Source organism: Lycium barbarum, chromosome 5, assembly GCF_019175385.1.
Source record: "Lycium barbarum isolate Lr01 chromosome 5, ASM1917538v2, whole genome shotgun sequence".
Lineage (NCBI taxonomy): Eukaryota > Viridiplantae > Streptophyta > Magnoliopsida > Solanales > Solanaceae > Lycium > Lycium barbarum.
Genome location: NC_083341.1, coordinates 136,901,366 through 137,045,544, shown reverse-complemented (window position 1 = coordinate 137,045,544; position 144,179 = coordinate 136,901,366). Strand labels below are relative to the sequence as shown.

At 31.8% G+C, this 144,179-nt stretch overlaps 5 protein-coding genes and 2 long non-coding RNA genes across 9 annotated transcripts; 4 read left to right on the top strand and 3 right to left on the bottom strand.

Annotated features, from left to right (window-relative positions):
- The first annotated feature begins 12,580 nt into the window (after positions 1-12,580).
- On the top strand, positions 12,581-13,330 carry LOC132641792 (uncharacterized). The gene has a single exon (XM_060358883.1). It carries the CDS (start codon positions 12,688-12,690, stop codon positions 13,156-13,158), a length of 471 nt encoding a protein of 156 aa, XP_060214866.1. The 5' UTR covers positions 12,581-12,687; the 3' UTR covers positions 13,159-13,330.
- A 3,030-nt stretch (positions 13,331-16,360) lies between these two features.
- Positions 16,361-17,096, bottom strand: LOC132641791 (17.3 kDa class II heat shock protein-like). The gene has a single exon (XM_060358882.1). It carries the CDS (start codon positions 17,018-17,020, stop codon positions 16,544-16,546), a length of 477 nt encoding a protein of 158 aa, XP_060214865.1. The 5' UTR covers positions 17,021-17,096; the 3' UTR covers positions 16,361-16,543.
- A 19,540-nt stretch (positions 17,097-36,636) lies between these two features.
- LOC132641789 (protein NRT1/ PTR FAMILY 3.1) lies at positions 36,637-44,487 on the top strand. Its single transcript, XM_060358881.1, has 4 exons — positions 36,637-36,792; positions 36,908-37,125; positions 38,222-38,781; positions 43,441-44,487. The coding sequence occupies exons 1-4, from the start codon at positions 36,717-36,719 to the stop codon at positions 44,324-44,326; spliced, it is 1,740 nt and encodes a 579-aa protein (XP_060214864.1). The 5' UTR covers positions 36,637-36,716; the 3' UTR covers positions 44,327-44,487.
- A 29,212-nt stretch (positions 44,488-73,699) lies between these two features.
- Positions 73,700-76,853, bottom strand: LOC132642791 (uncharacterized). The gene is made up of 3 exons (XR_009583339.1): positions 76,491-76,853; positions 75,414-75,464; positions 73,700-74,337 (listed from the first exon to the last, which is right to left on the bottom strand). It is a non-coding gene; the product is annotated as an uncharacterized LOC132642791 (long non-coding RNA).
- Positions 76,854-84,828: 7,975 nt separating this feature from the next.
- LOC132642790 (uncharacterized) lies at positions 84,829-86,066 on the bottom strand. Of its 2 annotated transcripts, XM_060359830.1 has the most exons (3): positions 85,611-85,905; positions 85,267-85,474; positions 84,829-85,050 (listed from the first exon to the last, which is right to left on the bottom strand). In XM_060359830.1, the coding sequence occupies exons 1-3, from the start codon at positions 85,758-85,760 to the stop codon at positions 84,986-84,988; spliced, it is 423 nt and encodes a 140-aa protein (XP_060215813.1). In that variant the 5' UTR covers positions 85,761-85,905; the 3' UTR covers positions 84,829-84,985. The 2 variants fall into 2 exon arrangements, 1 of the variants encoding a protein (XP_060215813.1); XR_009583338.1 differs by having other exon boundaries at positions 84,829-85,474; positions 85,592-86,066.
- A 6,202-nt stretch (positions 86,067-92,268) lies between these two features.
- Positions 92,269-94,068, top strand: LOC132642789 (uncharacterized). Its single transcript, XR_009583337.1, has 3 exons — positions 92,269-92,480; positions 93,135-93,204; positions 93,874-94,068. It is a non-coding gene; the product is annotated as an uncharacterized LOC132642789 (long non-coding RNA).
- Positions 94,069-107,741: 13,673 nt separating this feature from the next.
- On the top strand, positions 107,742-116,086 carry LOC132641788 (alpha-xylosidase 1-like). 2 transcript variants are annotated; one of them, XM_060358879.1, is made up of 3 exons: positions 107,742-108,053; positions 108,623-109,311; positions 113,994-116,086. In XM_060358879.1, the coding sequence occupies exons 1-3, from the start codon at positions 107,830-107,832 to the stop codon at positions 115,868-115,870; spliced, it is 2,790 nt and encodes a 929-aa protein (XP_060214862.1). In that variant the 5' UTR covers positions 107,742-107,829; the 3' UTR covers positions 115,871-116,086. The 2 variants fall into 2 exon arrangements, with proteins under 2 accessions (XP_060214862.1, XP_060214863.1); XM_060358880.1 differs by lacking the exon at positions 107,742-108,053 and adding an exon at positions 108,488-108,517.
- Positions 116,087-144,179: the final 28,093 nt, after the last annotated feature.

The following is a 144,179-nucleotide window of genomic DNA, read 5'->3' as shown; positions in this document are numbered from 1 at the left end:
CTGGTTTATCGTGGTATGTGATCTCATCATGCTCGGGTAACATTGCACTTGTGTATTTCTTACCCATAGTAACTTGAAGATATTTAATATTCCGATTATTTGTAGTCTCAATATGATAACCATTTTTATTGTTAGTAAACTTCAGGTCTACTACAGTGTTCCGATCGTACCAATTACGATCTACGATGAATGGTATTATCATATATAACATCTTCAAGAGACTTCAATTTATTTATCATAATCAGATATTATTTGGACATTGCTAGTGTCATGATACTTGTAAATAAATAATTATCTCTTCTGGAGATGGATCATGATATTTTCACAATCAAATGCACGTTTATATTTATAGGCTTTGCTACATATTATCACATTCACTTCAGGGAATGGATATGTATTTGCAACATTTATCAAAAGTTCTCATTCTTCAGGAATAGAACAAAATCATCTCTGCGTGTTCTGAGCATATCAAATTATGATAGCTTAATACCTTTTTTAAGATGTTGCTACTTCAGGAGCAAATCAAGGTATCCACATAACGTAGAGTATTTTTCTCTAACATATCTTCAATTGTAATCACAATATGCTTATGATAATATTATCACTTCATGTGACATAGGCATAAATTAAAAATTATCATAAAAAACATGATTAAGATAATTTAAATATTACATATCTGGATCATTACAAACTAAACTTCCGTGTTGTCCAGTAGTTAAAATTCCATGATTAACAAGAATAGATACAGATAGTAGCTATATTCAAAAAGCATTTGTGCAACTTATTGTAATAAGAAAATATTGAAGTCATTGACATATATAATAACATAATCAATAAATCTACCAGACTTATTTGAGGTATATGTAGCCATAAATTTACGTGACAGAAAAATACTTACATCTCAATTACTTTCCTTTGAGGTTAAGTAATAAAGCTACGAATTCAAAGTGCAAACCTTCCTCATCAAAAGGTTTTCGTAGACAGAGTGTTCGGATCAGTATCATACCCCAATCAAAAGAGCAACTCGTCAATCTATTGGAATCCAATTAATAGTGGTAGAGTCTCGTGCTGATAACGTGTTATAAAACTACATAATTGGAAATAAACAAGAGAAGCAAATTAATAACTTTGTAGAAAGGAGGGAGAGATTGTATTTCACTTCTTGTTGATATCTCCTCACAAATTGAGAACTTAACCATCTATTTATAGAGATGGTAAATCTCTTGATGAAGTCATCAATGACAACACCAAGAGTTAAAATCAAACTTGTGTTGCTTCATTTTCTTCATTTCATACATGCCACCAAATGTATATGTACCTTGCTTCATTTTCTTCATTTCATACATGCCACCAAATATACATGTACCTACTCTTATTTAGGACATGTGGAAAACCTAGACTATATGGACATTCATATATATATTTTATAACATTAACAGTGTATACGGTAAAAATCGGATGCGAGGCCAACCGGTGGAGCAAGGGGGCCGACTGATCTGCCTTCTTCGTCATTGGAACGACCAAGTCCGGTGACCCGAGCATTCGCGGCTGTTGGTCCGAGTAGCCGTTGGTCCGTGTGTCGTTGGTCCGAGTAGCCGTTGGTCCGAGTAGCCGTTGGTCCGTGTGGCCGTTGGTCCGAGTAGCCGTTGGTCCGGGTGGCCGTTGCACGCGGGTCAAGCGCCAGTAACGTCCTGTCCTGGTCAACTACCCACCATGCGTGTGTCAGACGGCGCCGTCAGTCTAATCCCACCAAATCCGTGCAGAGTTGTCCTTATTGCTATTATTTTATTAGCTCACATCATATGAGACCCATGGAGGTCACACTATAAATAGAGCACATCCCCCTCCTTTGTAAGGGCTGGCTCCCTCGGATCAACAACATTTTTGTACTAGAAGATATACACAAATCTCTCTCTCAATATTAGATTTTGGTCCGGAATCATTGTGTTCATCTCTATTACTTGTTCAAACAAATAATACTTATATGTTAGTAGATGTATAAATCCACAGTGGTCCTCCAAGCATCATTGTTTTCTTCACATCTTAACCATACGAATCTTGTATCCATCAAATATATCGAGATTCAAACACATATCCTATACCCGCGTACAAATTCAATTGATTACCAAATTCGGGGTAAACAAACAGAATTTTAGTAAAAAATATATTATTTCATTCGTTTGGCGATAGATACTTTAGAAACTACGGCTTGGGAAGCTGAAATTTGGACAACTCATATCGTGTGCTTTTTCCGGCAAAAAAAAAAAAACGAAGGAGAAATGGTCCATTATTTCTTTTTGCTTTTTCTTTTTAAAGTTACTGCTTAGGTATACGTTCACTTTAGATAACTTCAAGATGAAAACCAAAAAAAAAAAAAAAAAGGAAGGAGCAAAAAGAAAGACAATTTCTAGAAGAGTTGAGGCCATTAAGGCATTAACGATGCGATGGTCTCAGATCCATCCACTACTAATTTAAGCTTAGGGCTTATTTGGTACGAGAGATAAAGGATAAGAATTTCGAAATTATATTTGAGATGAGTTTATCTCACGTTTAATTGAGATAAAATTGCGATATTATTCTGAAATTATAGTGTTATTTTATCCATGTGGAAGGATGGAATAATTAATCCCTGAATAAGTTATATGGGAATAACTTATTTCCAACCAAACGACGCCTTAGAGTTTTCAGAATGATTGAGAGAATTATTGAGGTGTCATATTTAAACTTCAGTAGAGATAAAAAGATTTATAAGAGTATGCAATAAACTAGCTTATAAGTACTTTTTAACTTACATGTGTGTTTGACAAATGTCAAAACTTTCTTATCAATCAAGTTTTTATAAGTCAAAATTAACCATAAATCATAAGTTGATCAGTCTCAAATTATGATTTACGACTTATATATATTTTTAGTTTTAATCAAGTCTTTTATAATTTTATACTAATATCTTTTGCAATCTCCAAAATACTCTTTTTAAAACATAATATTGGCCCCCTTTTTTACGTTATTTTCGTCATTTATCCCTTTTATGTAAAAAGTCTGTTCAATTATATTTCCGGTAAATAGCTTTGAGGATATTTTGGTCATTTTAATAGAAAAGGTGTTTATCACCATTTTTTTACCAAACACATTAAATACTTGTTATTCATTTCTGACACTTTTATGCAAACGCATTTGCTTATTTGTGAAATTAGGTTCAGCACCTAAAATGGTTTTTCAGTGCTTGATGCTAATTAACTACTTTTAATCAGCTAACCCACATGAAATTTAGGTGATTCTTTTACTTTTTTTGTCCAAGTCTTGACAGATATAGTTACTCGATATTTATGCTTGTGAGAGATAACAGACACCCCATAAAATTAATCGATGTGCGTGTCAGTTGACCCAAAAACATCACAATTATAAAAATAAAAAGAAAATCCTGATACAAAATACTTTTCCTTTTAATAAGTCTGATATATGCATCACGAAACCTTATTAATCGGGATAGTGGATATCAAATACTCCCTCTGTTTTAATTTATGTGAACCTATTTCTTTATTAGTCTGTGCCAAAAAGAATGACCTCTTTTTATATTTGAAAATACTTTACCTTTATGCAATGATTTATAACCACACAAAATATATGTGACTCATTTAGGACCACAAGTTTAACAGTCTTCTTTTCTTTCTTAAACTCCGTGTCCAATTAAATGAGTTCACATAAATTAAAACGGAGGGAGTATTTATAATAAAAATAATTATAATAATAATAAGATAACTTCAAGATAAATCTAGGTTACGTAAGGACTCAATACTAGTGTACTTTTCTTGGCAAAACTATTATCCTTCAAGTTCCAACACTTCTAGTTGGTCCTCAAGTTCCAACACTTCTAGTTGGTCCTTTTCTATTTTCTAAGAGTCAGTTGTTTAAAAACTAAATTCTCAAATGTATTTATCGTTATGTTAAAAGGGGATACTAATTTTTAATATATTCAGCTTATATTATAGAAAAATATGCATAGATTTAGTCTAAGCCGGAACAATCAAGTCGAGTCTTACAAATTACAAGATGGACATGCACTTTTTTATTTTTACGAAGACAATAATTTTGTTAATGATGAAAATAAAAAAGAAAAAAGAAAAAAAAGTGAGGGGTGGTTGGCACAGTGATCCACAGCATCACTAGGGGCCACTTAAATAAGAGAGGCAATATTCTTTTTTTTTGCTTTATTTTTTTTAAAGAAAGCGAATTTAGATATTTGAATTCCATATATATCCTCAAATAGTAGTCAAAGGAAAAAGATTGAAAAAACAAAAAAGGAAAAGAATAATTGACATACGATCAAAAAAGAATCTACAGGGAACTTCCGGATTGACACCAGCGGCGGAGTGCAGAATAATTGACATACGATCAAAAAAGAATCTACAGGGAACTTCTGGATTGACACCAGAGGCGGACCTATGTGCACTCCCACCTTTCGAAAAAATTATGTGTATATATGTGTATAAATCTTAAAAAGTTAGTATATATTTAATTGTACACTCTAATAAATGAAAGTGTCTTTGGGACACGTTGATTGCAACTGCCGCTTCCCTTGCATGTCACCCCGGATGGAATCTGAATGTCACTTTTAATTATTATTTTGAGCCTATTTTTAGGAAAACAATAAGCATTAAATGAGCTCATCCAGATTCGAACCTGCACTGTCACCACATGTATGTTGCACAACCTTAGCTATTGAACTATCTCTTTCACTTGCTTCACCATGTTAAATTTTATTTATTACACATATTTGACTTATATACTTGTATTTTCGCTATTGCTATGCTATTAGTGACAGATCCGATATAGTATTATCCCTCAGTTGTCATTAATTTTTTTTTTTAGTGTTTATGTTAAGATAATAGTGCTCCCGTTGTCTTAAAATCCTGAGTCCGCCTCTGATTGACACAAATTAAGGGAGCCTTCTCGAGTACATGAAAAGTCAAGAGTTAAGCTTTAACAATTTTAATATAATACTCTTACATTACATGTCCAACATGATAATAAATTATAAAAATAAATATATATTATTTCTTAAAAATGGCGTAGCTATTTCAATCATAGTGATAGGCCTCGCGCCTTATAAAACTTTCTCAAATAACGAGAGTACATTTCCATTAGGGCTAGGGAGGAATCTAATTGCAAATTAGAACATTTAATGGCCCTTTATCTGGTTTAACCTATACTAACTGTCTTATTAATTATATCCGTCAAACACTTTACGTTCACAGCTCAATAATCACATATGACACCCAAAAAAGGTCTAATTTTAAGCGTCATATATAATTATACTGTTGTGCATGTTATGTGTTTGGTGTATTGACTACCAAATAGAATCAAAATACTTAATTTAAATGAAATATTTTTAATAATATAAGTCCATTAGCTTCATGTACCGTAAAGAATTAGATGTCCTAAATTAAAAGCACAGGAGAAGTTGGGAACCAAAAAGTCAAGGAAACAAAATAATTAAAAACAACGAGAAAAAAAATTTGCAACGCCTCATATTATACTACTAGATATGTCAGATGAGTACAAGAAGGATCTCGATAATCTTTTTGACCAAGACATAACTTACAAATATCTACACTTAGCTAGAATCTGTCAGATTTCAATGATAAATAATTGAACAGATATTTTTATGGAGTGAAAGAAATATAAATTCCACATACATTTAATGATTTGAATGCAAATTACGGATTATACATAGAAAAAACTTGTGAAATATTGAGTTTATAGGCGTTGTTTCTTCATGAAAATCCAAGAAAACATAAGGCGTGTTTGGTACAGAGTAAAAGTTTTTAATTTTCTCATGTTTGATTGATCAAAATATTTATTAAAAAAGATTTTTTAAAAAATAAGTTACTTAAAAATAAGAAAATAATTTTCATGGGTGAAAGTGGGGTTCATAAGTGACATTTCATCTTAATTGTCTCTTTGTAACCCCTCCCCGCATGCGCACCCCTACACCAACCCCCTGCAACCTCACAACACCCACTACCGCTCCCAGTATCCTCACCCCTCATTCCCCTTCGTCCGTAACCACCCCATCTCCACCATCAAGGTATTTTTATAAATTATATATAAATATTCCACAGATGATATGTTACGTTTATTTATTAAATACTTAAAAATAAGTAAGACCATTCTAAAAAGGTAATTTTTTTTAAAATAATTTCTGACATACCTAAAATCATTTATTTATTTTCCAAAAAGATATATTCTAAAAAAAATAGTTTCCAACATGCCAGATACATGCTTTAAAAAAAAGAATAAAGGAAAAAGAAAAGAAAAAAGAGATATGATATCAAAAAAGAAATAAAAAGTAAGAGGTGGAAACTTAATTTTCAACATTTGGTAGTTGCAAATGCAATTGCCTAACAACTTTGATGGTGCCATTGCAATTACTAACGATTCAACTTTTCCTTTCTCGATTGTACAAATATGAACGGGACCTCATACCCAATGGAGCAAAGTACCACTATTTGTTAGGCTTGTCCATTTCCTTCTGGAAACTGTGATCTAACTAGAGGTGTTAAATATATGGAGTGAGTCAAATTTAGACTAGTTAAAACATATCAAATTAATGTATGGCTCATAACATAATTCGTCCAAAGTGTGTTTGGCCAATCTGTTAGGTTAAAATGGATCAAATAACATATTATAATTCTGTTGAACAAGGTACCCCATTTGCTAGGGCTTTCCATTTCATTCTGAAAAGTCCAATCTAGTTAGAGGTGGTAAATAGATGGAACGAATCAAATTCTAACTGAGTTGAAATAGATTAATTAATAGAGGGTGGAAAACGGACTATGAGATCAGTCGCAGGCCAATGAACATATCTAAATCGATATTAATAAATAGCTTTGCATAAATAAAGATAGACGTCCCTGACTCGGGAATTAGCCCTTCTTTGTCTTCTCCCTACCTCCTTGGTTCAAAAGTTGATCTCATTGCCTTGATTAGACCATAGTAATTTATCCAAAGTTTGTTGCGTTACTAAAAAATTGTGTTTTACCTATGGGAATTGCCGAAGGATATGTCTAGGTATAACTAGCTAGGCTTTAACAATGGAAGTCCGTCTGGCATCGATACATGGCATCGATCGAGGAAAATCGCTTCTTAGTGTTCTCAATGGACACTCTTGGTTCCTACCGTGAACCAGATCTGGAGACCATCAGTGTGACGCCAATGACAGAGAGCATGTTAAAAGAGAAGGATTGTCAGACGTTTAAGCTGACAAGCTTCTAAACAAAGAGTGTATATGACGCTTTAGGTGAATTTCACTTCACAATGAAATATGAAAATGAAGAGGTTTATAAGACATAATATAAGTTCACATGAAACATCACTTTTAGGTTATGATGATGGCTTAGCCCAAGAGATAAATACGTGTCAAAGCAAACAATATGTATGATAGACTCAGGTTGTACGCAACATACATTTAAATACTTGACAATATCTTGAGGCATGCATCTGTGGTTGGTTTTCCACTAATCGAACTCGTGACCCTGTAGGTCACAAAGAGACGAAGAGACAATTTTATGTTCTCCAAAGGCTCCCTTCAAGGTTTTTAACATTGAATGGATTGTATTTTTCAAATTACGGATTCGAATTTAATATTTAGTAAAGGTTTAGTGATTTTTCCAATATTTTTACGAAAAACCAAAGTAACGACGGAAATTCTCGGTACATAAACTCCACTTGTTCAACATGATCCATCTCCTAATCCTCTTTTGACATAATTTTCAAGTTATTTTAACCCATCTCCACTAATTTTAGGTTCAACTTCTTAATTAAAATGAGTTATAACCTAATCCGACTAGTTCATACACTTCAAGTAAAATATGGATACTTAAAGCGAAAACATGGAACGTGGACCGGCGTGTCTAGTTGGTTCTGAACCAAACCCATGGGTTCCTTAAAAAATGTGTAGTAAATAAATAAATTGATGCAATAATTGTACGTCCAAACCGATACTTCAAAGAGCAATTTGTTCACGTATTGTTTTATCATAAATAATGCCAAAGCAACTTGCGTCTCAGGTTATCACTATTCTACCGCCACGATGGAATTAGAAGTCCGGATACGAGTTTGAATTTTTGCTTAAATAGGGTATTTGGTTTAAGAAATTGATTAAATATATATAAATATTAAAATTTTAGAACTCAATTACTATCTCTTGAACTCGTCATTTTAAAATTTAGAACCAATTAAGTTGAATCATCGCTCTACCTCTGCAGAATACCATACTTTCTTTTATTTTTTTAATTTCTTTTGCATAAACAAGTACAGGGTCTATTGCTAAATGCAATAAATTAATAATTGAACAACTCAACACACATCAGCCAAGCCAATGAAATCATGGAGTTGCATGTCATTAACGGTACTAGTCAGCCTACTTAATTTTAAAATAGAATTGGTATTTTAGAGTTAATTTTTTTTTCTTCCTGATTAGCTTCCGTCTGACCATCTTTGTACTAAAAACTTTTCAGTTCTTTTAAGTTATGTTCTTGTTGAACCCTTTTTTTCCCAGTAAACTTTGATCGAAAATGTCTCTCGAATATTTTGGAAAAAAATGGTGGAAGTAGATATTTTTTCTTGTTGTTAAAACTACAGCAATTCAAATAGGTTTCTTTTAAATTAATGCCATGAAAAAACATGCAAAAACAATAACTTCAAAAGTTAAAGGTAGAGGCAGTGGCACATTTAGAATTTCTAATTTTAGAAAAAACAGTTAATGAGTTCTAAATAAATTGTTTATAAATATTAAGTATTTTTTTTAACGCAAATACAATATTTGACTAATTGAGTGCTGCCGAACATGTAACTAAGACTCTAACTCGGCCTATGATCAAATGGCATAGCCTTAGTAAGATGTATATAATGGACCGACAAAATCTTCACGTATAGACTTGATTTTCAATGTCTTCCTTTTTCTTCTTAAATAAAAAGTGTACGTCTTAGATATGATACCAAATTTGGACGGCAAACTAATAGCAGCCTACTTAATCTTTTGACATAAATGCTAAATTTAAGTAGACATTAACTATATAAGCAACCTAAAATAAGTTGTCCAAGTCACATAAAGATCCAATTCCTACGGCAATATTAAAAGCAAATGGACAAATGTAGTAAATGAGGGTTCATTTGAAAACCAAGAAACCAGATCAGATCTAACTATATATTTTAAGGAAAAACGTAAAAAATTAGAGATGCAGTCTGATTCATGTCGTTTACAAACCAAACAAGGAACAGCCAATGACTTGAACAATTTCCTTCTTCAAGAACAAAGAAAGGAGCTGGCCTTTAAATTAAATAAATTAATATAGATTCTTAATTAAGATTAGCCAGATTTTTACAAGTGAACAAATTGTATATGTCACGTTTTACATAGACCATTTACACTACACAACGTGCCCAAATTTATTAATCAAAAAACAAAATTAATCAAAAATGCACCGGCCGAGATATGTTCGTTTTATATATTAGGCTTGATTTCATAGAAATATACAGTAATGTCGAGGGTGGACGTATTTTGTTTGATACCGACTATGGGCGTTTATCTGTTTTTTTCTCGTATTATATATGTATGTATGGACACAATTAATTTGATCTGAAAAACTATTGAGTACAATAAAGGTTGATATGCGCATGATTCAAATATCTCTATCCGACTATCCGTCTCATATACGTACATTTGACTACAAAACTTCTCATTTAAAGTTATGTAAGAATATATCATTATTTTTAAGCGCATTAATAAGAAAATAATGTCAAATAAAGCGGAATAAATGAAATAATATTCTATGTGCACCGACTTACAATTTTGGAACATGTCTTGTGTGTATATCTCCAATTTTGTCAAAAGTTGCCTAACTCTTCTTCTTCTTCTTTTTTTTTTTTTTCGAAAGAAGAAGTTTATACTAATGTTTTGTCCTTAAACTGTTGAAAACGACGGTGCCTTTATGTTCTTGCACGCCTGTGAGTAGATTTGGAACTTATCATTACTTCCAAGTAGCATAATAACACGAGAGGAATTTATTAGCTGTCTTGAATCTTCGTTTCCCCCACGACTTTAAATTATATTTTAGCTTTCGAAATTTCTCAGTATGTGCCACTATTATTTGAAATATTAAACATATAAATAGAGAGTCATACAATTTAAGTATTTAAAAATCAATTTCGTGTAGTTTTTTGTGATTATATTCTAACCTTTTCTTTTATTTATGGATGCCAGTTAAAAAAAAATGCAAGGGATAAGGGAATTTGGATTTTCAATTGTTTGATTGTGCATCGCATCCACTACAGCTATAAAGAGAGTCGATTATGATTAAACAACCAACTTTATATGACACCAACATCAAGATAAATAAGTAAACCTAAAACCAAAAAGCTTTACCATTAAAACGGTAAACGGTTGGTAAAAATCAATTTAAGAATGCTTAAAGAGTATTCTTTTACCACCAAGAGATGTTTTTTATTAGTATTTCATGAATACATGTTGTCTTCCATTAGCACAAGCATAAGATAATTCTTGTAACACAAAGAGATGTAATTTGATAGAAAACATACCTGCAACCCTAACTAAAAAGCCTTTGAATTTGAGTCCTGAAAATAAAAATTTAATAAAATTGAATATTTCTCTCTTTAAATGGATCATGCGCCATGCGAATCTAAATAAATTTGGATTGGCAAATTTCGAATATTAAAACAAAAGGGGATGTCTTTCTTTTTTTTTGCACCAATGTCCCTTCAAAGGCGTTGGTCTTTAATTTTAGCTCCTCAAATTGCTGGTCTTTAATTTTGCTTAAAAAAGTAGCTGAAAATATCCCGAGGTTCTGGATTCGAATCCCCGCTCAGTAAAAAAAAAAAAATCACAAGGTAAGACTTCGTGAAAAGTTAAGGCAAAAAAAAACAAAAAAAAACTTTTGCCTTATTTTTGACTCTGCTAGAATTCAACCTAAATTTTGCTCGAATATACCTATTTTTACGATGAAACTTTGGCTTGTAATTTCTTTTTTTTAACCCTATCGGATAAAAATTAAAGACCACCTCCGAATAGAGGCAATCGTGCAAATTGCCCGATGTCTTTTACTTTTAACACAAACTACAGACAGATCTCTCAATCACTCCACAATGTTTCTCATCAAATCCAGTTGGCACCCAAAACAAAATTACATCCAATGAAAAAGACATTCTTTAAAAACTCGTTTAGAATATTACTGGCCGCTATTTGCCGTAAAACGTTGGGTTCACCACAATGACTTTGCCTTGTAACCTAAAAAAGAAAACAAACTAAAAAGCAAACGAAAGAGGCCATGATTGACAATCCAAATCTGAAAATCGAAAATTCGAAACCACAATTCACACCACTTTAGAAGGATTTTTTTTTTTTTTTTTACAGAAAGTCGAGCAATATGGTGGAATAGAAAAAAAAAATTCTTAATCAAATATCTTAAATTTTAAAATAGTAAGAACAAAAATAAATTATTGAAAGTCGGGTGATATTGTGAGATGATGAAATTCTTTTATATTTTCAATAAGATGTTTCAAATTTAAATCTCGAATATACAATTATATATCCTTTTAATGTGATTCGAATTAATCAAGCTAATAAATTTTGATTATTTAAACTTACAGAACAAATAAAAAATGAATCAAGCAACAGGCTCATGTAACAAAAGAACAAAAACAATTAAGTAGAGTATTAAGACATAAATAAAAAAAATTTAGAAAATCTGTGTAAGCCTTGTTGCTGGTTTACAAGGTTCTTCATTTTTAAGGAGACAAGTGCTTTTAAGAAAAAAAGAAAAGAATCTATTATTGATGCCAAAACTCGAGACTTTATTGAGAATCGAGAGGCTCCCACAATCCCCAATATTTTAATTCTAGAATTCACACCATAGTAAAATCCAATAACACGACATGGACACGTTTATGCAGGAAAACAAATATGTATATCACTAAAGCCTAGCGGCGGGCTAAAACAGAATTTCTCCGCTCTTAATTAGTAGTTTTAAATTTGAATTCTGAGAATATAAAATTTGAAATACATAGTTTTTTTTTTTTTTTTATATATATATAAACCTTACTTGATGCTTCAAATTAACCAAAATTTTACTGTAACTATCAAGTATCGAAGATAAAATCTAAATAAGCAAATAACTAATTTTAGAAAGAAAAAAAAAGGGCAAGATGCGCATGTCAAAATGGATATTAGACATTGATTGTGAATTCGAATTAGTTAGGATTTAAATTCAAAAAAAAAAAAAAAAAAAAAAAAGGGGGTCAAGACGCCATGTCAAAAACGATACTAGACATGAACGCAAATTCAAATTGGTCAGGATGATGAATATGGACAAGAATCTAGATTAGTCTTGAGTTTTGAACAATGAATACCGACTAAGCAACTAAAAATAAATAATTTTAGGAATAAAATAAAAGGTGAAGACATCCATGTCAAAGTGGACCCTACTCACGTGCCAACATCATCATCATTACTTACTCCTCCCCACCTTTGTCCCTCACACTATATAAACCTTCTCATTTGTTGTTCCCTCAACTCATCCAACGTAAACAAACGTGTCTTCTATTATTCTTACACCAAAAATCCCCTTAAATTCATTTTTCCATTTCTTTTCTATTATCATATATAATTAAATGGATTCAAGAAAACGAGTTCATGATGACTCGTCCGAGTTGGAAATCAACTCACCCGAGGTTAAACGAGTCAGAGAAAATCTCTTAGACGATTTATTAAACGACTCAGAGTTATCAACTCCGAGTCATGACATCGACTCATTCATTAAAATTCTCGAGGAGGAGATTACTACTTTACCCTCGACCGGGGAATCACAACCCGAGTTAGGATACCTTCTAGAAGCATCCGATGACGAACTCGGGCTACCTCCACCAGCCGAGTTGGAAACTGAGTCGGTCCGAGGTGGACTCAGTAACGAGTTTTGGCCGAGTTATGACTCGTTTGATTTGGGAAGTGTTGAATTGGATAATAATTATTATAGTGATAATATTATGGGTGAATATGTTGGGTTAGATGGGTTGTTTGATCATTCGGATCTTGGTTACGGGTCGGGTGATTATCTATGGAGACCCGAGACTTTACCTGCATGATAGTTTATGGATAGATATTGTAAAGATTTTTTTTTATTTTTTATAATATCATTTGATTAAAAATAGGAAGGAAGAAGAAATTATGAAAAATTGATGACCAATTTCCTTGAATTGGTGTAATACTTATTTTTGTTTTGAAAAAATTAGCAACATCAGCAGTATTTGTATTTTATTTTAAGTGTTAGTTGACTCATAATGTATTTTAGTAAATTCCTGTAATGGTGATAGATAATGACTTATGAAAGTTAATTAGTACTAGTATATAAATTTCATAAAATCTGTAACATAATTAAACTATTTAAGCATGAATTATCAGGATACGTGAAATATGCAGTGATAATTTTATAGGTTTACTTGCACAATAGTTTAGGGAGAGATATTGTAAAGATTTTTATAATTTTTTTTTCTTTTCTTTTTATATACTATATTATTTGATTAAAACAGAAAGGAAGAAGGAATTATGAAATATTGATAACTAATTTCCATGAAAATTCTCGCGACGTCAGTGGAATTTTATTTTAAGTGTTAGTTGACTTAGAGCCTGATTGGATGGGCTTAAAAAAAGGTATCTTATAAGCTGATTTAGATAAGTTAAGCCAATTAGACTTATTTTAAATACAAAATGATTTTAAGCTGGCCAGTCAAACACTAAAAAAAAAAGCTAAAAACAACTTATAAGCTGTTTTCAGCAACTTATAAGCCAATCCAAACGAGCTCTTAATAATATGTTTATGCAAATTTCTGAATTGGTGATGGATAATGACTTATGAAAGTTAATTAGTAGGAATATATAGATGATTCATAAAATCTGTCAAAATAAATAAATTTTTATCATTAAATGGAGTCGTCACTTAAAATTGAACTTGTGTGCTTTAAATGACCAAAAAATCGAAAGTAATACTCGTATTGACTTCTTTTATTTGTCCATAAAACGAGAATTTGAGTAAGAGTCTGTTTGGATGGGCTTAAAAAAAGCAGCTTATAAGCTGAAAATAAATTATAAGCCCAATTTTTTTTTATTTTTTTTTTGGCTTATAAGCTCTTTTCAGCTTATAAGCAGCTTTAGATAAGCAAAGCCAGACGGGCTCAATTATTTTTTGGACTTATTTTAAGCACAAAATGGCTTATAAGTTGGCCATCTAAACACTCAAAAAAACTGAAAACATCTTATAAGTTGTTTTCACCAACTTATAAGCCAATCCAAACTGGCTCTAACAAGATCTGTTGATCAGAGAAAAGTATTATGCACTCCATGAGTCAGTAGTTTTAGCACGGTCAGTTCCATTGATTACATATCAACTTTAAAAAGATTAAACCTGATAAAATTACATTCATTTAATTTAAATTGCCTATATTTATCTATTTTGTTTGCCTATTGTTTACCTAAAATTTGCCCAACTGATTTGTTGAAAGCCTAAACATGCTTGTAATGATCCGAATAAGCAAAAATAAATATTACTCCTGAAAATTGACTCATCTAATCAATGTAGCTTCAAAGTTTATGAAAATTGATTCTCAATAAGCGAAAAGTAGCACATAAATAATTACGGAGGGAATAGTAATCAGGATATTACATCCAAAAAAGCATGTCAGACCAAAATTCTCTTTTTCTAATTCTAACCAAACAAGCCCACGGCCCAATCGTCTTGACAGCCCAACTATTTTAACGTAAATTATCACTTTAACATAAAACATTTCCGGGACGTAATGGATGTCTCTCCTTTAACTTTGTCCTTAGTTTTCTCAAAAAAATCAACTGATACCTAACTATAAATAACATTTTTTTTTTTGTGTGGATTGCCCTTCAAAAGCACTGGTCTTTAATTTTTGTCCCTCAAATTGGTGATCTTTAATTTTTGTCTTTCGCCTAATATTTCAAGGTTCTGCGTTTAAACTCCAGTTCAATGAAAAAAAAAAGAAATTTCGCAAGGCAGAGGTTTAGATTAGCAAGACAAAGTTTTGAATAGAAAACTCTACCCGCAGACATAGTTTTGAATGCAAAACAGTTCAAAACTTTGCATGTAGGAGAGTTTTGCATTCAAAATTCTGTCTGAAGCCTAACTTTACTACAAAACTCCGCCTTGTGATTTTTATTTTTTGACTAAGCCAGATTTGAATCCAAACCTCATGGTATTAGGCAAAGAAAAAAAATAAAGACTACCAATTTGAGGGGCAAAAATTAAAGACCACCCCAAAATAAGGGCATTCTTGCGAATTGCCCCATAAATACGCTCAAAAAAACAACTCCTCCTCCACCTACTTCTTAGTTGTTGCGCAATAGTATTTTTTGAATTTAAAGCAATTGAAGTATAATATGTTGAAGAAGTGGGACTTGAATTTTAAATATGAAAAATAAATTTCAATGAAGTAGTGTTATTGGAAAAACTAGAAAACATCGGAAAATCATCATTGATGCCTGTTGTTGTTTTGACAAACTGATGATTGTGGTTTTTTTTTTTTTTTTTTTATGATATATGGAACTTATAGGTTTCAAAACTAAGTTTATTTGCGATATATTTAGTTGTTGGATCAAGTGTTCAATTATTAAAATTCGAAGAACAAATTGCTTATGGGCAAAATTTGTTTACTTGCACTGCATGCAAAAATTTCTGAAGTACAACCATTATATGTCTAAAGTTTTGGCCTTGTGATCAACTCCACAACTTCATTAAAAATAATCATTATAAGTGAAATTGCAGAATATTGTCCAGAAGTTTTACTCGTAAGAGTTGTGACCTCCTAGACATTATTTTATTGGAATATAGCATGAAGTTGTAACATTCTGAAGTTGGAATATTACTAATATAAGTTGGCGTAATTTACTTGAATATAGCATGCAGAATTCCCATTGTTCTTATTTTTTTGGAAGGAAAAGAATAGTTAATGAATTGAATAGATTTTAAATTGAAGCAGTAGTAAAAGTAGCTCAAATAACTGATTCATGTTTTTATAGAAGCTATCATGCTAATTCCCCACAAACAATAACTAAATATTTTTGAGAAGGATTTCCATTTTGATCTAGTAAATTTTGGAAGGAAAGGAGTAGTTAACGATGACGTGTTCAATTTTCCTAAGACTGCTTAAAGAAAGAATTGTATACATATTCTATTGGAGCAGTTTAAGTAAATTTGATAAAACGAATAAATGATTCTTGTTTGATAGAAGCTCAGCAACCAATACTTTAGAATAAATACTAGAAGCATTAAACTCCAAAATAAACAATTCTTTCACATGGCATTGATAATACTTGGAGAGCACATGAACAAAACGAGATGTACGAAATAGTAATCCTACATCTTTATTAACACTAATCATACCACCAAACATGAAAACAAAAAAAACTTTCATTTCCTTGTCCACAAAACAGAGCATAACTAGACCCCCTTCAAGCAATTTTAACCTCAATGGTTTTGGGTTTCTTTGGCTCAGGAGGAGGCAACTTGTGAACAGTGACAGTCAAAACCCCATCTTGACAAACAGCGGAAATTGCATCAGTATTCGCATTCTCGGGCAGTGTAAACTTCCTCATGAGTTTCCCAACCCTTCTCTCCATTCTGATATACTTAGCCCCTTCTTTCTCTTCTTCTCTCTTCCTTTCTCCACTTATCATCAGCAAATTGTCCTCTTCCACCTGCACCTTGATATCCCCGGATTTCAAACCTGGCATATCAACAATAAAGACGTAAGAATTTGGGTATTCTTTCACGTCTGCTGGTGTGGCAGCCATGGCCTTGGCGTCACGTACGTACTTCCTTGATGGGGCATTGACTGGCTTGTCTGATTCCTCACCCGAAATGTCCATCATATGCTGCAGAGTGTGGAACAATGGTGTGTTGTCTATACCCATCAGCCTAAAATCCATTTTCCCTTTTTTTGAGATATTTTTGGATGTGTGATTTTGTGTGTGTGAGTTTTAGCTTTGTATTATAGAAATGTTCGACGGAAGATGGGGGTGATTATATAGTGGAAATACGGAAGCTTCTGGATGGAAATATAGTGGAAGTTTCTACGAGGTTCTGTTTAGACGTTGTCCATGTTCTACACTCCTCTAGAATTTGGTGGAAAAAGGTCTCCTTCAAAAATCTTACATCATCCCTGCTTCTTAGATACTAGATGGCCTACTTTATATTATAGTTTATCTGTATGTATATAATTATCTTTAAATAGTGTATATATTATGTTGAAGACACGATTAATATAATATTATAGTTTGTGCTTTGTATTTAAAATTTTATTATATTAATGTTTGCTACAAATACAAAATCGGTAAATTTATTAATATTTTTTAAAAGAGAAGACTTGTTTAAAAGGAAATTATTTTCCTCTCTTTGAGATAAAACAATAGCAATATTTAAGCATCAGTTGATACTTTCAATTTTAATTCGATTCATTTAAAAGTGTAAAATACTTATTATTTTTTTATCAAATTTTGATTTGGATAATTCTAATTCAAATTATTAAATTAATTTTACATGTTTAAAACGAAATAAAATAGAAATTGATTTTCTATTTAAACGAAGAAATACTATTTTTTAATTTTTGGTAAATATTCTCGGTTTAGCTCATTTTACTTGTCATGATGTCTTTTGCATGGTTTTTAAGAAAACGTCGATTAGAATTATAATTTGACTAATTTACCTTATTCATTATTTGATCTCCATTTGATATATTTTTTTTTACGATATTAATCTCTTTTCACATTTATTAGAGTAAGAATAAAAAAAATTAATTAAATTCTATCTTATTTTAAAATATAAATATTTTAAATATATTTATTTTTGTAAACATAACAAATAAATGACATGGCGGAATAACAAATATAACAGTTTAATATCTAGATTAGATCTCAGGCTAATATAAAAAAAGAAAGAAAATTGTATGGTTTGTCTACTTAACCTTTTGCCCACTAATGGATTGATACATATACTATGTTCAAAACACGATTAATATAACATTGTAGTTTGTGCTCCGTATCTAAAACTTTATTATATTAGTGTTTGCTACAAATACAAAGTCTGCACTTTTTTTTTAACATTATATTTTTTTTAATATGGGGTTCACTTTTTTTTTTTTTTGATATTGCTTGATTTTGATAATATGGGGTCCACTTTTTTTTTCCCATGAGTTTGGAGATGGTGAGTTCCACTTTTTTTTCTTCCTTTTTTTTTATTGCTCGGTGTTATTTAGTATGGGGCCCACCCCCATTTTTTTTTAAGGGACAACGGACGACGAAGCATGAGTTTAAACCCATGCTTTATATAGTTTCTTTTTTATTTTATTTTTATTTTTTATATTGCTCGGTGTTGTTTAGTATGGGGCCCACCCTTTTGGACATTATTAGTTTGCACTATTTTTATGCATATAATATATATATATATATATACTATGTTCAAAACACGATTAATATAACATTGTAATTTGTGTTCCGTATCTAAAATTTTATTATATTAGTTTTGCTACGAATATAAAGTCTGTACTTTTTTTTTGACATTGTTTTTTTAATATGGGATTCACTTTTTTTTTTTTTTTATATTGCTTGATTTTGTCAATATGGGATACTATATTCAAAACACGATTAATATAACATTGTAGTTTGTGCTCCGTATTTAAAACTTTATTATATTAGTGTTTGCTACGAATACAAAATCTACACTTTTTTTTTTACATTGTTTGTTTTTTTAATATGGGATTCACTTTTTTTTATATTGCTTGATTTTGTTAATATGGGGTCCACTTTTTTTTTCCGTGAGTTTGGAGATGGTGGGTTCCACTTTTTTTACTTTTTTTTTTAATAGTGGTTGATTTTTTTTTTAATACTGGTTGGTGTTTAATATGGGTCCATGAAGAACTTCTATTTTTTAATTTTTAATAAATATTTTTTGTTTAACTCATGTTACTTGTCATGTTGTTTTTTACACGATTTTTTAAGGAAACGTCAATTAGAATTATAATTTCACTAATTTACCTTATTAATTATTTGATCTCCATTTAATAGTATTTTTTCTTTTATGACATTAATCTCCTTTCACATTTATTAGAGTAAGGAAAAAATGAAAACGTAATTAAATTCTATCTTATTTTAATATATAAGTATTTTAAGTATGTTGCTGTAAAATAATTTCATCTGCTCCCACTAATGGGTTGATACACATGTGGCAATGAATCCATCATTATTGATTTAATTGTTTGATTTTCTTTGCTTGATTTTGTTAATATGGGATCCACTTTTTTTTCGGATGTGGTGAGTTCCACTTTTTTTTTTTTTTTTAATATTAGTTGTTATTTTTTAATATATATGGGGCCCATGTTTTTTAATATATATGACGATAAAAAAGGAGCCGGTTGGACGACGAAAAAGGAGCCCAACCGGCTCTTCTAAATAGAGAGTAATGTTGTAAATTTCGTCTCAGCGCGTTGTAATCAAATCATCATAATATTCAATTATTTTTAATGTGACATAATGTTACGTGTTTGGATTGAGGCAATGATATCATTTCATCTGACTTTGCCTTTATTTATTTAATATAAGATTTATAAAATTTTAAATTTTTTCTATGTGTGTGTGGTTTTTAACTTTTTTTTAACTAATTGACATGACATGCACGTATATTGTACAAGACGCATGTTAAATAATAATGTTATTTCACCATACAAACTGGGATGACTGACTTTGACTTTTGCACATCACACTACAAGATATAAGGTCTTGAACGAAGGGGAAATCCGGCCATTAAAAGTCCAATTCCGGTCTGATTCAGTCAATTCACTAGCTATTTTGGTGTTTTGGGCTTAGTTGCTAGAAATTGAAATTATTGTGAATGGATCATCAGGGCTAGGGATGACTGATGGGTATATTTTGGGCCTTTTCTAATACTGGCCCAAGCAAGATCTATCGGATTGCTGTCCCTTCTTTCACAACTCCTTATTTAAAGGGAAATTGACACATAGGTACAAGTCATACATAAAATTGGCATTCTTTTGACCCAAAACCTATTTAGCAAAAGTAGGCCTAAAAATAATGGCATTGTGTAGCCAATCTGGTATCTAACCCCTAAAATCATGCTAAGTGGAATATCCTTTCTCCTAAAATCAGTCTGATCATAATATTTTCCCCTTAAATTCACGCTATATTAGGCATTCTTAAAAATTAATATAACGTAATAATAGGGGCAGAATCCAAAGTTAGTTCACCTTCTTATGTGTGAAATTAATACATTGTATACATTCCATGAATTCACAATATATATAACAATGTATACATAATACTTCACAATACATATCAGAACGCATACATGGTACTTTAAAAAAAAAAAAAAATATATATATATATATATATATATATATATATATATCAGAGAATGTATACATCATACGTCACGTGTATTAGTTTACATGATACTTTAAAATATATAATTAATGTATACATTGTACTTTAAAATATATATACTTTAAAATATATATCTGAAAATATATATGGTACTTCTCAATATAACAAATTAAAAGACTGAAACTCGCCAAAGCCTATATCAAATCCACTGGAAATTTTGGAGAATTTAGCAATTAGGGGGGAAGAATAAATAACTATAGAGATTTTCCTGGAGAGTTTAACGTGTTACGAGGCTTATTTAAGGATAAATACATTAAAGATGAGAGAGAAAATGATCTATTTTTGCGGTGAAGGAATTGACTAGAAAGTGTCAAACATTTTTATAAGAGATACTAGTTCCATGAGGCGAGTGTTCAGCCCGGGCCCAAACTCATGATAGAGAAATAATAATTTTAATTAAAAAAAATATAGTTACTTGTGTCACATTTTTTTACTGCATAATTAATTTAATCTAATTAGATTAATCATTTGTTGTTGATAAGTTTTGTCGATAAAATTGTTCACAAAATCTTCTTTTGCAGTTTAAAAAATTAGCTAGGAAAAAAATCAATTACATGAGAATCTCACTGATTCAATACGAATAAAATATGACATCATACAATGACCAAAATTCAAGGTAGTTTGAACTTCTTCAAAGTGATTATTGAAATATTTGTTTCTCTAATATTTCCCCCGTCTAATTTATGTGGTACCGTTTAACTTGACACAAAGTTTAAGAAATAAAGGAAGATTTTTGAAATTTATGATTTAAAACAATCCTTAGACATTTGTGTGTCTATAAATTATTTCATTTAGGGCAAAAAAAAAATTCAAGTTAAATTATTTCTAATTATAAAAAGGTAATTTTTTTTAATAGACTAAAAAGAAAATAATACCACATAAATTGGAATAAGAGATAAGAAGAAATCCACAAAAAATTACACTTTTTACAAAGGCCAACGTAAATTGTGTTAAGAAAATCAATGATGGAAAAATGAAAATACAAAAGAAAAAGTAGCATCCACGTGGAGCAATTTCATAGGGTCAAATGCCCATTTGAAGGGTAAAGCTAAAAACCAGCACAAAGCCGGGGTAAAAGTGCAAATGACCCAAAAAGTGATCTAATAAGTGATAAAAGAGATACCCAAAAACTGCCACGTGTAGCAACCTTATAGGATCAAACCATATGTGAGGACGACAAAAAGCATAGATCAGCTCTTATATTAAGTAGTAAAGTAATATATTTGGTTATCAGATGCCAATTTTAAAAACCGTAGGCTTTTTTATGCCAATTAGTATCCCAAGGGCCTAAAATACTTTCGAACTATTAGAATTAGTACAAAAATATCCTCCATCCACCTTTGAGCCCCTAAATACCCCTGTCATCCACCTATGAGGTCTAATATACACTTATTTCTAACAACCCCATCTCTTTTTTTTTTATTTTTTTATTTTAGTAAAAGGCGAAAGAATCATTCGCTTTGTGCTCACTGCGTGGCTGCATTCTAACAACCCCATCTCATTTATAACGTGACAACATTTAATTAGTTACCCCATATAAAAGAGATGGGGTTTTTAGAAATAAGGGTATATTAGACTCCATAGGTGGACTGCAGGGGTATATTAGACCCCATAGGTGGACGCCGGGAATATTTGGGGGCTCAAAGGAGATGAAGGGTATTTTTGTACCCATAATTTTTTTAAACTATGAATATGTGCATCTAAATTTTTTAATTTTGTTTATGAAGAGTCTATTATCTCGGACATACAAGTCAACTGCAAAGTAATACTTATAATTTTTATTTTGATTTTTCATTCGATGTACTTGACCTGCTTTGAAGTCTGACTAATTCAAATTTAAGTCGGGAAGTTTCACTTTGACGGATAAAGCGCTCCCTAAAAAATACGTAAGCGACTTAATTCTCAGGGCCCGAGCCTCATGCCTATTTGGCTGAAAATATTGTGATAATTACCTAGATGGACTGGTCGGCCATCTAGTCAACCAATTTTAGCCCAATGTTATAGTTCTTATCCGTGGAGCCATTCACGCTGTTCAATTTTGAAGTTATTACCTGGGTATTGACCCCTTTTTCTGTCTCTCCTCCTTCAAATCTTCACTAGACCATTGCTTTCCGTAATTTCTTATTGTAACTTCAGACAATGGATCAAACGAGACTTACAAAAAAAGCTCTTTGCTTCATGATATCCTTCTCTTCAGAACACTAACAAGATCAATGGCTAAGTAGTGACAAAGAAGAATTTTGCAATTGCAAGTGAGCTTCAGATTTAGTCGGACAAAAGACAATACATAGCAATATCGGATTTTAATTTTATTTTAAAAAAGATTTTTGGATTTTGTAATTTTATGATGTGAGATTCAGTGCACTAAACAAGGAATTGGTAGAAATATTGTGATATACATTATTTATACACTGTTTATATATGATTATACAAAGAAGATACGTTATTTATACATTATATATATAGTGTATATGTAATGTATAATAGTGTACAAGAATGCATATGTAATGTATCATAGTGTATAAAAATATATATACACTTCTAAACATTGTGTTATATAGATTTTAAAAAAAATGAAGATGGATCTATGGTAGCTCAGGCAAGAAGGTAAAAAAGAAAATCATTTACACCTCCCAACTTTGCTTTAAAAGTCAAACTTCTCCCTCAACTTTGAACAATAGACATTCTCCCCCGTTCATCCGATTTGAATTTTCTAAATACCTATTTTATCCTTACATTATCAACCTTTGTCTTCTTTTTTTTTTCTTCTTAAAATTATGATAGTTTTCATTATTTTAATCGATGTAAGAAATTTTCTTTAGAAAAAATAAAAATATATCTAGATGAAAAGAAAAAAGAGAAATACTAATTGAGTATATAAGTTAATGAGATTTTATAATGTAATAAATGAGCAAAATAAAAGTTTAATAGTAATAATAATAATAATAATAATAATAATAATATTCAAAACTCTAATATCTATTTACATAAATGAAAATAAAAAAGAGTGATAACTTTATAAACATTTTTCAATGCAGGTAATACAAATATAATTACTAAAAATGAGGTACATTTATATTATAAATAAATTTTAAATTATAATTTTATAAATATTTCATTAATGACAATGAAAATTCATTTATTAATATAGACAATAGATGATAAGAGATAATGAAACTTAAATATACACAAGACACATGCATGCACATATATACCTACATACTTAATGCATGTAATACTAAAATAATAAAATCATAAAAAAAGTATTAAATTTTGTATCAAATTCATAAAAGGTTGTTCTACTTATAATATTTATGAACTTAACTAAAAATCTATAAATACCTAGCTAGGTTAAAAACTAAAATGTGATATACATAGAAGGAGGATTGAAATATCTTAAGGGTAAGATAGACATTACATAGGACAAATGGGGAAGAATGTCTATTGTTCAAAGTTGGGGTGGGGGTGGGAGGGAGGGGGGAGGGGGGAGCGGGGAGCGGGGAGGGAGTTTGACTTTTAAAGCAAAGTTGGGGGTATAAATGATTTTAACCCAAAAAAAAAAAAATATTGAAATAGATTTGGCTTCATGAAATTCAATGTAAACATATGTTGGCTAATTTAGATAAAAAAAATTATTGGGCTATACTCTCTGTTTGGGCTATACATATGCGTAACTTTCCCAAAGATATATTCACAAGATAGAGGTTTTTTTTGTTGTTTAGTTTCTGAAGAAAATAGGGGAAAGAAAAAAGAAACGTAAATTTTCAGTCTAATTGAGTTTCCACAGAAGTATAAAAAGTCGGGGGTACAATTGAATGATCAGAAAACACAGGCGTCCTGCCATATACCTAATAATGTCTAGCTCTTGTCTTGTTTCTTAAATAAAGTGACGTGCAATAATTTGTAATGTAGTATTTGTTTGATTTAACTCATGGATACAAATCGATCTACAATAAAAGTCACAAATTAAAATTAGAGTATATATCTTTTCTTTTATTCTCATATGGTGTTCTGAATCTGGAGCCCGACTAAATTTGAATTCGCGTTGAAAAATCTCATATTGAGGCCAAACCGCTCCCTAACAAAGATGACTCATACCCAGGACTCTAACTCGAGACCTCTGATTAATAATGAAGGAGTACTTACTACTCCATCACAATACTTGTTGGTAAAATTAGAGTGTATATATTATTTAATCATAGTTAAATGTACGTAAGATACATACTTTGTATTTACTGATTTAATGTAAATCTTGAGTGCAAGTTAATTTTTTGAATTGGGAAGTCAGGATAGTTTCTAAGAGCCTGTTTGGATGGGCTTATGCCTATAAGCTGTTTGCAGCTTATAAGTTAAAAATAAATAAATTGGAGTAGTCTAACTTATTTTTTTTGGCTTATAAGCTGTTTTCAGCTTATAAGCTGCTTTAGATAAGCTAAGTCAAATGGGCCAAATTATTTTTTTGAGCTTATTTTAAGCACAAAATGACTTTAAGCTGGCTAACCAAACACTCAAAAAAGCTGAAAACAGCTTATAAGCCAATCCAAACGGGCTCTAAATGATCTATATATAGTTCGGCATATATAGTCGTTGGCAACGAAATGCGGGTAGTTTTCTATTATTTGTTGGAGTTATTACTACTTATAGAAGACATTATTGATGCCTTTATAATTTATATATTAAACAGAAAATGATAGGGGAGAGGGCAATTTGATTATTAGTTTCCCCATCACAAATGCCTTCTTATTTTAAATGAATTACTAATTATTAATTTCTCACTTTCATTACAAAAAGGAATCATTACCTAAGGAACGATTAATATTAAAACTATTAGAATCATAACTATAGTAATTAGTAAGACCCTATTAGAAAAAGAAAATCTTTATATATAGGGGCTATAGTATACCACTTCCTATGAGGTGGGATATAGAATATTTATATTCTTCAGGAAATAAAATCCTGCTAAATTTCCAGGCCTAGGAGGCGTCATCTGCCTATTCTAGTCTCAAATATGTCCAAAAGGTATCATTTGTTGATTATAAAAAGATTATAAGTTAGTTTTAGTCAAAACTAATGTTACTAATTCTCTAAGATATGATTCCTTGGGACAATAAAAGACTATTAATTTTCATTTTAACAATCTTAAAGATGCATTGTTTGATCGTGCTCTTTGTGTTTCGAAAAAAATGAATTATGAACAAACACACTAGACATTAAACTTGTTTAGTTGTAATATCTTAGAAAAAAACCTAGTCAAACTATAACAATAACTTAATTATAAATAAATTGATTAGGTATAAAGAAATCTAAACCAGACTTTTAGGTTAAAGTATAATCCAACTTTTAGGGTCAATCACTAATTTAAGATAGTTTCAACCAAAGAAAGCACTTTTGTTTTGCTTGTACTTCACTTTACATTTCCTAATGAGTATTAAAAGTATGTTAATTACCGGGTGTGTCATGAATAATTTAGTCAAATAACCCTCTTAATTAATATTATTAAGTGGTTTTCTTCTTAATGGACGCGCCAAACTATGAATAATTTAAAAACCTTTTTTACATTCCTAAATTCTGAATGTAGTTAAACTATGACACGTAGAATGAAATGAACTTAATAATATTTTAAGTAAACTAGAAGGCGTTCGGTAGATAGGACATGCATTATTTCATGAAGTTAAAAACAGACTTAAAAGTCCCTTTCTAATGAAGAATTCACATTTCAATAGATCACAACTTTTTAGCAGGCCTGCCTTCAATCATTTTCATGACTATGGACCATGACACAAACTTTTATTTTTTTGCACTGCCAAATTGTCTTACGCTAAGGAAATAAGATGCGCAAAGTTCATGGAGATTTCGACCTGCCCTTTGTAACGGCACATTTCAAATCCTAATTAAATAAATCCATAATTAATACTAAAAACACACGTATTTTCCGTGAATCTTTGACGGAATATGCTCATCATAAATTATTTCCAATTATTTTCGTAGGAAATTTTAGATTATCGATAACATTTCTTCGAACATGTTCGTGAGAATTCCAAAAATCTCTTGTGCTAGTCCCTGTCAGTAGCGATTTCAAGATTTCCGTGAGCATGCGATCTGAAATATGTCTCTGATTATAATATTGATAAATGAAATGAATCTTGGAGCTAACTGAACTCCAAATGCTAGCTCATGAGTAGGGGTGTACATGAACCGGGTTGATTTGAATTTTTCAACTATCAAATCAAACCAATTGCGTTGGGTTTTTAAATCTATAAACCAAACTAAACCAATAAAAGTCAGGTTTTTCGACCTCGGGTTTTCTCGGTTTTTTCGGTAAAGTCTTCGTAATATAACTTGTACTTCAAGTATTTTTTTTAGTCCTAGTAAGATATGACTATCTAATTAAGATTTTTTTTTTTTAAGAAAATAACACAAAATATGAGATGATAGATGACATTGTACTAAAATGTCACAAAAAAGGTAATGAAATCACATAAAAAATGATCATAATCTAAAAGTACTAAGTCATACTAAAATAAGTACGGAAAATAGCATTGATTACATGACTAAATATTAAAGTAAAAAATAAAATAAAATTATGTATTTTCACTGCCTGAACAATATAAAACTGAAGAATAGATATCCAACATTATTGTCATTCCTAGTGTTAGAATTGAATTTGTTTTATTAGCATTAGTATTGATTTGATTTTTGTTGAGTTTTATTTGAATTACTAACATCTATGGGCTATAAAACTAATAAACCATTCAAAATTCTAAATTCAAGCTTGAAATAATATGTTAAAAGACAAAAAACTATGAAATTTTTTAAGAAATATTTATAAATTACATTATAATAAAATTTTTTATGTATAAAATGTTTTTGAGACGTTATACGGGTAATGTCGGGTTGGGTTGGTTCGGTTTGACTTTTTTTAGTTAAAACTAAACCAAATCAATAGTGGTCGGGTTTTTCTTTTTAAAACCAAGCCACTAGTCGGATTTTTTTCTCGGTTTGATTCGGGTTATCAGTTTCGATTTGTCGGTTTCCGTTGTACACACTTATTCATGAGGGGAGGATTGTCCAAGACCATATAAGGAGATCAAGGACCCTTTTACCCACCGATGTGGGACTCCAACACCCCCTGCACGCTCAGGACTAGACATCTGGAGCGTGAACAGATGAGGGACCCAACATCGGAAATAACGAATTGGGTGGGCATCTGATACCGTGATAAATGAAGGGATGAAATGAATCTTGAACCTAACTTAACCCGAAAACTAGCTCATAAGGAAAAAAAATTTCAAGACCATATAAGGAGATCAAGAACCCTTTTACCCACTGACGTGGCGACGTAGGACTCCAAGAAATTTCATTTATTCTTTTTATTTGTTACGTTCTATCAATTCTTTTCTCTGAAAATCTTTTACATTTGCCATGAACTATACTTTTAATAGGATTTGCCCTTAGTGGGGTGCTCCCACAAGTGACAAGTTCTCACATGCTCACTAACTTTAGTGACATTCCATTTTAGGTTACGTTCTCATTTTGATGTATTAAGTCGGTGTCAAAATTCACTTTATACCTTTCATGCACTTGGCATGATATACCAAAAGATGTATAGGCCCTAGCAGAATGTGTGGAGATTTCAGTAATCATCATGTGACGCTAATAAGTGTTCAGCGTATATCAGTGTCGAACGAAAGAATGTAACGTTCTAGTTTCTATCGACGTAATTAATATTCAATACCATGTTTTACTCGTCGCACCACTTTATGTGACACTATTTTTTTATTAGACAGTCCAAAAGAATGACATATTTCAATATTTGTAACATCTGATTATAAATAAATATAAATATTATGTTATGGTATATTTAAGACTACAAGTTTAATAAGTCTTTTTTTTATTTAAACTGTGTTTCGAGTCAGATTATGTCATATAAATTGAAATGATGAAGTGTTAGAGTAGGTATGTTTCATATCAGAGTTAAACATATTACACTTCAATTAGGTAGGGGTTTGTGACTTGTTATGAGTCTACTTCTTAATTGGACTAAGTCCAACCTAAACGTCCTAAAAGATGACCACTTTAATCAGTGATGTTCCTCTAAGATTATCCCACCTTAACCCCCCCCCCCCCCCCCCCCCCACTTCTTCACTTCCATCAAACTAACATAGCAAAAAGCAACAAAACATAAAATGTCATAAATTAGGCATTCTTTTTGCGTGTAACACAAAGATCCCCTTGCCAACTACTGTGGACTGTGGTATATGAATCAAGAAAGACTTTCGAACACATTAGATTAAAGTTATATTAAATATACTTTATGCAAATAAGAAAACTTAGCATCACTTGGTTGAAAAATCATATTAAACATATTTTGTGTAAAATAAGAAAAAATATAGATATTTAAGTTGACCTGGCGTGCACTATGTCATTTCTAGTCCAATCGATCAAACACATCGTTCATTTATTCTAGGTCGGGGTTCACGCCCCTACTTAGATATATGTCTTAAATTATTTAGTCTCATTTAAAAAAAATATTGAGTTGGACCTTGATCTTCTTTAGGCTAACAATCAACATCATTAGGCCAAAACTCCTATTTGAGTCTTAAAATGAAGAAAAGCCTTATTTAAAGCTTCTCTGACGAAGTTATCATGAATGCAAATTTGAGAATGAAAGTTAGAGAAGAATTATAGCAATAAACTTAATTGTGTTTATTACTAATACAGTCTAAATCGTGTCTTTATGATAACATTCAATAGATTACGATATAGGTATGCATGAGACCACAACTGGATTAAAACTTTAAGCCTACGTTGTTGTTACACTTGTATCAAGTCTGACGCTCATTGGGAGTTTCTTTTAGTCTTAGAAACTTTATATATTTATGTGAGATGGAAATAACTCCTAACTTGTCCTAAATAAACCTGAATAAAATAAAAGGATCGAAATAATTCATATAACGACCTCAACTCAAGACATATATGAGTCACTGTGTGTTTATTTATGGTTAGCTAGGAGTCCCGTTTTGGACCAAAGACCAATCGATAGGTCCAAAAGAGGAGACCACCTTACACAGTGATATTGCCATATTGGTCCTCTAATTAAGACACCACGTAGCCCATCCCCACTAATCCACTATATTCAACCTAACACTATATTCTATCTAACTAGAAACAGAAAGTTTATTTCATTGGACAAATAGAATAGATTAGGCATTTCTTTTGAAGTTGATGAATTAAAGGAAAGTTTCCTTTTGACAAAGACTCTGGTATATGACTCAAGAAAGAGTTGCCAACACACTAGACATGTGTCTTTGTTACAAACCATTGTTTCTTAATACAAAATCCAAAGTACGTAGATCCATGGGATGTATATATAAGTGTCAAATTGGCGGGTTAGAATGAATTCGAACGAATCAAAATAGACGGAATTAATAAATTAACGGACAATGAGTACCCATTCAGATATCAAAATTGGATTTATCTTTGTCTAAGTCAAGTTAAGCTAAATAATGGATTTATAACCCAATCACTAGCTCGATTCTTATAAAATTTTATTTTATAATTTATTTTTTAACTTAATACTTCCTCCGTGCCAATTTAAGTGTCTTAGTTTGACTAGAACAAAATTTAAAGAATAAAAGGAGACTTTTGAATGCTGTGGTTTTAAATTAAAGATGCGTGTAATGTACTAAAATGCCCTTTGAATCTTGTGGTTTTAAACTTGCCACATAGGAGAATTGTCAACTTACTAAATATAGAAAGAGATACTCTTTTTGAGACATACCAAAAAAGAAAGTTAGACACTTAAATTGAGACGGAGAGAGTATATTTATTTCTTTATTATGAGTATGTATATAGCATATCGAACAAAAAAAAATCTTTTAAAAAATATATTTCAATAAAGTTCTTCATAAGTCACTTTGGACTATCTATTAATCCAAATCATCATAATCTTTAGATGAACTAAATTAAACTAATCAATAAAAGTGTTCTGCTACTGGGAGATAAAAGAGTCAACTGTTAAGCACTTACACAGCCTACAAGGGAAAGCTATTGAATTTCCTTTTGCTGGAAGTTTGGACAAGATTCTTCATCAGTTCGAGCGTTATATTATCACTAAGAGACTAGAATTTACGAAACAACATATAATTGTAGAGTTCTTACGTAAAACTTGAAATACTTAAATTCTCAATTAATTTAAAATGCATATGTTCCATAGATTTAAATTATTTATCTGTGTGGTTCAACTAGTTATGAATTTAGTAGTAATTTATTAGTCTTTTCAATTTTTAATTTATGAGATATGAAAATCAATTGAGATTTTAAAATTTACAAGTATATTATTTTCGTTTATAAATAAAAAGTACAAAAAGTTAATTGTTTGCATACTACAAAAAGTTAATTGTTTGCATACTTTTATTTATAACAGCTAAATGAGATCTAAATATCGAATGCCAGTATATATGCATAACAGCACCTCACTATAGCAGCCATGAAATTTTCGGACAAACTCTGCCACTATAGAGAGATTTGACTGTACATAAGCGCGCAGTGCTAACGATCCACTCAACTTGATGGAATGGAACTATATGTCACATTTTATGAGCTAATTTTAGCGCCCCGGCCCCCGGCCCCCTCTCCCAAACACACACACACTACCACACACAATACTTTTGGATAGGTTTAAAACGTATTGAACCATACTTGTGTCACCTCTTACGTCAAGTTAGCAGTTCTATACAACAAAAAAATCGTAACATTGGTGCATTTTACATCGTTCAAATTAAAAGCTGCAAATATTGTCTATTACTTACCCACCCAAAGAGGAAAAAAGGAAAAAGAACAAAGAGAGAGAAAAAAGAGGCTGACATAAATATCAGTCTTGATCCTTAGCAGAAATGCACATGTCTTGAACACTTCGAATCCTTATCTAGATTTACAAGCACTATCAGGAAATTATATATTTGAAATGATCAACTTATTATAATGATGAACTGTTTTAGTTGGTTTTGAATTTCTTTTTTAAGTGAGTTTTTAGTGCTCAAGAACTGAACTTTCATATCATGTTGTCTTTTTCATCATCCTAAAATTAAATCACTATTTCTTGCATGCGTTGGTAATGGTCTTTTTTTTTTGGTTCCTTCCTTCTAGATTGTCACCTCAAGTAGAGACGGATATAGGGTAATTTACGAGTTTGGTTGAATATTTTACTACTACTCCGTTCATACGAAATTACTGATTTGTCCTTGAAACTTCAATTTATTCCATTAGCTAAACGTGTGCCCCTTCTGTCTTCCCAATTTTAAGTTTGTGATCTCTTTGTTTCTTTTATATCTGTGTATGCAAAGCATTTCTTTATTAGTTTGTTTAGGAAAGAATAATACATTTTATAATCTGAAAATAATATAATTTAATTATTCCCATAGATTAAATAATTTAAAATTTATCGCACAAACTTCATTATTTCTATTTTGAATTTTATGTGCAGTCACACCATTAGTCTGTTTTGCTAAGTTTTTGAGGGCCAAAAGTGCTTATTTTTAAAAAGTAAGATATATGACTAAGTGTTTATGGGGAATAGCTGAAGTTGTTTTTTCAGAAGCTAAAAAAATTAGTTTTCCCCTAAAAACACGTTAAAGGTACTTTTGAGAAAATACACTTAGAAGCACTTTTTAAAATTTTGACAAAACACTAACTGCTGCTCAAAAATGTCTTTTAAATTAATTGGCCAAACACAAACTGCTTCTCATCAAAAATATTTTTTTGAAAAGCACATCTGAGAAAAACACTTTTCAAAATAAGCTAATGTTAAAAGTTTGGCCAAACAGGCTTATATAAAATGGAAGAAAAATAGTATATTGTTGTATAAATTGAAAATAATATTATAAATACCATCTGAGAAAAAATAATAAAAATTATATATTGGACCCGTGCGCAATACGAGCATATCTTCCTCTAGTATATCAAATACATATGTATATTAGATTTGAAATATAGTTATTTAATTTATACTTGAGATCGTTCTTCTAATATATCAAACTCAAAAAGGTTCAAATTACGAATCCTTGTCTCTGACATCAAGAACAAGACTTAGGATTTGGTCATACTATTAAAATACGTACTACGACCTATTCATCTGGATGATAAGTAGTAATCATTTTTGGGTTTTCATTGAAAGTTTTTTCAGCTAAAATAATTTGGAACTTTGTTTTACTTAGGAAATCAGATAATCCAGATTGACCTGATTTTTGTCAAATCTATAGAATTTTTAGTTAATACTTTTTAATACACAATCTACACTCTAAAATCATTTGCACGCTGTCTCTCCAACTTGAGTATCAGTCAACCGATTAACCAAGTTAGAGTATGAGATGGGATTCATGAATTTAATTGTCGGTCAAGGCTTTTCACTCCGCCCTAGAGTAAATAAAAGTAGCTAAAAACCTCTTGTTGGTTTTGAAAATTAGACATCAAAAAGTATTTTTACACTATCAGCTCATCTCATCGAGTCTTTGCCCTAAGAAGCAGCAAAGGTTTTTGTTCGAATCTAGATATATAGATTTTTCTTTAATCCATATCTTATTAATTTTACAAGATTGGAAAATAGCATTGAAGGTAATATTCCAGTTACTTGGGCTGATTTAAACAGATGATCAGAAGTAATTACCAATACCAAGTAATAATTACAAATATAAGATCGTTTAAACTTTTGTGAAACAATTAATTCCACAGAATAACTAACATGTACAGTATTTTGAATCTCTAAGCATTTTCTTTGATTATTTGAAGAAGACATGGATTATAAAAGAATCAATTAATCCCTTGATTTTTGAGGGGTAGTTCATAAATGTGGAATTACAGCAACCAAAGTACACACTTGTTTCAATTATGCACTTGATTAACAAAAAATCTTATAACGATTGAGGTAACATAACTTGAATTAAAAAAAGTCCCAAGTCATTTCTAATTACAAAAGGAGAAGCCACTATTTCTGTCCTATAATGCCCTAATCTTATCCTGCAGTGTTTTCATATGAAATATAATGATTGTTTTACGACGATCTTGGAAAGTTGCACTAATAATTAGTCTCTTCCACTTCATCAAAAAGTTATTGCATTAATATATATCTTGATTATTAGCCTCTACAATAGTGTACTTAAAAACATGTTCGTTATAAAGTGATAGTAATAATTTTTACAGTATGATCCTTTTTCCTTTCAACTTCTACTTTTTTTTGCCGTACAATCACTGTTGAACCAAATAAGTATTGATCACGAGAAAAACATTACGGAGTATTGTTTTTACCATATTCACAAAAGTAAACATCAGTTGAGTGAGCTTCATAATTCTTGAATAAAAATCATAAAAAATGCCCAAAAAGTAAAATAAAAAATAGCATGGCAATTTCTAGAAGAAGATATTGACAAGCAACGACGAAGTCAAAATTTTCATTAAGGATGTTCACACCATATTCACAAAAGTAAACGTCAGTTGAGTGAGCTTCATAATTCTTGAATAAAAATCATAAAAAACGCCAAAAAAATAAAAATATCATGGCAATTTCTAGAAGAAGATATCAACAAGAAATGACGAAGTCAAAATTTTCATTAAGGATGTTCATACCATATTCCCAGAAGTAAACATCAGTTGAGTGAGCTTCATAATTCTTGAATAAAAATCATAAAAAACACCAAAAATAAAAATAAAAAAATAGCATGGCAATTTCTAGAAGAAGATATCGACAAGAAATAACGAAGTTAGAATTTTCATTAAGGATGTTCATACCATATTCACAAAAGTAAATATCAGTTGAGAGGCTTCATAATTCTTGAATAAAAACCATAAAAACGCCAAAAAAAATAGCATCGCAATTTCTAGGAGAAGATATCAACAAGCAATGACGAAGCCAAAATTTTCATTAAGGATGTTCAAAATTTACATATGTATAAAAATAATAGAGTTAATAGTAAAAAACACACATAAATATCATTTTTCTCGCGAGTTTCATACTCAATGATCAGTTGTTCCCTTTTCTTACTTGTACTATCACCATCGTTCAGGTAGGAAACGGGATATCTGATAGTTGAGGTGTGTTTTAATACATAGATGTGATAATTCTAGTAGAAAAAGTGGACGACTGATAGTTGAGTGTGAAACTCACGAAAAAAAAATAGTCTTTTGACTATTATTTCAAAATAATATTTAACCTATATACGAAAAATAGTTTTTCGACAAAATGTGGTCAAATGACTACCCTTCTAAGGGCCCTCCACTAAGGGTGCGTAGCTCTGCTGCCATTCCAAAAGGTGTTCGTTCTACTGGACACCCACTGCTAAGAAATTATATAGGTCAAATGTTCTTATATATACATATTAAATCTCGAACATCCTTAATAAAGTTTCTTATTTCGCTACTGTATGTGACGACATGTAACCAGTAACAACAAGTACTTGTTATTATGTGTTAACTTCAAATAAATTAAGGCCAGTTATATGAATCCTCACCAGAAACACCTAGGAAAAATGATCAGAGAAAATTCAGACCACAAGCTTCTGTTTGCATGGTTGATTGGTCGTGATGTTTTGTTTTTCTTTCTTTGTCCTGTGATAATGATCATATTGGAAAAATAGTAAAACATAAGAGAAGCAGTAAGAAAGAGAAAATAGTAGTATTACAAAATTGCTGAGGCTATATGACATAGGAGTATTGTGCAATTAAATAACTGAACTTTCTGAGGGAGGCTGTGACCATAGGATAAATGGTACAATCAGAGCAAGTGGGAGAGAAGCACGCATCTGTCATGACTTTCTTTGTCACATTAGAATCCTCGATGATTCTCCTTTTCTAGGAACCATATGTTACACACATATACGTAAATTATTGTTAATTGATAATGGATTTAATTTATATATATTTGCACTAGGGGTGGAGGAGGGTACGGTAGATACCGAGTTACCATATTGAAATTGAAATTTTTGATACTGCAGTTTCAGTATTATGTTATTGATTGGTGTGCATTTTTTTTTTATATTCGATACGGTATTTGGTATTTATAAAAAGATATCGACATACTGAATATCATACCAACATATATATAGCTACATATACGATTTTGTTATATATCATTATAATGCGAACAAATTTATAAACTGGTATTAGTACAAAACTAATTGTTTAGATGTTGGAACTTTGATTACTCTATCTTAATTGAGAATGTCCTTTTTGTGTAATTTGGTTAACGAAAAGAATTTTTTGTACTTTTTTTTTAATATTTCTACATGTTTAAAATGTTAGTATGATATAATTGAGATGTTTCTACTTGGCACTATAAAATTCCTTAATTTTACCTTAGTAATATAACTTAACATGTAGTATCAGATTAGTTACAATATTAATCAAGTTATTAACTAAACTTAAAGGATGAATGCAAGTTTTTGCTTCTCAATTAACCTATATAATCTTGCATGCCCAACTGTCTAATTTTAAGGTGGATGTCTAACCAGTACTAGATTAACTGCTTCATGTATTCCATTTTATATGATACTTTTTATTTATAATATGTTCCAAAAAGAATCCTAACTTTCTTAACTTGGAAAGTTTCCATTATTAGCCGCTCATTTTATCCTTAACATATTAGTGACTTGCACTTATAACTATAAAAATATCATGGCGTGTTTAAGATCACAAGTTCTAATTTTTAATAGTACAAATGGGGAGTTTTTAGCTCAAACTTTGGATAGGGATCAAGACATTATCGGGTGCCGACGATTGAAACAATCCCCTATTACATGATTCACTAACTCTGTCTAGGTGAACTTAATTCTCCTATTACATGATTCACTTAATGGACGTTGGTTATTCTTTTCACTTTGAAAACTGTCTTTTTTTCATAAATTTTATGTTCGGCAAATACGATATAATACTACATAAAACAAAGGCCACATATGTAGTATGATTAAAGGAAAAAAAAAAAACAATCATTAGTCATCAAGAGTATTTAAAAAATTTAATTTAAAGATATCGAGTTTAGGTCATAATGGTATTCCAGGAACTTGACAGACGACATGATGACATGACATATTATGTACTTAGTCACCAAATTTAAGCTCTGACATATCCTATAAATAGAGGATCTTTAGGGTCATTTAGAGCACACAACATATGAACTGACAAAATGGAAGTGATAAAGAAGAAAGAAAACACATCTAAAAGGATGAAGGGTGGAATGATCACTATGCCCTTCATATTTGGTTAGTTCCTTTTCCCAACTTCTTACTCAAATTTTTTAATTTTGAAATTACATAATTCATATATTTTCTTGAATATTAAGTTGAAATTAAACTTGTATTTTTTTTCCTTTTGTAGCAAATGAGATATGTGAGAAATTGGCAGTGGTGGGATTTGGGGCAAATATGATAATATACTTGACAAGTGAGCTCCATCTTCCATTGACAAAAGCAGCTAATACTCTTACAAATTTTGGTGGCACTGCAAGTTTAACACCATTGCTTGGAGCTTTCATTGCTGATACTTTTGCTGGAAGGTTTTGGACTATAACAGTTGCTTCTATCATCTACCAAATTGTAAGTGTCTCTGCCTCTCATTTTCTTTTGAGTTTTAGCTTCTACACACGACAGTATAAATAATTTTTTTAAATAATTTTTTATGCTATCAGGTCTGTTAAAAGATAATTAAAGGTAAACTATACGTCCATAATAAGTGGATTGATAACCTGAACAGTAAGGTAGGTTGCGCGTTATAACATGTTAAAAGAACTGATGGTGTAATTGTTTTTAGTGCTATCATCAACCAAATAATAAGTATCTCTCTTTTTCTCTAATTGTCTTTTGAGTTAACTATCTATAATAAGTTGGATTGGTAATCCAGACAAAAGGTATGTTAGTGTTATAACATGCAAAAATTCACTAATCATATAACTTACTTTCACAATATGTTAAAATTTACTGATAATGTAAAAAATATTACCGTATCGGTGTATACAGGGTAAACTCTTTTTCTTCTTGGGTTAGATGTTGAAGTTAATGTGATAGTTTGATGTAAACTCGTACACACTTTAGTAGCATCCACAAAACTTAAACTTAGTGCGAAGGGTTGTGTATTTAACTACTTTCTTGAGACGTAAGATTATTAGCCTTGTGGTGGAATGTGCAAATGAACAGTTAACTTCTCTTTTTGTCTTTTCAAACCCAAATTAATCCTATAAGATTGAACTTATATGCACGGATAGTGTAAAGAACTTTTGCCATCAGTATAATTTAGCGTAGAAGAGGTAATCTACCTTATTTTAAAGTTGTTAGTCCCACTTTTCATGGCAAAAGTTGTACTCATTAACATAACATGTACTTGAATTTAATTGCCTATGTAAACTTCTTTATGTTTTCTTTATACTATAAAAAAAACAAGAATTAGCTATGAAAGTCAGTTCTTATCTATCGCCAAATAGCCCATAGTTAGCAGGATTTTTTGGTATTTCGTTGTTAATGCGCCGTTAAACAAGATTAGCGAGGACCATTACTGCTTAACGACAAAAACTCACTTGACTATAAAGAAAGGGGCTGAAATTGACGTAGCTAATTAATTCCTTTTTTTTTTTTTTTTAATAGTGTTACTTCGTTTGCCTTTTTGATTAATCTCATGTTTCTTTTAATTTTATTTCAGGGCATGATCATTTTAACATTATCAGCAATACTTCCTCAACTAAGGCCTCCATCTTGCAAAGATGATGAATATTGTAAAGAAGCAAATTCAAGCCAATTAGCCATCCTCTATGTGTCACTACTCTTAACAGCCTTTGGATCAGGGGGAATTAGGCCCTGTGTTGTTGCATTTGGGGCAGAACAATTTGATGAAAATGATCCAAAACAAAAAAGACAAACATGGAAATTCTTCAATTGGTACTATTTCTGTATGGGATTTTCAATGCTTGTGGCTGTCACAGTGATTGTTTATATTCAAGATAGTATTGGATGGGGTGTTGGATTTGCTGTCCCAACAATTGCTATGCTTATTTCAATTGTTGTTTTCATATTTGGATACCCCTTGTATAGAAACTTGGATCCTGCTGGTAGCCCTTTCACTAGGCTATTGCAAGTTTGTGTTGCAGCCTACAAGAAGAGGAAATTGGACATGGTAAATGATCCTAAGTTTTTGTACCAAAATGAAGAGCTTGATACTGCTATTTCTACAGCTGGCAAGCTGGTCCACACTAAGCAAATGAAGTAAGTCATTTTCTTTTTCGAGTTTATAAGTTTTATGCACATGTATTTAGGTGAAATTGACTAACAATCTATGTTGCTCGGCTCCTTAAAAATGTCACGGCGTGCGTGTTGGATTCTCCAAAAAGTAGTGCATTTTTGGAAGATTAACACGGGTGCGATAACCTTTTTGAAGAGTCTGAACAACATAGCTTTCAACAATAGGTAACTCTTCATATCAAGTCTGATATGAATAAAGTGTTGAAAACCTGTTATAACTGGTTAAATTGCACTGATAGTGTAAAAATATTTACATTTTCGGTGTATATAATCTTTTTTAAAATGTTAACTTCTATATACCGGTGGTGTACTCCTAAAAGATAACAATGCGTAACTATTCATCATAAGTGAAACTATTTACCTTTAAAATAAAGGAGATAACTTGTTATAACATGTTAAATTACGCTAATAGTGTAATTCCTTATTTTTTGGTCTAGCATATGCATCACATCTTAGTTTGCACCAGTATGCTTAATTTCCACTTGGAGATAATGGAATTAAGAATTCCCTAGTACATAATTGATATAAGTACACATCGGATAAGTGTGTAAAATGAATAGATCAAGCAACTAGATTCTGATGTGAGGTGAAAACTTAGTGATTGGTCCAACTCTGACTGAATCCAGAAAATATTTTTTTTAGAAGAAAAAAGCTTTTTTTCTTTATCTCAGGAATCCCGTCAACCAATAATTGAAGTTGGTTCAAAATGTCCCTTTCTGTAATATTAAATGTGTGGCTATTAAATTTTATCAATCACCAATCAATTTGGAGTCCGGAGCCAAAATGATTTATTTTTGCAGCCATTAGACCAAAAGAGACTGTCTTTGTTTTTTTATACCACAATGGGTATTTCGTTGGTTATCCAACGAAATACCCACACAAGGCACTGTTCATAGCCGGATTTTTTTGTTGCATTTCGCTACACTTTGTAGCGAAATGCAACAAATATAATTTTTTTTTTTTGCATTTCGTGAGTTAATCAACGAAATGCAACAATTTTTTTTTTTTTTTTGCATTTCGTGAATTAATAAACGAAATGCAACATTTTTTTTTTTTTTTGCATTTCGTGAATTAATAAACGAAATATGTGTTTTTTTTTTTGGCATTTCGTGAATAAAAAAACGAAATAAGAAATTATACATATATATATATATATATATATATATATATATATATATATATATATATATATATATATATATTGCATTTCGTGTATTAAAAAACGAAATAGGATAAAAAAAAAATTAATTTCGGTCATATCAAAACGAAATTGGAAAATATATATATATATATTTTTTTTTTTTTTTGCATTTCGTTGGTATATCTACGAAATAGTAAAAAAAATAATTTGTATTTCGTTTATTAAAAAACGAAATATGAAAATATTTTTTTTTGTATTTTTGTATTTCGTTTATATAAAAAAATAGGAAAATAATTTTATTTTCATTTCGTTTATATAAAAACGAAATAGGAATACATATATATATATTTCATATACCAATGAAATAGGATAAATATATATATATATATATATTTTTTTGTATTTCATTTATATAAAAACGAAATAGGAAAATAATTATTTTTTTTCGTTTATATACCAACAAAATATATATTCATATAAAAAAATAATATTTTCCAATTTCGTTTTTATATAAATGAAATACAAAATATATATATATATATATATATATATATATATATATATATATATATATATATATATATATATATTTATCCTATTTCATTGGAATATGTATTCCTATTTCGTTTTTATATATAAAATTATTTTCCTATTTTTTTATATAAACAAAATACAAAAATACAAAAAAAAATATTTTCATATTTCGTTTTTAGATGAACGAAATAAAAAAAATTCTTATTTCGTTTTTTAATAAACAAAAAAACAAATAGTTGTAAAGTCAAGACATAACTTTATTTTGAATATAAATATAATTCTAAAAAATATAGGGAGAAAAACTAGTTGTAAAGTCGTCAAACTTTAGATGGTCATAACTTTGCGCTCGGACGTCCGTTTTACGCGTTTTTTTTTTGAACTTGCATATTTTTTCGAGATCTATGCGGACAAACTCCTATAAGGCAGTTTGGCCGAGCCGATTTAAAAAAAAAAACACCTTTTATCCCATTCAATTTCAATTTTCCCCCAAATTGGCGTGAAATTTTCAGTTTTATTTACTTATAAGATGATGATACGCAATAGATTTCAACGCAAAAATCTTGGGGTAATGTAGCTGTGAATGTCAATTTTAATTCTGCGGTTTCAATTTTTGAAAATAAAGCTGACTAATTTTCTCGACATATAAAGTTGACTAATAAACGAAATACAAAAAAAAATAAAAAAAAAATATACTATTTCGTTGATATACCAACGAAATGCATCAACGAAATGCAAAATAAAATAATATATATATATATATATATATATATATATATATATATATATATATATATATATATATATTTTCCAATTTCGTTTTGATATGAATGAAATAAAAAAAATTCATATTTCAAATAAAATAAAAGAAATAATATATATATATATGTGTGTGTGTGTGTGTGTGTGTGTGTATTTATTCCTATTTCATTGGTATATAAACCAAAAAAAATAATTATTTTCCTATTTCGTTTTTATATAAATGAAATACAAAAAAAAAATATATATATATTTATCCTATTTCATTGGTATATGAAATATATATATATATATATATATGCATTCCTATTTCGTTTTTATATAAACGAAATGAAAATAAAATTATTTTCCTATTTTTTTATATAAACGAAATACAAAAATACAAAAAAAATTATTTTCATATTTCGTTTTTTAATAAACGAAATACAATTGTTTTTTTACTATTTCGCAGATATACCAACGAAATGCAAAAAAAATAATAATAATAATAATAAAATATATATATATATATATATATATATATATATATATATATATATATATATATGTATTCCTATTTCGTTTTTATATAAACGAAATGAAAATAAAATTATTTTCCTATTTTTTTATATAAACGAAATATAAAAAAAATTATTTTCATATTTCGTTTTTTAATAAACGAAATACAATTTTTTTTTTACTATTTCGCAGATATACCAACGAAATTCAAAAATAAAATATATATATATATATATATATATATATATATATATATATATATATATATATATATATATATATATTCCAATTTCGTTTTTATATGAACGAAATTAATTTTTTTTTATCCTATTTCGTTTTTTAATACACGAAATGCAAATATATATATATATATATATATATATATATATATAATTTCTTATTTCGTTTTTTTATTCACGAAATGCAAAAAAAAAAAAAAAAAAAAAAAAAATTGTTGCATTTGGTTGATTAACTCGCGAAATGCAACAAAAAAATCCGGCTATGAACAGTGCTTGTGTGGGTATTTCGTTGGATAACCAACGAAATACCCATTGTGGTATAAAAAAAAAAAAAAAAGCAGCCTATTTTGGTCTAATGGCTGCAAAAATAAGTCATTTTGGCTCCGGACTCAATCAATTTGTACATGTATGTCTATTAGCTTGTGTGGCCAAAAACATTATGTGAAGCATTGCATGTTTCTGTTTCTGAGTGATTCAGATTTATCTGTTCTTTTATTTGTCCTTTTTCATGTCTTTGTACACCCCATCAAAATCAGGATTCATTGAATTTTCTCCCAGTTCCCTTTCCGTTTAGTTTTTATAATTTCTTGGCTTGTCAATAGTGATGCATAGTCCTGAGGCCACTTGAAACCAGAAAACAAGTTGATAAATACTAACAAAAGTTGTGTTTTTGGAAGTGTACCACTGTCTCCATTAATATCTAGTGGTCACAGACTACTATTAAACTATTTAGCAACTAGAGAAAATTGGAAGAAAAAACATTGAATTGGTTCTGGTTTTCAATTCATGTGACTAATGAATTTTTTGGCCGTGAAGAAATTAAAACAGTTCCAAGATTGGAAAGCTAGAATATAGTTGGAATTATTTATACCAATGTAAAGGTTCTAGTCAAAGTTAGAATATAATAGAGTTACATGTATTATTTTTGATGTAGACCTGATAAAAAAGACGACATGCTACAGTCTAAAATATTCAAGGAAAACCACTATAGCCAAACGCCAAAATTCATTGCACTATTGGTACTATTTCCCTGGCTCTCGAGTGAATCAGCTAAGATGGTTTAATGAGTATTGTATTAGGTGAACATTTCATCTAAAAGCTTTAGCTAGTAGATAGAAAAATCTTTTAATTACTTCATTAGATTCTGCCTCGAGTCTCGACACTGAGAATCAACGTGTTAAAGTCTGAACATTCTCAAAGAACCACTATAGGCAATTGATCAAAATTCGTTGGACAATAGTTACTGATTTGTTAACTCTTGATTTCATTTTTGGAAGGGTAAGCTCTCATTTTTCTATTCAAGAATCACCCGAGGTTTGTTTATGACTGTTTGAATTCCGTGACCATCTCATGTGAAAACTTAAAAGTTGTTACTTGTTAGATAGAACATACTTTTAATTTCTTCATCATATTCTATCTCGATTAAAAAAATTGTAACCTTTTTTTGGTTTTCAGATTTTTGGACAGGGCAGCAATAGTAACAGAGGAAGACAATCCCAAATCTCCGGATCTATGGAGGCTAAACACGGTCCATCGCGTAGAAGAACTAAAATCGATCATAAGAATGGGGCCAATATGGGCCTCCGGGATCATCCTAATCACAGCATACTCCCAACAACACACGTTTTCAGTCCAACAGGCCAAAACAATGGACAGGCACTTTATACATTCCTTCGAAATCCCAGCTGCATCGATGACTGTCTTCACTTTAACCTCAATGCTATGCACCATTTGCTTCTATGACCGCGTTTTTGTCCCCATAGCACGTAAATTCACTGGCCTAGAACGTGGCGTTTCATTCCTAAGCAGGATGGGAATCGGCTTCTCAATTTCAGTCCTGGCCACATTAGTAGCCGGATTTGTTGAAGTTAAACGAAAAGAAGCAGCGTTGACTCATGGATTAATCGATAAGTCTAAGGCAATCATCCCGATTTCAGTATTCTGGCTTGTGCCACAGTATGTTCTACATGGTATTGCTGAGGCATTTATGTCAATTGGACATCTTGAATTTTTCTTTGATCAAGCACCAGAGAGTATGAGAAGTACTGCCACTGCATTATTCTGGACATCAATTTCAGCAGGGAATTATTTGAGTACTCTTTTGGTTTCACTTGTGCATAAAGTTACTACAGGACCTGGAGGAACAAATTGGCTGCCTGACAATAATTTGAACAAGGGGAAATTAGAGTATTTTTATTGGTTGATCACAATTCTACAAGTGCTTAACTTGATTTACTATCTGTTTTGTGCAAGATTGTATACTTTCAAGCCTATTCAGATGGAGAAGACAGAGGATTTGGAGTCTAAAAAAGATAGTATTGAACTTGTAAACAATGTTTAGTTTGTATTGGTCATCATTATGTAATAATTTTAGGTTATTAGGAAAGAAATGAATGTATGAATAATTTTAGTAGTTTGTAAAGGCGAAAGTTCTTGGTTGACAAATGCTTCTTAATTGTATTTCTCCATATTAAATATCAAAACAATCCATTACTGGATTTAGATTCTGGTTTTCAACTTTTAAAGATTCTATTTGTTGCAACTGAAAAGAACTTACTCGGATTCACATGTATTATTATTACTAAACTAATGAATTTGACCGCGCGAAAAAAATCTTATTAAATTCATAAAATGATCCCTTTTTTTTTAATATCTGAGTGTTTAAAATATAATTTAAAAAATAGGTTGTACACACCTAAAAAATTGACCCTCACTTTTCACAACTATATGTTTTGATAAAATTAAAAATGCATTCCTTTAATTTCAATTTTTTACATAATTTTTTCGAACTCCATAGGTATATATTATATTTTAAAATAGGTGCATATTTTATTTTGTTTCATTAAACGTCGAAAATTTGTTCTTCTATAACTTTCTCCTACATTAACATGTCATAAAAAAATTGAGAAAAGTAAAAACATTATTACCGCACCCCTTAAACCCTATTTCAGCCTCTAAGATGTATCGAAAACCCTAAAGTGATTCATATGTAATAATCACAAAACATACTTATATATCAATAATCTAATTACAATTTATCAAGTCGCACGACCAAGAAGTGTAATAAATGCTTGTCTCAGACATTATATAAAATAAAATGTCATATTTTAACATGAAAATGTCGTATGTGTGGTTAGAAATTTCTATATGTCTCAGTTGGAACATTGAAATTTATTATGCCTTTGATCTTAGTGCTAAGAATTTGACTTGATTTATAATCCCACAACTTTTTTTTTAATTGCCACAGAGTAAAAAATTTGTTTCAAGCAAAAGTGTAAAGGATTATAATTTGAAAGAGATGCCAATTAATTAAATCTCGGGTTATGTATCAGTGACGATACACAATACATGATACATTACATGATACATAATGCATTATTGCAAGCCCACTCGAGTTAGTAATTCCACAAATGAAAGAAATTTTGTTTTAAATTCTCCTAACAGACTAATCTTTTTTCATTTTGCCACCTTTATGGATTGATGGATCTATTGTCTTTTCTTGTCTGTAAAATGGCGCAAATTTCAGACTCTTCAAAGAAATCTGTGAACTTTGTATCTTCTTTGGGTCGCGACAGCCCTTGCTTCAGATTTTCCTTGTCACAGAAATTTTTTCTCAAACCTAACATTAAGAATTGTGGAGAAAAGGGCATGTTTTACTCATTAAAGTAACAATAGGGGCATTTTTGGACCAATATATTAATGGCAGGGGCATTTTTGGATCAAACTATTGACGGAGGACATTTTTGCTCAATTTCACATAGTTTAAGGGCATTTTGACCCTTTTCCGTAAATAAAATAAAGGTAAAAACAATAATGGCTACATTTAGTTTTTTTTTTTTTTTGTACCAACGAAATGAAATTTGTATGGTGTAAATGCACAAAATTAGAATTAATTACATGCTAATACGCAAAAAAATTACAGTTTCACATAACAGTAAGGCAGAAAATATGGAGGAAAAAGGAAAGAAAACGTGTCGCTTGATAAAAAAGGAAAAAAAAGTCAGTCGATTACCAAAACAAAAAGGGAAATTAAGGGCACACTGTAAAAAAAATCTCATTCTAAAAACTAAAACAATGAATTTTTAAAGGCTGTCAAGGTTACTTGGAAATTCTCATAATATCTAAATACACAAGGCATTGGATAACATCAAGGAAAAAAATCCATGAATGCATCAATGACAGTCGGGAGCCTTTTATGAGAGCGTGAAATCATAAAAAGTCACAGCCCCATAACAAAATATTTAGAGAATGAAAATTGCATTTCGACTAATTAACAATGGAAAGGGAAAAAATAAGGGCATATTATAAGAAGAATCATACTCTTAATGATGATTGATGACTAATGCAACTAATTTGTTGCCCGCAAAATTCTTGTATTCTTTGTGATGTTCAAACACAAAAGCATTAAAGGGGAGTTAAAATGGAAATGGACCGTAGTTGTAAATTTAGTAAGAAATACATTCGCTCAAGTCAACCTTTCTTGCAATCTCATAACCAAAAATCTAGTGATTGTTTACATAAATACTTTTTGCCAATAGGAAAATGATAAGTAGAAGAATAAAGTTACCTGCAGAAAAGAGGAAGAAAGAACTGGTTCAAAGTTAAAAAGGGAAGATAAGGGAGGTATAATTAAGAGGATTAAAAGATGTGACTGTTGAAGTTTGAAACGTATGTCTTCTGGAGAGTTTTGAAATGGTGTTTTCATGTCATTAAATCTTAATTGTTTAAATTTTAAAATAGGAGGAAAAATCAATAAAAATAGGGAAAAAACTCAAAAAAAATGAGAAAAAGGATAAATGTGATCTTGGACATAGAGTGGTGTCACATCACTCTCCTAATGCCTAGCTTTATTATATATATATATATATATACACACACACCGTATTAATGAGTACACGTTCTCATATTAATTTATATCACTTAATTACCATGATAAATTAACATAGTTTGGTGTAAACACTGACTACCAATTTTACTATAAATATAATTTGGTCCAATTTTTGTCATCCATAGTGGGCCATTAAACGACCTGTTGTAGAAATTTTCGCCAGTTGTCTTTTTAGGGGTGCTATTTAGTAAATGACTCTCTTTTTATTTTCTTGCAATTTATGAACCTTTTAGACCGCGGTCTAAAGATATCTTTTGAGCAAAATAAAATTTTTATGAGAAAACGTTAGACCACAGTCTAAAACTCTGTATACATTAGTCGAATGTCTAGTGTTTTGTTAGTATCAAGGGCTATATTTTGCACAACTTTTAAAAATATGAGCAAAAAATCTAAACGGTAACCTAAAAGGAGACATTTGCATTAATCATTCTTCATAGTTGGGCTATTTCTTTCACACATTTGGTCCCTTCATTTCTGCGTGGAGACAAACTTATGTCCATGGCCGAACCAGAGTATGATTGAAGTACTAACCCAATTCCATATATCGTCAAATCAAAGCCTCCTAAATGGATCTCACTAGTAACTTGGCTGTACAAGATTACTTAGCTAGAAAGGTTAATTAATTAGTTGCTTGACACATATATAACGGCAAAAATTAAGCAAAGAAAATGGAAGATAAAACTTGGGGCATCAAATGAAGTACTAAAAACTTGAGGTTGGAAATGAGAAAGGATAACTTTCTAATTAAAGAATGAGTTTTTGTTTTCTTTTCGTTCAGCAAGTTTTTCTTTTTCTTGGATGGGGACATGGGATGCAGGCCCGTGAATAGCAGGCAGGATAAGATAATAATTAGAGGGATTTGAAAGGATTGAAACCCTAAACGCATAAGACTCCTAGTAAAGCTGTAACGAATACTATTACTCTATTAGACTGCAATTCAATCTCAGTGACATAATAAGTTTCTTTTGAAATATAATTTTTTTTAAGGATTAGAACCTTCTAAACGGTAGTTCATAGCCACGTGATCTAATCCTCTGAGGTGCAGGTTTCACCCACTTTCACTGGATTCTGCTTTCGGGAATACCTTAAAAAGGGGATCTCTCTTCTTCCCCAACCATTTCGGCTTAAGAAAATATGAAAATGTGCCTATCTCTATAAGAAGAGCCCGTTCAGCCGTGAAGTCGGAGGGAAGGAATGTCATAATTGAGTTTTGAATAGGTTTCATTTTTCATTTCTTTTCATTATCATATTGAAAAAGTAATAAAAATGAGAAGTGTTAAGCTTTTTATCATACTAACGTCGAGCTATTTTTGCACAAGACCTCCCCTACAACATGTCATTGCAGCAGAGTTTAGCCATTAAGTTTGAGGCGGATAGGATACAGCTAGGACCCTTTGCAACTAAGTGTAAATCGAGTCAATCCAACTTAATTAACCGAAAACCGGCTCGGTTTGATTTGATTTGGTTCAAAATTTAAAAAAACCGAAAACATTTGGTTTGGTGTTAAAGGAAGAAAAAAAATATGAAATTAATTAAGTTTTTTCTATCTTCTTCATAATTTTGGGTCTTTCCAAATCCAATACTAATTCAAATAACTAGAAAGAAAAGTTTGGCCCAGAAATGGACTCTTTCGCGAACCCTTTTCGTCAGTCAGTACCCTCGTGTTTAATTATAGAATGTTTGTGTTAGAAAAAATCTTGCCCAAAATTCCCAGATAAATGAGCTTTGTATGGATAAATTTATTTATATGATTGAAACTGAACTTTTTGTTGATGAGGTTATTTCTTTACCAATTATTAGCACACTCCTTGATTAATCTACTGATGCTATATCTCATTAGGTGGAAAAAGAAAGAAGAATTTGAGAAACTTCGAGTGATCAGTGAACTTGATTATGTGTTAGGAATACCAACTTGCCACATCCTATAAGGATTCTGGGAAAACTGCCCACAAGGAGTATGATATTCCTATATGTTGACTTCTTTTTGGATTCTTGGAAAGAAAAAAAAAATAGATGGTGTTCTTGTTCCCTCCCATTTTTTTTTTCTCATCTTTTTTCTTTTTGTACCAGCCTTGAACTCAAGACCTTGTGGTGTGGAGAGAACTCCCTCAACCACTTTGAACAAGAGTGACCGATCTCCCATTTTCTTTGGGGAATGAAGCTAAGAGTTTTTTTTTTTTTTTAAATAAAGATAATGACGCAAATTTGTGTAGTATTGCTTGCATTTTGGGTTATGTGTTACCTTACCTATATCGTTTTCTTTGCATTATAAAACACATTCTTAAAACTCGCAAAAACCTCATAAACCGAACCAAACCGATAAAATCAAAACCGATAGAATTTATACTAAAATGGTTTGGTTTGGGTTGAATATTTAAAAAAACCGACTTACTTGATTTGATTTGGTTTGGTTTTAACCAAAACCTGAGTCAAACCGGACCTTGAATACCCCGAGTTTCACCTATGGTGCTCTTGTGAATCAAATTCATGGATTTGGTGGGATTTCATATCAAGAGCTTCCGTTTTGATTAGGGCAATAATTGATGCTTAAAACAATGAAAGGTCAAAAAGTTTTAAGCATAAGTTCTTAAATTTCTTCCCTGCATCTAGTCATGAATAGGGGTATTTATGATATTATTGACTTCCAGACTTTTTTTACCACATACTCCATAAATATCAAGTCTAACTTTGTATTCATTGAATTTGGACTAATGAATTAGACAACCACCATATTTTGACTTTAAGCCCAATATGTACCGTATTTCAGGCGGAATTGCACTTCAACCATATGAAGTGCAACTAATGTAATCATCGAAGAGGGGAAAGAAAACACCATCACTTCAAAAGGATGAAATATCAAGAGTCAAAATTAGAATGATTTTAAGCTATATAATTTGATAGTGTCAAGATAATTTATATCATTTAAAAAAGATGTTAAAAAGAACGACTATGAGGATTTGAGGATCTAGTGAAAATCTCTCTTGTATGTCCCTCATGTCGGGAGCTACTTCCTCAAGGGCATTGGAATGTATAATATTGGGTCTGGTCGTCGCTCCTGATAAATAATATGTAGTGGCGCGAGACAACTCTTTCTAATAAGGAATTCAGCAAAATAGCCACATAACTTTGGGAGAAAAGATGTCTCCTCACAAAGGGGCCTCAGTGACTAGACTTGTTCAATAATTATTCACCAAAAACATAAGTATCTGCTCATTTGTAAGACCATGTATAGGGGCTAATGCACGCTCACTGTCAGAAGGTTAAGGAAGTCGATGACCTGATGATAGGGGAGCCAGCTACTGAAGCCCCAGTGAATGGCGGTCGTAACTTTAACGGTCCGAAAATGTTAAATTCCTTATCAAGAAGTTCTGACCCGCACAAAAGACATAACGATCTGGACACTGTATCAGAGAGAGGCTTGCCGAAATAGACATCTCTATCAAGATTCAGACTACCTGTACATGAATGAAACGATCTTCAAGCAACCGATAAAAAGTTGAAAAAAAAAAAAAAGATCGAGTGTCCCATTAGGTTTAACCTGTGATTATAGGTCGCTTACAATTTTTACAGTGTCTCTTCTACCTTTGCATATTAAGCCGGACGAGAACCCTTCTAAACGACTAATTGTTGTAATCTTAACTCAGCTAAATTGCATTCTCTTTTTTTTTCCCGACATTTCTCTAATATGACCTGTTATGAAAATATTAAAATTAAACACATAACCTCAGTATATTGAGAATCTGACACAACTATTAAAATTATGTATTTTCATAATATAAGAGAGTGAATTATTCAGTTTTAAAGTTTAGTTTATAATAATTAACGTATTTTGTTCGTCACATAATAAATATTATAATTCCTTGTGTAAATTATTAATTAATACCCGCATAACTAAAATGTGAAGACAATTGCTGTAGCAATGACCACAGCAGAAAAATCAGCTTATATGAAATTTCAGGCCACTTTGGCCATGAATTTTTTTCGTTTTTTTTTTTTTCGGAAAAAGTTTTTACTTTATTTGAGAATCAACGTTTGATCATGAAAATTCCAAATACAACTTCAAGTTATATTTAAAATTTTGAAAAACACAAAATAAACTTATTTTTACTTTCAATACATTCAAACAATCAAATAATATTTGTAAAAACTATAACCAAACACAACTCCAACTTCAACTTCAACTCCAACTCCAAGTCCAAAATACCAAATAAAGTAAAATACCAAATAAAGTGAAAAATATTTGATTTTTATGGCCAAACGCCTACTCAACTTGTATATTGTGAACTTTCATTAATAGACGTAAGTGAACAAAATATCTTCGTAATAATAATTCGATTCGATACATCATTAGTCATAGTTACAACCCATCCGAACCACAATTAGAATGGGCGAAAAAACAGATTAGAAAAACAAAGTACTCCTAACAATTGAGCAGAAAAAAAAAAAGAAAAAAAAATACTTCAATCGGATTCTGACTTCGTATCAGTAACCGGGTCAGCATTAAGATCCAAACCCGTATTATCCTCCACCCTTTCTTTGAACTTAACGCCGTCAACGACCCGTTTAGAATCTTCCGCAAAGTCTGTCCATATCCTACCCTCTCCAGACTGCACTTTTGCAATTACACTATTGGGTATGTTGTCGTCGTTGTTGTTGCCACCACTCTTGGAGTTTCCCTTCTCGAAATACTTCATTGCCACACGTATTCTTCGTAAGATAGCGTAGAATTCCTCCACTTCCTCGTCCTCCACCGCGGTCTCTTTACTCTTTCCATCATTTTTCTCCGTTTTTATTTGCTTCTTTACTTCGATTTCTCCGTTAGGTGAATATTTTCGCTTTTGGACTTCCATAATTGTGGGGTTGATTCTTGATTTTCCGGTGAAGGTTAGTAAAATTGGAAGGAAAAAAAAAAACCGAGAATTGAGTATGATATTTCTGAAGTGGAATTTAAATGGATTGATTAATGGCGTGGTTTACGTTTAATTTATAAAGGAAATTTCATGGAAGCACTAGAAAGTCATCAAGTGTGTCAACGTTGCTGATGTCTGAAGGGTGATGTAAGCACAACTGCACAACGACTTGTGGCAATTGTCAACAAAATTGTGGATTCGCGTGAATATATTTATTAACAAATTAACTAAATATTCATAGATAGTACGGGATATCCGATTCTAAATTCAGTTATTCTTGTATTTTAATTTTAAATCGTTGTAATAATTCATGAATTTTAAATTTTGATTTCGTTTCTAAACTTATTTGGCTGGGCGCGAAGTTTAAAAAGAAAGTGAATATACCATAATAACATAAGATGTTTAAGTCAAATTATTTTAAACCTACAAAGAAACCGTACTTTTTCAAAATGAAATAGTAAAGAAATGGAGGGGGTGCTAACTGCTAGCTTATTTTTCTTCTTTTTTCCAAGGATGTTAAAGCAAACAAGAGGGATAATGATGTTAAAGCATACAAAAGGAGTTATTTAGATAGTAAGTACTCTTCACCTTCAACACGAAGTTTGTGGTTCGAGTCTAGAAAAGAGGGGGGAGGGGGGGGGGGGGGGGTGGGGGGGGAGAACAGGATGTGAAAACATGGATGGTGTTCTTTCATATGTAGTTGTCTAGAGTTTAGACTTCAAAATAGTAAAAAGAAAAAGTACAAAGTCCCTTGGGGGGACACCCGATAAAAAAAAAAAAAAAATACAAAGTGGTTCCTCCTTAATTAGCCATATGCGCAACGAACCTGAATTATTTTGCAATTACGTTTGGAATATAATAGGTGTTAAAAGACCCAAAAAAGAAAAAGAAAAAAAAAACCTTTTTTTTTAATTTCCTTTTCAGTTAAAATAAAAAGTATCTGCAAAAATAAAAAGGTCTAACAGTAAGACATAAAAGTCGTAAGCACGTGGCATGTCCCTCTTTCGCCGAAAATCATGGAGTAAAGTTTACATTGTTACAGATTATCCAACATGTTATAATTCATCATTTTGTAAAGTCTTAAAAATAGTTCGACCTTCATCAGCTTAAGACCTTTTACTTAGACAATAATTGGAAGTGGTCAAAGAATAAAATTGAATCTCAAAGGATCAATTATTTGGTAATATGTAAATATTCCTCAAATCAGGATTATTGATTTGGTCTTAAGATTGCATAATAAACAATACTTTTCTAAATAAATATAACAACATATTCATATTTTTCAAGTGTGCAATTTTCCTTTTATAAGCAAACGAAGCTTCTGCGAAAATCAAACCCAAATCTCATTAATAATTTTCGGACGCCATTATAGGTTGGTACTCCTATTTTAGACGACTACAACCATAAACTTCTGACAAAACAAAAAATAAAAAAGGGAAAAATATGTAGATATGAAATCAGACGTTCGTCATGTATATGACGTTAGCTCAACCGTCGGTGCCGTGGCATATATGTTTACTTTTCGTGTTTTCTATAAAATGACGTGTCTTTAATTTGCGCGTTGCATTTGATTTGTTAGACACGTGTGCTCAAAGACTTTTTTATTTTATTTTTTTATTTTTATTTTGTGTGCTTAAAGACTTCAACAAAATATAAGTTTCAATTTATGTGAAGTAACTTAATAAGTAAATAAAAAGAATTTCTATTCAGAATTTGTAAACTCAAAATCTTAAATTTATCTTTAATGCAGTAACTTTAACACAATTCTTGTAAATGTGTTAAAAATCAATTAGTATCAACAAATAGCATCGCAAAACCTCAACTTTCTGAACTTTATTTGGGTTTGAATTCTATTGAAAGGTCCATTTCAGTAGAGATCAGAAATTGTTTTGTTTCAATTTAGAAAACATAAACTCTAAATTTTTAAATTTGTCTGCCTCTGCATGTGTACATCAAGCTAAGACAGCGTTGTGATGAATCATCAAGACTAGCATGATTTTCTAACTAACTATACGTAGGTGTTTATTTGGCATTCGTTTAATTGTAATATCTATCTTTTAATAAATAGAAGTGTCAATTTGTGTAATTAAGCCTATTTGACGTGATTAATACTCTATTCGTTCTTCCACCTAAACCTAAATTGAGTGGTATAAACGTTACGATCTTTTAATACTGTTTCCATTGTATTAAGTTTAGTCGAGGAAAGTATAATAGCTAGATGTCAAAAAAAGTAGTACTCTTTTCGTCCCGTTTTAAGTGTTCCATTTTCTTTTTGGGTATGTTTCAAAAAGAGTGTCTTTCTATATTTAGTAAGTGGACAGTTCAAAAGATATTGTAGTGCATTATACACATGTTTAATTTAAACGATAAAATTTAAAAATCTTTTTTTATTTCTTAAATTTCATGTCTCGTTAAAATAAGATACTTAAATTAGAACAGATGCACCATTTGGTAATGTGTCAAATCACGTTTTTGGACCGGAAAACATGTCATGGATGACAAAAAGTCAAGGGTTTGGCCAGCCCAAAAGGAAATGAAATGCGGCCTATTTGTTTGGTTAAAAAATAAAACGTGTGGCCTAAGTGTACAGATTTGATGCCACCATTTAAGTTAGGTCGTTATAACTTTACACGTCTACTCACTTCAGATCAATTTTAGGCACACGGTATTATGATGTTAGTCATTTTTGTTTGAATTTCAGGCATATATTGCTGAAATTCAACCATTTTAATTTGAACTTTAGCCATATAAACTTTTGATATTTCATAGAAGTTAAGATACCATGTCTATTGAAGTAAGTAAACATACAATAGTTTACAAAATTAAATACCAATTAAATTGCAGTGTCAAATAAAGTGCCTGTAAAATTGAAAGAAAAGTAGTACTGTTATATTTTAATTGACATTTTGAGCTGATGAATTGGTCACTCTATAGCCAGAAAAATAAATTTGTAAGTCAGAATTTTGCATTTTGTTTCTTCTTTTAAAAAGGAAAAAAGAAAAATTGCAAGGTCGATATTTCCTATTAACGAGGTAGCCACTTTATCGTCTATGGACCATAATAAAATAATAGAAAGTCAAAGTAATATTTAATAAATAATGTATTTTATTTTCAAGATTACATATATTATTATTAAGGAGGCTAATCACCTGTGAAGATCCTTTTAGTGACTTGATACTATATAGAAAATTATTTTGTTAATGGTATGTATAATTTAAACTCATATTATTATAAATCTTGAAAAGAAAACGTGAACATTAAGTTATGACAACAAAAGCGAATAAAGAAAAGTTACGAGAATACCTGCAGATCGAGACTATACTATTGGAAGTCTACTTTAAATTTTTAAAGTACACTTAGCAGTCGCTAATGACCAGTGCTACTTCCACAATTGTTCCACAAAAGAAAAAAAAAGTAATACGAACCTTGGTCTTTCTTTAAGGTTCTAGTTTAGTCTCTTTTAACTACCTTGCAAATTCTTGACTTGGTCTTTCTTTAAGGTTATATATATAGTTTGTTGTGTTTATAAAATTACCACTTGCATAAAAATATTTAGTGGCTATGGTTGTAATTTGCATTATTAGATCGAAGACAGCATCTTCTATGAAGCATGCGCGAACGATTGAATAAAGGTATCTAATGATGTGTAGCATGAGCTATTACATATTCCTAAGTGAATGTAAATTTTATGTATTGATAGTGTAATAAATATTTACACAATTGGAATAATGATGTGTAGCATGAGTAATTATTCGTAGTTGAGCTTAGGTTTTATGTATTGATATGTAGTAATAAATATTTACACAATCAGATCACTTAAAAAGTAATACTAACGACTAATTTTATTTAATAAGCATTGATGATAATCTAGACAAACGATAATTGATTTGCTACAATAAGCTAAATTATACTGAACTTTTTATACTATCAGTATACACATGTTAAATCACTAGCGCAAATACAAAGAGTATTTTGATAGTTTACACATGCTTGTTTAATTATAATCGAATATTTTTTGTTCTTTTCTGAATACTCAATTATTCCAAGTTTGAAGAAGAGAGTTGCTCAGATGGTAAGCACCCTTCACCCCTAGCTTTAGGATTACGGGTTTGAGTCATCAAGAGAAGAAAAAAAAAATGTGTGTGTGTGTGTGGGGGGGGGGGGGGGGGGGGAGGTGTGAGTTCCTAGAGAGGAGGAAAAAATTGAGTATTCCAAATTTATTGAATCTATCTATTAGTTCTCAAGGAGTATGATGGAAGTATTTAAATGTTAAAACAAGGTTAATCATTTGGATTTGGAAAGATTCATTTGGATCTTGATTAGTAAATGGGAAAATATAGTACTTTTTTTTTTGCGCGGATTATTCTTCATTTGGGGAGGTCTTTAATTTTTGCCCTTCAAATTGGTGGTCTTTAAGTTTTGCCCTTCATCTAATATTCTGAGGTTATGAGTTCGAATCCCAGCTTAGTAAAAAAAAAATCACAAGGTCGAATTTTGTAAATCTGTCAATGTAAGGCAGAATATGGGCCCTAAAGGCAAAATTCTGCCTCTAAAGCAGAATTTGCAGAGAATTTTGCCTGAAGGGCAAAAGTTAAAGACCACAATTTTGAAGAGCAAAAATTAAAGACCACCCCCAGCGAAGGGAAATTCTGCAAATTGCCCAAAAATATATAGTGATTAAGTGGGCCTCTTTAATTTCTTCCTCCTTCAATATTCACATTTACTATTAAAAAAATCGGCCTTTTATATGAAGCAGTGCCTTAAGAGGCGGGGGCGCGAAGTGAAGCAAGACGCTTCACACAGTATGGGGGGAGGCGTAAGCCTCGAGACACAGGGGGGAAAGTCTCATGTATCTTCAATTTTATAATTTTATTACTAAAAAAATATGAACTATGCAAATAGATTCAAATAAATCACCAATAATATAAAACGGATTATCATAATTGTTATTTGAGAAAGGTAACAACACAAAAAATAATAATAGCATAGATAATCTTTAAAATGAAATCTTCTTTCATTTCATCATCAATCTCCAGATCTATTAGTCTTTTCCACCCTCAATTAATATTTGCACTGATCTTTATTTGTATATTTAATAAAGAAGGAGAAGGGCAAAATATGTAGCAGCAATGACAAAAAATGGATGAAGTTGCTTCAGAAACATTATGCTATGAGATCTCTATCATATCAATTTCAGATATAATCATCTAATAAAAATATTTATGACATATTCATCAGCTTAAGACTTTTCACTTGAAAATAATTGGAAGTGGTCAAAGAATAAAATTGAATTTCAAAGGATCAATTATTTGGTAATATGATCTGTATGTAAATATTCCTCAAATCAGAATTATCGATTTTGTCTGAAGATTGCATAAAAAAAACAATACTTTTCTAAATAAATATAAAAACATATTCATATTTTTCAAGTGTGCAATTGTCCTTCTATAAGCAAAAGATGCTTCTGCGAAAATCGGGTGAAAATTATTTTCACTCTTAACTTTATTTTAGAAATCAAACTCCTCCCTCAACTAGGAACAATAGATATTTTTCCCTTTTTATCCTATGCAATGTCTAGTTTATCCTTGACATTTTCAATCTTCTATCTATTTAATGCCTTTTTATATTATATAAAATTTATTTATTAACCTAGATATTTATAGATTTTTATTTAAATTAATATAATTAGAATAATCTTTTTATTAATTTATCACAAAATCTAATGTTACTTTTTATGACTTATATTTTAATATTACATGCATTAAGTGTGTGTGTGTGTGTGTATACATGTATTTAAGTTTCACTTCTCTCTTATTATCTATTGTCAATATATAGACGAGTTTTGATTGTCATTAATGAAATATTTTAAATTATAATTTAAAATACGTTGATAATAAAAAAAACTTTTATGAAATATACTTCTATTTTTATTAGTTATTTGTATCACCTGCAATGAAATATATTTATAAAGTTATTATTACCTACTTTTTGTACTTGTATAAATAGATATCAGAGTTTTGATTATTATTAATAAAAAAAATATTATTCTTCTCATTTATTTCATTATACAACGACATTAAGTTATATAGTCAATAAGTATTTCTCAATAGTCTTTTTCCGTCTATAAAATATTATTTATTTTTTATACAAAATTTGTTACTTAGATTAAAGAGATAAAAAATCATAATTTTAAATAAGTAAAAGAAAAGAAAGACAAGTTGATAATGTAAGGGTAAAATAGAAATTTTAAAAAGTCAATTAGGATAAAGGGAGGAGAATGAATATTGCTTAAAGTTAAAGGAGAAATTTAATTTTTAAAGTAAAGTTGTGGGCGAAAATAAAATCATTTCCCAAATCTCATTAATAATTTTGGACAACAGTATAAATTGGTACTCCTATTTTATACCACGACAAGTCTACAACCATAAACTTCTGACAAAACAGAAAATAAAAAAGATAAAAATGTGTAGACATGACATTAATGGTTCGTCATTTGTATGACGTTAGCTGAATCGTCGGTGACGTGGCGTATATGTTTTACTTTTCTTGTTTTAATTAAAAATGACCCTCCGCATAAAAAAAAAGTGTCCATTTAGTTTTTTTTTGATAAAAAAAAATGTTCACTTTGCAAATTAAGAAAGAATTAATCTCTTTTTTTAGATTTGCCCCTATTAAGTGTTATATGATCAACTTTCATTATTTAATTAGGGGTAGTTTAGTCAAATTACTTATTTTTGTTTAAGAGTTAGTATTTTCTTAAGGGGTCGTTTGGTTTAAGGTATAAGCTGGGTTATCCCAGCACTAATTTTTATATTATGTTTGGTATAAGGTATAAATTAGTGATGGGATAAACTTATATCTTGTACCAAACATGGTATAAAAATTAGTGCTGGGATAACCCAGCTTATACCTTCTTAACCCACTTATACTGGGATTATTTTATACCATCTTTTAGATGGTATAAAATAATCCCACTAGATGGGATAAATTAGTCCCGGGATTATAATCCCGGGACTAATGAGTCCTTAAACCAAACGACCCCTAAGGGTGTGCAAATGACTAAGTGTACTCTTAGGCCCCGTTTGTCCATAGATATAAAAAAAAAAAACACTTTTTTTTGGAATTTTGGAGCTAGAGTTGTGTTTGGCTATAGTTTTTGAAATTGTAATTTTTTGTGAAATGTAGTTGTAAAAAAGTTAAAAAAGTGATTTTTTTTTAAAAAATAAGTTTTTTGAGTTTTTGATATTCCGGAATACAACTTCAAGTTGTATTCGGAATTCTCATGGCCAAACGGTAATTTCGGGAAAAAGTGAAAAAAAATTCTAGATTAAAGTGAATAATTCTTATGGCCAAACGGGGGCTTATTTTGATCCGGAGAGAGTAACAACTTAGACATAATTTAATAAAGAAAAGAAGAATTTATGATCAGAATTTCACAAACTCAAAAAATTAAATTTGTCTTAAGCGTTGGACCAAGCCTGCAGTAACTTTAACACATTTCTTGTAACTGTGTTAAAAATCAACTAATATCAATAAATAATGTATCAAAAACTCAACTTTTCTTGTTTAAAATTTAGAAAACATAAACTAGAAATTTTAACTTTGTCTGCCTCTACGTGTATACATCAAGACTAAGACAGCGTGGTGATGAATCATCAAGACTAGAACGATTTTCTGTGGCTAATTATAGGTGTTTATTTGAAATTCGTTTAATTGTAATATCTATCTTATAAGATCGTGCAAGAAGAAGTAGGGGTGTACAAAAGAACCGACAAATCGCATCAAATCGAGAAAAAAAACTCAATTAGGATTTGGTTTGAAATTTCAATCTTGTTAGTTATATTATCAATTGAAAAGGATTTGTTAGAACAAATGGATTATAGAACAGTAATTAATGACTTCACATCTAAAAAAACTAGAAAAGTAGACTTTAAATAAAAATATATATGACGATCTATCTTTTCTTTAAAAAGAAAAATTTAGGGTCTCTCTGTGATGTTTGGCTTTAGGCCCCGACCTTGTTGAGCGGGCCCTGCGAGCAGATAATATTCGAATAAAGTTGACTTCCTATAATTTCCTCTTACCATGTGTAACCTTAACTTCTTCCTACTAGAGTCCGAAACCAAAATGCCCCCCAAAAAAACATTTTGAATCAAAATACCCTAACAAAAAAAAAAGTTACCAAAGTACCCGTAGCGCAGTAAAATACTGCGCTATATCACTAACGGAGACGGAGCCGTTAAGTGCTATAGCGCAGTATTTTACTGCGTTATAGAAAAAAAAAATTGGTAATTCTATAACGCAATAAAATACTGCGTTATAGAAGAACCAATTTTTTTTTTCTTTCTATAACGCTGTATTTTATTGCGTTATAGAAGTACCAATTTTTCATTTTGTTTTTTTTTGTATAACGCAGTAAAATACTGCGTTATATAAACAGTACAAAAAAAATAAAAAATTGGCCAACTTTATTTTTTGCAACACTTAGTGTTATTTTCCATACTTTGACCAATGATTAGTCGTGTGTCAAGACTCCGAAACGTCAATATTTTATATAGAACCTGATATTTTTTTCTGCGTACAATAATGTAGGCCCAATACATCAAGGATACGTAGACGTTCGGATCGTCATTTTAGGGGTTGAAAAGGTGCCCGAAGTAAGTTTTGTTTGAAAAAACTTAGTGTTTTTTCCATACTTTGACCAATGATTAGTCGTGTGTCAAGACTCCGAAACGTCAATATTTTATATAGAACCTGATATTTTTTCAGCGTACAATAATGTAGGCCCAATACATCAAGGATACGTAGACGTTCGGATCGTCATTTTAGGGGTTGAAAAGGTGCCCGAAGTAAGTTTTGTTTGATAAAACTTAGTGTTTTGACTATTTTAGTCAACTTTATGTGTCGAGAAAATTAGTCAGCTTTATTTTCAAAAATTGAAACCGTAGAAGTGAAATTGACATTCACAGCTACATTACCCCGGGATTTTTACGTTAAAATTTATTGCGTATCACCATCTTATAAGTAAATAAAACTGAAATTGAATGGGATAAAAGGTGTTTTTTTTAAAATCGGCTCGGCCAAACATACGCAAGTTCAAAAAACAAAACGCGTAAAACGGACGTCCGAGCGCAAAATTATGACCATTTAAAGTTTGACATTTTTACAACTAGTTTTTGTCCCTATATTTTTTAGAATTATATTTATATTCAAAATAAAGTTATGTCTTGATTAAAAAATAATACGCTTAAATCAAAATCTTAAAAAACAAAAACACCCTAAAGTTTCCAAACAAAACTTACTTCGGGTACCTTTTCAACCCCTAAAATGACTATCCGAACGTCTACGTATCCTTGATGTATTGAGCCTACATTATTGTACGCAGAAAAAAATATCAGGTTCTATATAAAATATTGACGTTTCGGAGTCTTGACACACGACTAATCATTGGTCAAAGTATGGAAAAAACACTAAGTTTTTTCAAACAAAACTTACTTCGGGCACCTTTTCAACCCCTAAAATGACGATCCGAACGTCTACGTATCCTTGATGTATTGGGCCTACATTATTGTACGCAGAAAAAAATATCAGGTTCTATATAAAATATTGACGTTTCGGAATCTTGACACACGACTAATTATTGGTCAAAATATGGAAAATAACACTAATTGTTGCAAAAAATAAAGTTGGCCAATTTTATTTTTTTTGTACTGTTTATATAACGCAGTATTTTACTGCGTTATACAAAAAAAAAAAAATTGGTACTTCTATAACGCAGTATTTTACTGCGTTATAGAAAGAAAAAAAAATTGGTACTTCTATAATGCAGTATTTTACTGCGTTATAGAAGTACCAAAAAAAAAAAAAAAATTCTATAACGCAGTAAAATACTGCGCTATAGCACTTAACGGCTCCGTCTCCGTTAGTGCTATGGCGCAGTATTTTACTGCGCTATGAATACTTTGGTAACTTTTTTTTTGTTGAGGTATTTTGGTTCAAAATGTTTTTTTTGGGACATTTTGATTCCGGACTCTTCCTACTAAAGTCTAAATATATGTTAAATGTCTTCAAAAATAAATTAATGCTTTTTCGTCTTGTTAAAAAGATTAAAGTAAAGCTACACTCTAAAACATAATAAAATATTATTGCGTTTAAGATATTTATGTACTATCTATAAAGAACTTTTATGTTATATGTCATATATGTTTTTTGATAAATAACTTATCTTATTTTTACAATTTCAAATATCATTTTTAAAGAGGCTAATTATCTGTGAAGATCTTTTGGACGACTTGATACTACGCAAAATTATTTCGCAAATATAAATTGAACTCAATATTAGTATCTTGGAAAGAAAACGTAAACATGAAGTTACGCTGACAACAAAAGCGAATAAAGAAAAAGTTATGAGCAGCCTGTAGATCGAGACTTTAATATTGGAAGTCTACTTAGTCAAGATTTTAAAAAGTAGACTTAGCAGTAGCTATTGATTTGACCAGTGCTAGTTCGACAATTATTCCAAAAAGAAAAAAATGCTAGTAATATATTAATGTTGGTCTTTCTTCAAGGTTCTACTTAGTCTCTTCTAAAAACCTTAAAAATTCTTGGCTTGGTCTTTCTTTAAGGTTATATATATAGTTTTTTGTGTTTATAAAATTACCACTTGCATAAAAATATTTAGTGGTTATGATTGTAATTTGGATTATTAGATCGAAGAGGGCATCTTCTATGCAGCATGCGCGAACTACTAAATAAGGTATCTAATGATGTGTAGCATGAGCTATTACATATTCGTGAGTGAGGGGAGAATGACTATTATTCGTAGTTGAGGGAGACTTTAATTTTTAAAGCAAAGGTAGGAGTGAAAAGAATTTTCACCCATTAGAATAATGATGTGTACCATGAGTTATTATTCCTAATTGAGTTTAAGTTTCGTGTATTGATATGTAATAAATATTTACGCAATCAAATCACTTAAAAAGTAATATCAACGAGTAATTTTATTTAATAAGAATTGATGATAATCTAGACAAATGATAAGTGATCTGCTACAATAAGCTAAATTATACTAATGGTATAAACTTTTTACACTATCAGTATACATATGTTAAATCATTATCGCAAATACAAAGAGTATTTCGGCAGTTTACACATGTTTGTTAAGTTATACTTCGATTATTCTTTTTTTTTTCTTCTTCTTGTTTGAATACTCAATTATTCCAAGTTTGAAAGAGAGAGTTGCTCAGGTGGTAAGCACCCTTCACCTCCAGCTTTAAAATTAAGAGTTTGAGTCACCAATAAAAAAAAAAAAAAAAGAGAGAGAGGGGGCAGGGGAAGCTCCTAAAGAGGAGTAAAAAAAAAAGAGTATTTCAAGTTTAGTGGATCTGTCCATTAGTCCTCAAGGAGCATAGTGGAAGTATTTAGAAGTTAAAACAAGGTTAATCATTTGGATTTGGAAAGATTCATTTGGATCTTGATTGGTCAATGGAAAAATATAGAGTAGTAATTAAGTGGGCCTCTTTCATTTCTTCCTCCCTCAACAATCACATTTACTGTTGAAACAATCGACCTTTATACGCAGCATAAAATCCTGGCTAATCCACGTACATGGCCCACTTGATGAATATCAGCAACGAGTACATCTTAAATTGGTCCACCAGTATCATGATAAGTCCTCTGTCCCAATATAGGAGTTGCAACAATCTTTATCAAGTCTGAACAATTGTCGGCCATCAGATTCGCTGCTCACAAGCATAAATCCTCGACAATTTTTCGGCGAATGAGGTTTGTCCAACTCCTACCTTGATCGTAATAGAAATACTTTCAGTAATGTTATGACACAAAATTATTCCTATGGATGACATATGCTGGATTTGATATCGGAAGAATAGCGAAGTATCAAGTTTCCTTCCGTTTTTAATGAGAGATCTCAATTTTGAATTTTAAAAATTAAGTTTGAAAAATATTTATACAAATAGCTTTTGTCATACCAAACACACGATTCATGTATGTTTATTTTCAGACTTTATGCCAAAACATTGCACAAAAAGCAAATTATTTAGAGATGATAACATTTATCCCTAAACTTGTATCTTATTTTCAAAAAGACACTGAAATTTTGCCGGGTCCAATTACCCTCCGAAACAATTTTAAATTGGTATTACTATGCCATTTTTTTATCAATCCTAATTTTGAGAAAAAAAAAATAAGCACCACCAATTGCTAATGGCCACAAGTACAAATACCAAAAAGTTAAAATAAAAAAAATAAAAAGAAAAAAGAAAAAGAAGAAGAAGACGACTCTTTTATATATTAAAGAAATAAATCCATGTCTCCTTCTCCCCTTCCCCTAACCGTCTCCACCAAATAAGAAATGGAGGTACTTAGCTTCAAAAATAAAAACTAACAATCACTCCACTATTTGTGTTATTATCAATGTAATTGACTTATTCCTTTCTCCCAGAAATTATAAAACACATTTATATTTGGCCAAAGAATCTATCAGAAGAACCTTAGAATCTATCAGAAGAACCTTCTTCCACCAGCCACATAAGTCAACCTGGTTGACCACCAATACTCAACCATTTCTTTACCTTCAAACCACTGAAAATACTCATGTGGTTGGAATTAAACCATAATTACTAATCCAAAGTTATTTAGAATTTGATATTTGGTATTTATTTAATTCATTTCTAGTTAGGATTTATTTATCTAGTTCATATTAGAATGGGTCTTCTAGTATTATAAATAGGGATGCTCTGTCACATATTTTCATTATAGCGAGATTTAAGAATTTTGAATTATTAAGTAAAGCCTTCTACCTTTTCTGATAAATTTCTTCTATGTAGTCAGTTTTTCACTTATGCTTATTTTATTCATTTGAGTATTTTTATTTTTCTTCACATGTAATTGGAGCTCGAATCGAAAGCAAAAAAGCTCTCATTGGAAGGGGAAAAAATAGGTGCTTACCACTCTTCGTTACCGGAAAACGGTGGTTTGGGAGTGACCACTGGAAAAGCAAACACCGCTAGCCAGAAAATCTACAGAGTCCTATAATGAAAAACAAGGGAGAAAGCATAGAAAGAAAAGGAAAGGATAAAGGAAAAAAGTAAAGTAAAAGAGCAAAAATAGAAAAAAAAAAAAAAAACCTTTAAATAGAAAAACCTATCAAAAATAAGCTTTTCCTGTCTGAAAAAAAAAAAGCATATTAATACCCGTTCAAAATTATTTTGGACGGTCATAAGACTCCAGCAAAATTGAAGTGTCCTCCTTGAAAATAAGGAACAAGTTCAAGGGTAAATTGGTAATTATGTGTTATCTCTGCTACTACAATATAACAAGATAGGACAACCAAGTGAGCGTAAAAATATCTTCTGTCGCTATAATTTGGTACAAGTCATTTTCGATCAAGGAGGCATCCAAGGGAAAGAAAAATGTCTAAAAGTACAATAATTAAAGTGAACCTAGGGCTTGTTTGGTACAAGGAATAAGGGATAAATAGTCTCAAGATTAAACTTGAGATGATTTTATCTCATGTTTAGTTGGAATAAAATCACGGTATAACTAGTCTCGGGAGTAGTTATTCCGAGATTGTAGTGTTATTTTATCCTTATGGGAGGATGGGATAACTTGTTTCCAACCAAACGACCGCTTATTGAGCAAGTAATGTCAAATTTTAATCCTTTATCTTTAGATTATTCTTTTGCAAAATACTTCATGAATTCCTATAGTTATATAGAATTTAATATGTAGTCAATTATTCGTGCATTAAACACATTAAATTTTAGGCAATTATTCATTGAAGTTTCTGAGCATCGCAAACAATTTACCACCAAAGGTCTGGGCATGGATGGGCGTTACCATTGTTAAGGAGAGTTTTACCACCAAATATGGAACTTGCGTAAAATCGAATTTTGTCAAGACGCAATACGAATATTAGATGCGACATCAGGTATGAAACCGATAAAAAGAAAAATCCACCAACGATTGTAGTGGAATAATAAGTACCTCTCCATAATTAACGATATCGAATTTGAACCCAGAGAATGGTAAGAAGTGTCTTACAAAAGGTTGCGTGGAATGTCCTTCATATGGAGTGGTCTTTAATTTTATCCCCTCAAATCGGTGGTCTTTAATTTTTGGCCCTACCCTTATTCGCGCATCTATGAAATCAAAGATTTGGGTTCAAACCCCATGAAAGTAAAAATAAAAATAATTTCGCAAGGCAAGATTTTCACAGCAATTATGTCTATTGGGGGTCAAGTTATGCCTTAAGCAGTGGCAGAACCAGGATTTTCACTAAGGGGGTTCAAAATATAGAGAAGCAAATACAAGAAGAAGCCAAAGGGGGTTCAACATCTAATATATATACATAAAAAATAATTTTAATCATGTATAAACAGTGTAATATTCTACCGAATGAACCCCCTTAGCCCTATGTGCCTTCGCCTCTGGCCTTAAGGCACAACTTCTGTAGTATCATACATAATTATGCTCGACAATGGGTAAGGTTATGTCTTAAGGCATAACTTCTACATAGAAATTAATTCTGTTGGATAACTTAATTTCTACATAACTAGTATAACTTCACCCCGAATAGGTATAGTTTGCTATGAAAACCTTGCCTTGCGATTTCGTTTAACTCCGCTGGGATACTACAGAAGTTATGCATGCATAACTTTACCCGAACAAGCATAATTTGCTATGAAATCTTGCCTTGCGATTTTTTTTCACTTTGCTGAGGTTCAAACCATAAATGTCAGGGTATTTTCGGCCACTTTTTTTAGCCGAAGGACAAAAATAAAGACCAACCATTTGAGGGCAAAAATTAAAGAACACCCAGAAATAAGGGCATTCCTGCGAAGTTTCAAGAGTTTTACCCCTTAAAGTGGAATTACTGGCCTGAATTCAAATATTCGAGCCCAAAAGAGATATCGAACATCGGATGAAAAATCAAAATAAAAAACAATTAGCATATGTTATGTTTTTTTTTTCTTTTGGTATGGAGGGAATAGGAAGCATGACTAATATATATGCTCAAAATTGTAAAGATTCCTTGTGAAAAGTTTTCAAGTAATCAATGATCATAATTCAATTATATATTCCTGTATTATATGATAATGGAATGTTTGAATTATTAGAGTCAAGTAGTGTAATTTGACTAAAGTTTAATTTTAGGAAAAAATTTCCTTGCTAGTATACTGTAAGGAGAAAATATAAACTTACCTATGTATTAGTTTAATTTTTTCTTATGTAGTATAGAGAAATTTCGACTATATAATTATCAATTTTCCCTACTCTTATACATATATGGAAGTGTTACCATTAAGGCGAAAATTAAACCAAAACTTCTCTTATTAATTAAGTAATTCTTTTCTTACTAATTACCTTTTGCGTTCTACAATAAGTGCCACCTCAGCAAAAATCACGCTCCTTAAAAAATCGATAAATACAATATGCAGTTTATTAAACTACCCCTATTTATTAGATGTTTTTTAAAAATTGAGCAATATTAAGGAGGACTGTTTCTTTAATGCTAAGGACATAGTTAAAAACACTTTTTTTTTTTCTAAGGAAACACTTATTTTGAGATGGGGGAGAACTTCTTTTAGCCAATAGCATCATTAAAGCTGTGATAAATCATCATTAAAATCAGAAGTGATAATGATAGATCATTAATGTCTCCGAAGAAATGCCGGAAAAAGAAGATATTAGCCAATTAGCTTTTGCTCTTCCTTTAAAATATTCTTATCTTATTAGATTCTTAGCCTTTGTTCTAATGGCTGATTTCATTCAATGCATCACAAACGTGTAATGTGCTTATCAAGCTTTTTGTTTATGCTTCGGAATTCCATCCAAAATTGGGAATACATTTCTCCAGAATATGTACATCTTGTAGTAACTGTGTTACAACCCAAGCCCATAAGATTTATTGTTTGTTTTGGCCAGACAGATATCATGAATTTGTCCATCAAGTTTAAAAATGTGTATCATCTGAATTCATGCTATATGGATTGGCTTAGCTTAAGGTGTTATGTGTGCTTCTTTTTCAAACGTTTGTCAGTTTAAAAAACTGTGCAGCATTCTCTTTGACCCGCACTCGTCAGCCCTCTATCCTTCATGAGTGTCACAAGTTGTTAACAAGGATGCGATTTTACTTGATTTATGTCATTTATTCTCATTAAAAATTAAAATTTACTTTTAATTTGGTTGAGCTTTTCAATTTTTTTCATTACCACCACTAGCTATACAAATTTTAAGAAAATCAAATCAACAGCTTCTAATATTAATCACATTCAGTACAACAACTGTTATTGACATAAGTAAATAAACAACTTAGACGTGATCAATGATCAGGAAAAAAAAAATCATTAAAAAAGATAAAATTATGTCAGTGAATTTTATTAGAGCAACAGCATCCATTTTTATCATCACGAATCATCGGGGTCAGCGTTAAGATCCAAACCCGCATTATCCTCTGTACTTTCTTCCTCTTTAACACCGTTAACCTCTCGAAAATCTTCCATCCGAAACGCCGTTAAGTTACTGCCGGAAACACAACCGTCACCGTTACCGTTACCCTTCTCGAAATACTTCACAGCCACACGTATTCTCCTTAAGATTGCATAGAATTCTTCAACTTCATCATCCTCAACAGCGTTTCCACCGTCAGTTTTTCCGTTATCTTTAGCTGTCTTCTTTTGTTTCTTCGTTTCGATTTCTCCGTTATCTGAACATTTCCGCTTCTGGACCTCCATAACAAATTTCTCCGTATTGGAAACAGCCTCTCTACCACTCAATTGTAGAGATAACAAAGTCCACGAATGGGTAGCCTGAATCTTGATTTTCCGGCGAAATGTGTTTTTTTTTTCCGGCGGAATGTTAATATGGAGAAAAACTGGAATGGCGATGCAATTTCCTAGTTGGAATTCAAGTGGTAGATGAATTGTTGCGCGGTTTACGTGTTGTTTTATAGTGGGAGTTGTCTGGTGTTTAATCTTTTGGTGATATATGCTGATGACGTTTAGAGGCTGTCGTAAGTAAATTGGCTTATGAGTTATGCCAAGTTGTCAAGACATGTTACCTTTTCTTTTCTTTTCTTTTCTTTTTCCTTGTGAAATAATAGTCAACTAAATAAAAGAAAAAAATAGTTAAATTTGCCACGGAATCCCTACAAGCGGAATCGATTAGCATGGTTTGTTGTCATGTATTGTTGTGAATCAAGTTGACTCCATAAAGGCTTATGAGCTAGAAGTGGTGTATGAGATAGATTTAACTGGAATTATTTGGACGAGTAAAATATTAAAGAATTTATTCAGGATCCAATTCGAATTAGCAACTGGTTAAAAAGGATCGTGAGGTTAGGAAGAGGAATTCTATGTGAATTATGAGTAAATTTGGCTTAGTTTGTTCTTCTCACCTTCTCTCGTGAATCTCTCTAATTATCCCCTATCTGATTACGTATCCTACTTCTTCAGTTGTTATGTCATTTCCCTTTGTTTACGTTCTAGAGTTGTAATCTGAGATCAATATAATATATAATACCTCATTGTTTGTGTTGAGAAATTCAGGTTGTTACATACTTCAGAATTCAACAAAGAAATTAGAGGTAAATTATTCTTGAATTGTGCAATATAATATAAATATGTCAACCGTTAATAAGTTGGGTCAAATATGATTTTTCGGGTAGGTACAAATTCTCGAATGGAATGTGGCAATAAATATACTTTATACTGATAGAATTGACGAAGATTAGTATAATAAATTCTTAATCATACTCTTTGCACAAGATTAATGGACAAAATAACGAGAGGTAACAAATTAGTTAAAAGATAGGGTTAATTTGCTGAAAAGAACATCCTCCGGCACTACTGTTGTGGTGGTCCTTGGTGGTGTTGCTTAAAGGAACTCTTCTATCAAATATCTTTTCCATTGAAAAATATCTGGCCTAGCTCAATGGATTTTCAGATAGAATTATTATGTCTTCATATTATCATTTAGTAAAACAATTTGAAGAAGCGGAGTCACGACATCAATGCTGAAATCAGAATTTTCACTAATGAGAGCTAAATACGATGAAGTAAACACATCAAAAAGCAAAAGAAATTCAATCTACTCTACATAAAAATAGTATCAACCTTCTAATTTTGAGGCGAAATTCCCCTAGCTAGAATCCATATAAAAAAAAAGTCCTCTTCTTATATTTTGAAGACCATGTGCTTAGTGGCGGAGCCACAGCCCGGCAAGGGTGTTCAACCGGACACCCTTCGCCAAAAAATTAGATCGTGTAAACATGTCAACTACTACCTCCATTCACTTTTACTTGTCACGTCTTGACTTTTCCCGCTGTTTAAGAAACAATGATTAAGATAGGTATTTTACCACAATACCCCTGTTAAATGGTGTATAATTGTATTGGAGTTGGGAAAATTATTTGAAATGAGTAATAAATGCTAAGGGTAAAACAAGAATTTTTTTTTTTTGTCTTACCTTGATATGTAAAAAATGACAAGTAAAAATGAAAATCTATAAAGGGAATAGTAGACAAGTAAAAGTGAATGGATGGAGTATTACGTATTAGAAACATATATTACATATTGAACACCCTTAATATATAGATTATATGAATTTGAACACCCTTGATAAAATTTCTAGTTCCGCCACTGTTTCTTTAATACTCCCTTTGGTTTAAAATAAGTGTTCGCTTACCCTTTTCACACCTCTTAAGAAAACACGAACTCTTAGAATAATAAAATATTTTGACTAAACATCCCTTAATTAATAAGTATCCTATTTATTTATTGTCTTGAGTTAATAGGGGTAAATCTGAAATAATAAAGTTAATTCTTTCACGATTTTTTAAGTGTACACTTATTTTTTAACCCGAAAAAGTAGTATTCTGAAAAACAGTGTCATTAAACGGGATAGACTATGGAACGATTAAACGAGATAGATTATCGAAGTTTGCAATTGGATTTATAAATACCAAAAGTAAAAAGTCCGTCAACGTAATTTTCGCCTTGCTTACCTATACTAGATATGGAATCCCGTGCTGCGCAAGGGCCCAATCACAGGTGAAAATATATAAGTTGATGGTCATAAATTTTAGATTTGATAGTATAAAATAACCTTTATTTTCTAATATCTAATAAGAGTAGTATTTATAACCTTTATTTTCTACTATCTAATAAGAGTAGTATTGCAAAAGTATAACTTTTGGATGTGTGATTTTTAAATCTTTTAGCTAATATTTGCAAGTTATAAGTTCTCCTATTATATATTATTTAAAATTAATTTGGTATTCTTTGAAAAACGAATATTCGCACAATCATGTCAAGATTGTCGGATATTATTTCAAAAATCCAGATGCAGTTCTACACTCTGTAATTAATTTTAGTACTCATACCAGAATAGATTGAAGTATTGGTTTATGCCTGCGAATAAGATAAAGCGAAGAAGGCTTTGGCACTATTGTTATTAGGGAAAAGGGTCAAGTATACCCCTCGACTTTAATTTATTGGCTAATTTTACCCTCCATTAGTCAAAGTAGTCAAATATATTCCTCCCGTTATAAGCTGGGGCCAAATATATCCCTGTCGTTAGCAAAGTTTCAAAAATACCCCTCATTTCTAACATATTTCCACATAAACAAGTCTAGTCATTGGAATTGGGTGACATGGACGCCACATGACATTTAACTTATACTATACAGTGCCTACGTGGCAATTTTTTAAAAAATAATCTGGAAAATTGATTTTTCTAAAAACAAATCTGTTAAAAATAACTTTTATTAAAAACAAGTTAAATGTCATGTGGCGTCGAGGTCATCCAATTTCAATGACTAGACTTGCTTATGTGGGAATATATTAGAAATGAAGGGTATTTTTGAAACGTTGCTAACGGTAGGTATATTTGACTACTTTAACTAACGGAAGGAAAAGTTAGCTAATAAACTAAATTAGAGGGGTGTATTTGACCCTTTTCCCTCGTTATTATCCACATGTGTACATTTGCTATTTTTTTGTTAATCTTAAATGTAAATGTTAAAACTTTTATAATTAAAACTAGCAATATATGTCCGCGCAATGCACTGGCCGAACATATTTATTCACTTTAATTAGCCAGTCTTTGAGGTTTGTATTTTAAAAACAAATTTAAAAACATTCTAATTGTTATTATATATAGCAACATATACAAAATATATTTTAGGTATCATCACTTTGGTTATAATTAGAAAATGGAGTTTAAAAATTAAAAACATATGATGGAATTAAGTTTTTGAGACGGAAAGAGTCGGACTTTTTTTCTCATTGTCATGATAATGAAAGTTATTCATCGATGTGAAAAAGAAAATTAGTAAGAATATGAGGGAAAACTAATATTTTGATTCTAGATTTTTTCTTTAAAATTCTTTAATATCTTATATGTATATCAACAGGTTGATATCCATCTCAATTAATTAATTGTTCAGATCCAAACATAAGAACCATTGTTGTATATATTGGATTTTTTAAAAAGAAAAACTAATAAAATATTTTTATTAAATTAATTAAAAAATATATTATAATTTTTATATTAATAATTATAGATAAAAAGAATTGTTACAAAGAAATCAAAATTAGAAAGATATATGTTATATCGTAAATCACCAAATTTTAATTCCGAAATGAAAATATAAAGTGATGCATTTTATAAATGTAAATAAATAATAATCAGAAAATGCAAAGGAGGGTAAAATAAGTAAAGTATTGACAAAGAAGTAAAACGGGGATAAAAGTCACTCCCTCCCTTCACTTTTACTTGTCCACGTTGGCATATCAGGAGAAAGAAATTTTTTGTTCTTCTTATTTTACCCTTCACATTAATTACTCATTTTCAAATCATTTTTTTAAGGCTATTGAGACTATACACGAATAAATATGGATATTATGATAAAATATATACTTCATTTATTAATTCTTAAAGAACGTGAAAAGTCAGGGAATAAATATGTGTAGGAGAATTAAAATTGAAGTGCATACGTATATACATGAGAAGAGAATAAATACTCAGTACTATGGAATATGTCCAGGTGCGATAAAAAAGTAGTTGGTTAAAGTGTACAATGTATATAACTTTTGGTAAAAATTTGCATTGCTATTGTTCGTCCTCTCTCCACGTTTAAAGTATTGACAAAGAAGGAAAACGGGGATAAAAGTCACTCCTTCCGTTCACTTTTACTTGTCCATGTTAACATATTGAGCGAAAGAAATTTTTGTTCTTATTATTAATTTTACCCTTCATATTAATTACTCATTTTCAAATCATTTTCCAAGGCTATTGAGACTTGCATCAATAAGTATAATATTATGGTAAAATATATACTCCCTCCGTCCCATATTACTTGTCACTTTCCCTTTTGCGCACCCCTTAAGAAATCATATATAAAAGATGTATTTTATTATCTTACCCCTATCTCTCTCCAATAAATACATTCTAATCAAAATTGACTATTTTCAAGAACATTTATTACTAAGGATAAGATGGGAAAATTTAATTAATTTTATCTTAGTTTTGTAAATGAACAAGTAATTTGGACATATATTTTTAGTAATGTGGCCAAGTAATATTGGACGGAGGGAGTACTTCATTTATTAATTCTTAAAGAACGTGAAAAGTCAAAAGTGAACAAGTAAAAGTGCACGGAGGAAATAAATATGTATCGGAAAATTAAAATTGAAGTGCATACGTGTTTACATGAGAAGAGAATAAATGTTCAGTATTATGACATATGTCCACGTAGGATAAAAAAGTAGTTTAGTAATGTGGCCAAGTAATATGGGACGGGGGAAATACTTCATTTATTAATTCTTAAAGAACTTGAAAAGTCAAAAGTGAATAAGCAAAAGTGCACGGAGAAAATAAATGTGTCAGAGAATTAAAATTAAAATGCATACGTGCATACATGAAAAGGGCAGCCCGGTGCACTAAGCTCCTGCTATGCGCGGGGTCCGGAAAAGGGCCGGACCACAAGGGTCTATTGTACATAACTGTCACGACCCAACCCCGTCGGCCGTGACTAGTGCCCGATCTGGGCACCCGAACCCATCTATCAAATATTATCTCAAATTCTATCAACTCATTCTAGTATATGGCGGAAGCCGACAAGGCTTTATTTCAAATTTAGGTAATTTCCAGAAAAATTTCGACAGAGTTTCCTTTGTTTTACGGACTATCCAATATACCCTGCACGCAGAAAATACCAACAAAAGCCACACAGGGCTAACCAAGCAATATATAAACATACGCGGACCGGCCGCCTCGGCGTATGGGATCGCCCAAACGACATGTACATACATCCATACAGAAAGACCCTAACCCACAAACATGTCCACAGACCTCTAAACAGACCGACATAATCATATGACGGGACAGGGCCCCGCTGTACCCATGAACGAGAATATATATATACAGTAGTGACAGACTATACCAAAAGATGGGCTCTGGATAAGAGAGCGCTCCAAAATAGGAGAATAAGATCCTAAGCGGACGGATCAGCAAACCTGTCGTCGGTACCTGCGCGGCATGAAAACGCAGCCCCCGAAGAAAGGGGGTCAGTACGAAATATGTACTGAATATGCAAAGCCTGAATTACAGAAACAAAATCATAACTGGTACAGAACGTACAGAAAGTAAATAGAAAACCCAAAGTATCAGATATATATTTTCAAAACATGCAGAGTGTGTACAGAAACATACGTCACATCAAATCCGGCCCCTGCCAAGGGACTCGGCAGACAGAACGTGGCCACCCTCCCGACGCTGGTGCCACAACACAGAAGAATCAGAACAGGGGCATAACCCCGTAACATAATATGTCATATCAGATGGCCATAGCAAATCATATCAGAACAAGCGTACATGGCACAGCATACTCCACAAACCCATGTACGCATATACCTGCCCCCTCACATCGAGGCACGGCGAACAATGCAAAGGATCACGCTTGACAACATATCCTGGCCCGGGCTCAGTGGGGGAAACATTGAGGCATCCACGAACGGAGTAGTGAGAAACTAAATGCACTAAAAATACCATATATATATTTCCAGAGACTCAATGAGGCATATCGAATGTCAAATCAAATCAATGAAATCGGACGGAAACATAGTAAGTAAATTTAGATGTCATAACGGGTTACGGAGGCATAATCTATCCGAGATCGTTTTCAAGATTCAAAACAATTTATAAGACTTAATGAAATATTTAAAATAATTTTTATTTAGTAGATAAAGGAGTAGTTAGAGTATCTCTAACGAAAACGCTCGAAGACAAGTCATAGACACATAAAGGGTAAAATTGGAAATAGTGGGCCCACCTCGGGACAAACGAAGCGGTGGGCTCAAATTACGTATTTTAAGCTTATAAAGTCACCTACGGAGGTTCTAGGGACATTCCAAAATTTTCTAGACAATTTGCGGAAGTTTGCACAATTCTTTCAATAAAACATACTTATAGGGTTCAATTCAATTGAATGAAAAAGAGGTATTTTCAAATGCAGATTCCGATGAGCAGAATACTTTCCGAGGCTCAAATCCGATCCTAGTACACCTAGGACATGCCAAAAGAAGAATCGGGATAGCCTTACATACCTTTCTTGCCCTTTACGCTTGCCAAAACTCAAATCTCGTTTCGTCCAAAACCTACAAATGGTCACATTTACCAATTTACTATTCATAAGACTTAAAATTTCAACCTTAACCAATTCTTGTCTATAAAAATTTGAGCAGCATCTCCCCTATATATATATCATCCCCGAGGTTAAAACTCGGCTAAAACAACAACAACCATACCAACAACAATATATACAACATCAATAATCGACTAGGAACGCATTCTAGCGTAAATAGTCTTATTTTCCAAATAATGCGACAATTCCAAATCCAACTTTGCACTTACAACCCGATATCAATATTTTCATATTCACATACTAATATAAGACCATTCAAACATAAACCAAAAGTATTCCAAGCTATATATTCAATATTCAACAATTCCATCAACTTCCATATTCAATCCAAAATTCTTATATATGCAACAAAACCATTCCAACACATTTTCTACTTACTAATTCATCTCCAACAACAATCTACACTTTAACAACTTCATTATCTTAATATCATAAAATCACATTAATGTGTCATAATTCTCTACATTCCATTTTCATGTCAACTTCACTCATATAATCTTCCTTTGCATTGTGAAGATCACAATAACACAACTAACATGTTAAACAAAATAAATCCAACATTATCTCAACAACATATACCACACGGCCAACATGGCTTCTTTCCAATTTCATCCAATTTTCATTCAACTTCCATAATTTCATAAAAACTACATTAAAATCACATAATTTCCTATAACCAATTTCCATGCTAATATGGACTAGCATCCTTCTAAATTCACCAACCAACATAACAATTCACATATAGCTATTTCATAATTTTTATTTCCGTAATGAAGTCGAAATTAATACTAACAACATCAATAGCAACATCCTCCACATTCTACAAGTTAACTACATTTATTTTCATCCAAAATTCTCTTCAAATCTCATTCCATAATTCACAATACCAACTGACGAATTTATATCGCTATTTTTCCCGTTCTAATCCGTTAAAACTTTAAATAAACTTGTTAGCAATGAAAAAGAACCTACATATTACCTTAAGTAGGCAGCCACCACGTCATCACTCTCCTCTTTGGTTGATTTTTAGCTCAAATTGAAGACAACGTAGCGTACAACACTTTTCCCTTCATGGGCTTCGGGATTCGGGGCTCGGATTTTGGTCAAAATTGTTTTTTTTTTTTCTCTCCAAAGCTCCTCTCTCTTTTTCCAGAATTTTCTGGTTGTTCCTGGTGTTAAAATGATGAAGAAGGCCGAAATTGGCACTTATAAGGACATGGGTAATGGGCCTAACCCGGTTGGGCTCGGATTGGGCCTAGCCCACTGACCTTTCTGCCTTAAAACGTTCATATCTCCTTGTACCGACGTCACCTGGGAACCCACGACCCATGGATGGAAAGATAATTCAATTATCTACAACTTTTACTTCTTGGTAGTTTTCCAAATTCCAAACATATAATACCGTTTTGGCCCCCCAAAGTCAGGTCACCCGAAAACGTTTTCTTAAAAATATTCGTTTGGAGGACTTCCACTTTGATTTGGCCCAAGGGTCCTTCTTGAGTTGTGTTTAACTTCACATATGTGATTCATATAATTTGTCACATGTCCCAAAAAAAATCTTGACGTGTGGGCCCCACCTCAACTTACAATTAATCCGACGTTCAAAAATACGGGATGTAACAATAACCTTACCTTGCATTTCTGCAAGAGTTGTTTTCACGTGCATACATGAGAAGAGAATAAATATTCAGGATTATGACATATGTTTACGTGGGATTAAAAATAATTGGTTAAAGTATATAATTTATATAGCTTTTTATATAAGCATTCATTGTGGTGTTAGAGCCTGTTTGGATGGGCTTAAAATAAACAGCTTATAAGCTAGAAACAACTTATAAGCTAAATAAAAATAAGTTGGGATAGGCTAACTTATTTTTTTTTGGCTTATAAGCTGTTTTAGATAAACTAAGTCAAACGAGCTCAATTATTTTTTTAGGCTTATTTTATGCACAAAATGACTTTAAGCTGGCCAGCCAAACACTTAAAAAAAATTGAAAACAGCTTATAAGCAACTTATAAGCCAATCCAAACGAGCTCTTAGTCCCTCTTGGGCACTTATATTTATAATTATAGAAAAGAGGAAGCAAAGGGCAGAAGAGGTGGAAACACTTACTTCAGTGAATCCATTTGAGAGCTTTGTGTGCGTGATAATCAAAGAGGGACAAATAAATACATTCAGTGAAAGCAATATGTGGAGAGAGAAAAAGTGGGTGGCAAAAGAAAAACCTTTCAATTTCAAGCCACGTTCCACGAAAAAGGCAATTATGCTTTTTAATGGTTGATGGATGATGATATAAGCAAATGATAGTTTAGTCAAATTACATAGAAAATTTTATGCATAAGCTATAGTAGGTTTCTTTTTCAGCCAACCATGGTATTTCATTTTAACTGAAATGACTAAATTGCCCTCAGCAATCCTAAGAAAGCATGTTGCCCTGTTGCTTGCTTATCCCCTCTCATAAGATAATTCCTCCGTCTCAATTTATGTGGCATTATTTGACTTGACAGAATTTAAGAAAAAAAAAAACTTTTTAAATGTGTAATCTAAAATAAGCCTTATATAAATATATGACTGTAAATTATCTCATAAAGTTAAATTATTTTTAAATATAAAAATATATTTTTTTTAAATAAATTAAAAAAAAATAATGCTACATAAATTGAGACCGAAGGAGCAGTAGAAATCGTAATCTTCGGACCAAAAGAGAGAATAATAAATCTTCTATCACTCGTCATTCATATGACATCATCTCTTCTGTATTCTACAATAAGTACTTATTTTAATGGGAAAATAATATGTTTGGTCTCTCAATTATTGCTGAAGTTTGATTTGGTTTTGGTGATATATGATTTAGCATATTTAATCTTCAATTAATTAAAATATGACTTTTGTTCCTTATGTAAAAAATATGTTATATTTAAACTAGTTTTAGAAGTATACTACGCTTCAATATAGAGTAATAATACAATTTTAACATATTATATGGTTATTTAAATAACGAAACAGTTAATACTTCATTAAGTTTATGATTGTTCACAATCAAAGAGAACAAAAGTGCACACTTCAAGTAATTGAAGGTTAAATGTGCATAGTCAGATAGCATAAGGACTGAAATAAGAATCTACAAATAACTAAAGGATCAAAAGTGTTATTAACCCGTTTTATTAATTAAATAAAGTTCGAAGTTTTTGGCAGGAAATGTTTTGTCTGATGGGTCTTACACGGCATAAAATCAAATTAATCAGGACTCAGGTACTAGACAGGACTCAGGTACTAGACATCTGACGAGAAAAAAAAACAAAAAGCTATTTAGTCAAGGTTTTTTAAATAGACATAAGGATTAGTTAATGTCCGATGCTAGTCTCCACAATCCACATTTGTTTATAAGAATCTTCAAGACTAAGGCTGGTCTTTATTTAGGTTAGACATACTTTTCAAGCTTAAAATTGGTCGTCTTTCTTTAGTTAAGGTTCTACTTTACGTCTTCTCCTTTGTTTATAAAAATAGTCCACTCTTAGAAATGGTCCTTCTTCAAGATTCTAGATGCCATTGTTTGTTGGCTTTATTAAATTATCAGTTACATACAAATATTTGGTGGTTAGAGATTTAAAGTGGGATTAGAAAACGCATTTCCTAAAGTTGTGCGCTGGATATAAAATGTTGTATCTAATGAACGTTTTATTATATTTGGCTCTTTAAAACTTTAAAAGATTCGTGTAGTAGTATTTAACGAGTATGATTTGATGGAAAGTAAAAGTTGGATTTGGATTTTAAAATGGAAAGATTCATTTGGATTTTTAGGTACTCAATGAAGAAATTAGTGGTGTGTAAAAATGGAGTCCGGAGCCTAAAGGGTACAAAAATATACGGTATAAACCAAAAGGGGATAGCCTTTTATTTACAGACCAAAACGGGTATAACGTGGACCAGTCCACGTTATACCCTAATTTTTTTTTTCAATTGTCAGTCGATCACAGAGAAAAAAAAAATTAATGGTATAACGTGGACTAATCCACGTTATACAAAATTATTTGTATATCGTGGATCAGTCCACGTTATACCATTAATATATATTTTTCTCCCCAATGTTTTACAAAATAGGAGTCCGGAACCAAAATGCCCCTAAAAAAATCATTATGAACTAAAATACCCCAACAACAAAAAAAATGTTACAAAAATACCTTTAGCGCAGTAAGTTTTGTTTGAAAAAACTTAGTGTTTTTTTCATACTTTGACCAATGATTAGTCGTGTGTAAAGACTCCGAAATGTCAATATTTTATATAGAACCTAATATTTTTTTATGCGTACAATAATGTAGGCCCAATACATCAAGGATAGGTAGACGTTCGGATAGTCATTTTAGGGGTTGAAAAGGTGCCCGAAGTAAGTTTTGTTTGAAAAAACTTAGTGTTTTTTCCATACTTTGACCAACGATTAGTCGTGTGTCAAGACTCCGAAACGTCAATATTTTATATAGAACCTGATATTTTTTCTACGTACAATAATGTAGGCTCAATACATCAAGGATACATAGACGCTCGGATAGTCATTTTAGGGGTTGAAATACCCGAAATAAGTTTTGTTTGGAAACTTTAGGGTGTTTTATTTTTTAAGATTTTGATTTAAGCGTGTTATTTTTTAATCAAGACATAACTTTATTTTGAATATAAATATAATTCTAAAAAATATAGGGAGAAAAACTAGTTGTAAAGTGGTCAAACTTTAGATGGTCATAACTTTGCGCTCGGACGTCCGTTTTACGCGATTTTTTTTTTGAACTTGCGTATTTTTTCGAGATCTACGCGGACAAACAACCATAAAGCGGTTTGGCTGAGCCGATTTTTAAAAAAACACCTTTTATCCCATTCAATTTTAATTTTCCCCCAAATTGGCCTGAAATTTTCAGTTTTATTTACTTATAAGATGATGATACGCAATAGATTTCAACGTAAAAATCTCGGGGTAATGTAGCTGTGAATGTCAATTTCACTTCTGCGGTTTCAATTTTTGAAAATAAGGTTGACTAATTTTCTCGACATATAAAGTTGACTAAAATAACCTTACAGTCAAACACTAAGTTTTTTCAAACAAAACTTACTTCGAGTTCAGGAGCGCGGACTATAACTAGAAGGAGGAATGAAATGGGTATAGCTTCTGCTCGCATGGCTAGAAAGTGTAGTACGTGCAAGCAAACAGGTCATAACAAGAATCGCTGCCCCGACAGAAATCAGTAGTTGTTATTGCTTGTTGGTTTTTATGTTTTTTCTTAAGTTGTACGATCGTTGTTTCCTTATGTAATCTTCCAAGAATATATAACATGTCTTGTGCCGTTTAATAGGTAGTATGTAATTTAACATTTACTACTCAGTTAATGTGTGACGTTTATTTAACTTATATTTTATTTTTTATTTATGTTCGCATATATAACACATATTTAATTATTGCATGTGTTAAAATATTTATTTCAGTTAATCACTGAAATTAACTATATGCTTTAAAAATTAAAAAAATCAATAATTTTTTTTATTAAAAACACAGCCGAATATGATTTAAATAGAGGCAACGTCTTACAAACTATTTTGTAAAACGTTGGGGAGAAAAATATATATTAATGGTATAACGTGGACTGATCCACGTTATACAAATAATTTTGTATAACGTGGATCAGTCCACGTTATACCATTATTTATTTATTTTTGTTATTTTCTCTGTGATCGACTGACAATTGAAAAAAAAAATTGGGGTATAACGTGGACTCCGTTTTGGTCTATAAATAAAAGGCTACCCCTTTTTGATTTATACCGTGTATTTTTATGCCCTTTAGGCTCCGGGCTCGTAAAAATGGAATGCATGACACCTTCAATTATAGTAAGTGTTGTTTTTGTAAAAAGGTTAGTGTTAAGTGGGATTAACCTTTTCTCCATTTCATATTATCCAAATTCTTATTTGGATGAGTGATATGTGTTTCATTTTAATATTGGTGATCTAGATCAAACTTACTAAAACAAGGGTCTATACGAATATATAGATAACTTCATAGAGAACATTCAAACTTTTGTCAGTCTTTTCTCATCTCTGCTTTACGATTTTCGAGTTCCAACTTGTCTCATGAACAGAAAAAGCTAGTCATTGGAAGTACCTCATCTGCCAAGAGACAACAGACTGAATGGGCAACTCCACTAAAAAAATTGCATTTTCTGGCAAAAGGGAGGGTATCGAGCCGGTCACTCCAACTACGAAAAAGTAAAAGTTCACTATGAGTATGCAGTGAGCTTGTACATACTTCTTTTGATGCCTTGTACATACCAAACTTTTGATGGCCCAAATGGTCATGGATCAGGGTTAGGATATACAGAACTATCCGTGCTTATAGCTGTTAACCTTACTTTTGCCCATTATAAATGTGTTTTTGTCTAGCAGTACAACTTGGGAGTCTGTAACTGTAACTATAATCTAATCTGGTTGCTGAAAAATGCAATAGTAGATATGATATACTTTTTGGTTTGAACTGAAAAATGCTGTAGTAGATACGATCTACTTTTTGGTTTGAAAAAAAAAAAAGAAAGATAATTTCATATATTTAGTCCAAAAAAGTTTGACAACGCATAATTATAGCAACCGATTACGACCATTTGTTAATAACAAAACATCTACAAGCAATTAACCCTTCCAAATTTTAAATAAACTGTAAAACTTTTATATTTAAAGTTTGGTTTTGTCTGCTTTTATTTTTTCCATTTTCATTATTTAATCCTTGAATTAGGATACTTTCATGTAATCAATCCAGAAAACTTCTCTTATTCTATAGATTGAACAATTTAATTATTTTTAATTTCTAAGGGTTCGACTTCATATTCCCTGCTTTGTTCTTCTTTTTGCCTTAAACTTGCACTCTTTGACATCAATTGAAATAAAAAGTCTTATTAGTATAGGATGTATAATATTGTTTAAAAAATTCTACAGGAAGCTTACTTCATGAACTAACAGTAATTGAATGGAAATTATTTTGATATTTTAATTGCTGCAAGATGTTCTTTTATTAATAAAAACTTAAGTGATGCATCTTGAGTTCATTGTCAGAATCGGGGAATCGTGGATTACCAATTTCTTTTGCAAGAAATATATGGAAATGTCTGTTAATTACTCTTATTATGGTTAAGAACTTTTTTAGTTAATTTAATCTACAACATTTATTTTAGAATGAGGTATGTGTCACCCAACCATGTAAGAACTTGGGCAATAATAGAAAATGGAGAGGAGTTAAATCCAGGTTAAGTGAGCATCTGTTTGGTTGAAGCTACGGTAACGTCATGATGGACAACTATGCTAGATAAATTTGTAAAAATCGCATTTGGTAGCCAGTTTCTATCTTGTTATTTATACATGTAATATTTAAAAATTATTTAACTAGCAATAAGCATGCACAAATTTCCGGCAAAAGTTTATCTGTTCCTCTTCCTTTTTCCTAGTTGCTTCTGAACAAAAGTTGTATGCAATGACCAAGAACTATTCTACTTGCTGGACTTGGGTGCTCATTCCATCTCCAAATATTTAGCTAACTAGTGTTATTTGGCCCGTGCTAAACCCGAGCCCAAACTGACATTAAAAATTTAATTTGTAGATATTTTTTAAATTTTTTCTGCTCTTGCTTCTTTGTTTTTGTAACATTAATTTGACACTTTAAAATGACTTCTAAAATTTTTCAGTACAAAAACGTATATGAAAGTTAGAAAACATTTTTCTTAGTTGTATTAGACTTTTTAAAAAAATCAAGCAATAGAAAGCTCTTCTAATTTATATTTTACTTAAATCTTTTGAGATTAAAGTCTCCGATGATCCAAATTGAGCTTTTCATATGTTATACTGTATTAATTTCATTTGATTCTTCGAATTGAACCCATATTGGCTAACTTATTTTTTACCAAAAGATATTACAGTATTAGATAAATTTTATGTTAAAAGTGTGCGCATGTAAAATTTGATTAATTATTATTGTACTTCGAAGTTCATTTTTCGATTAAAACGAAAGTACTATAATTTACATTTTAAAAGTATTTAACATTAATATAATTTTATATGTATTTATTTCTTTAATTTTAAACTTAATTCAACCTTAAGTGAAATCTTTGTTAATTACTTATTTTGCCAGCATGTACGACACAAAATTACAGGAAAAAATAAAACAACTTTACGTCTAACCAGACGGATAAAAATTGAAAATAGCAAATGATTATTAATAAGCAACATCAACAAATACTTAATATTTTAATTCAATAATTAAGCATAAATTAAGATAGAATTTGAGTGACAGGATAATTCTTTACGTGTCTACAATATATTCTTAAGGAAAACTATATTTTAAAACAAGTTTAATAATATTTCCTCAAAAGACTCAAATATTTATGAGTATGTTTTGTGGGGTCCACTATAATCTTTTCCATGACATCATTATTTTTAGTGACTTAAAAAAAGTCCCGAAAATTCTCAAAATTTACCAAAATGTTTGAGGATTCACGAAGTCACAAAAACTTCAATTAGGGGTAAAGATATAAAATAAATTCATTTGAGGACTACAAAAAGTTGGTATTATCAAAATCCATGTGGAGTGGTCTCAAAAAAAAAAAAATGAATGAGGGCAAAAAATGAAAAATGAAAATATGAAAGAAAAAGTCAATAAAAGAAGCCACATGTAAGCATCTTATTAGTGTTGTGAGGACTATAGTAGTAATGCTTTATCTGCAGTTTACCTGCACAAACAGTATGCCAAATTATTCCAGGTATGGCTTTGACAAGTCCAACTCAGTTATGTCTGAATTTTTGAAGAGATAAACTAACAATTTTTTTATAAATTTCGGTTATGCCTTAGATTAGCCCGGATTAATCCAGATTAAATGTACTTTTCGATTAATTAGGTTTAAGATAAAAAAATTATAGTAAATTAAGTTTATCTCATTTACCATTAAGTGGTACGGCGGAACTAATGGTTGGAATTCGTTAAAAAAAATTGTTTTAAAGTTCAAATTTTACATAGGGCGAGGCAGTAAAAATGATCTATCATGTTCCGTCAATTTTTTAAAGGGCTTATACGATATATTCACCCTTAACTAGATGTCTCAGGTTCAACTTAGAAATAACAAGTTTCTTGATAGATAGCACTTTACGTATCCCTTGCTGAACTGAATTTGATTAATTGGGCCAGTGAGCTTCAACATAACATATGGCTAAACCAAATATAGGAAAGGTTAAGGTCAATTTTCATATAATACAGTTTGTCTTGCATTTTCTACTAACATGACCATAAATCACTATCTAATGAATAACAACATCATTTGATCATTCATGAATAACGCCGCAGCATACAAATTAGAAAACCATGTTACAAGACATCCCAGAATATGGCAAGGTAAAAAAAAAATCCCCAAAGCAAAATATTGTAGACCAGTTCGTCTAAACACTTACTGCTTGATATTCATTAATTACAGCCGTTTAAACCGATAGACGCCTTGAGAAGCATCTTGCATGTACCACTGTCTTCACCTATAATCAGAGATATCATGTTTAAACCCTAAAAATTGAGAAATTCTTGATAGAGAAGTTTTCTCCTTAACGAGCCTTTCGCAGTCCATATCCAGATAGTCGGGCCGATAAATTTCGAATAACAGATCAATCAATAGAAAGAATCATAATATTATACCCAAAACACACACACACAAAAAAAAAAAAATGCATAGAACCACAATAGTGTATTTCAACCTGAATTATTCTGATCATGAGGATCACAAGGGTCCATATTAAGATCAAACCCCTTATTCTCTTGATCATCATCTTTCTCTTTCTTCTCTTCGTTATCGCCAACAATTTCGTCGGAGCATTTCCGGTCAATATCCACCGTCATTTTCCGTCCACCACTACCACTACCACTAGCTCCGTCAACGTCTTTACTGAAATACTTAACGGCAATCTGCAATGGCAGAGTTAGAATTTTCACTAAAAGAGTTCAAATACGGAAAAAGAAAACACACAAAGAAGTCAAGAGAATTAACCATCTAGTATTATATAAATAAATAATAATTTTAACCTTGTGTATACAGTGCAACCTGTATTCTCCGTAATATAGCGAAGAATTCTTCCACTTCCTCTTCCGCTACCTCCTCCGTTTTCATCTCTTCTTTTTGCTTCTTCTTTGCTGCTTCCGAATAAACGTGGTTGTTATCCTCTGACTTTCTTTTTCCTCTTTCGTCTTCCATTGACGGATTATTGTCGAAGACCCAAGACTCACATAAAGTCTTTATTTAGAAAATTTTGTTAGTGCTACACTGAGTAGATATATTTTTTTACAGCAGTGTGGACGGGGTATGACTTTTTATGAGTTTTAGTGACCTGTTTGGCATGACGCGATAATATTCTTGCATGACGTTGCGGTGGATCTGGTAAAACTTAGCGAAATGATGTGACATCACTATGAACGTGTATATTAACAATATGTGGAGACTTTTCGTACTTCCTCCAATTGAGTATGAAATACAAAAAAATTGTATGTTTTGTTTAAAATAAATCACAAATATTTGTATGAATATAAATTATATTATTAATAATACAATAGAAATATAAAGTTAAATTATTATAAAATATAAAAGTGCATTTTTTTTTTTTTTGTAACTGAATATAAAAAGTGTCACTCTCTTTGATAGCAGTTAAATTGTTAGTACTCTACTACTCTTTCATATATGTTCTTGTCATTGCTTGATTTTTGTTTTTACTATCAATATAAGCGCGTCAGTCTCTTTAAGAAAGACTTGCATGTATGTAGCTAAGACTTGCATGTATGTAGCTAGCTGTAAAGGCAAAGAGGTTAGCAAGGAGATATTTGCCAATAAATTTTGTTGACGTCATAGTATTAATTATTATTGTAAAAAGTATTTTTTTAGCAATAACATTTTTTGTTGTTACATGCACTTTTCTCATCGGTTGTTATTACAACGACGTGCAATAACTTTTTTGTTGTTGTAAAAAATACTTTTTGCAATAATAGTTAATACATGACAACAAAATTAAATTATTTGACAACAAAGAAAAGTTCATTTTTAAAAATTTCATCATATATACTAATAATAAAACTAATTTGCTGCTAAATTTTATTTTTGTTATTAAAAAATTATTGTCATTTCTATACTTTCTTGTGGCGTAATCACAAACACTATAGGATGGAGACTAGGAGATCTGACAGTATTTGAGATGGAGGCAGCTCCTTCGTTATCACACTGTTGTTGATACGCATTAACGTGTGTTGCATTTGTAGAATTATAGTACGAAAAGAATTATCTTGACGCATACGTGTGCTGAATTTGTAGGAACTTCAACTATTTGATGTTAATTACATTTGTAGAATTATAGTACGAAAAGAATTATCTTGGCGCATACGTGTGTTGAAATTGCAGGAACTTCAACTATTTGATGTTAATTACTTATTTAATCTTTATATTTGATTGATTTTAGTTAACAAATTGATTTGACCAGCCGACGCTCCTATCATTTTTTTGCGTGGATTGTCCTTCTTTTGGGGTGGTCTTTAATTTTATCACTAAATTGGTGATCTTTAATATTTATCTTTCGCTTAACACGCAGAGGTCCTGGATTCAAATACAGGCTCAGTAAAAAAAAAATTACAAGGCATAAGTTGGAGGCAAACTTTACCCTAAATTAGACCATAAGGCAACCCTAAATTAGACCTTATGGCAGAGGTTTGTAAAATTCCAGCAAAATAATTTTTTTATTTTTTTTTATTGTTTTGTTTTAAAGTAGAGTTTGAAACCCAACTTACGCCCTGCGAATCTCAATTTATGCCTTGTAATTTTTTATTAATTTTTAATTGAGTGAGAGTTCGAACCCGAAATTAAGAGACTTTTAGTGAAATACAAAAATTAAAAATCACTGATTTGAGGGATAAAAATTAAAGACCACCCCCAATGAAGGAAAATCTGCCACGCTCCTATCTATTTTTGTGTGGGCCGATCCAAAGCGTTACGCAAAAGCAAGTTTGGTACTATGAAGGAATCGTGGAAAAGACAAGACATGTCTTGAAATTGTACTATAATTGAAAGCAACCCACCACAATAAAGGTCAAAATTATCAATCTTTCAATATTTAAGTTATTCTTTTCATATTTAAATTAGATATATTCTAGATATGAAGTTAATTATTAGTAGTGCATTATACTCATCTAATTTGATTGAAGTTCTTGGAGCTCATAATTAGACGATTGACGCCTATATTACGCTACTAGGGGATGGAGGGGATAAGAAGGGTGAATTTTGATTTGATAACTGTAATTAAATTTCAAACACTTGATAATTGTATTTCGATTACGTGTCCATTGACAAATTATTAGAATCAAATGGTAGAGTATGATAATCAACTTACTTTATTTAGGGAAATTGATTCCTGGTACACCTTCTCTTTTTTTTTTGGGGGCATTTATTAGTGCAGTATTCTTTTCTTTTTAGTCCTTTTTAAATAAATATAAAGTTCTTATTCATGCAGTAATAAAGTAAAAGAGCCAAAGAGTTTCAAATATATGCATGTGAGAAATTATTCATCCCAAGAATTTTATGTACTAAAGTTTTCGAAAGCCAGTTAGAAGGTGACTCAATACTAGAAAATTACTATTTTTCTACTGAATGTCGGTGAGAAAACATAAATAGTAGAGTTTTCACACAGAAAATTTATGACGTTTCCCAGCGTTTCAATGAGAACCTGTTTCCCACCATGCATTTTTCCAGTGAGATTGTTCGGTGGGAATGGAGTGGAAAAATCATGTTTTATAGCACAAATTTCCCACTGAATGCCGGTGGGAAAAACGTTTTTTCTAGTAGTGACTACACCTTTCTTTTTTTTCCCGTTCTAATAAAAGAAAAACAAACCGCACCCAAGGTGACCCTTAGGGTAACAGATATCATCATATACATTTAGCACAGTTTCTCTCTGTTATACTTAGAAGCTCTTTAACTTTAAACTAAATTACCATTTTATTTTTAATAACATTTTTTAATTATAATCATAAGATTTATAGCATATTTAAAATCACACAAGCTCTAGTGCTACGTGTCAAAACTCTTTCTTTTGTTCTGTTTGAATTGGAGGAAATATACTTATGGATAAACTCTAAATTAATTAAGTGGTTAAGTTAACATCTCATATGTTCAATACTAAGAAACTTGCATATAGCTACCAGTAATATATATTTGCATATATTCACGTCCAAAAATGATCTTAATAAATAAACTACTAGTGAAAACATATATTTGCATATAGCTAGATTTTCTTGCAACCAAACGGACCGTTAGTGGTAAAAGAACCATTAAAGTTGTACTAAGAACACGTTAAAAAGTTGAAAATGATGCTATAAGTACTGTATAACCAGAAGTGTCCCTGAAACATCATTAAACTCTGCGAAAGCAAATGAGCTACAACTTTTGCTCCCCTTTAAAATATTCCCTATGTTTAAACTTTTTCCGAGTAAAGCGGTCAAACTTAATAACTTTGACCATATATTTCCTCATAGATTGTTTTAGTTTATAAAAATAAAATTTATATATTTAGAAATTACATAAAAAGTATTATAAGTCATGATAATTATAATTCAAATAACTTAGAAAAAATGCAAGCAAAACGTGATCAAGGAACCATCTCGTAGACTTCCCAAATAATAATAGGTTCACATAAATTGAAACGGAGGGAGTATGTTTTACCTTAGCTTTTATTCTATTTATATTTACCAACTCGTAGACTTCCCAAATAATAATAGGTTCACATAAATTGAAACGGAGGGAATATGTTTTACCTTAGCTTTTATTCTATTTATATTTACCAACTCGTAGACTTCCCAAATAATAATAGGTTCACATAAATTAAAACGGAGGGAGTATGTTTTACCTTAGCTTTTATTCTATTTATATTTACCAACTTCATTGAATATCACAAAGTTGCAAGATGCTTCGCAAGCTTGTTTTGTTTTAGATTTTTGTTTATGTAGCCTCTATACACTACACTATCACTTCAGAATGTCCTTATGGAACTCTACTGAAATTTTGATATAATACCTTGGAGTTTCCTATAGATGTTCGAAAATTTCTAAAGAAACTGTCCTGGAGTTCGAGTTTCGATAAGTAAAACTTCAGAAGATAAATATAATGTCCTAGAGCTTTGACTTGTAATAATTGAAACTCAACTACAATATCTTGGAGTTTCTAACTTGTAGAAGTTTGAATACTTCAGAAAATTGTGTTGTAGTTCGAGCTTTTAGGGGTGAAAATGCAGGATGTGAAGAAGACAAGTGTCTTGGAGTTTCAAAAGCTGAGCAGATATGTACCGCTTTCAAATAAAGATAATATGGGCAAAAAGATCTTTATAACTGAAAATATAACCATATTTCAATTGAACATTAAAGAACTGGACCAAAAAGAGACCAAGCCCACGCCATTTATACCATCGGATGGGACGAAATTCAAATGAACTGATCTTTAATTTTTGTCCGTCAAATGGGCTGGTCTTTAATTTCTTCCCTTCAAATTTAAACTTATGCCTACCGGGGCATAAGTTCTTTAAAGGCGCGGGTATAACTTGTAGGATATTATGATGTGAAAATATAAACTTACGCCCCACGAAAAAATTATTTGTCTTGGGGGACAAAAATTAAAGACTAGCACCAAATGGGGGAAAGAGTGCAAAATGACCCCAAAAAGATCCAATATACTATGAGATGGCACTTTAGCGTATAGAACTGTAGATTGGCCCAAATACCTTATATACGATGCTAATATACCACTAAAACCTAGTTATCTAGTAGGAGGCAATGTTAGCTGGATTTCACATCAAATATAGTTCTTAAATCTCAACTGATATGTCAAAATAAAAAATTCATAATAAATAAGAGTGTATAAAATGCTAAATATTTATCCGCATTGGAATAATAAATGTTCTGCCCTTAAGTTGCTTTTACAAGTAGCTTGGCGAGGAAGAGGTAATGAGCAATGGGGGAGTAGAAAAAGACAATCGAAAAGAGCAGGCCTGGAATAAACCTAGCTTAGCCCAGTTGATGAGCTTGGGCCACTATCCATACCAATATTGAGCTTTGGACTTGGTCCAAGTCTACTCAAGAAAGGTATCCCACGCCTTTCCCAATCGCACCTCCAGTTAAGTCTGTATAAGTTTGAGTTATAAAAGCAACATCAGAGACCCCTCCCCAAACCCCAAATAGTTAACATGAAAATAGTGTGCTTTGATAGGGAGCATTAAGACCATAGTGTGCTTCTTAGACGAGGCAGTGGGTTTCAGACACTAAATACTTGAATCAAAACTAACCAAAGAAAAAGAAATGAAATAGGCAAGACTCCAGTAGACAATCTAGTACAACTTTCCTAAGAATTATGGGGTAAAAACAGCTCCAACTGGCCTTTTTCGATCACGTTTTAGAAATATAGTCACTATCATGCAATTTCAAATTTCAAAGGCAAAACACCACAATAATATCATGACTTGCAGTAGGTCCAGGGTTCGGGTTACGCTGGAGGGAAAGTGTGAAAACACTATAGATCCTCCAAAAAAAGAATAATAATAATAATAATAATAATAATAATAATAATAATAATAATAATAATAATAATAATAATAATAATAATAATAATAATATGAACTTGGAACTACATGATAATGGCTATTTTTCAATTAAGGAAGTGATTATTTGTGAGTTTTAACCATTTATGGACACAATGAGCAGTGTACCCCTTTTCATGAAACTTAAAATTTCAATTTAGGGGGAAGTGTAGGGCATCTTACTCTAAAGCTAATCCAACAAAAATTCTACCCAAATGTGCATGGTGGGAAAAAGATTGTCATTGAAATGCTAAGAAACTTTTTAAATTTTTCGTGTGAAAACACTATTATTTAGTTTTTTCCAACCAACATTTAGTGGAAAATAGCCACTGAACATTATTCAATGGAAAATCAATCAGAAAATAGAGATTTTTTTTGTAGTGATTATTCATACATCAATTTATGGACTATAGTCTTGCATTGTTAGATTTCATTGGGAATAAAAACTTATGGACTACGGTCCTGACGATTACATGGTATAGTACTAAAGTTCAATCAATGAATAGAATTTGCTAATCTAGAGTAAACTTAATTATTCCATGAATACAATCAAGATTTGTTCAACCGTAAGGGTGTGTTCAGTATGGAGGAAAACATTTTCTCATGTTCGTTTGATAAAAAAATTTGACAAATATTTTCTTTTGGAAAACATTTTCCTCAAAATTGGGAAAACTGACTTTTCTAGTTAAAGTAGGGAAAACAAGTTCACAAGTTCATTCCACCAACCACTAGGGCTGTACAGGACAAACCGATAAATCGCACCAAACCGACAAACCGAACCAAACCGGAAAAAAAACCCGACTAGTGGTTTGGTTCGGTTTGGTTTGGTGTTCGGAAAAAAAACCCGACCATTATAGGGTTGGTTTGGTTTTAACTAAAAAAAATCAACCCGAACCCAAACCAACCCGATTATAGATATACTACTTTTAAATTATGTTATACATAAAAATATTTATTAAAATGTAATTTATAAATATTTTCTTAAATTTTTTTATAATTTTTGTTTTCTTTCTTACATTTAAGATTTGGACTTAAGAAGTTCATCTAAATAATATACAAAAAAATCCCATAAGGAAATGAACACACTAGAAGTCTAAGGAAATGAACACATCAGAAGTCCAAAAGCCCCAATCCCCAATTCGGCTACACAAGTACACAACCCTTCTCCCAAAATCAGATATTCAGATCCCTCTTTTGCTTTCCTCTCAAATCCCTTTTTCATTTCACAAACTTCATCTTCTCCTTTTCTCGTTTCAAATCTCTCTTTTGCTTTCCTCTCAAATCAGCAACCCTACTACAAGACTCAACTTTACACTGTAAGCCTCTTGACTAGTACTTATTTTATTGGTTTGAACTTAGCAGGGATTGAACCCTTGACGTTTTAATCGACAACAGAAACATTTTTTATTTTAAGACCATGTGCACTCGAGCCTTACATGGAGACTTGGAGAGGGTCGCATCTTCTGTCTATTAATTATGCTAAAGTGGTCATGAGTTTCATTAGTTAATGTAACAAACAGAAACTCAATTCAGTTTTTTAGTGCAAAGATGTTAATTTATTAATTTATCTGAATGGAGTGAGATTAGTGATGTTTACTTAATTATGAGCTTCTTGTGTGCAATTAATTAGAACCCTATATTTGGAGCCCGGGGGGGGGGGGGGGGTGCCTAGATTTGGCTTTTACGAACTACAGAATTCATGTAGCATCCCCAATCTATTCAGATCTCCCTTTTGTTTAAAAAGTGGATATTTGAGAAAATCAGCTGCAGGCCTGCAGTAGTAGCAGAAGCAAAAAATATTTGGAATCTATGCCTAAATGCATATATGGTTTCTTTTACTTATTTCTCAAAGAGCTGTTGATTTTCTTTTATGAATGGAGAAAGAAATCATGGACATATAGCATTGATGGACATATAGCATTGATTAGCCAGTTTTCTTTTACTTATTAATTTATTCTTTTTTCTTGCAGAGTATGGAGACTCACCTTTGAGCATTGATTAACCAGTTTCGTTCACGATGCACTATCTGTGTGAGAATTGGTATGTTAATTACATAGTGTATATTTCGTGTATATCAATAATTTGTCACCCCTGTACTCTGCAGCTGCAAACCTCTTGGATTTCTGCACTTATTTCTCTGCTATGTTTTAATGATATTGTTTTCTAGCTGGTGCAATTTTTTTCTCTGCTGGTTTTACTGATATTGTTTTCTGCACACTTATCTCTCTGCTGTGTTTTACTGATATTGTTTTCTAGCTGGTGCAATTGTTTTCTCTGCTGGTTTTACTGATATTGTTTTCTGCAGGTATAAGTGCAGAAATCCAAGAGGTTTGCACTGCTTGATTTTCCTGGCATCAGAAATTTGTACGAAATATAAATGATTTATCTTGTTTTAGAATTGGCATAGAAATGTAGAGAACTAAACAATTACAGTTTCTGGATCATATGTTGGACTTTAAATTGGATTTTGAACTTTAAGAAAAAGTTTATCATGACCTATAGTTTAGAATTTAGCTGTTTGTTTACTTCTGTTTAAAGGCTTACTAGCAAAAGGACATTGGAGGTTGACTACAGATTTAGTGCTCAATTTAGATCTTTTCTTGTTTGCCTTAGTATCTTTTCTAGATTCAGTTTTCTTCACTGAATTACACTTCATTATTAGGCAATGCACATGCTTCCTTCTTGATCTCTTCAATTGTCAAATTACAGATTGGAGGAGTGATTTGGATTTTTGCCCAATCTTCAAGCTGCAGTGATTTGGATTTTTGCCCAATCTTCAAGCTGCAGTGATTCCTTTCAGTTGCTGTAGTATATTGCACTGATTTGGATTTTTGTTTTTGCTACATCTGACATTTTATGGCCATTTGACATTTTAGTTATATTATAAAGTTAAAACTTCAAACAGTGTTTTGCCTCCATCTTATATGTTGATATTTTGTACTAGAACGCTTTTTAAGAAGCACTGCTCTGTGCTTTTCATTAGATACTATGAAAAACCCGAGAAACCCGAAAAAACCCGAAAAACCCGAGAAAAATTGATATCGAAAAACCCGACTTTTGTTGGTTTGGTTTGGTTTATAGATTTAATAACCCGACACAAATGATTTGGTTTGGTTTGTAAAAAATCCGAACCAACCCGGTCCATGTACACCCCTACCAACCACCCTATCACCACGCAACCCAATCCCAACCACTCCCAACCCCCCACCCATGCCACCACCCCACCCCCACCCCACCCACCACCCCCCAGCCCAAAAATATTTTTTGTTTTTGAAAAAAAAAGTTTTGACATTATTTTTGGTTTTTTTCACCCTTCACCCAAACCCCGCACCCTACCCTCCACCCCCCCCCCCCCCCCGGAAAAAAAAATTATTTTTTTTTGAAAAAAAGTTGACTTTTTTTTTTTGCACCGCACCCTACCCCCGCCCAAAAATAATTTTTTTTTGGAAAAAAAGTTTGGACATTATTTTTTATTTTTTTCACCCCCCCACCCAAACCCCGCACCCTACCTGCCCCCTCCAAAAAAAATTAAACTTTTTTTTCAAAAAAAATAATTTTGTGGGAGGGGGTGGGTGGGTGCGGGGGTGGGGTAGGGTGCGGGGTGGGGTGCAAAAAAAAAAGTCAATTTTTTTTTGGAGTGGGCAGGTAGGGTGCGGGGTGGGGTGCAAAAAATAAAAAATGGAGGGGGTGGGGGCGTAAGGGTGGGTGAGTGGGAGTGGGGTGTGGGCGGGGGTGGGGGTATGGGGTTGGAGTTGGTGAGGGTTGGGGTGGGGGTGCAAAAAACAAAAAAAAAAATCAAAAGAAATTTTTTTTGGAGGGGCGGGGGGGGGGGGGGGGGGGGGTAGGGGCATAGGTGGGTGGGTGGGCGTGGGTGTGGGTGGGGTTGGGTTGGAGTTGATGAGGCTTCGATGAGTATTTTTCGAAAAACGTTTTCTATCAACCAAACGAACATGAGAAAATAAGTAAGAAATTCACTTATTTTTCAGTATCCAAACGAACATGAAAAAATAAGTGAAAATTCACTTATTTTCTAGGAAAACATTTTCCTCCGTACCGAACACACCCTAAAAGTAATCTCATTAAACATTTTTCTCATGGGGAAGTGAAGTACATCTTACTCTTAAAGCTAGTCCAACTACCTAATGTCAATTTGCAAGGCATATTTTTTAGCCACGCGGAGTAGCTTGGACCAAATGTATTATTCGTACCATTTAGTATAATGGTCCTCCAATTCATCGAGATATTTGGACCATTTCTGATATTTATATAAGTCGTGGGGAGGCGTCTAGGCTTAAAGATCGTCAGTTGAACATTTTTCATCGAATATACATAAATTAAATATTATATCATATAAATATACATTGACTCTTTAACGATCTTAGTAAAAAATTTGTCACTAGTCGTAGCTAATAATTACAAAATACATAGGGTCAAATGGGCAACTTGGACTGACTTTAGGCGGTCAAAATGCGTTTATCTAATAAATGAGGAGGCTAATAAGGTGCTTGGACCGAGATGGACTGTGGCAAAGTGAACTAAACAATATGCCATAGCTAACCCCTCGAACTCTTAATTACCAAGTAGTATTACTTTTTTTTTTTTTTGGTTAATTTTCTTATTATTTGTTTAATGATCAAATAAAGCTAATAAGTTTTTTTTTTCTTTATTATGATTATATGTAACATATCAAATAAATAAATGATTTAAAAATTGACTAGGTCCTCATGGGTCAATCTGGAATACGTATTTCCCAAATCAATCCAACTCTTTGATCGTTGAATTGACGGGATCAAATATAACAAATAAACAAGTTATTAAACCGTCTAAATTTGAGCCAGTTGAATAAATTATGTCTCGCGGGCTAAATTTGACGCAAAGATAAAAAGGGAAGTTCATGACTTTGTTTTAGCATCCACTAAATTCACCTTCAGTTTTACTTTCTAGTGATTTTTTAAAATTTTAATTGAGTCATCCAAATTCCAAAATACTCTAGAAAAGGAGTAGTATCTATATTTAGGTTTCAATATCTATATATAGTATGAGTCATGCTGCATGTCCATTGTCCACTAGTCCTTATTAGTCATCTAGCGCAGTTGCTTACAACAATATATTCAGAATTGAGCCTTTCAAGAATCTGCTTCTTTCACAGTTCAATTCTTTTAGTAAAGATTAGCCTAGCAGAACCAAAAGTGGTCCTTATTTTTATGCAGGGATGTTGATGTTATACACCACTGACTTGTATTTTCAGTAGCGGATGCAAGTTTAGTGTCATGATGCAATTCAATTCAGTATTTTTGATGGATTTTTTTTTTTTATATATATTATTGAAGGAGGTTCTATCATGTGAAACACTCTTTAAACTTTAATCGTAGTTGTTCATTATCAAGAAATCACAAATGTTACTTGGTTTGCCGGGAATGTTCGATAACTCAATTTACCTGTTAAGCTCTTAGGAGCGGATCATATAGCCCATACGAAATTAATCGTACGTATTCCGGGCCAAAGTAATGAACTTATTTGAAGTGACCCATTTTCTATTAGAGAAGTCTATGTCTGAACATTGATCAATTTGACTTCCTCACTTAGCTACTCTAAATGGAGGTAGTTAAGAGAATAAATAAACTTTGTTTAAATAAGGCTTTAACTTTTAAATGTTATCAGACTAATCACCTATGTATTCATCTTGTTCATCTTCTTACACACTCGAGGATCATGATTAGAATCTCTGTACATAAACTCTATCCCTAAACGAAGGAACTTGAACATTATCAACATTAATAAGCTTTCTATGCTGTGAAGGTATAACATATAATGTAAAAGTATTGTGAGTTCAATAGTACTAATAGTATAAAAAATTGAATCAATCAAGTTAAATTTTAAATTCGTCTAATATTTTCATATTAGAATTAGATAACCTTTACGGCAAGAAGTAAAGTGGGGTTGGGGTCGGTGGGGGAAAGACAGGGACAAGAACGTTACTCAGAGTGGAAGCCTCGAAATAAGGTTTTAAGATTGGGACAAAGCCAAAACACAATGTCCTTGGTTTTGTTTGTGCATCAATTTTGGCACTAAAACCCACAATCAATTGAATCTAATCTTTTGCGTGTATCGGTGCATGTGGATTTGCTCTTCTCAAATTACGTAATAATGTTAGAGAAAGCCAAGCCATAGATTTTGTCCAGGCAAGGGTATAGACAAGAGAGTATCAAATGTAGCTAACAAAAATGTAAATCGTTTAGTATCAATTTATAATAGTTTAGATCAGATAAATTGTGTTGTCGGGTATTCCCGGCCCACCAAGCGAAGGCTAAAGTTCCATTATATGTTTTCAATTTTTTTGCGCAGGTTGTCCTTCTTTTGGGGTGGTCTTTAATTTTCGTCCCTCAAATTGGTGGTCTTTAATTTTTACCCTTCGCCTAATACCTTGAGGTTCTGGATTCAAACCCTAGCTCAGTAAAAAAAAGAAGGAATTTCGCAAGACAAAGGTTTGAATTCGCAAGACAGAGTTTTGCCCAAAGATAGAGTTTTCTAAGGCATAGTTTGCCTCCAAAACTCTATCTTAAGGCATAATTTGCAAGCAAACTCTGCCTTAAGGTAGAGTTTTGCAGGCAAACTATGCCGATGGGGCAGAGTTTGTAGGCAACCTCTGACTAGCGATTTTTTTTAAAATTTTCGCCTGAGCAGGGATTCGAACCCGAAATTCTGAAATTTTAGGCGAAGGGCAAAAATTAAATACTTTCATTTTGATGGGCAAAAATTAAAGACCACCCCAAAATAAGGGCATTACTGCGAATTGCCCTTATGTTTTCACCTGATAGAACTTCTTCAGGGAATATAAATCTTTTATACGGTTGATCTTGAGTCGACATCCAAACACGAAACATTTCAGACTTTGATTTAAATTCCTCAAATGGTAATTTTTTTGTCAGTTTTATGAACGTTTGATCGATCATGTGCTCTAATTTGAGTGGTGACAGAAGTGTGGACCATATTGTGTGGTTAACTAGAAAATTTTCCACATATAAGAGAGAGGCAAAATCTGTGTCAAGGAAGAGCCTTATAACACATGCCATTGTTGACCTTAATCCATTTACTGTCCGATAGTGACTAATTACACCATTTTTGTACGTTAAGGTTCCAAGAGCCATCAATGTTTTGTTTCAACAAAAATTAACCGTGTGGTTGTTTAGCTCATTGTTCACATAGGTAAATTTTTGTAGAATGATTCTCCGAGTATCTTGTTTAATTATTTACAATTCTCATATACTTTCAAAGGGAGAGAACGATTCATTCAACAGAAAGATTCTAAAATTGCTAAGCTTTGATTCGATCAAGTTAAGTTACTTAAAAACTTCAATTTCCTTTTAAGCTAAAAATTCGCCTGTCTTACACGAAAACATAATATCTTCCCATGGAAGATCTTACAATAGGCGTTTACAAGAGGCAACAAAAGGAAAATAAAATTAAAGAAACGTTTCTTTTTCTTATTTTTTTCGTTTTAAATTTTGATCGTGACGTGTCTCAATTTACTGTTTTGTGTCAATTAAGCTATTAATCATTATAGCGAGAATCTCTTATAATTTAGGAAACTAATTGTTTTATCAGATATTTTAAACATGACAGCAGTTTGAATCACCGCCTATCGGAGTATGAGTTAACTAGTTAACTACACTAATTAAGTTGAGAGGTTTAGTCAAAATAAACATATAATAATAGACCTAAAATGAATTTGGACTAGACCTCATCAGAGCAGTTGCTCAAAATCGGGGCAAAAAATCCCAAGAAATGAGGAATCCTTTGGCGTATCCTTCTAGTCCAAAAAAAAAAAAAAAAAAAAATTAAAAATTACTTTCACTAGGTGTTTACATCAAACCAATAGATTCATGTCATGTGTATGAATATATTATAACATTACTTAACCATGGTTGGTAAATGTGTGTAATTAGTATATTAAATTACTTAACTACAGTTAATTACACTAGTTTGATGTAAACGATCGGTGATAATACATACCAAATAAACCATTAACATGTCATGGAAAAATCGTATTTCACTTGAAAACAAAGGGAAAAAAAATTGATGCTATAAGTCTATAATAATAATAATAATAATTATTATTATTATTATTATTATAAGCATAAACAAACAAAATTTCAGACCTATCATTTTCTTCAATTTAATGGTGTGATTTTTTTATATCTTTTTTGTTTTGTTTTGTTTTGTTTTGTTTTTGCGGGTGTGGCACAAGTAATCAAATAAAGGACGAAATAAAAAAGAAGCTGAGACTAATCAGGCGGATTAACCGATTAAGTTGAATAAATGGAATAACTAAATGTGAGGGAAATTTAAGTATAATATTTTAAATAGCGTGAAATACTCCATTTTCTTAAGAATAAAGATTTCACTAATTTTGTTTATCATGATTTTGATTCTTCAATATAATTATGCTAATACTAGTGGGTCGAGTTGGAATAAACCCATCTACAAGCATTTGATTGCTTATGTTGAGTATGTTAGAGTCTAAATTGATTCTGACAATCTTAATTAAGCACTCATTGAATTTCATAATTTTATCATTTTTCCAGTTCAATGGAAAATCATGAAGGAAATACAGCTCGATTGATTATATTTACAGAATATCAGAAGAAGCAAAGCTCATTAACTCTTCTCCTTTCTTTCTTCTTCTTATAAAAATTAAAATTGAGTGTGTCACGTCACTGAAAAAAAAAAATCAGCGATACATAAATATGTCGCTAAACACGTCATTATAAGAAAACTTAAAATTAGCAATGGAAATTTTTTATTGCTAAACAATAAAAATTTATCGTTAATTCTGCTTAATATTATATTCGCGATCAATTATAAAAAAAATCTTGCGAGTTACGAATTATTTAGCGTATTTTTTTTTTTCAAAACTATTACTATCATTTTTATCTAAAAGGATGGTCCCATCATTCACGTTGGGACTGTTTCACTGGCCCTGAGAATTTCTCAGTTACCAAAGTAAAAAGTTACAGTCATTTTCAACAATTAGACATGAGGACCATATATATATAACAGCTAAAAGGACCACCTCTCTGTGCTCTTTGTTTATTTTTCTTTTACCTCTATTTACAATGTTGACTTACAATGTCGACTAGCTTTCTAAATATACATATAGATTTTAGAATTTCTATTTTAAAAGCATATGGTAACCGTAGTAGGTGTTGACGTCGATTTAAACAACAGCTTGTAGAATGCAATCAATTTAATTTCATCCGCAATGGTATTCAATTTTTTTTTGCTTACTGTATTTAGTGTAATTTGATAACAATGATTCATCGATAGTTTTAGGACCCATTTGATCATAATTTGGTCATGAAAATTTGAAAAACACCTAAATCCTGTTTTTACTCTGAGTACATTCAAACAATCAGATATTCTCTGCAAAAACTATAACCAAACACAACTTCATCTTCAACTCTAACTTCAAAAATTCCAAATGCAATGAAGAATATCTGGTTTCTATGGCCAAACGCCTACTTAGAGTGAAACGTCGTTATTTCAACATGTTATTTACATCTTTTTCAGAATGTTTTAAGAGGTGAAGCGCGAGGTGAGGCGTCCTATGCAACATAGGGCTACGCGTAAGCCCCGAGACACGGAGCGTAAATCTCATGGATCTACGAGGCGTAAGTCTAATGTATCTTCAATTTTGTAAATTTTATTACTAAGAAAATAAACAAAAGTAAAATTTGCATTAAAATTCTGCAAATAAATCAACGATAATATATAAAAAATAATATTATTTTAGAAAGGTAACAACACAAAATATGATAATAGCCGAGAAAAAATGATAATAGCCAAGATGATCTTTAAAATGAAATCATCATCGATTTCCATATCTACTAGTTCTTCCCACCCTTTTTGTTTATATAGTTCAAAGAAGGAGAATGATAAAAAGTGTAAGAGCAATGGCAAAAAAATAGATAAAACATAATGCTATGACATCTCCATCTTATCAATTTCAGACATAATCATCTAAATTATTTATGACTGTACTTTCTATCAGAATTGCTTTATTTATTTATATATTTTAGGAAAAATCATTACAACTTGAAAACATGATACCATAAAGTATAAAGATCATTACCCCAATAATAAAAACATGATGCATAGCAAAACTATCTTTAAAACAACAAAAAAATTAATTTAATGCCTGGGGCATACTCTTTTACGCTCGGGGCTTACACTTTTGCGCATGAGGCTTATTCCCCAAATTCTAAGGTGTACGCCCTATGGATCTTCGCCTTTTTATTTGCGCCCAGAGCGTTTTTGATGCGCCCCGCCTCGAGACTCCCCCCAAAAATGCCTTTAAAAACACTGTTTCGGGTAACCAATCCAACTTTAGTGCCTCATAATTATGTCTTAAGTCTCTAATTATTACTTAAATATATTTACCCTATCGCGATTTGAAATTTAAACTAAATTATAACTTACCTAAAAAGGGAAATTGGGGCAAAAAGAACAATTAGTTTACTAATGAAGTACTCTCTTCGTCCAAAATAAGTGTCATTTTAACAAAAATTACGCCCATTAATATATCAATAAATACAATATGGAGTTTACTAAACTATCCCTATTTATTAGATATTTTTTTAGAATTGAGTAATATTAAAGAAGACTACTTCTTTAATGCTAGGATATACTTACCCCATCCAGTTTTACTTGTCACATATTGACTTGGCACGCCTATTAAAGAGCCAAAAATAGAATTAAAAGCTTACCATACTACCCCTAATTATTGCTAATTACCTGATGATTGAAATCAATTAAAGCTTATCAAAAAAAATGTACAACCAACTAATTAAGTAATGAGTTTTAACAATTTACATATTCCCCATAAAAAAAAAAAAGTTTTGACTAGTATAATTTCAAAGTGTTGGAAAAAGGAATTGAAAAATTTGACTTATTAATACTAAGGGTAAAATAGAAAAAAAAATGGTAAATTATCTTTTGGTTTTCTAAAGTAGACAATTAAAATCGGATAACTAATTTTAGTATAGTGGACAAGTAAAACTGGACGAAGGGAGTAGTTGAAAACACTCGTCAATTTTTGTCTTGAATTCCTTAGGTAACTTTATTTTGATACAAATCTTTTTTGCTAAGCTAATACTTATTTTTTGACGGAGGGACTAATTATTTAATCACCGCTCGATTGACAGGCATGTTTGATTGATTAGATTAATATAGTAATTCCATGCTTGTGCCGTGATTAATTAAATATTATTGCACGAATTATCAAGTAGATCACATTATTTACTTTATCCTACTGTCTACCTCTGTGTACATTATTTGTATTAAATGTAAGATTGTGTTTTATCAATACGTAGGTGTGTTATGGTACTACGGAAAATGTTTTTTACGAAGAAAAAAATTGGAAAAAAATTTTCTGATCTTGGCAAATAAGTAAAAATAAATTTTATCCCGAAATTATTTTAAGGTAACATGGGAAAATACTATAGGTGGGGAGTCGGGGCGGGCTTGGATTGGTCAATGGTTGGGGCTCGGGAACAGGGTGGAGCTACAAGCCTGTCTACGGGTTTGACAGATCCAGTAGCTTTGTCTTATACCTTTGTATTTATATTTTAAAATTTATTTAACATGTGTAGATAGGAGTAAGGTCTGCGTACACTCTACCCTCTCAGACCCCATATTGTGGGATTTCACTGGGTATGTTGTTGCTGTTGTGTAGATAATTTATTCAGAACTCGGTAAATTATTATTTTTTAAAATTCAGCAACCCATAAATTCAAAATTCTAATTTTGTCTCTGTTTTGAACACAGGAAAGAAACAATGAGCTTGAAATGCAACTTATTAAACTTGTTTTCCTTATTCCTACTAGGAAAGTCATTTTATTTTTTAATTTTTGAGAAATTTATTTTCTAAAACATATTGACCAATCAAATATAAAAAAAAAGAAAATTTAAAACATTATTTAAAAGGTATTTTCCTCGAACCAAACGCACCTTTAATCAACCCCCTTAAAATGAACTCCTAGGGAAGCCATGAATAATTTCAGAACAACTTGACGTAAAAACAGTTTGAGGCTCCTCTATGATTCTGTATTAAAATATTGATATTCCAACTCCCAATGTTTACACAAAGATGTGCCCACTGCCCATTTCCTCAGAGATTTCATGCTTTATAGTACTATAAACATGATAGCATGAAAGACCATTCATTTTCAGTATTGGTACTAGAGAAAATGTTAGATACTTTTCTCTCTCTTTCCCCCTTTTGACTTGTGTATGTGTAGGGGAGAAATATAAAAAGAGTTACTGATTGGTGATATTTTTTAAGAATTTTAACTAAATGATTACACTTTGGGATTTAAATTTTATCATAGTTATAGTTTTAATATTTACATTGTGTAACTATAGTTTTCCCGCTGTATTCAAAAAATGGTTCGTTGTATTCATAAAATTGTCTAGCTGTATTCATGAATACAGCTAATAAAAAAAAATTAAAAATTCTTTTCACTGTATTCAAGTCATATGTATTCAACTCAGCTGTATTCATGTCAAATGTATTCATCTATAACTACTTTTACATTGTATTTACTTTATTATATTTAAAATCGGTTATATATATATATATATATATATGTATGTATCTATAAGTTGTATTTAACATATTATAATTAGCTATGGAATGTAATTATTTTAAATTATAGCTACTAAATATAAATATGTAGTAGAGTAAGAGTTAGTTATGCCACATAGTTATCCCATATTTTTTTCGTTTGTTTAATGCTATCTGCACTTTACTAGCTCAATTTTAATTTGCATGGTATAAGATTCACTAAAAAGGGTCAAACACTTCTACTTGAAACTTTCATTTTCAAGATCAATGACCGAAGCTAAAATATATTGTCACACAGAATTTAAATGTATGACCTAAAATAATTTTTGAAGCCCCTTTGATCATTAGGATATAATCTTGTATGTCAAGGAGATAGATGAAAAAGAATCCATGTCTTTACTCTTTAAGGGTCTGTTTGGAAAGCCACCCAGGTAATTGAAATTGGATATAATTGGTTGTAATTACACAGTTTGGCATGTTTATTTGACCAAGTAATTACACAGTTAGGTGGGAATTGAGTGTAATTGAGAGGGTGTAATTATACTTTCTAATTCTCAAGGAGAGGCTGAGAATTGCTTTTTAGTTTGTTTCTTTTTTGTTTATTTTAATTTCTTTTTATTTCTATTATTTTAATTTTTTTGATTTTTAATTAATTTTTTATTTCTATTATTTTAATTTCTTTCTAATTTTTACTTTTTAATTATTTTTACTTTAAAAATATATTTTTCTTTTTATATTTATTTTTCATTTCCTTTCTTCTCATTCTCAACCTTTATTTCTTGTGGTTCCATGTAATTGCTCTTTTTTTTTTAAATTCATTTAGCATAACTAGGGGTGGACATAAATACCGAAAACCAAAAAATCGAACCGAACCGAATGAATTTGGTTTTTCGGTTTTCGGTGTTTCGGTTCGGTTCTGGTTTTTGTAAATAGCAAATTCGGTATTCGGTTTGGTGTTCAGTTTCAGATTTTCGGTTTTTCAGTTTAACCGAATATTTAATATAATTTTTTTTTATATCAATATATAATGATATTAGATGCATATAATGATATGAGTGGGTAAGTTCAAGGAAATTAGATAGTCAATCTTATGGTCAACGTTGATCATGAATCATTTGGTAGCCAAGGTTGTAGACATTAGCATATAATTGAAACTAGCAACAAGTTGTTGTTAAGCACTATCGCTTTATGTTTACTGTGGAATACTGTCTTAACGTCTACCAGAATTGGCAAGAGACCTCAAGTTTCACTGTGCTAGGATAGTGTTATGATATGTTGCTTTAACGGGTGAGTAAGCATCAAATTATTCTTCTGGTTTTTGATTTATTCGTATACTGTAATATTTAAGTGTTATATTTTCCGAATGCTATCATGCTTCATGATTTTAACAGAGAAATAGAGAATAAAATTAAACTAAAGAAGTAACTGTTCTATTGTTTAAATTCTAGAGAGGTGCTAATTGTATTTGGTTAGTGGTGATTTCTGCAAAATATGAGTTGGTAATGTATGATGCTACTACATGGAGTTCAAATTTAAATAAGGTAGAATTCCCTTGACATCTACTTCGAAGGCAGGAAGGCTGTATTGTTGCTGTTGCTTTTGAGTTCCATGTGGTTTATTTTCGATTTCGATACCTCTAAATGTCTAGTGTAACTTTTGTTGATATGGAAAAGTTTGAATATTATTAACGGGTGACTATTGCTTAACCAATACCAAAAAACCGAATTAGAAAACCAAAACCGAAACGAACCGAACTTCAAAACACCGTATCGAACCGAACTAATTCGGTGCGGTGTTCGGTTTCCACTTTAAAAAAACCGAAACTGAAATACCGAACCGAACTTTGAAAAAATCGAACCGAACAACCGAACGCCCACCCCTAAGCATAACCGTGTTATTATTCTAATTTTTGAAACTACACCTCTTAATATTGGAAAGAATGAGTCATTAACAAAATTGACATATAACGAGTGACGTTATTAAAGTAGAATTTCGTTGTGAATGAGGTTATAAACTTATTTCTCTTTCTTTTGAATTATTTACTTAAGTTACGTTGAAACTTACTTATGTAATGTTGGAATTTGACATAAGAGTATTATGTTAAACTTTTTCTTTCGGATTTTGAATTGAGGTTATATTTTCAATTTTAAGTTATTTGCTTGCACATTGCATGTTGTTTATTTTACTTACATTTGATGGATTTTTTGTGTCAAACGTTTGAATAATGTTATGACATTATATTTATAAATATTATTTTTTTGTCAAACATCCAATCCATGATGTTCATGGCGTTCTCACAAAAAAAGTCTTCTTTTAAGTTTTATAATTAATTAAAATTAAATATTATTAATTTGAAATATATATATATCAATTATTTTTTACAATATTAATTACAAATATATGATTATTAATTAATATATTTTCAAGAAACAATGTGTTATTAAATAACTAATTTCATATCATTTATAAAGGCAAATATTTTTTAAATATTAATTTTAATTTTTTAATTAAGTTTTTTTAAAATTAAACTAACTATGTAATTACACCTGTGCGACCAAATAACACGCTTGTAATTACATTGTAATTACATTATGACAAACAAACAGGTCGTTGTAATTACACCATTGTGTAATTACTAGGCTATGTAATTACTACCCTAGTAATTACACCAATTCCAATTACCAGGTGGCTTTCCAAACAGGCCCTAAGAGTAAATCCCACTAAACTTGTTGAATAGTTGATATATAACTCAAGTTATTTTGACTACATTTGCACAATAAGCTTTTCTGACGAAGAAAATTTCATTGAAAAATATGTCCCATGACACTCTCCAACGGCAGATACCATGTAGCAATAGAGACACAACGCCATTCCTATTTTCAGCAATTAACGCCAATGATGGGAGTATAACCAAACGGGATTCAGAGAAGTGGGACCAAAGAAACATCACAAAGTCACATGGCAAAGAGAAATAGATTGGTGAGATGATATCAATCTTCCTTCGTTCACATCACATGTATTCTATTAATTCATCTTTCCTTCTGCCGTAACAATTGGTGTCGGAACCGGTGCGTGCCTCAAACTAATTTGAAAGAGTACCTTATACTATTAGAGATGAATTTAAGATTTAAAGCTTATAAGTTCTTATAATTGCTTTAAGTTAATATACGATGGTGATAGGCGTGGATTACAACAACTTTAAGTCAATATACGATAGTGATAAGGGAGAGTTGCTTAAGTGGTAAGCAATATCTACCTCTCAAATTAAGATAGTGGATTGGAGTCAACAAGAGAGGAAAATGAGGGATATACAGGTAAAAAAATAATCAATATACAATAAGAACTGATTTCTATAATAAAAATGTTTATAGATACTTTAGTGAATATTTAATACATATAAAATGTTTGAGAAAAAGTTACTGGACTCCAATTAACCGCACGTAACATGCTGATCTGCCCGTGCCTACTATGTCTCATCATCAGCCCAGTTATCAAGTAACTTTTGTCCAACAAAGTTCAGCCATACACGAAAAAAACCAGTTTATATTTTTATCCCGCTAAAATTTAAATTTAAGTAGGAGTTTGGCCATGAAAACTAAATATTTTTCACTTTATTGATATTTTGAAGTTGGAATTGAAGATGGAATTGTGTTTGATTATATTTTTTGTAAAAATATTTGGTTGTTTAAATGTATTAAAAGTGAAAAAAAAAAAAATTAAAATAAGTTTGATGTTTGTCAAATTTCAAATACAACAAATCGTATTTAAAATTTTTATGGCTAAATGCTGATTCAGACAAAAAGTGAAAAAAAAAAATAAAAAAAAAGTGAATAATTTTGGTGATCAAATGGGTCCTTAACACTTCATGATAGTCAATCCACTGAATTGACCATTAGGTCCATGCTTAGATGCACCTGCTATTATAAATCCACAAAACCCCTAACAGTGACGCTTGCCAGTGCCATAGTAAGAGGCCTTAATCTCTCTCGCTCTTCTTTATTTTTTCTTCATTCTTTTCCCCTAGCAAATAGCAAAACACCATGGAAATTTTCTCTTCCTCCCCATTATTACATTTCTTGCTAGTCTTGACAATTTGCATAGCTTGTGTAAATTTTGTCCACACAGCTCCAACCAAGATTGGCAAAGGCTATCGTTTGATAGCCATTGAAGAATCACCAGATGGTGGCCTCATTGGACACCTCAAAGTCAAGAAAAAGAACAACATTTATGGCCCTGATATTCCTCACTTGCAGCTCTATGTCAAGTAAGTACACAAAAAAAAAAAAAAAAAAATTGAGGAACCCCATGTCTTGAACTTGCATTTTTCTTTATAAAAATTGAGTGTTTATGTGCTAATTTTTATAACAATTGAAGCTTTATGTCAAGTAACTACACCAAAAGTAAAGAACCCCATGTCTTGAACTTGTCATTCTTTTGTACTTTTGACTATACAGCTAATTCTTGATAAAATTATGTGCTCTGATATTTCCTCACTTGCAGCTTTATGTCAAGTAAGTACACCGAAAAAAAAAAAAAGGAATCCCATGTTTTGGACTTGCATTCTTCTGTTTATACAAGCTAATTCTTGATAAAAATTGAGTCTTTATGTGCCCTGATATTGCTCAACTTTCAGCTCTATGTAAGTAACACACACACACACACAAAATGTCTTGATGAAATTTGAGTCTTATGTGCCCTGATATAGCTCAACTTGCAGCTCTATGTCAAGTACACACACAAAGAAAAAAACTGTCTTGATAAAAATTGAGTCTTTAAGTGCTAATTATTGATAAAAATTGAATCTTTATGCTAGCTCTCTTATTTTTCTTCCAGGCATGAGACAGATAATCGTTTGAGGATTCATATAACTGATGCAGAGAAGCAAAGATGGGAAGTTCCTTACGATTTATTACCAAGAGAAACAGCCCCATCACTAAAACAAACAATTGGAAAATCAAGAAAGAGTCAAATTCCACTTATGTCCTCAGAATACTCAGGAAATGAATTGATGTTCAGTTATATAAGTGACCCTTTTAGTTTTTCTGTAAAAAGAAAATCAAATGGACAAACCCTTTTCAATTCAAGTTGTGAAGATTCAGACCCATATAACAGTTTGGTTTTTAAAGATCAATATCTTGAAGTATCTACAAAATTGCCTAAAGATGCTTCATTATATGGTCTAGGAGAAAATACACAACCCCATGGGATTAAAATTTACCCAAATGACCCTTACACTTTGTACACAACAGATCAATCAGCTATTAATTTGAACATGGATTTGTATGGTTCACATCCAATGTACATGGATTTGAGAAATGTGAAAGGTGAAGCTTATGCCCATGCAGTTTTGTTGATGAATAGTAATGGTATGGATGTGTTTTACAGAGGGGATTCATTGACATATAAAGTGATTGGGGGTGTTTTGGACTTTTACTTCTTCTCTGGGCCCACACCTCTTGCTGTTGTTGATCAATATACTCAATTCATAGGTCGTCCTGCTCCTATGCCCTATTGGTCACTTGGTATGGATCTCATCTTTTATTTTTCACTTTAATGGCATTAATTGTGTTACTTTATGATATTTAGTTTTTGGTTGGTGTGGTAGTATGTATTGATAGGGGCTTGGATATATTAGTAGTTGAAAAGTTGAAAAAGAGGTGCATTTTTAAAGTTAGAAATAGAAAAAACAGTAGTTAAAAAATTACCTTGTGTTGGTTCCAGTGGCTTGGTTTAAGTCGTAAAGATTGAGGGACTTGTAGTTTAGGTCACGTTTTTGTGTTCCATCACAAGCGAATATTCGGCATTTAAGTTGAGAAGGATAGAGAAGGATAGAGGGACGAGCATTAGCCCTTAGTTTTGACAGCTATCCAGGCGGATAGTTAACGTTGAGTTTAGACTTAAATTTTGTTTGAGAATAAGTTGAAAGCTATGCAAATCAAAACAATTACTATTTTACATGTTATACTCCTCTAACAATTACTGAATTTTCAAATATTAATGACTAAATTAGTGTTTACAAATATTGATTTAGTGATGGCATTTGCGACTTGCAAGTTTTGAGCTTGTTAAGGAACATTTTTAAACAATGTGAATCCAATTAAAATATCCTAATGCTGTGTTAAGAGGAAAAAAGATACTGTAAATAAATCAATAAAAAGTGATTAAGGGGTCCCACTTGCTAAATTAACTGGACTGAAAATAACTCAAACCTATTTGTTTCACACAATTTCAAATCTTGTAAATGTGGTATCCATCTTTTTTTTCTTGGTAGTTCTTAGAGCAATTTATACGCACCTCGATTAATTTTATACTTGTTATTTCTTGTCTTTCAATGAGTTTTTGGCGGTTCCTTATATATAATAGTACTACATTTATTTTGGCGGTTCATATGTAAGAGAATATCTGTATAAGGGACAAAATTAGGATAGCAATTGTTAACATTTCGACCATCTCAATAATTGTTGCTTAATCAACAAATTAAAGTATTCTTTTTCTCAATTTAATAGATATGGATTTTGAAAATCATGGGTCTCTGAATTTGGGGAATATTTCTTTTAACGAGTCTTTTGGTCATTAAGAATAAATTGAAATTAAAATATATTTAATTATGATAAAGTGATAAGATTGTGATACCTAAAGGTGACATAACAATGGAGTAGGGTAAAGCCATGAGACCTTAAGTTAAATTTTCATAGAGGCAAAAAACACAAAGTGTTTTTCTCATTTATTTAAGTTTTAGTAGGCAAAATTACTCGCTATATGTGCTAGTAGGAGGTAGCAGATACTTGATGAAGTATGGTTATACATGCGACTTTTCCACTAGGTCTAGGGGGATTATAATTGATTTTATTTTTCCTTTTTTTCCTTTTTAGTTTTTAAAATTTAAGCCTAGGATGCTTATTAATAATAACTGATGGAATTTCATGGAAAAGAAAGCAATATGATTTTTATAATCACACTTGAAAAGGATTGCCGCTATCAAATGATTGAGTATGTGAAAAATATCATTGTATGATTTAGACTAGTACTATTATCTTTTCCTAGTTTAACTTTTTATGTCCTTTGTCAGCTAATAATCTTCACACGCGTCATTAGATAGAATTTTTTGTTTAAACTTTACACGGAAGTACCTTAAATTATTAAAAGCTTTTTGTCTTAGTTCATAGGTCAAGTATTAGGTATATATATTCATGAAAATGTGTGCTGAATTATTTTGTAATAGGATCATTCAAATTATTGCTATTTATAAGTTAGGTCCACTGGTCCAGTTTAAACGTGATGATCTTTTTTTGTCATCACCGCTAGTTTCCTTTTAGTCCCCTTTTATCAGTGGAAAAAGTGGAAACTACTTTGTGACTAGGAAAAAAAAAAATCTTTGATTTTCTCGTGATCTATTTTTCTCACCAAAAAAAATCTTCTAGGCCCACAGAAAAAGCATGCATCAAAGCTTCACATTTATGGTGTTTTTTTGTTTGTTTTAGTGGGACCACTTTTTAAATTCTGTCTTTGTTATTTGTCTGCAGAAAGAGAAATTTATTCAATTATTTTTAGAAACAAAAGTTAATCTCCTGAATTAACGGGGACATAATATAAAAAGTGCCGACAAAAGGTCATACAGTGCACATAATCTTTATTACAGACTTTAGTTATGTATACTGTAATTATTAATAAATAAAGTTATATACACTATGATTTATGCAAATATTGTTTTTAGGTTTACTATTTAAATTTTATTCTTATTTTCAAAAGTTGTATAAATGGTCCTTGAGATTAACAAAATATTAAGCGGTCATTTAACATATACAAAATTTTAAATCGAGATCGAATGTTATCTTAGAAGATTTTCAGTTTTCCCAAAAATAATTTTTAGACCGTAGTCTAAAGATTCATAAATTATAAGAAAAATTAAAATTGGGTCATTTACTAAACAATTCTCCCAGTAGGGTCAATCAATGAAAATTTCTGCAGTTGTCAATATAGTTTAACATGTAATAGTAAGTTACTTATTATTTTACCGGATAACCAATTAAAGTTTTCAGTTCTCAAAGAAATTTACTAGTAATTATCTAATAAATAAATGAATGACTTGATTGAGTAAATATTTTTTTATACCATCTATGCATAACGGCCTCAAAGGGGTTGTCAATATATATGTTACTCATAAACCAACAATGTCCTCCATTAGCTGGTCCTGGCTAGAAACAAAGTGTCCCACAAGAAAGCACTATCATAAAGATCTTTGCTTGATGCTGTAGTCATAGTAGGTGTTACCTTCCCTACATAGGTGTAAATTTGAGCAATCACATCAAATTTTAATCACAATCCTACACTTCACTAACACTTTATCTTAAGGTCCCGTTTGATGTTAACCTTAGAGTAGCATTACTGTCAGCAGTTGTACTAACAAATTGAAAACACAATAATGCCTATTAATTTAATACATTGATTTACCATGAAGTGTCCAAAATAATCTCTTGATCTGTTGTGTTGTTGTTGGACTAATGTTCTTGGTTTTTAGTTATCATAGCCCATGTGTAATTTCAAGTGTTCTTTGTCATGAAAATATTACAAAGCCATTAGTTGTAATAGGACGAATAGAATTCAAACATATAACTATAAGGGTTCTAAAAGATAACAAAGCATATGTTGGACTGCCAGCTGTTAGAAGGTAGCAGATATGATAAGAAAATGGACTTGAGCCTCACTGAACGTCTCAATCCCATAAGCCATTTCAAGAGGTGAGGATTGCTTAAGAGTACAACAACAACAACATACCCAGTGAATTCCATAACGTGGGGTCTGGAGAGGGTAGAGTGTACGCAGACCTTACCCCTACCTTAGGGAGGTTGTTTTCGGAAGACCCTCGGCTCAAGAAAAGGCATACGAAAGCGACAAGAAACTATAGAGCAATATAACTACTCGTAAGAAAGGATAAACGCGACTACCTACTAGCCTTCTACCCTAATATGAGTTCTCCATACCCTCCTATCTAAGGTCATGTCCTCAGTAAGCAGGAAATGCACCGTGTCCTTTCTAATCACCTCTCCCCAATACTTCTTCGGCCTACCTCTACCTCTTCTGAAACAGTCGCTAGCCAGCCTCTCGCACCTCCGCACTGGGGCATTTGCTCCACATCACATGCCCAAACCATTTCAGCCTCGCTTCCCGCATCTTGTCTTCCAATGAGGCTACTCCAACCTTATCTCGGATGACTTCATTCCTAATCCTATCGCTCCTAGTGTGCCCACACATCCATCGCAGCATTCTCATTTCCGCCACTTTCTTCTTCTGAACATGAGATTTCTTGACTGGTCAGCACTCCGCCCCATACAACATAGTTGGTCTAACCACTACTTTGTAGAACTTGCCTTTAAGTTTTGGTGGCACCTTCTTGTCACACAACACTCCGGAGGCAAGCCTCCATTTCATCCACCCTGCACCAATACGGTGTGTGACGTCATATTAGGAGACAAATTATCCAAGCCCCAACCGATGTGGTTCCCCTCCATGCTAGACTGGACATGTAGAGCGTGGATAGTATAAGATGGGGGCTGCACATTCAGTAAACCATGAATGGACTGGTTCTGATACCGAAAATCAACCTTTGGCCTAATAAATCCAAACTGATGTGGAACAAATTATCCAACTCTTGAGCTAGTTTACATCCCGCCCTCCTCAGACCCTACTTGAGAGATCACACTGGGTATGTTTGTTGTTAGCTAGGTTAAGGAACTGAGTTATACAGTTTATCGAAGCCCCGAACCCATGTGGGACTCAACGAGATACTGGCGAAGTAGTTGAAATGTCCAAGCTGGTTTAGACACCACCTTATCTTTAAAAAAAATCAAAGTTTGTGTTTTCCATCTCATTGTTGAATAAGGGAATTTAACATGATGGTGTTTTTCTCTTGAATCTTTTGCCACATGGATTTGTCATCGCAAATATCAAACAGTTCACACACCAAATTGTTTTCTTATCTTCCCATTAAATGGGATCCAGTTAGATGTTGACTGTTGAACAAATATCAGAAGAGAAATGGTTCAGCTTTGAACATATTCTCAATACTTTTGACTTACAAACAGCAGTGACATTAATTTAACTTTCATAACATACCAAATATGAAACAAAATTGTAAACTACTGTGATGTTTGCAAACTTTTGTATTCAAGATTCATGTTATAATTCTGTGTTTCCTCTCGTACAGGTTTCCATCAGTGCAGATGGGGTTACCACAATTTATCTGTAATTGAGGATGTTATTGCCAATTACAAGAAAGCAAAGATCCCTCTTGATGTGATATGGAATGATGATGACCACATGGATGGGAAAAAAGATTTCACCCTCAACCCTGTCAACTACCCTGGTCCAAAGTTAAGAGCATTCTTAGAAAAAATCCATGCTGAAGGAATGCATTATATTGTCATCAATGATCCTGGAATTGGAGTTAACAAAAGTTATGGTACTTACCAAAGAGGTATAGCCAATGATGTCTTCATCAAATACGAAGGCAAACCGTTTTTAGCACAAGTCTGGCCTGGTGCCGTTCATTTTCCTGACTTCCTCAACCCGAAAACGGTTGAATGGTGGGGTGATGAAATTCGGCGGTTCCATGAACTTGCTCCTATTGATGGCCTTTGGATTGACATGAATGAAGTTTCCAACTTTTGCACCGGTTTGTGCACGATTCCTGAGGGCAGGATTTGTCCTAATGGGACGGGTCCTGGTTGGATTTGTTGCCTTGATTGCAAGAACGTAACAAAAACAAAGTGGGACGATCCGCCTTACAAGATAAATGCTTCAGGAATACAAGCTCCAATCGGGTACAAAACGATTGCTACTAGCGCGACTCATTACAATGGAGTTAGGGAATATGATGCTCATAGTCTTTATGGTTTCTCTGAGACCATTGCCACTCACAAGGGTCTCCAAGCGTTGGAGGGAAAACGCCCGTTCATACTGTCCCGTGCCACGTTTGTTGGTTCGGGCCATTATGCTGCACATTGGACAGGGGACAACAAAGGAACTTGGGAGGATTTGAAGTATTCAATCTCTACTGTCATGAACTTTGGTATGTTTGGTGTTCCGATGGTCGGTGCAGACATATGTGGATTTTACCCCGCGGCGCCGCCTTTAGAGGAGCTATGCAACCGTTGGATTGAAGTTGGCGCTTTCTATCCGTTCTCAAGGGATCACGCGAACTACTACTCACCAAGACAAGAGCTTTACCAATGGAAAAGTGTGGCTAAATCTGCTCGTAATGCATTAGGAATGAGATACAAATTGCTACCGTATTTCTACACATTGAACTACGAAGCACACATGACGGGAGCACCGATTGCAAGGCCGTTGTTCTTCACTTTCCCGAACATTCCAGAGCTTTATGAGTTGAGCACTCAATTCTTGGTAGGAAGCAGCATCATGGTCTCGCCGGTGCTAGAAGAGGCTAAAACTAAGGTCAGCGCGCTTTTTCCACCAGGCACTTGGTACAATTTATTCGACATGACACAAGCCATCGTCACAAAAGAACCACATTACCGCTCACTTGACGCACCGTTGAACGTGATCAACGTGCATTTGTACCAAAACGCCATAATACCAATGCAACGCGGTGGGATGCTAACAAAACAAGCAAGAAAGACACCTTTTACCATCGTCGTGGCCTTCCCACTTGGGGCATCCGAAGGGGAAGCTAAAGGAAATCTCTTCCTCGACGAGGATGAGCTTCCTGAGATGAAGCTAGGAAACGGGCAGTCAACATATATAGATTTCTACGCGACGACAAGGAATGGAACAGTGAAGATTTGGTCGGAAGTTCAAGAGAGCAAATACGCGTTGGATAAAGGTTGGTACATCGAGAAGGTTACCGTGTTGGGATTGAACAGAATCGGAGGTGCATTTGAGATTCTTTCGGATGGAACTAAACTTGAAGATACTTCTAAGGTGCAATTTGCAACGGAAGAGCACAAGTATATAGACAAACTGGAGGATGGAAGTCACAAGAAGAGTATGATGCTAGATATTCAAGGACTAGAATTACCAGTTGGGAAAAACTTTGCTATGTCCTGGAAAATGGGGGTTTAACTTTAGTTTTATATCTGTGTGGATAAAATTGCCTATGTTATAATTAAGCAGTAGTTATAAGGTTCTTGATGAAAAAGAGATTTGAGTTCAAACTGAGCTCTTAATTCTATTTCATACAAATAGGCAAACAGATAAAAGTGTCTTATTTAATTTATGTTTCTGTAAGAGTTACTTCACTCTGTTGCTGAGAAATTCAATCAAAGTGTTTTAGCAAAAGCCTTTGGAATGTCATTGCTGCTTCTTGGCTTTTATGGCTGAAACTTATAGTACTTTGCAAACAGGGTTTTTATGGCTGAAACCTATATTGTCGTTTTTATGCAATTCTAAGTGTGAAGTAAATCTCCGTATCTTATAAGAAAATTAAAAACTCTTGAGAAATAAAAGAAATGGGCCAGGGCATATCAAACATGATTATTGGGCCTGGACTTCCTGCTGGGGCACTGGGCCTTATCCATGTAAATAGCTATCAAAGAAGGCTATGCATGTTGAGCATTTCATGTGTAACCGTTAAGAGAGACCAACGACCAACATGCACAAAGAAATATTACTATAGTTCTTATTTGCATTATTGAGTACTTTATTTTCTAAGACTTTTTTTTTTTTTGCACCATCTTTCTCGATTTACTAACATGAGTTATGATCCCATCCGTAATGCTCCTTGTTTTTGTGATAAGCATAATCCAACATCTTAATCGTTTGAAGAAATTCACTCATAGACCTCTTCCTTTTCATTCACTTTGTCTATTCTCCATCTCACCACCACCATTATCAACACCTACTGGGACTACGTCAGCCGTCACCATTAATCGTGCACCGCCACTATTACCGATCAGCACGAGTAGTCTCCACCACCAACTCCGAACACAAGCCATGACCTCCACGTCACAACCATATCAATCAACTATCACATAACAAGTTATCGCAACTAGCTTTTAGAATGTATTCCATAAACAAATTTTAAACATCATGTGGTTCAATCTCTAATATTTTGGAGATATTATATTTAATTATTATTTTATAAATTTTATATTTTCTCAATTTTAAATAAAACTAATATATATATATATATATATCAGATGCTGGAAAAATAAATAGCATTAAGTATTTAGGGCAATTCAGATTCAAATATCTCAATCACAGAAGGTTGTTGCTTCTTGGAAAGTTGGTGTAAGGATATTTGAGATGAAAGCCCAGACAATAATATAACACTTCCAAGTCCAAAACAGGTAAATATGGTAAGGACTAGCCACTTTTCGGACCAGTTTTGATAAATGGTCAATGTTTGAAAGTTCAGTGAAAATAGACACATTTAATGCAGAAACACCATGTATAGTGTAATGGATTTTGAACTTAAACAAGTAAAACAAATCACGATATTGTCATGATTTTTTTAATCCATGACACTGTTTTCGAACTAAAAAAAGTGATAGTTAATGATAGTATACTAGATTTCATCCACGATAATGTGATGTGGTTCGAAAAATATATATATTTATACTATTGATATATGTCTTATATTTTTAATGAAATATACAGATACAGGTGTTGAATCATGTATTTTCAACGCGGAATAAAAATTTATATGTAAAAAATATTAAAATTAGAATAAATAATAGGTCCTAAGCCATAATATTAAATGTATAATGAGTTCAATGTTGATGAACCCGAAAGATTCAATCCATCGAACTTAAATGTTGGATCCACCTCGGGTGTTTAAATCTCTCATTGACGAAAATAAAATATCACTAGTATAGGGGCGTCTCAAGGGTGATGCTGGTAAAATATTTACTCTAGCCTCCCAAAAATTTGAGTTCCCCAAATTTTTTAGTAATGAATATAATTTTATTTTCGCTTAGAACATATTGAAGTTTATGAAAAAGGTACAAAATTAAAGAGAAAGAAAGAAAGTGTTTTTTTTTTATAACTTTTTAACAAGAAAAATATTTTAGAACTTTGAACTAAACTACTCAAATCTTCATATTAATAAATTAAGTTTTTCACAACAAGATCTAAAATAATTTATCGCAAACACATATCTAACATCTTATTAGTTTATATTAGTTAATGGCTTTATACTTGTAAGAATACTACACTATAACAATGTATATTGGCCTTCTTCTTTTCCTTCCCACTAAAGAAAAATTTGCACAATTCTTCACATCTTTGCAGCACTTCCTTTTCTCATTCTTTTTTTTTTTTTTTTTTTTTTTTTTTATCTCCTTCTTCATTTTGCTCTCTTGATTTATTTATTAAATTATGATATTTCCTGCAAAAAAACAAATAAATATTGATATTAAAATTAAAATAATATATATATATATATAAGAGAATATATATATTCTCTTATTAGTTTTTCATGTGTTCAAGTTTTTCAATGCTTTTAGGTTTTTGATTTCTCATCCCAAATTTCTGGGATTTGTTCATGTTTTATGATTTTCTTCTCCATTTCTTGATTTTTTTCTCAAAGCATACTCATTTTAATCCTTTGTTACATACATATAGTAACAGAGGTATGGAAGATGTGCAAACAAAAGTTCAGATCTATTTTGATCTGGATTTTGTAAAGCCCCGTAAACCTAGAGATTTACGACTACGGTAATAACTAGCGTAATGACGTAATTTAGGTGGCCCAATAAATAGAAGAATCCTCACGGTCTTAGCAAAATATTTGGAATATATCAATATATTCATAGATATATTGCGAACTTATGCAATGTTCGGACATGAACGAGATCCCAGGAGCTTTATTGAGTGTGATCACTTAGCTCAATGTGTTTAAGCATAAAGTAATTTAAGCTTAGTAGTGAAGCAAAGTTGTCAGCTTCAGAAAAGAGAAGAAATAAATGGATTATTAATTAACATCATGTCCATATTAAGTCGATACAAGAAGTACGTAATCCACCGGTGAAAAAAAAAAGTGTACCAGCGAAAACAGTAACCCAGTACGGTAGTGAATTACTACCATAAAAGGGGTCTAGAGAAATCTAAATGACGGATTCACTCCTATTAAGGGAAGATTTTGACTAAATGGGAACCCCTTAAAGTAATATTATTTGAAAGAGGATCTCATATTACTAACACGAAGAAAAGAAGTTGAGTCATGAACCTCTTATTGTGAATAAGGGTGAACGTCATAACCATAAGAATTATGAACAAAAAGACTTGCTATTACTTGGCGATCACTAGCTCAGATAAGATAGTAAATCTAGACACAACTACAAAATAAGTAAGAGATTATGTCAATTTGAAGGTTGAGAGTTCATGAGTAAATAAATTATTATGATATATCTTGGACACGAGACGATAGCTGCTCTAGTAAAGAAAATTAGTCACAATATATCTATGAGACCCATTCAGTATAGAGTAAAACTACGAACGAGATAATAATTCATGTTGAAAGAAATGAAGATTAGATTGTATAAGATGAAGGTTCAAGTTTTTGAGGATATGTTCATGATTTGCTTATATGAGAACAAATCTCATAAGAATTATACAAGTAAACAGTTGATAAATCAAAGACATTGCACTCGTTCAAAAATATATGAGAAGGTGTCATACAACCTAGCGAGTTGTTACAAGTGCGCATTCAAGTAGGAAGCAAAATAGAGAGAAGTTACTCGATTAGTCATTGAGAGTTTACTCCAGAGGTGGTCCTCACAGTTAGACGACAGTTGCTACATCCTAGAGTATGAGTGTATGACCCTAATAAAAATATACCAAAAAAGAAGTTATCTTTTACATGTGTGTGTCACAATTATCAGTTTTCCCCAATTATCAATAATACAGTTTATATGTTAGTAGATCTATAATAATTTAGTTTATCTGTACTAAATTAATTACTTACCAGTCTCACAGTTTTCAGTACATCAGGATGCAGGTGAATATACTTTGATTCCTTTGGACAGTAAATCATAGTTATAATTCCAGTATATACAATGTAAAATTTTCTGAAAAATTCCTCCATATGTACATACAAAGTGATAAGTATGCCAGTAGTGAAAGTGAGAAAATTATATGAAGATTAGCACTTGATCAAATTTAGAGAAATAATTCAATGGCAGGAAACCACCTCGTTTGCCGCTGGTGAGGAAGATGACACCATTTGAGGTCTTAGGCAAACAAAGACGCATATCACTCATTAAATTGTTTGAACCTTGTAAGACAAGTGATAGGGCCAACTCTCACTCATGAGACTATAAGGAAAGAAAAGAAGACCTAAGAGGCTTGAAATGCTCTAAGTAGTCAAGGTCCTGCTAGTACAAGTGAAATTAAAGGCTAATGATAATTTATTTATTTAAAAAAAAATGCAATTACATAGTGTTGATAGTGCCACCATGAAAGTAGGTATGAGGCCTAGATATAAACAAAGTAAGTCGTATGTTCAATAGGTCATATGAAATTTTTAGAAAGTTGACAAGCGGCCTAGGGGTTGGTCTTATACCTATAGATACTATTTGTTGGCTCAGTGTGAGAAGTGTTGATGTTATGTACAAAATTCATCACAAGTTTCTCTCTTAGAATAGTGCGAATCTGAAAGAATTTCTTACAAGAGATTTTTACTACAAGCGTGAAAAAAAAAATTATGACTGAAGGTAAGACATGTAACTTCAGGAAGTAGAATAATAGTACAACAGAAGGTACTGAAGTGGCAGAGGTAAATACAAAATCAGAAGGTTCTCTCATAATCATAGTTAACCATCACGCAATCATGTCAGCTTTCTAAGGTGAGGAAAACATAAATCAGGCACATCTTGGTTTATTTATGTATGATTTTGTTCTGTATGTGATAAAATGGAACGACTACTTGTCTTTGATAGAGTTTGCATATAATAATATTTATCAGGTAGGTGCTCAGATGACTTTTTTCGATGCATTATATGATAGGCGGTGTAGCTCGCTTATTGGATGTTTGAGGTTGGTGAGATTAAACTCATTTGAACAGATTAGTCCAAAATCTCTTGGAAAAAAAAAAAGTGAAGTAATTCAGGAATGACTTACAACGACTCAGAGTCATAAGTAAAAAAAAAAATGCATATTCAGATTAGCAATAACAAGTTCTCGAGTTTAAATAAAGTGAGATGTTTTTTTTAGTATCACCCATGAAGGATATCATGTGCTTTAAACAAGAAAAGCTATAACTTAGCCTGAGATTCCTTGAAGAAATATTCAGACTTGTAACGTATAAAATTCCAAGAGGGCCAGAGTTATCGTTAATATACCCAGTTTAATGTGTCCATGTTGAATCAGTAATTTCATGACCGGAACCATATAATTCGCAGATGAGAGATAGAGGTTGATGATGCATTGTCCTCTAGAAAGTATCCGTTGCCATAATTTGTACATGTTTTTTTCTTTCTATTTCTTGATTCTTTTGGTATTTATCAAAGCATACTCCTTTTAATCATATGTTACAAACATAAGGAATGGAAGATATTAAAAAAAAAAAAAAAAAACAGATCTATTTTGTTCTTGATTTGTATATTTATTTTGATTTTGTTCATTTCTTGATTTTTTGTGTTTCTTAAAGCATACTCCTTTTAATCCTTTGTTACAAACATGCAGTAACAGAGGAAGGTAAGATATGCAAAAAAATATCAGATCTATTTTGCTCTGGATTTATGCATGTTTTTTTTTTTTTTTTCATTTCTTGATTTTTTTGTGTTTCTCAAAGCATACTCCCTTTAATCCTTTGTTATAAACATGCAGTAGTAACAGCTTACTCCTTTTAGAGTATTTCTACTAATACAAATATATGAGTGGTTTAATTCAAAATTCTAAAATATTTCTACTATAAAGACTAGATAGGTTTTTTTAAAAGATTTTTTTATTTTTTTCTTTTATTTTTCATGCAAAGATACTTTTTTCGTGACTTCGTCACCTACCGGCTGCCACCACATCCAATCTCCAATGAACAACTATCAAAGCATACTCCTTTTAATCATATGTTACAAACATAAGGAATGGAAGATATTAAAAAAAAAAAAATCAGATCTATTTTGTTCTTGATTTGTATATTTATTTTGATTTTGTTCATTTCTTGATTTTTTGTGTTTCTTAAAGCATACTCCTTTTAATCCTTTGTTACAAACATGCAGTAACAGAGGAAGGTAAGATATGCAAAAAAATATCAGATCTATTTTGCTCTGGATTTATACATGTTTTTTTTTTTTTTCATTTCTTGATTTTTTTGTGTTTCTCAAAGCATACTCCCTTTAATCCTTTGTTATAAACATGCAGTAGTAACAGCTTACTCCTTTTAGAGTATTTCTACTAATACAAATATATGAGTGGTTTAATTCAAAATTCTAAAATATTTCTACTATAAAGACTAGATAGGTTTTTTTAAAAGATTTTTTTATTTTTTTATTTTATTTTTCATGCAAAGATACTTTTTTCGTGACTTCGTCACCTACCGGCTGCCACCACATCCAATCTCCAATGAACAACTACTACCACTAGTGGTGATTGATTTCGAGCAACGATGAATGTTAGCTGAGAAAAAGGAAATTTGTACAATTTCACAAAATTTAAGGACATATTTAGACAATTTTACATATGGTCCAAAGACAAATTTGATCAGGTTCTTTTATAAAACTTATCATATTTGGCCAAATCTTGTAACGGTATGAGTATAATTAATCACAACTATTAACGTATGCCACGTTTGAACATTTTTCCCTTCTTTTATTCTCCACACAACCATTCTAATTGCTATACTGATTAGGACTGAATATTTCCTATTTCATGATGTAACATGGCGGCTTCGAAAAAACATTATTAGCTTAATGGACCGGTATTAATCATTCATCTGTAGAATTTTTTAGTCCAATTAGATGAGACAAGAAAAGTAAAAGACATATTATGGGACTATTGGTCCAATAAAAAGAACCGTGTTTTGACAATCTTCCAATGAGATTATGAGAATGATATCCACTTAGTGGGACCATTTCACACATGAAGAATGATATTCTTAACTTAAAACCACATCATCTTCTGTACTCTTCTAGGGAGCACACTAGATTTTTATTTCTTAAGTATGGCCCCAATAATTAATGATTTCACGTGTTTGAGCCCTTCCAACATTTTTTGGTGTCGATCTAATAGGACATAGAGATATAATGCACATACCTTATGCAATGGGCTACACTAATGATATAATTTATAAGCAATGAGTTTATTTGAATTCAATAGTTTGATGTGATATATATATATATATATATATATATATATATATATATATGAAAGTTTGCTTTAAATATAAAACTTTGAGCATTGAGAGATGCTTTTGTTATTCTTAATAAAACAATTAAATAACATATGCTTCCTTCAAAGCGCGTCCTCTTTCTTCTGCTCGCAATAATTCAACAAGTTTTCTAAATTAAAAATATTTTTAATTAAATATATTAAAGTTCAAAGTTATCAAGTTCAATTTTTTTTTTTAATTTAATTTTGCTACACCAACCTTAATGTAAGCAGCCAAGGAGGGGCCCATGCCAAATAATGCTGCACATCGGGGTGCATATCTAAGTCAAATCTGCAGATATTTAAGTAATGCCAACCACAAAATACGATACTTTTTGAAGAACTGTAAAATATGTTAAGAAATTCTTTATTTAGGCCTAATTTGTTTGCATTTAATGGAGCTCTGAATCTGAATGGTTCAAACATTATGTCATTAAGTGCATTTGTTTACATTAAGATCTAAGCACTTATTTGGTCTGAATAGGTTTTTATCATTGAGATCTTGAACAAAATCTTAATATCATTAAGAGGTCTTTTATATGGATAATTTTTATCACCAGCTCCACCCCTCTCCCCCTCTTTCCACCACCCACCCCAAACCCCCCCGACCCACCACCTCAACCCCACCCACCCTAACCACTACGCACCCCACCCTTCAAACCCACGCTGCCCCACCCTGCCCACTACCCACCAAACCCTACCCCCCACTTACTACTAATCTTACCTACCCACCCTCACCACCCACCTACCTTACCCCCAACCACCACCACCCCTACTCCCAGACCCACTGCACCACCACCACTCTCACAACCCTCCCACCACCATTATAAACAACTCCATCATTACTAGCAAACATAAATGTTTCATTTTTTTGTCAAATAATATTTTTATTTTATAAAATTTGTATTTATTTTCTAATATTTAGTTACTTTTTTATTTGAATTGTATATTTATTATATTTAAATAAATACATTATGCACATTCAGATGTTGAAAAACAAACAGTCTTAACCATTCAATGTTCAGATCTAGAGACAACATCTTAATCATTCAGATATGCATTCAGATTTAGACGTTTTAATCTTAATGAAAACAAATGAGGTCTTATAGTGTACTTTCATATTTAATATAATTGTACTTAGATATGCTATCAATTAAAGAAATCTATTTTTCTGATCTAATAAAGTGTTATTTCTATGGGCTATATATAAATCTTATTTTATAAGGTATGAATTTTATATGCGTTGAAACCTAATTAACTTTTCTATTATAATTGATGGGTTCATAACTGAAGAGTTACACCTCTTCTGAAAAGTTACATTTGAAGAGTTATGTCTCTTCCGAAGAGATGTCTCACTATTATATATTGGTTGTGGTCGCTAAGTCTATTACCGATTCTTTTTCTCTCTATCCCATTAAGAAAAGTATCATAAAGAACGTAATAAGACTATATCGATTCTTATAATTCTGGATCAAGGTAAGTGCCCTTATTATTCTTCTAGATTTATGTAGTTGTCTAATGATTTATTTGCGATCTTGTGTGAGGTGTATAAAGTTTTCCGACAAAATATACAAACGGTATTTCTTGTTTCATTTCATACAATTTAAAATTGCGGTGACAAACGTATTCTACTTTTGCTGTAAAGCAAGAAATGAACTCTTATACACTACTTTTGCCACATAGACTATTAGATTTATACTAATTTAATAAATGTAGTTTTTAAATAAATGTTTAATAATTAATTATAATTAATCAACTTGTATTATTACTATAATTTTTCCTCTGATCATTATAAACTAATGAAAATTTACTGGCGAATTGGATTAGGATCCAAAATCCAACTAATCACTTAGGCCAAGTGCAGACTTTTAATATGTTGTGTTGATTATTTGGAGCATTTTAATATTAGAAATTATAATATTAAAGTGTCACATTTAATCTCGGTTAGTGGCCATAATAGGCGGAAGTGATCTCTCATTTGATCTTTCATTTTCCCACGTTATTTGGGTGAATATGGCCATTACTTCTTTGAAACTCATCTTCCCATTATCTCATTTACTACTCCACATTCTCATCATTTTAATACACCACTATTCCACCTTTTCATCCAATTCATTACAAGGATGATTTTCTTCACCTATAAATACTTATCCATCCTTAACTTGTGTAGGTAGAAAAAAATATTTTGGAGAGTTTTTAAAAAAGTGAGGAAAAGAAAAGGGAGTTTATTTAGCTGAAGGAACGTGTTTTTTTTTTTTTTTTTGTGGAGTTTTGGACTCAACGTCTTGTCCAGATTTTGTTGAGTTATACGACGTGGTCGGGCTATTGTATCTTGGAGGAGACAAGTCAGTAAGATTACTGCTGGACTGGTAAAGATTTGCTGCAGTGAGCTTGAATCTCTTTAAAGAGAGCGAGATATCCTTGCCTCAGTTTAAAGATACTTTATTCTCTTCGTATTATTTTTCCATTGTAATTGTACTTTTCATTATATTTTCACCAACATGTTGCTTGAACAATCCAATGAAATCACTACACGTCATTTTATGATGTAATTCGGTTTTAAAAATATAAAAAGCACAAATTTTTTTTTTAAAAAAAAGGTCCCCAAAAAGTGATACGGAACATAGCAGCTAAAGCCGTCAAAATGGGCTTGGCCCTTGAGGCCAGCCCAACCCAACCCGCTACTGGGGTAGGGTTGGGCTAGGATTTTTTAAGCCCATTTAAACTGAGGCTTATAAGCTCAGCCCAAGTCAACACGCTGGCCCTTGAGGACTGACCGAGGCTGGGCCGAGGCCGGCCCGTGGGCTAAAATTGTGAAAAAAGAAGTAAAATCTAGAAATAGTGATTACCAAATAAGTCTTAGTATCTTACACATTACTTTACTCATGTAACGTTAAATCCTAATCACCAAGTATAGAAGTTGTATTCAAGATTGAAATTTAAAAGAAAATTGTGAAAAAAGAAGTAAAAAAATAGGAATAGTTATTATCGAATTAGTCTTAGTATCTTACATATTTTCTTATTTAGCGTTAAATCCCTAATACTAAATTCCTAATCGCCAAGTAGGCCTACTAAAATTTCTAATCACCTAGCATAAAAGTTCCATCATGAAATTGTCAAAAACTTGCTGTTACTCGAAATTAGTTGCAGAGCTTTACTAAATTCAAAATGGTAATATTTTAAGCGAATTTAAATATTAAGTATTAGTTTCTAAAATCTAGTTATTTAATAATGCTTAACTAATTAAATTTTCATATGAATGTAGACTAAGATGGAGATGTTAATTAAGGCACCTTTATCACAAATAGATTCAAATGTGCTCGATGATGTATAGGTATTTATTTTATATAAGTTATCGTAAAATTATGTACTTCCATATAATTGTATGCTAGAAATATAACAAATTGATATATTTAGAAGTTCGAATTTAGATTGAAAATAAATTTTCTTATAAAAAAATTGGAAAAAAAAAAATGAAGGGCTGGCCCGCCCTAGCCCACGGCCCTTGTGGGACTGGGTTGGGCTAGCCATTTTAAGGCCCTTACAAGTGAAAGCCCGACCCGCCCCAGCCCATCAAATTCCTTGGCCTGCAAGGCTTCGACTGGGCTGACCCGTTTTGATAGCTCTAATAGCATCTACTAATATCTTTCCCAAAAAAAAAAAAAAATTACAGAGAGAAAATAATGTCAAATAATTAGGCTGGACCTTCACCTCTCTGCCATAAACACGTATTTCACCATTGGGCTTTCCACCCAATTTGGTAAAATACTTCGATTTGGTGGAAGTGGGCTCCACGTAGCCTTCGGTCCACTCATATTTAGTTGAGCAGCCCACTTGTCATCCTACTCAGCATTTTGGTCAACATGCACCTTCATTTTTAAAAAACAACACCAAATACCCTTAAATATAAAATATTTATACACCCATGCCCGTAATTTCGCTTCTACCACAGCCAGTCGAAAATATTTACCCCACATACCCCCTCACCCGAACCCCGTCCTTCATGATGCTATCGCAATATATTTATATATCATGATGGTATTGTGGAGGACTAAGAGAAGAACTGAAACAGTCCTCCACAATACCATCTCAGTATATTTATATACCACGATAGTACCATGGTCCTGAGTGTCTCATTGAAGGACTGAAGCAGTCCTCCATGATATCATCACAACATATGTATATAAGATAATGGTATCATCGAGTTTTTTTTTTCGAGAAAAGTTTATCTATTTGAATAAATGAGCATGGTCATCCATAATACCATCTCAGTACATTTATATATCGTGATGGTATCATGAAAGACTAAGAGAAGGACTGAAGCAATCTTTCATGATATCATCTTAGTATATTTGTATACCATGTTGGTGTCATAATTTTAGAGACATCTCAGATAAATAGTTTTGATTTTTCCTGAGGGTACGAAAGTAACGAGGATATGGATGGATAATTATTTTGTTTAAGAGGAAACACGCATTCTTTCCTCTTTTAAAATTTTTTATTTTAGTGAACTGTGAAAAAGAAATTGTCGTAAGTCGTAACTTGCGATTTTCTTTCCTGATTTAAAAATGTGCAACCTGTTATTGAAAATAATATGGTAAAATATAAATTTTACATCTCCAATGTCATTTCGTAGAATCTTTGGCATTTTGGAGAGTTAATTCATCAATATTATTTATTTTATTTTATCCGGTGTTCAAGATTAATTCATTTGTCAATTTCATTAATTTGGGCAAGTCATATTGTTGAGTCCGACGTTGGTGGTTGTTCTCTTTATATGTTCTTGTCAATCATCACATGTTGCATTATCTTTTGAAGTTGAGTTAGGCATAGTATCCGTTTTTTATCATATTGCCCTAAGTTCAATTTATTTAACCTCATGAAAAAATTAAAAATACTGTGGTGTGCAAAATGCGAAGAACTCAACAAATTATAGAATAGTTTTCATGACCTATACAATTTATAGGATTTAACCAGCCTCCACTCACTCCATTGGCGTCCCTACTTATGTAACGTTAAGAACATATATGGACTGATAGTATAACAGAGGATAAATATAGATAATATTTGAAGTAAAGAGGTAAATTTGAACATTTTTCCTTTAATCTAGATCGAGAAACAAAAAAGTTCTTTAAACTTAATCTTTGAATATAAAAACGTATTTTCCTAATTTATAGTACAATCTAGTGAGGACATGAGAGTGGTAGAAATAAAGGTTAGTGACCACTTTTCGGTCCTAAAAATAGTCATTAGACATTTTGAATTCCACATGTAAAATTTTCAGATAATATCCTGAAATTTTAGATATCTGAAAATTTTACATGTAAACTTTAGAACTCTATAGCCATGAGTGTTGTGATTATTTGTGAGGTAAAGGGGTTGAACGCTATTTATGAAATTTACACCATGGGAGGGACATAGTGGACCAATCCATCCATGAACAGTAAATTCAGGAGGAATTTAGGCCCATCATCCACTGCTTAACATTTAATTACCTGATCATTTTCTGTACTATTTAGGGGAGCAGGAATATAAAAAAAATCTCCATAAATATTATGCCCCCTTCCCCTTCCCCACACACAACACACCAATTAATATTTTCACGTAATTGAACCCCTCATACTTTATAGTATTGGTCTGATTATATTTACTTGGAGCTGACACATAGAGGCATAATAATGTCACATTATTATTAGCAGGCTATATAACGAGAGGGCAATGAATGAAGTAAATACAAGTGAGATAGCATAATAATAATGCAGCCACCTTATTCAAAAGCTTACACCAACCTCTGTGCAAGAAGGCCTGCCCATACACAATAATGGTTGATATCTAAGTTAATCCGCATGAATATTTAATGAAAAGCTACTGCTAGATATCGAAATGGATTCAAAATTTGAATTTATGGGTTCTGATAACAATTTCAAATGTATATAATAATAAATAGGTTCACAATCTAATATAATAACTATTTAACAGATTTCTTAATATATCTATAAAGTCTGGGAAAGCTATTAAGTTCATATAAACCTATAAATAACAAATCAAACAAGACGCGACTCTGCCTACGTTACGTTGGGTTGCTGGGAGTTGTGGAGGTCACGATGTAGCAAAAAATATGATTCTGAAAAACGTAGGATATTTTGGTGGATGAACGGTAAGTTCCACAAGTAGTTTTCGTTTGATTGCATAGAATTTAAAAATGTTATGGAGTAACAAATAGTATGACTTTCTCCATTTTATTTTATATGAACAAGGAGTATGAAATTTAACAAAGAATGGAATTTTTTTTTAAACTTGTAGTGTAAAACTGTCATGGTATTTCTATGGCTACACACTGTGTTATCAAGGGTAAAAAATGACGTTTAAAATTTAAAAATATAGAAAGATATTATCCTTCTTTTAATAGACTAAACATAAAATAATGTCACCTGAAAATGAAATTCAGGAAGTAGATTTCTAAACGAGATATTGATTGTCACTATTCAAAATTATGACACATATCGCCGGCTCTGGCTTAGTATGACTCGAGGATATTTCACTTATCATGTGACTTTTACCCTCTCTTATGGAACAGTTCACTTTTATCTCATTTTGCAATGCTTCTTAAAATGAAATGTGCATCTCTTTGTCAAAACATTTCTAGTCTAAATTAATGGTTAATCAGTTTTTTCTTATTAACACATCATTGGCTCGCCCTCCATTATTAATGTCACAAATGATACAAATTTCACTGCCGATTTGATCAATTAATTAATTACCACCTCAATGTTTTTTAGACAAGCTTGGAATGCACCATCTCGATTAACTAAACCATAGTATGGTTCTTGAGACCTAATGATTAGGATTATACAGAGTGTTATACAAAGCTTTATAAGATCAGAATAATTTCTTAGATACCAATCATGTACGCTTGCCTTACAAAAATTGTATAACATAAGCATATTGTTTTTTTATCGTCAAGCCATTCCATCCTTACTTGACCTTTCTTCCCAAGATCCATGACTAAGAGACTTCTTTGCTACGTCCAAGGTTTCACCTATTAATTTTGATGATAACAAACCAATATAATTATTAATAAAAGAACATTTACTTGTGGTAAATTTATTTTTGGTACAGATTTATTTGATTAAGAAGGATTTGGTGAGTATCTATTCAAATATGGAAAAGAAGATGTGGAAGAAAAAAATTTCCCAAATCAAGTTACAAGAATCATAGAAAGGATATTTACTATAGTGAAGATTTATTACAATATTAATTTTATGGAAGGAAAATATCTCTATGGCTACACTACAATCTAGAGGTTGGAAAATCTATGAAATCAAGAAAAAAGAGGTTGAGACTATTTGCTGGAAATTATCCTACCAAGACATTTACAAAGAAAGAATATTTCCACTACAACCTATTTTGGGAAGCATAACGTAGCAAGAGTTATGAAAATATGGGGTGCTGAGTAATATATTTTACGGCTAAATGTGAAGGAAGGAAAGCACACAAAGATGCAACAGTAACTAAATATATAAAGTCCAAATTCAAGAAGACGAATGTGATTACATTCTAATCAAGGTCCACCGTGAATGAAGAGGATCTTGAAATTCTCTTGGGTTGTCTAAATAAAAGCTCATACTTGTACAAGCCAGAAAAAAAAAAAAGAGTGCAGAGAAATTAGTGGGAGAATATTATATTTTGAAAAGAAAAAAAAAGATATTCTACGGAAGGGAAATATATTCAAATTTGAGATTTGAATATATTATGGAAAGGAAGGTATTGGATTTACACTACAAAATTATGGAAACATGAGATGCTGGAGAATATATTTTTTGTGCTCAAAGGAAAGAAAATATTCAAGGCTGTTATTGAATCCAAGGCTGGACGATATAATAGACAAGTATATTTTCAAATATGACTAAAAGATACTTCATCAAGAAATTAAAGGGAAGTGCAAGAATGGTCAAAGACTCATAAAAGGAAAAGTGCTACGTGAGATGTGATCTAGTATTAAGGAAAAATAGATATTATAATAAAGGAGCATAATTGTCAAAGCTGTACGTATGGAAAGATTACCTACCAAGATGCAAGGAAAAGGTAATTTTGGATAATGCTAACAATTATGGAAGAGGATCTGCTAAGAAGGAAATACAATTAAAAGCCTCCAAAGAAGACAAAATAGAAGGAAAAAGATATTTCTATTCTACAGGAACAGATTATACATGGAATGAGAATTCCTTCTCCATCAAGGGGAGCATTCAAAGGAACGTTGGAGAAGAAGTCAACAACAAAGAAAATTCTTTTCCAAAATCAGAAGACAGTTCAACGACTAGAATATTCACAGACCGAGTATAAAAAGAGAAGACACTACAATAGTTGTAGCACGCAACCACTTATACTTTCGTCTCAACCTTCTCAAGTTCTTTGCTCTACTTTTCATAAGCATTATAATCCTGAGTGACTTACTGTGTAAACAAAAAAGAGATGAGAGATATAGTATAATTGGTGAGCGAGTGAAAACCAAAGAGTCGTTGTTGGTGAGCGAGTGAAAACCAACCTTGTAAACGTTGGTGGTGAACGAAGAAAACCACAAAGGCTGTACTCAACTCAAACTACAAAAAGCTTAAAGAGATAACCTCCTTGCAACCCAAGGGGACTGGATTAGGATACCACATTGGTTCCGAACCAGTATAAAAATTCCTGGTGTCATTTATTTTATTGCTCTCATATTATATTCTGCACCCTTACTATTTATTGTGGTTTATACTTGTGCAAATCGAAGGACTGATAATTTTGTGCAGGCTGTCTCGCTATCAGTCGACTGACACCAAACAGTAGTCGACTAGATTTTTTTAATAGGCTTACAATTCACCCCCCCCCCCCCCCCCCCTCTTGTACTTTCAATTGGTATCAGAGCCTCGTCTCACATTTTTGTTTTTGCTTAACAGCAAGTGAGGAAAGATCCATGGCAAGACATCAAATTACTGAAGTCATATTTCAAGAGGGACTCTCAACAAGCAGGCCACCCTACTTCAATAGTTTATACTACAGTCAATGGAAGGCCAGAATGAAGATCTATGTTCAATCGACAGATTATAGAGCCTGGTTAGTTATTCAGAATGGGCCACGACCTATTCCAAATAATAGTGATGGAAAGAAGATTGAAAAAGAAACATCTATGTTTGACTACACAAAAGAATATTTGGATATTATGGAAACAAATGCTAGAGCAATGTACCTACTCTATTGTGCTCTTGGTGAAGAAGAATATGAGAAAATATCCGCTTGTAAAACTGCTAAAGTAATATGGGACAGATTGGAAGCTATCCATGAGGGCACCGTAAAAAATAAGGAATATCAAGAAAACTTGGAAAAGGCATCCAACAACGTCAAAAGGAAAAGAAGAAAGAAGTAGAAAGCTCAATTCATCCAGAATCAAGAAGTCCAACAAAGAGAGAACATACACTGCTATGAATGTGGTAAACTTGGACATATTAAATCAAAGTGTCCTAACAACAACAACAAGAAGAATTCTAGAACTTCAACTTGGAGCGACGAGGATGAATCTGATAAAGAGAGTAATCATGGAGAAATGACGCTCATGTGCTTCCTGGAAGGAAAACAAAGCGACAAAAATTACAGAACCTCTTCTTCGAGTGACGAGGAAGAAGCCGATGAGGTATGTCATACTCCTATCATGACTTGTAATAATTGTGATGATTTACAGGAAACTCTAGATCTAGCTTTGAATGATTTGCAAAGAATTCTTGGTGCATTCAAGAAAGTTCAACGAGAAAAGAAAGACTTGGATATTCGACTTAAGGAATGTCAGACTAAATATGACTTACTTCAAGAAGAAAATTCTGAATTGCACAATCAAATGAAGACTTTGCACAAATCTTCTAGTCACCACTTTGATCAATGGAAGTCAACTCATCTCCTTAAGAACTACCAGTTGATTGAAAAGGGATCCACTAGTAGATGCCCTACTTCAACCAAGTCAACTCAGGTAAGGTTCAAGTCGACTAATAAGGCAACTGCAGGTGAACAGTCTTATTCTCATATTATATGTCATTACTGTGGTAATTCTGGACATAAAGCATTTATGTTCAATTATGCTAGAAATCATGTAAGATCTAAATATGTTTGGAGACCCAAACACTTACATGCATCTCCAACTACACAATTTACTAACCATGAAGGACCCAAAAAAACTTGGGTACCAAACGCAAACTAATTTGTTTTGTAGGAACTCCTTGAGTCTAGCCATAAATAGAATCATCGACATTTGCATAGCGGCTGGTCAAGGAACGAGATTAAAATTGCTTCAAAGTTCATATGTATTCTACAAATTGAAGGAACTACACCATATGATGGTACTGTTTAAATAAATGGTATTACTGAAGATTATTCAAGTTTCTCTTACTGCATTACGTGATGTATATTTAGCTATTATTTAATTAGTCAATTATATATGGTTTGAGTCGACTAATTGCATCATGCTACTATTTTGTTGGTACTGGTTATAACCTTTACCTGGAGACCTTGAATAGCTCGAATACATGTCTTGCATTTTTCTGAAATCTAAATCTGTCATAAGTTATTAGGACAAGTAGGCTTGCAAACGTTATTGATATCATACAAATTTAATTCATACATATGTGGGTCTGAGATTATTTTTGAAGGAATCGCAAGTATTTTCTCTCTTGGTAAGAATAATAACGCCTCATTCAATGCCCAAGAACGTTGTACAACTCAAGGCCTTCATAACCTCTTCATATGAAACATATTCAAAATCTTGAAGACAAGAGGTATGTACTTCTACTAATGATAATTATTCACAAGTTACATGTGTTATGATTTTTGATCTATCTTGAAGAAATCTTCATGTGAGATATGGAAAGGAAGAAAAATCACTTGTTGACTATTCTCATCCCTCTGGTTGCAAATGTCTATCATCATGATAAGGACAAAGTGGTAAAATTTATGGTATATTCTATTTAGTGGGAGGATATTATATTTTGAAAAGAAAAAAAAAGATATTCTACAGAAGGGAAATATATTCAAATTTGAGATTTGAATATATTATGGAAAGGAAGGTATTGGATTTACACTATAAAATTATGGAAACATGAGATGCTGGAGAATATATTTTTGGTGCTTAAAGGAAAGAAAATATTCAAGGCTGTTAATGAATTCAAGGCTGGACGATATAATAGACAAGTATATTTTCAAATATGACTAAAAGATACTTCATCAAGAAATTAAAGGGAAGTGCAAGAATGGTCAAAGACTCATAAAAGGAAAAGTGCTACGTGAGATGTGATCTAGTATTAAGGAAAGATAGATATTATAATAAAGGAGCATAATTGTCAAAGCTGTACGTATGGAAAGATTACCTACCAAGATGCAAGGAAAAGGTAATTTTGGATAATGCTAACAATTATGGAAGAGGATCTGCTAAGAAGGAAATACAATTAAAAGCCTTGACTCAAAGAAGACAAAATAGAAGGAAAAAGATCTTTCTATTCTACAGGAACAGATTATACATGGAATGAGAATTCCTTCTCCATCAAGCGGAGCATTCAAAGGAACCTTGGAGAAGAAGTCAACAACAAAGAAAATTCTTTTCCAAAATCAGAAGACAGTTCAACGACTAGAATATTCACAGACCGAGTATAAAAAGAGAAGACACTACAATAGTTGTAGCACGCAGCCACTTATACTTTCGTCTCAACCTTCTCAAGTTCTTTGCTCTACTTTTCATAAGCATTGTAATCCTGAGTGACTTACTGTGTAAACAAAAAAGAGATGAGAGATATAGTATAGTTGGTGAGCGAGTGAAAACCAAAGAGTCGTTGTTGGTGAGCGAGTGAAAACCAACCTTGTAAACGTTGGTGGTGAACGAGGAAAACCACAAAGGCTGTACTCAACTCAAACTACAAAGAGCTTAAAGAGATAACCTCCTTGCAACCCAAGGGGACTGGATTAGGATACCACATTGGTTCCGAACCAGTATAAAAATTCCTGGTGTCATTTATTTTATTGCTCTCATATTATATTCTGCACCCTTACTATTTATTGTGGGCTAGTTATTCAGAATGGGCCACAACCTATTCAAAATAATAGTGATGGAAAGAAGATTGAAAAAGAAACATCTATGTTTGACTACACAAAAGAATATTTGGATATTATGGAAACAAATGCTAGAGCAATGTACCTACTCTATTGTGCTCTTGGTGAAGAAGAATATGAGAAAATATCCGCTTGTAAAACTGCTAAAGTAATATGGGACAGATTGGAAGCTATCCATGAGGGCACCATAAAAATAAGGAATATCAAGAAAACTTGGAAAAGGCATCCAACAACGTCAAAAGGAAAAGAAGAAAGAAGTAGAAAGCTCAATTCATCCAGAATCAAGAAGTCCAACAAAGAGAGAACATACACTGCTATGAATGTGGTAAACTTGGACATATTAAATCAAAGTGTCCTAACAACAACAACAAGAAGCATTCTAGAACTTCAACTTGGAGCGACGAGGATGAATCTGATAAAGAGAGTAATCATGGAGAAATGGCGCTCATGTGCTTCCTGGAAGGAAAACAAAGCGACAAAAATTACAGAACCTCTTCTTCGAGTGACGAGGAAGAAGCCGATGAGGTATGTCATACTCCTATCATGACTTGTAATAATTGTGATGATTTACAGGAAACTCTAGATCTAGCTTTGAATGATTTGCAAAGAATTCTTGGTGCATTCAAGAAAGTTCAACGAGAAAAGAAAGACTTGGATATTCGACTTAAGGAATGTCAGACTAAATATGACTTACTTCAAGAAGAAAATTCTGAATTGCACAAGCAAATGAAGACTTTGCACAAATCTTCTAGTCACCACTTTGATCAATGGAAGTCAACTCATCTCCTTAAGAACTACCAGTTGATTGAAAAGGGATCCACTAGTAGATGCCCTACTTCAACCAAGTCAACTCAGGTAAGGTTCAAGTCGACTAATAAGGCAACTGCAGGTGAACAGTCTTATTCTCATATTATATGTCATTACTGTGGTAATTCTGGACATAAAGCATTTATGTGCAATTATGCTAGAAATCATGTAAGATCTAAATATGTTTGGAGACCCAAACACTTACATGCATCTCCAACTACACAATTTACTAACCATGAAGGACCCAAAAAGACTTGGGTACCAAACGCAAACTAATTTGTTTTGTAGGAACTCCTTGAGTCTAGCCATAAATAAAATCATCGACATTTGCATAGCGGCTGGTCAAGGAACGAGATTAAAATTGCTTCAAAGTTCATATGTATTCTACAAATTGAAGGAACTACACCATATGATGGTAATGTTTAAATAAATGGTATTACTGAAGATTATTCAAGTTTCTCTTACTGCATTACGTGATGTATATCTAGCTATTATTTAATTAGTCAATTCTATATGGTTTGAGTCGACTAATTGCATCATGCTACTATTTTGTTGGTACTGGTTATAACCTTTACCTGGAGACCTTGAATAGCTCGAATACATGTCTTGCATTTTTCTGAAATCTAAATCTGTCATAAGTTATTAGGACAAGTAGGCTTGCAAACGTTATTGATATCATACAAATTTAATTCATACATATGTGGGTCTGAGATTATTTTTGAAGGAATCGCAAGTATTTTCTCTCTTGGTAAGAATAATAACGCCTCATTCAATGCCCAAGAACATTGTACAACTCAAGGCCTTCATAACCTCTTCATATGAAACATATTCAAAATCTTGAAGACAAGAGGTATGTACTTCTACTAATGATAATTATTCACAAGTTACATGTGTTATGATTTTTGATCTATCTTGAAGAACTCTTCATGTGAGATATGGAAAGGAAGAAAAATCACTTGTTGACTATTCTCATCCCTCTGGTTGCAAATGTCTATCATCATGATAAGGACAAAGTGGTAAAATTTATGGTGTATTCTGTTATCTTTACTACTTATAATTCTTACGACTTTTAAACAATTAGTTAGAAAGATCTTTATGCATGTTCTATGTAGACTAATATTTCTTGGAGTGAAATTGAGCATGAAGATGAAGAGCGTACTCTGGACCACAAGAAATCGATTGATATGAATATGTATGTACGATGTTAATAAGAGATGAAGCTTTGAAAAATGAAAGATTCCAGCAATGCAAAAACAGTTGAATGCAAATGAAGGAAATAACATATGGAACTTATTGACAAGACAAACGAGTTGAAATTATGGATATTCAAATGAACCTGATGGAAATGGTAAGGTTGTAGGAACTAAGGGTAAACTTGTAGCCCAAGGTTTCACAACAAGAAGGTTTGCTTCATTCTTAAGATTGTTATTGATATGATAGTTCTCATGAGCATATTATAAAATCTTTTTTCAGAATGCATGTCAAAAGCATTTCTTTAGATGATTTTACAACTAAAAAAATATTTTGTCAAGCATCTCCCAATAGTTTATTTTTTTTAAAAAAAAGTACTTATGCTACTGGAATTTTATTCTTGCTTTGAAACCATCCCAAGAGAACAGTAAGGGAAGTTAATTTTTTGTTCCAAGAATGATCTTTCAAAAATTATGATTGTCATTTATAGTTGCATACATTTATATCTCGTGTAACTAACGAGAAGGTGTACAAAGAATTTCATAAGATTTTACAAGGTATTCGAACTTGAGATGATTACGAGGGTGAGTTAACATACTTCTTCAAGTTTCAAATAATGCAAAGGTAGATGAAAGGTTCTTCACCAAAGTCAAGTATTCCAAAGGATTATTTAGGAGATTGTGTATGGAAAATTCATTGAACATGAGTACTCTAGTAAACTATCATATCTCTCTCGCAAAGAAGAACATCATTCATGTATACCATGAAAATTCAAGAGCTTCACAATTTTATCTATAGTGGATGAAAGATTACATGGAATCGGCCTTGAGGACATTGAAGAAAGGATTTAGTATGATAATATATGGTGGATAATTTTGCATCCTTTTCTGGTGAGGAAGATTAATTTTCCTCTTAACTCATATGTTCTTATTTGTGGGTTTGGTAGTTCATGATAGTTGATTTGTTTTTTCTAATAACGTACTCTTAAAATTGACTTAAAATATTTTCACCAATTGGCTCTTAGGCTTTATGTGATTAGCAACTATCATTAGATTTGGTCGATCTAACATGTGCAAATTGTTATATTCTATGTAATATATTGAGATTTGATTAGTCGATACTTTGTCTATAAAAAGTTGACTATATCTTCTATTTCACCCTTTTGATGATGCCAAAAGGGGGAGAAGTTTTCCTGTACAAAACATTTGCTTTGTCAGTATCTTCAGACAGGAAATGCTCAAGAAGAAGGAGAAAGCATAAAGTGAGGGGGAGCCACTCCTTCAAGTTGTGCTTCAAGAGTCAAGGAACATACATTCAGGGGGAGTTCACTAATTCAGGGAAGTTCACATCCCTCTTATCATCTTTGATTCTTTCTTTTATTAAAATTGAAAGTTTTGTACTCAATGGTTTGCCATCATCAAAAAGGGGGAGATTGCTAGGTCCAAGGTTTCACCTATTAATTTTGATGATAACAAACCAATATAATTATTAATAAAAGAATATTTACTTGTGGTAAATTTATTTTTGGTACAGATTTATTTGATTAAGAAGGATTTGGTGAGTATCTATTCAAATATGGAAAAGAAGATGTCGAAGAAAAAGATTTCCCAAATCAAGTTACAAGAATCATGGAAAGGATATTTACTATAGTGAAGATTTATTACAATATTAATTTTATGGAAGGAAAATATCTCTATGGCTACACTACAATCTAGAGGTTGGAAAATCTATGAAATCAAGAAAAAAGAGGTTGAGACTATTTGCTGGAAATTATCCAAGACATTTACAAAGAAAGAACATTTCCACTACAACCTATTTTGGGAGGCATAACGTAGCAAGAGTTATGAAAATATGGGGTGCTGAGTAATATATTTTACGGCTAAATGTGAAGGAAGGAAAGCACACAAAGATGCAGCAGCAACTAAATATATAAAGTCCAAATTCAAGAAGACGAATGTGATTACATTCTAATCAAGGTCCACCGTGAATGAAGAGGATCTTGAAATTCTCTTGGGTTGTCTAAATAAAAGCTTATACTTGTACAAGCTAGAAAAAAAAAAAGAGTGCAGAGAAATTAGCGGGAGGATATTATATTTTGAAAAGAAAAAAAAAAGATATTCTACGGAAGGGAAATATATTCAAATTTGAGATTTGAATATATTATGGAAAGGAAGGTATTGGATTTACACTACAAAATTATGGAAACATGAGATGCTGGAGAATATATTTTTGGTGCTTAAAGGAAAGAAAATATTCAAGGCTGTTATTGAATCCAAGGCTGGACGATATAATAGACAAGTATATTTTCAAATATGACTAAAAGATACTTCATCAAGAAATTAAAGGGAAGTGCAAGAATGGTCAAAGACTCATAAAAGGAAAAGTGCTACGTGAGATGTGATCTAGTATTAAGGAAAGATAGATATTATAATAAAGGAGCATAATTGTCAAAGCTGTACGTATGGAAAGATTACCTACCAAGATGCAAGGAAAAGGTAATTTTGGATAATGCTAACAATTATGGAAGAGGATCTGCTAAGAAGGAAATACAATTAAAAGCCTTGACTCAAAGAAGACAAAATAGAAGGAAAAAAATCTTTCTATTCTACAGGAACAGATTATACATGGAATGAGAATTCCTTCTCCATCAAGGGGAGCATTCAAAGGAACCTTGGAGAAGAAGTCAACAACAAAGAAAATTCTTTTCCAAAATCAGAAGACAGTTCAACGACTAGAATATTCACAGACCGAGTATAAAAAGAGAAGACACTACAGTAGTTGTAGCACGCAGCCACTTATACTTTCGTCTCAACCTTCTCAAGTTCTTTGCTCTACTTTTCATAAGCATTGTAATCCTGAGTGACTTACTGTGTAAACAAAAAAGAGAGGCGAGATATAGTATAGTTGGTGAGGCTTTGTATTGAGAGGTTGTGTCATTGTTCGTTTCTTTGGTGAGCGAGTGAAAACCAAAGAGTCGTTGTTGGTGAGCGAGTGAAAACCAAAGAGTCGTTGTTGGTGAGCGAGTGAAAACCAACCTTGTAAACGTTGGTGGTGAACGAGGAAAACCACAAAGGCTGTACTCAACTCAAACTACAAAGAGCTTAAAGAGATAACCTCCTTGCAACCCAAGGGGACTGGATTAGGATACCACATTGGTTCCGAACTAGTATAAAAATTCCTGGTGTCATTTATTTTATTACTCTCATATTATATTCTGCACCCTTACTATTTATTGTGGTTTATTCTTGTGCAAATCGAAGGACTGATAATTTTGTGCAGGTTGTCTCGCTATCAGTCGATTGACACCAAACAGTAGTCGACTAAATTTTTTTAATAGGCTTACAATTCCCCCCCCCCCCCCCCCCCTTTTTTTTTTCCCCTCCCATTTTAGGAGGATTTATAGTGTTTCCACACTTCCCCTCCAGTGTGACTCGAACCCAGGACCTACCGATCGTGGGTGCAGGTGCTTAACCACTAAGTCATCCCTCACTTGTCTCACCCCCCCTCTTGTACTTTCATTCTTGTCTTTAAAATAGGCACATCTTAATCACTTCTTTTTGGTAGACTCAGTTTATATCTCACTTGTTTTTATGAGTACATTTACAAAAGTTGAAGAGTTTTGTTCCTAAAAACAAATTAATAGGGAAATGGCTCACAAACATCTTTCATTCACCTATTAGTCCAAATATCCCTTCATTCACTTATTTGGTCCAAAAATATTCCCAACCTATTTTTTGGCTCACAAATACCCCTCAAACTAACACCTTAATTTTGATGGTATTTTTTCAATTTTAAAATGCCACATGGCTTATTTTGATTGGCCATATATATTATTTAATTTAAAAATTAATCCCCACCCATTTAATCTAACCTATTTTGTAACTTAAACCCACTTTTAACTAACATGATTAAGTGAGTTTGAAGCAATTAGCAACAATCGATTAAAAATAATCCTAAAAAATGACATCACAGGCAATCACTACAATACTGAAGTTGATTATTTCATCAAAGATAGTAACTATTAGTAATAAGATATTAACAATTGGTGTTAGTAAAACCAACATGATTTAGCGAGTTTGAAGCAATTGGCAGCTCTATTGAATAAATTTAAAATAAGCATTCTTAATCAGTTCAAACTAGAAAATCTGAAAAAAAAAAAAAAGTAGAATATTTCATCGAAATAACAATAAAAAAAAAAATAACACCAGCAATCGATTATCAATTTAGCGAATTAACTTTATCAAATAAATCTGAAGCATCATCGTATTTGGAGCCAAATAGTCCCCAACTGTTGAATTTTTTCTCTGGTTTTTTAACGAATTCTTCTCCTCTTGCCATCTGATCCCCCATCGTTTTTGTTTTTTTGTGTGTTTTTGGTTTGCATAGCTGAAGAGGATTCTGTAATGGAAAAAGAAGAAGAATCAAACTAAGGTGATTGAGATGGTGTTAGGAGTTGATTTTTAAATTAAATAATATATGTGGCCAATCAAAATAAGTCGTGTGCCATTTTAAAATTGAAAAAATACCATCAAAATTAGGATGTTAGTTTGAGGGGTATTCTTGAAAAAAAAAATAGGTTTGGGGTATTTTTGGACCAAATAAGTGGATGAAGGGTATTTTTGGACCAATAGGTGAATGAAGAGAATTTGTGAGTTATTTCCCGTATGTTAGGGGTAATTTTGGACCTTTTTTCATTATTATTATTATTGCTAAATACACCTTTTATCCTAATTTATATGCCATACTTTTGTTTTTAGTTTGTTTTCAAAATCGATGATACGATTCTATGACTTGTTTTACATAAATTTCAAAAAGTCTTTTTTGTCCTTAATATTTGTGCTCGATCAAAGTGAGACGAATAAAATAATGTTTATTAAGTAAAAGATTTACCTATAACTAATCAATCTGATTGCGTAATTAACTTTTACACTGTATGGAAACTTAAACTTGTATTAATATATTCCTAGTGTTTGATAAATTAAAAAGAGTAAAATGTCATTTTTTGTCCTCTTGTCTAGTCAATCACAAACGGATGGAAAGATCGACGTGATCATATTGTTCCATTTTTCCAAGTCTTCCACTCTTCCTAGGAGCAGATTGGTCAAGAAAACATAAACACCAAATCAAAAAACAGGTCTTTAAGATAGTGAATTTGATTGGACTAAACGAATCTATCTAGAGATAGTTGAAGACCAGCCACTTGGATATAGTGAAGAAGCAGGTTCCAGGTACCTGCATGCCTTCTCATTATACTATAGTTTTGGAAGAATTTAGAAGAAAAATCACATTTCTTGGATTGCATCGTCAAGGAAATCTTAATGGAAAGACGATTTTGATTTGTTGAGGTTGACGTTTTTCTAATGGGGACTAAAATAATGACCTTAATGGGTTGCATTTTGTTTTGAAACAAGTTATGCGAAGATTATAATATAGAAAGGGATTAGTAATACAAAATTTACAATTTAGAAATTATTTTAATCAAATGTGTGGTTCATTATATTGAAATTTGAATATAACTTATTATATTGAAATTTGAATATAACTTACATTTGTGTTTAGTTTAAAATTAGATAAAAGTTTGGAGAAGGTTTTGCGGAGATTCATAAGTAGTTTTGCTATTTTAAATACTTTATTCATGTACAAGCAATATTTTATATTAATTATATTGAAAATGAAAGTTGCTAACTTGCTATCAACCCTTGGGTAAACAGTGCATATATTTTATACAATTATTTTGTTCACTACTTCTAACAAACGTGCATATTGACTTGCAAGATGGTTAAGGCATTGTTTGTTTCATTACAACTTCATTTGCAAGTTGAAGTTGTTTGTTTCTTCTGAGTTCTGATGAGTGTGACAGGACAATTAGGATCCTTAATCGTAATTAGAGAAAGAATCTTTCGATAAGATGCGTTTTATCACCTTTTGTTTATCACTAGTTAACTTGTGCATTTTGAACTATTTGAGCGTTGACAGGATGAGTTATTTATGATTTATTTTGAATACGAATAATTCTTAGTTTTTACCGATTATCATTATGCGTGATACAATTTTTTGGTCCTTAATGCGCAATGTCAGACATTAAAACGTAATTATTATAGCTTAGATCTTATAGACCGATCAATTTTAACTTTTAAATACTTTGTAACATTTTGATATTGAGTTTAGAAGTATGGTAGAGAGGTGATAACACCGGACATGTACTGTTGCAGCTTACTGATCAGGATATGAGGATATGATTTTAGAGAGGTGTTGGAGAACACATACTGGGGCAGAAGATTAGTAAGTAGTAGAACGTTATCCCGCTTATCCTTCCCTACTAGTAATCGTAATATTTTGCTTGTAGTTTCTTGTCTCTCGATTTCTGTTATTATATGTTGTTTCTTGTACTTTGTTTATCATATTGTTTTGTTGAATTTACTATCCCCTTTTCTAGAATGCTTTCTATAGTATCATGATTTCTTCACTTTTGTTATTTCCTTTTCTAATCTGCTTTGATATGCTTTCTCTTGAGCCGATAGTCTATCAAAGCTCTCCACATCCCAAAGTATAAATAAGGTTTACATACACTTTATTCTCCTCAGACCCTATTAATTAAATTACACTGAATATGTGTTGCTGATATCAAATATTCATTTTTTAATTTGAGGATCGTGTACTAGTGTAATATAGTCACCTCGTGTTTTAAAAGGCGTTAGCGTAAGGCGACGCATTTTATATATGCCTCGGCGAGGCGTAAGCCCTGAAGCACGGGGAGTAAGCCCCATAGGTATTTGATTTTTAATATTTTATAAATTAATAAAATAAATATATAAATAAAAATACATTAAAATTATTTTAAAAAAATAGTAGGAACAATGTATTTATTTATTATTAACATGCTAACATCTACACGAACCATTAAAAAATCTTGAAAAAAAGTGAATGTCCTAAAGATGCATTACAC

Bases quoted from the DNA above. Each gene is read 5' to 3' on its own strand.
- LOC132642790 (XM_060359830.1), bottom strand. From the start codon at position 85,760: ATGGAAGACGAAAGAGGAAAAAGAAAGTCAGAGGATAACAACCACGTT. The intron at 85,475-85,610 runs GTTGCACTGTAT...CTGCCATTGCAG, and splicing joins CTATATTACGGAGAATACAG to ATTGCCGTTAAGTATTTCAG. The intron at 85,051-85,266 runs GTTGAAATACAC...CTCTGATTATAG, and splicing joins TCATGATCAGAATAATTCAG to GTGAAGACAGTGGTACATGC.
- LOC132641791 (XM_060358882.1), bottom strand. From the start codon at position 17,020: ATGGATTTTAGGCTGATGGGTATAGACAACACACCATTGTTCCACACT.
- LOC132641789 (XM_060358881.1), top strand. From the start codon at position 36,717: ATGGAAGTGATAAAGAAGAAAGAAAACACATCTAAAAGGATGAAGGGT. The intron at 36,793-36,907 runs GTTAGTTCCTTT...TTCCTTTTGTAG, and splicing joins CACTATGCCCTTCATATTTG to CAAATGAGATATGTGAGAAA. The intron at 37,126-38,221 runs GTAAGTGTCTCT...ATTTTATTTCAG, and splicing joins CTTCTATCATCTACCAAATT to GGCATGATCATTTTAACATT.
- LOC132641788 (XM_060358879.1), top strand. From the start codon at position 107,830: ATGGAAATTTTCTCTTCCTCCCCATTATTACATTTCTTGCTAGTCTTG. The intron at 108,054-108,622 runs GTAAGTACACAA...TTTTTCTTCCAG, and splicing joins CACTTGCAGCTCTATGTCAA to GCATGAGACAGATAATCGTT. The intron at 109,312-113,993 runs GTATGGATCTCA...CCTCTCGTACAG, and splicing joins TATGCCCTATTGGTCACTTG to GTTTCCATCAGTGCAGATGG.
- LOC132641792 (XM_060358883.1), top strand. From the start codon at position 12,688: ATGGATTCAAGAAAACGAGTTCATGATGACTCGTCCGAGTTGGAAATC.